Source organism: Camelus dromedarius, chromosome 24 (assembly GCF_036321535.1).
Source record: "Camelus dromedarius isolate mCamDro1 chromosome 24, mCamDro1.pat, whole genome shotgun sequence".
Taxonomy (NCBI): domain Eukaryota; kingdom Metazoa; phylum Chordata; class Mammalia; order Artiodactyla; family Camelidae; genus Camelus; species Camelus dromedarius.
Window position 1 is genome coordinate 7,240,185 of NC_087459.1, and position 129,467 is coordinate 7,369,651.

General features: G+C 59.0%; 12 protein-coding genes and 1 non-coding gene across 43 annotated transcripts in view; 10 read left to right on the forward strand and 3 right to left on the reverse strand.

Annotated features, from left to right (window-relative positions):
- The first annotated feature begins 2,680 nt into the window (after positions 1-2,680).
- On the forward strand, positions 2,681-23,599 carry CAPN15 (calpain 15). 5 transcript variants are annotated; one of them, XM_064478265.1, is made up of 14 exons: positions 2,682-2,923; positions 3,410-3,567; positions 10,971-11,260; positions 16,502-17,960; positions 18,801-19,009; positions 19,080-19,263; positions 19,344-19,567; positions 20,247-20,372; positions 20,468-20,620; positions 20,970-21,131; positions 21,212-21,438; positions 21,671-21,837; positions 21,916-22,094; positions 22,160-23,599. In XM_064478265.1, the coding sequence occupies exons 3-14, from the start codon at positions 11,079-11,081 to the stop codon at positions 22,335-22,337; spliced, it is 3,450 nt and encodes a 1,149-aa protein (XP_064334335.1). In that variant the 5' UTR covers positions 2,682-2,923; positions 3,410-3,567; positions 10,971-11,078; the 3' UTR covers positions 22,338-23,599. The 5 variants fall into 5 exon arrangements, with proteins under 5 accessions (XP_031303305.1, XP_064334335.1, XP_031303303.1 ...); XM_031447445.2 differs by lacking the exon at positions 3,410-3,567 and having other exon boundaries at positions 2,681-2,923; positions 22,164-22,307; XM_031447443.2 differs by lacking the exon at positions 3,410-3,567.
- Positions 23,600-28,773: 5,174 nt separating this feature from the next.
- Positions 28,774-34,795, forward strand: PRR35 (proline rich 35). Of its 2 annotated transcripts, none has more exons than XM_031447442.2 (3): positions 28,774-29,523; positions 32,625-33,733; positions 33,987-34,795. In XM_031447442.2, the coding sequence occupies exons 2-3, from the start codon at positions 32,664-32,666 to the stop codon at positions 34,579-34,581; spliced, it is 1,665 nt and encodes a 554-aa protein (XP_031303302.1). In that variant the 5' UTR covers positions 28,774-29,523; positions 32,625-32,663; the 3' UTR covers positions 34,582-34,795. The 2 variants fall into 2 exon arrangements, with proteins under 2 accessions (XP_031303302.1, XP_064334336.1); XM_064478266.1 differs by lacking the exon at positions 28,774-29,523 and adding an exon at positions 31,817-32,446.
- Positions 29,475-30,128, reverse strand: LOC135319258 (proline-rich protein HaeIII subfamily 1-like). The gene has a single exon (XM_064478763.1). It carries the CDS (start codon positions 30,126-30,128, stop codon positions 29,475-29,477), a length of 654 nt encoding a protein of 217 aa, XP_064334833.1.
- A 1,490-nt stretch (positions 34,796-36,285) lies between the features above and the next one.
- On the forward strand, positions 36,286-52,474 carry PIGQ (phosphatidylinositol glycan anchor biosynthesis class Q). Of its 4 annotated transcripts, none has more exons than XM_064478267.1 (11): positions 36,286-36,342; positions 42,269-42,967; positions 44,790-44,921; positions 45,064-45,184; positions 46,628-46,754; positions 47,031-47,184; positions 47,305-47,416; positions 48,045-48,125; positions 48,596-48,710; positions 50,173-50,234; positions 51,059-52,474. In XM_064478267.1, exons 2-11 carry the CDS (start codon positions 42,279-42,281, stop codon positions 51,209-51,211), a joined length of 1,746 nt encoding a protein of 581 aa, XP_064334337.1. In that variant the 5' UTR covers positions 36,286-36,342; positions 42,269-42,278; the 3' UTR covers positions 51,212-52,474. The 4 variants fall into 4 exon arrangements, 3 of the variants coding, with proteins under 3 accessions (XP_064334337.1, XP_031303296.2, XP_064334338.1); XM_031447436.2 differs by lacking the exon at positions 36,286-36,342 and adding an exon at positions 39,197-39,326; XM_064478268.1 differs by lacking the exon at positions 36,286-36,342 and adding an exon at positions 39,197-39,326 and having other exon boundaries at positions 42,269-42,343.
- Positions 36,310-39,189, forward strand: NHLRC4 (NHL repeat containing 4). The gene is made up of 2 exons (XM_031447571.2): positions 36,310-36,342; positions 36,877-39,189. The coding sequence occupies exons 1-2, from the start codon at positions 36,310-36,312 to the stop codon at positions 37,822-37,824; spliced, it is 981 nt and encodes a 326-aa protein (XP_031303431.1). The 3' UTR covers positions 37,825-39,189.
- Positions 52,475-57,657: 5,183 nt separating the features above from the next.
- On the forward strand, positions 57,658-83,402 carry RAB40C (RAB40C, member RAS oncogene family). The gene is made up of 7 exons (XM_031447439.2): positions 57,658-57,828; positions 58,545-58,763; positions 74,467-74,527; positions 75,024-75,084; positions 80,392-80,469; positions 80,696-80,918; positions 81,504-83,402. Exons 2-7 carry the CDS (start codon positions 58,622-58,624, stop codon positions 81,782-81,784), a joined length of 846 nt encoding a protein of 281 aa, XP_031303299.1. The 5' UTR covers positions 57,658-57,828; positions 58,545-58,621; the 3' UTR covers positions 81,785-83,402.
- A 140-nt stretch (positions 83,403-83,542) lies between these two features.
- On the forward strand, positions 83,543-87,693 carry WFIKKN1 (WAP, follistatin/kazal, immunoglobulin, kunitz and netrin domain containing 1). Its single transcript, XM_031447441.2, has 2 exons — positions 83,543-85,532; positions 86,152-87,693. Exons 1-2 carry the CDS (start codon positions 85,362-85,364, stop codon positions 87,625-87,627), a joined length of 1,647 nt encoding a protein of 548 aa, XP_031303301.1. The 5' UTR covers positions 83,543-85,361; the 3' UTR covers positions 87,628-87,693.
- A 375-nt stretch (positions 87,694-88,068) lies between these two features.
- METTL26 (methyltransferase like 26) lies at positions 88,069-89,749 on the reverse strand. Of its 4 annotated transcripts, XM_010991111.3 has the most exons (6): positions 89,539-89,749; positions 89,234-89,396; positions 88,955-89,014; positions 88,532-88,599; positions 88,363-88,441; positions 88,069-88,281 (listed from the first exon to the last, which is right to left on the reverse strand). In XM_010991111.3, exons 1-6 carry the CDS (start codon positions 89,733-89,735, stop codon positions 88,234-88,236), a joined length of 615 nt encoding a protein of 204 aa, XP_010989413.1. In that variant the 5' UTR covers positions 89,736-89,749; the 3' UTR covers positions 88,069-88,233. The 4 variants fall into 4 exon arrangements, with proteins under 4 accessions (XP_010989413.1, XP_064334339.1, XP_010989412.1 ...); XM_064478269.1 differs by having other exon boundaries at positions 88,069-88,441; positions 89,677-89,749; XM_010991110.3 differs by having other exon boundaries at positions 88,069-88,441.
- A 621-nt stretch (positions 89,750-90,370) lies between these two features.
- TRNAG-CCC (transfer RNA glycine (anticodon CCC)) lies at positions 90,371-90,441 on the reverse strand. The gene has a single exon. It is a non-coding gene; the product is annotated as a tRNA-Gly (tRNA).
- Positions 90,442-96,263: 5,822 nt separating this feature from the next.
- Positions 96,264-101,436, forward strand: MCRIP2 (MAPK regulated corepressor interacting protein 2). The gene is made up of 5 exons (XM_031447517.2): positions 96,264-96,543; positions 96,646-96,763; positions 100,352-100,479; positions 100,708-100,809; positions 101,048-101,436. The coding sequence occupies exons 1-5, from the start codon at positions 96,492-96,494 to the stop codon at positions 101,116-101,118; spliced, it is 471 nt and encodes a 156-aa protein (XP_031303377.1). The 5' UTR covers positions 96,264-96,491; the 3' UTR covers positions 101,119-101,436.
- A 1,017-nt stretch (positions 101,437-102,453) lies between these two features.
- WDR90 (WD repeat domain 90) lies at positions 102,454-118,565 on the forward strand. 5 transcript variants are annotated; one of them, XM_064478270.1, is made up of 42 exons: positions 102,454-102,508; positions 102,726-102,817; positions 102,945-103,121; positions 103,208-103,316; positions 103,531-103,701; positions 104,002-104,116; positions 104,205-104,272; positions 104,650-104,753; positions 104,831-105,040; positions 105,192-105,221; positions 105,488-105,556; positions 106,134-106,244; positions 106,326-106,471; positions 106,543-106,600; positions 107,082-107,200; positions 107,295-107,438; positions 107,528-107,658; positions 107,731-107,847; positions 108,167-108,402; positions 108,615-108,754; positions 108,981-109,111; positions 109,619-109,752; positions 110,068-110,229; positions 110,410-110,538; positions 110,753-110,883; positions 110,967-111,007; positions 111,205-111,336; positions 111,976-112,073; positions 112,683-112,785; positions 112,984-113,105; positions 113,285-113,444; positions 113,537-113,727; positions 113,816-113,984; positions 114,102-114,213; positions 114,349-114,520; positions 116,463-116,585; positions 116,761-116,935; positions 117,048-117,178; positions 117,283-117,426; positions 117,502-117,621; positions 117,733-117,817; positions 118,141-118,565. In XM_064478270.1, the coding sequence occupies exons 1-42, from the start codon at positions 102,499-102,501 to the stop codon at positions 118,296-118,298; spliced, it is 5,280 nt and encodes a 1,759-aa protein (XP_064334340.1). In that variant the 5' UTR covers positions 102,454-102,498; the 3' UTR covers positions 118,299-118,565. The 5 variants fall into 5 exon arrangements, with proteins under 5 accessions (XP_064334340.1, XP_064334342.1, XP_064334341.1 ...); XM_064478272.1 differs by having other exon boundaries at positions 112,716-112,785; XM_064478271.1 differs by having other exon boundaries at positions 109,622-109,752.
- Positions 118,566-118,893: 328 nt separating this feature from the next.
- On the forward strand, positions 118,894-124,597 carry RHOT2 (ras homolog family member T2). 11 transcript variants are annotated; one of them, XM_031447507.2, is made up of 19 exons: positions 118,894-119,042; positions 119,158-119,216; positions 119,315-119,396; positions 119,490-119,533; positions 120,445-120,498; positions 120,879-120,928; positions 121,006-121,114; positions 121,210-121,311; positions 121,387-121,485; positions 121,622-121,730; positions 121,819-121,939; positions 122,206-122,368; positions 122,441-122,583; positions 122,665-122,765; positions 122,852-122,982; positions 123,073-123,159; positions 123,269-123,391; positions 123,484-123,686; positions 123,968-124,597. In XM_031447507.2, exons 1-19 carry the CDS (start codon positions 119,006-119,008, stop codon positions 124,092-124,094), a joined length of 1,944 nt encoding a protein of 647 aa, XP_031303367.1. In that variant the 5' UTR covers positions 118,894-119,005; the 3' UTR covers positions 124,095-124,597. The 11 variants fall into 11 exon arrangements, with proteins under 11 accessions (XP_031303367.1, XP_064334348.1, XP_064334344.1 ...); XM_064478278.1 differs by having other exon boundaries at positions 123,532-123,686; XM_064478274.1 differs by having other exon boundaries at positions 123,079-123,159.
- A 154-nt stretch (positions 124,598-124,751) lies between these two features.
- The window catches only part of RHBDL1 (rhomboid like 1), a 4,850-nt gene continuing 134 nt past the window's right edge, over positions 124,752-129,467 (forward strand). Inside the window, exons 1-8 of one of the 6 annotated variants that reach the window (XM_064478283.1) lie at positions 124,752-127,087; positions 127,539-127,700; positions 127,930-128,154; positions 128,249-128,397; positions 128,510-128,622; positions 128,696-128,796; positions 128,853-128,937; positions 129,011-129,467. The exon at positions 129,011-129,467 is cut by the window's right edge and continues 134 nt beyond it. In XM_064478283.1, the coding sequence (XP_064334353.1) occupies positions 127,049-127,087; positions 127,539-127,700; positions 127,930-128,154; positions 128,249-128,397; positions 128,510-128,622; positions 128,696-128,796; positions 128,853-128,937; positions 129,011-129,282 (1,146 nt within the window). In that variant the 5' untranslated portion in view covers positions 124,752-127,048 and the 3' untranslated portion in view covers positions 129,283-129,467. The remainder of the gene's footprint in view (positions 127,088-127,538; positions 127,701-127,929; positions 128,155-128,248; positions 128,398-128,509; positions 128,623-128,695; positions 128,797-128,852; positions 128,938-129,010) is intronic. The other 5 variants (XM_031447418.2, XM_064478284.1, XM_031447419.2 and 2 more) reach the window with 5 other exon arrangements.

Genomic DNA, 129,467 nt, shown 5'->3' on the forward strand with positions numbered 1-129,467 from the left:
CACCAACAGCTGATGCTGAGATCCCTTCCCTGGTCTTGAAGGGATCCCCAGCCCAACAGAGAGACACAGCCCTCCCCTCAGGATACGGTAGGGTGGGAGAACATGTAACAAAAACCCATTGTAAATGGAAACAGGGCAGTACCCAGCTGCTGCCCAGGAAGACCTTCCTAGAGAGCTGCTTACAGGTGGCCCGGGCAGAGCATGCTGGCGGGGGCCGCTGTGGGACACATGAGGCCAGTATCAAGGCCCAAGTACATCTCTTCTGTATGGGGACCTTCCACCCCCCCAGCCCCAAAGTGTCCTGGCCCTGGGCTCTACTTATGTTGCTAGAGCTGTGGCTTGACCATTCAAAGTCTTGGCCAGTTCTTGACTGAAGAGCACAGAGCAAGGCTCTGCCCCTCCCCTGGAAGAAGACTGCTGGCAGGTGGCTGCACAGGCGGGCCCCTGCCCGTGGTTCCTCCAGTGTCCCATGGGCACTTAGCAGGCCTTCCTCTCAGGCCTGCTCCAGCCTGTCCACTCTAAAGGAATGTGTCCCAGTGCCTGTCACTCCATCTGTGGGTGGTTCAGGACCAGAAGATGGAGCCTAAAGAAGGTAGCTCACCCATGGATCATTATGTAAAACTAGCCAGACCACAGGTGTGTCACACCAGGGAGGGTCCCTCATCCCACAGAATCTCCACTCCTTAAGGGCATCTGGGTGTCTTATTCACTGCTGTGTCCCAAAGCCATGGCAAGCGTGGGCACCAGTGAGACCTACCCAGGGACGCTTGACCTAATACCTCCCATCCCACCCCAGAGGACTCTTTCTGCCCTCCCCGACCCCTCCAGGTGGGCTCTTTCCTCTCCCCCCTGGGCTGCTATCCCTTGAAATCCCGTATCTTTTGCTTTAGAGTTAAACTGTCCATCTGTGTTCCTCAGAACATCTGAGGTGATTACAGGTTGACACCACAGATGGTGCTCTGGTCCCCTGCCTCCCCTGCATGTAGAACCTGTTCCAGCTCCCTCCTGGGACAGACTTGAAGACTCCCCCTGAGGCCCTTTTCTGGGGACCGGGGTTTCTCTCCATAACAGGCCTTGGCCCCTTATTGGGGAGGGCTGGTATGCTCCTGCTCTCTCCCCACCCCCATGTATGGACTGGCTCCACAAAACTGTGCAGTGAGTGGGCAGGAACCTTGGCTATCAGGCCACGAGGCTCAACTTCAGCTGTTCAGGGAGGTTATAGGGCCGTGGACACCAGTCCTGACACAATCACCCCAGGCAGTGCACAGGGAAAGAGGCTGGGAAGGAGAGGGAACCGTGGTCACTGAGCCCACACTAGCAGCTGGCTCTTGAGTCCATCTTCTCGTGATCCCGCAGCCACACTCGGTCAGAGGCTGTTCATTGTCACTTCCATGCAGGTGAGGAAGTTGGGGGTGGGCTGAGTCCCCGCAGGCACTATCTTGGCTGTGGCTGAAGTCCAACCCTCTGCAGTTGGCTTCTGGGTGACTTGGCTGCCACACCAGGAGAGTAGGACGGAGGTGTTCCAGGAGCAGTGAGTGCTGTCCCTGTAGGTGCTGCTGAGCAAAAATCGCCCAACCTCCGCTTTATAAAACTATACTCCATCTGGAGGTAGAGCTGGACCACAACCCACTTTCCTGAAGTCTGTCTTAGCCAAGGGGCCTCGCTTTCTTGTCTCCAGCAAGGCCTGTGCCTTCTCAGGCTCCCCACCCGCCCCTGAAAGCCAAGATCCTTGGAGATCCGACCTTAGCATCCCCACTCCCCCATGCAGCCTCTCCCTGTCTCTGTGCTTCAGTTAGTTGCACTCGGTAAACCGCTGACACCAAAGCCCTTTCCTGCAGGTCCCGCAGCCTCCATGACATCAAGGCGACGGAGGGCAGGATCCCCCCAGCCCCAGTTCCGTGGCTGCTGGGTGTGAGTGACCTCCCGGGGAGTGACCGCACCTGAGGAAGTTCTTTGCGAATGGGGTGGGGCGGGGGGCGGCGAGAGCGCGAGTTCTGCTCAGAGGCCCCGCGCACAACACAGGATTCCTTCCCGCCAGGCACTGAGCTGCGCGCTGTGCCTCCCTCGGTCCTCCCAGTGGCCGGGATACTAGTTTCCCTGCTGGCCGAGGAGAAACCGGTTCAAACAAGCGGCGTGCCCAAGTCACACCGAGTGGCGCGGCCGTGCTCAGCCCAGGTCGGTCCCAGCGAAACTGGGGCTCTTGACCATGACCTGAGGGGAGCCAGGGAGACAGACATGTCCAGAGGGGTCCCAGAAGAAAGCTAATGGGTCCGGTGGCCCCGCGGACCACAGGGATCCCGTTGGGGTTGGCTGCCGCAACCCCGGCTTCGCCGTACGGCAGCCGGAAGCGCCGCGACTCGGGTCCCGCCCCTTCCTCCCGCGCCGGGCATTCTAGGAGCTGTAGTCTGGGTCCCGTCCTCGGCGCCTGCCCCTCGCCCCACGACCTGCAGCGCCTCCTGGGACCCAGGGCTCAGCCACCTACTTGAGCGCCCGCGGTTCGGTAGGCCCGGGAAGTCGGCGGGCCCCTGGAGAGCCTCCAATACTGGCCACCGCCCCGAACTCCGCCTCCCGGCCTGCCTCACGCACCGCGCCGGGCCCCGCCTCCCGGCCTGCCTGGCGCGCCGCGCCGCCCTGTGGGAGCCGTAGTCCTAGCGCGCGATTCACAGCGCCGCGTGCGCCCCGGGCGCGCCGTAGCCGCGGGGCCCCAGCCGGGCGCTACGCTACGGAAGCGGCGCAGGGCGCGGCGCGGGCTGGGCCCGGTCGTGGTGCTTGCCGGCTCTGCCACTCAGTGCGGGAGGCCATCGGGGCAGCGCGCCGGCGGCACAGGGGCCGTCCTGCCCTTCGAGAACAAGTTGTGGGCCGGCCGGCGCAGACGAGCGGGCCCGTGCCGCGGGGACTGAGGAGGCGCCGCGGGGTTGTGGAGGTGAGTCCCGCCGACCGGGCCGGACCGGGGCCAGGGGCGCGGCCTGGACCCCTTCCTAGCCGGGCCGGCCGAGCGGCGCCTGCTGGGCATTGGCCAGTCCTGCCGGGCTGGGGGCGCTGCTGGAGAGGGGAGCCAGCGTGACCTGGGGCGCCGGGCAGCGGGAGACCAGCCCAGGGTGCTGCGGACACGGGAGGCGGCCTCAGCCCCTCCTGCCCTTGAGTGTCCTTATCTCTGGGCAGTGTCCTGGCTCTGGAAGCATTAGGGGATGTGTCCGGGGGTCCCGTGGAGTGGGGAGCGCAAGCGCGCCCTGGGTGCCCACTGGCCACCATACTTCCTCCTCCCGGTTCCTCTCTTGCTGTTGCTGTGGAGAAGTTACCCAAGGTGGCCCAAAGAATGTTTGCCAGGCTACCGGCCGACGGGACTGTTTTACTGCCTAAGGAGGGGCCCTTCCGGTCCTGACTAGTGCACCCTTGTTGTATGGTCAAGTGGCCCTGACTGGACTGGCTCCGGGAGGAGAGGAGGGCCATAACCCACAAGAATTTGTGACCGGACCATGGGCAACAGGACCCCAGTGAGACCAGGCCCGAGAGTTTGGGGTCTTGCAGCTTGGTGCTGTGTTATGCTGTCGGGGAACTGGGGCTCAGGTAGGTGCTGAGTAGGTCCACACTCTTACTGGGAGCCCCTCCTTTAGGAATCCCTGAGCTCTTCCCTCTGCCCAGGTCTGGGGAGCTCTGTAAGCCACTGTCAGGAAGATGCCCGTGATCACCCTCCTACCCCCAGAGGCTAGGCTGGGGTAATTCCATCCTTCTACTTCTAAGTGACTTTCTCAAGTGTGGAGAGAGAGAGAGATTGTGTTTCCCTGGCCAAAGTCGCAGAAAGAAGGCCCCAGGCAGACAGGGGAGCCTGGGAGGCACTGCTCTGTGGCCTGGCTGGTGGAAGTGGGTCTTGTGAGAAGCCAGCTCAGCCTAGCCTTGGTTTTGGGCTCCTCTTACTTCGTCTCAGGTCGTTCTGCTCCCAAGAGTAGCACCCATCTTCCCTTCTGCATCTGAAACTCTCTCAAGCTGCTTTTCCTGTCAGGCTGATGACCTCGTGACCTACTGAGAGCCAGGCTTAAGCCGTCCTGGGCCCAAGGCTCAGTGACTGCATGGCTTTAAAAAGGGACTTTCAGTCTGAGATACACTGTCTCTGCTTTGACACCCCAGACTTCGGGCTCCAAGAACAGGAAGTGGATGGGCACTCTAATCCTGTATCCATGAGGGTTGCTCTGAGCTCCTCTGCCCTTCGTGATAGGGTGCCTTTGCTGAAGCTCCTTGCTCTCAGGGCTCGTGTCTCGCGGGTCAGGAGACAAGGCTGAGGGGCAGCCGTTGCTGGTGGGGGAGGGGCAGACAGACTGCACATTCAGCTCTGATCTTCCAGGATTGCCTTTCAACTTCCTTGTTCCACCACCTACTGTTTGTCTTTTATGCACAGAGTAGGGAAGGATTCTGCTGCCCTAAAAATCCTTGGAAACCACAGATGTCTTTGTGGGCCCTAGCTGGTCAGAGGGCTCTGATCAGCTGGTTCTTTACCCTGCTCTTCTGCCTGGACTGCCTCTGGCACCTCCCACCCCATAATTATGGCACCCCATTATTCGGCTTCCAGCACCTGTGGGAACATCCCAAAGCAGGAACATGGTTGTGTTTCTCGCCTACTCCCTTCTGCCAAGGTCTCAGGCGTGTCCAGCACTGCCCCATCCACACCGAGGGGGTGGTCCAAGAGCGTCCTTAGTCATCTACTTACAGGCAGGCAGCTCTGGTGACCCAGCTCTGAACTTGGAGGGGAGCTCCCAGGGTGGCCTGGAACGGCACCCACAGGGTCTTTGGGATGAGGGGCTCGCCTGCCTCTGCCTTCTTTGAATGAGTAGTAGGGAGGCTGTGAGTGGAGTTTGGGCTTGGAGACCTGCCTAGCCACACCCTGTCACTCTGGCAGTGGCCCAGGGTGGGGTCTGAGCAGAGGCTCACAGAAGCTGTTGGTGCTGCCAGGAAAGTGCAGGGAGCTGCAGGCTGGAGGAGGACACCTTGGGGCCTCCTGGTGCCTGTGGGATGTGCTGTCCTTCCGGCAGGACCTGTCCAGGGTACCCAGTGTGGATTCATACAAGACCAAGTGGAACACATGGCTTCACTCTCTGCCCTAGCAGCTCTGTCTCCCTTGGACAGCTGCTCCACACCCTGTTCCCTGAGGTCAAGGACTGCACCGTTCCCCTCCATATCCCCTGTGGCCGGGCTAGGGGACGTGCCTGGATGGTGCTGCAGGATATCAGGAGGAAAACAGGTCGATAGCTGCTGTTGGGAAGAGTCACAGCGTCTGGGTCCCAGGGAAGGCAACCACATAGGTTCTGCTCCTCTGGGTGGTCACAGCCCACACATAGAGTAGAGGAATTCCTCTACACCCGTCCACCTCCACATCAGTGCTTCTAGGATCTCCTGCCCCAGCCCCGGTGGAAGAGGAAGGGCAGCGTGTTTGGAGCCCCTGCTGCTCCTGAAGAGGTGGCTTCAGAGGCTCCCCTACTCGACATCTGCCTCCCTTTGGGGTGAGCTGGAGGCTGAGTGCCCTCATGTCCCTGTGCAGCAGCTGTGCCACTAGCGAGGCCCGAGGTCACCAGGCTGACCAGGCCAGGGTTGCTCCTGCCACCACTTGGCAAACAGAAATGTGGATGTGCCAGAGAGCAAGAGTGCTCGTCTGGTGCCTCTCTTTTCCTGTTAAAAATAGTATTAAAAATAGTATTCGTCACTAGACAATATTGAACTCATGAACTAGAAACTGGTGGCGTCCCTGACAGTTTCCTTTTTCACAATGCATGAGTGAGGTGGGTTGGGCTTCAAAGATACCAGAGGATACACAGTGACCTCCTTCGCCTTCCGGGAGGTAGCCAAGGGCCCCTGTGTGCTCATGCTCTGGCCTCCCTGCTGGTGAGCTGCCCCTCCCCTGTGGGTTTGATTTTGAGGGACCCGTCTCCGCTCCTCCACCCCAGCCAGAAAGCAGGGGCCTCGGGAGCAGAGTAAATCCCGCCGGACACTTGCCAGTCGTTTACGTCACCAGCGTCAGTGGCTCTGAGCATGCAGGGCACCCTGACCCTTCAGGGCTGACAGACACACACAAGTCCAGAAACGCCAGGCAGAGCATCTGCCTTGGAGCACACGCGGGCAGGGGTTTGGGGCCCACACATTCCTCCCAGGAAGTTGGATACTAGGAAGTGCTGGTTATGATTTTGTTCCTGGACCTGGTTCTTAGAGGGATGTTTATAATAATTTTCAGCAGAACCTCTACAGTCCACTCTCAGAGATTGATAGTGCTGTTGCAGGGTGCTGGCCCAGCAGGTAGGGGAGGCATCAGGCCTCACACTGGTTTTGGGAAGGACAGGAAGGGGCACATGTACCCTGTGGGCCAGTGGAGTGGCCAGGTGGTACCGGGACCTAGGTCCAGGTGAATCTCCATGGCTACTGGCTGCTCACCCAGAGCCCTGCCCTACCTGGGCACCTGTCCCTGGTGGCCCTAGCCATGGGCAGAGGACTATCCCCTGTGCCCCTGACTGACTTAGAGGTGGTCATGGTCTTGGAGCAAGCAACAAGGAGTGGCTGGGTCACGACATGCCCCTGGGGCCTCCAGCCTACTCTGGGTGAGGGACATATGTGGCTTCTAAACAGACATGGTCCCTGACTTCCTCCCATAGGACTGTTCTTGGGGTGGGGACAGAGTCCTCTATTAGGAGTTCAGGTGGCTGCCAGGCCCAGACCACGTGACTGGTCGGTACCACTCTCCAGCGACTGTGGCTCCTGCTGATAAGCCTGGGGGTTGGGGCTGCTGCTCCAGGGCCAGAGTCCAGACCCTCCCAGGAGAGCGGGGCTTGCCCTCTGGATAGACGTGTTCTTGGCAAGTTTGCCATGGAGCCTTGCCTCCCAAGACAAAGATCCAGGCATGAGCTCTGTGGGTTTGTCCTGCTGCAGTGGAGCCGTGTGGGCACCCCCCTGAGGTGGTGTGCAGGCCTGTCTCAAAACCCTTGATTCATAGAACCTTTCCAAGACCCACTTCCCTGACTCCTGCCCTGACCAAGCCTGGTCCTCACAGCCCTGTGTGCCGCCATGCATCTGAGGCCTGGGGCTGTGGTCCCATAGTTCCAAGTGCACTGCAAGGCAGACTTTTGGCTGGGCTGTGTCTGTAGTCCCTTTGGTGTTCCCTCCACATAGAATCCCCACATCCCTGATGGCCCCACCTCTGACATGAGCTGCTGATGCAGGCAGCTGACCACTTTGAGGGAGGGTGGCTGCCAGAGGATGCTGTCCCATCGATGCTGGGGGCAGAGAGGTCAAAGTCGAGGCCCTCCCAGGGTGGGATCCCAGCCTGGTTTCTGGAAGGGACTTAGGAGGGTTCACTCACTGTCCTGGCCTATGCCTCACTCAGGCAGAAGTTTCAGGTCCTCTGCATTTCTGCCCAGGGTTCAGGCTTCACCTCTAATGGGTGCAGCCTTGGTGGCCCAGGGAATGATGCCCCAGAAAAGCCTGGGGTCCCCTCAGCGAGCCTTTCTTCCTTTGCACCCCATCCCAGGCCTAGTTCATGCATCCTGTAAGGGTTGTTGCAGTTGGTGAGAACACCATTATTACGGGATGGAGAGATGGGTCTTGAGATTTAATGAGACTTGGGCCCTGGGCCCAAGGTGTTGTGCAGTTGGGACAGGCCTGCTCACCTGGAGAGAATCAGCCAGGCATCAGGTGCGTGGGTCCTGAACACAGACCTGGGCCAGGTGTATACACACATGTCTGTGTGGAGCCCCCGAGTTTGGGGGGATGAGGCATGAGGACCGTGCACCCTCCCTGACCAGTACCTGGGGCTCAACTTCTGCCAGGTCTCGGCTCCCCAATTCTCCCAGTCCTTGGCCAGGTAACTCGCTTGGTGGGAGCAACTCACCTGTCACCCGCGGGGAAGTGCCCTCGAGCCTGTGTCCTTGCCTCATGGCACCTGCCCCCTTCCTGCCTCAGGTGTCGGAAGGCACTGAACTGGATGAGGAAGTGGGGTGTCGCCCCCAGGGCCTGGCCTGCCACCACTGAGACAGATGTGCCCCACACAGGGTCCTGAGGAGAGGGTCGCCCTGATTGAGCCCTTCGTGCTCTCATCACTCTGGGGGAGAGTCCCCTGCTGTCTTCTCAGGCGCCTAACGGGGGTGCTGGTTAACCCTGGTCTTCAGTTGGGGCGGGGAGTGGCTGCAGCCCCACCTCCATGTTTTCTTGAGGCCAGATCTAGGCCGCCATCCCATTCAGATCTAGGACAGTGGTTCCAGAATGAGGACAAGGAGGAGCCAGCATGGTCTGTGGGTGGTGGGGCAGGCACCTCATCCCCTGCTACCCTGTCCTGGAGCGCCCGCCCCTCGTGCTGGCGGGAGGCTGGTGCTGCTGGCATGTATGCTCCAGCTTCTGCTGGGAGGCCTGCTTACATAGTGCTCTGGGTGCCGGCTTAGTAAGCGAGGACGCAGAAAGGAGGGGATGAAAGGACTTGGCTCTTGGGGCAGGAGCAGAGGTGACGAGGCTCTTGCCCGGGGCCTGGGTAGCTGTGTTTGTGAAAGCCACCTCCCTGGTGGGTTGTCCTGATATGGGTTTCCACGCATCACCCCAGGCAGGGGGACCCTTGAGCCAGGGCAAGCCAGGGCTCCTCACCACCCCCGCAGGCCAGAGCTAGAGTGTGAGGGTTTTGGGTTCTGGCATCCCGGGAGAGGCCCCTCCAGAGCTGGCTGCTTCCTAGGGGGCATCCATACTTTCTCTTGGAGCCCTCAATGAGGGTGGGCTACATGGTGGCCTGGCTGCCCCAGACCCTCTTATTTGCAGGGTCAATGTTTCCTGAAGGCAGGTCAGGAGGCCGGCACATGGGGTGTGGCTGCTGTTGAGACTTGGGTGCAGAGCTGGCCCTGCTCAGTACCGTGTGCTCTGCCCACATGCAGTGGGGTCACTGGCATGCACCCCAAATGTCTGTGCAGGCCTGAGCACCCACTACCCCAAAGTTTAAAGCATCGATGAAGAGTAGGCGGTCCTCGCAGGACTTTGGTGCCCTTTTCTCCAGGCAGAGCCAGGCCCTGTGGCCCGCAGATCCCCCATGGGCCCAGGGCTACACCTCACTTTTCACTGGGGCTGGTTTCCTCCCTGGCTGTACCTGCATCAGATGCACATGATGCCAGCTGACCAGGCCACGGGCACACTGTCTACTCTCACCCATGCTCTGCTCTCACAGTGGACACGGGTTGAGCTCTTACTCAGGGGCAGAGCAGCCCTGGATCGGGCTTGAGCAGTTCTGCTCCATGGGCAGCTTCGCTGAGCTCAGCTTCAGCTCAGGCCATCACCCACCCAGGATATGGCTGTGAAAGGGGAGTGTCAGGAACACCTCGGCTCTCTTCCCGTGAGGGCCTTCTGGATGCGGTGGGGTTCAGGAACCCGGGGGAGCTGTTCCAGTGGTTCTAGTATCCGACTCATAACCATGGGCAAAGCAGATGTCAAATGACCCTGCTCACCTCTGGCATGCGTGGCTGCTGCCCCCGGAATGTGGCCGGTCTCCTTGGAGAAGAGCATCAACCACCGTAGGGGAAGGACCTTGACTGAACACAGGTGGCGCGTGAGTTGCGTGGGGCTTCATCCTGATTTCCAGATGACACGGTGATGTTTTGGATATGTTGGGTTACCTAGGATAGGTTATCAAGACTCCTTTTACCTGTCTTATCTTTTTCACGTGGCTGTCGGAGGGTTAGAAATGACACGTGTGGCTCACACAATGTTCCTACTGGGCTGCACTCGTGTAGCCGGAGGCCCAGCCGTTCTTTCAGGGTCCAGGTGGGCACTGTCAGCTTGTAGGACACGGGGCCTCTGTACCACCACTTGGCTCTGGTCCTGCTGAGCAGAGGACACTTGAGTGGTAGGTAACTTTCAAGGTCGTCAAGCCTGTCAGGGCCTTTGCTGCTCTGTCCATGTCCCTCAGAAGAAAGGGTCCAGGCAAACGATATCACTGCAGGAGACTCAGCTGTTGTGACTGAAGCTCTAATGGGGCAGTGGGCCCAGACTTCTCCCACCCCTGTCCTGTGGCGGTTGGTGCCCCAGGTTCCAGAGCTGCGCATGCTGGTCACTCCAGGTGTAGGCAGACTTACTTGTATACCCTGGATGCAGCATGGACCAGTATTTCTAGGGGGCTTGGGCGCTCACTGGCTCACCTGTATGCAAGGACAGCTCCCCTCGGTTTTACCCCACCGCTGACCCCTGTGCCCAAGGGACTTACTAGGAAGCTGGGGGAGGGTGTCATTGGGTGATGCAGACCAGGTGGTGGGGGAAGAGCTGCTGGTCACCTGCTAGGCCAGAAAGCCAAGCAGACACCCACAGTGGGCCAAAGCCCAGCCCAGGTGTCTTTCCTGAACCTGACTGGGACTTGCCTCGTTTGAAATGGGATGCACCTGGTCTCTTGTTACAGGGCAGATGCTCTTGGACCCATCGGCCTTCCCGAGAGGGCAGGCAGTCACCCTACTGGAGGCCTTGCAGCCTCCCTGGTCCCTCTCGGGTCACCCATCTCTAGGTTGGGAAGGCTATCCCTCTAGAAAGGCCATGGTGGCCTCCCTGTGGCTGCGGGCAGCACCCAGTGCCCCTCTCGGAGGCCATCCTGCCAGGGCTCACCTGCCCCACTGGGCTCTCTTCCCTTACTTTCCTTTCCTCTAGTTAAATATCTCCTCCTTCCTTTCGTCTAAGGATAACACCCTCTTTAAAGACCAGTGGCTGTGGCACAACCGTCTCTCCTCCGTGGGTGGCTGATGGGTTGGTGTGGGTTTTCAGAAACAGAGAAGAGGGCGTCATTACGCACAGAGGCGTGCCGTGTGCCGGGGTGCAGCTCTGTCAATGCTGAGCCCGAGGCCCTGGTAGGACCCCTTGCTGTGGGGGCACTGGAGAACCTCCCAGGGCTTCTGGGGACTCCATGCCTGTAAATCACGCTATCTTTTCTCTTTCTCTTTATTCTGTGTTTATTTCTGTTGTTGTCGTGTGACTTGGACCAGCCCAGCTGCCCTGTCTCCGGTGTGGGTGCTCCATGCTCCACCTCGCCCGCCACCGCCGGCCACATGTGACCAGGCCCGGCTCTCAGCGTGGCCACTGTCGCGGAGGCCATGGGGAGCTCCGCCTCCTCGCTGGCCGCCGAGACCGAGTCGGACCACGGCTTCCCCGGGGGACCGTCCTACCCAGGGCCCCCGGCAGCAGCCGGCTGGTGTAGGAGTGGCCCCGGGGGGCCTGTCTGGGGCAGCACCCTGGTCACCCGGCAGCATCAGCCCCCACGCCCCCGGGCCCAAAGGTAAGAAGGTGGGGAGGGGTTGGCCCCAAAGGACCCAGAAGGGCGGGTGCTGCTTTGTCAGGGTGCCCCCTCCTTGACAGAAGGGCTTTCAGAGAAATGGGTCTCTGTTCCTTAGGGTCCCCTGGGGTTGCTCACCCAGCAGAGAAGGTCTGGGATGCCGGCCCCTCCCTTAGCATGGCAGTGGGTCTCAGCCTGGCTGGCTGGAGGTAGTTGGGACAGGCACACACTGCCTGCCTTTGGCCCGGGGCTTGCTTATCTAATGCTGAAGCTGGAGCTGCTGCTGGAGCTTCTTGCAGGGGAGGGGCGTGCACAGGGGATGCTGGCTTGCTTCTCATGGGACTTTGGGGCACTACCCTGGCCCCCTGCCTGTGTGGGGGCGCTCCTGCTCTGACATGGCTGCCTGCAGGGGTGCAGTGGGGACTATGGGGCCCTACTGGCAAACCTTCACCTGTCAGCTTCTTCCAGCTACAGCTGTGGCCGGACACAGCCCAGGTTTCTGCCCAGGCTGCCCCAGATAACCTGGAGGGCTTCCCTGCTAGGTGCTGGGGTGACAGAGTGGGGCAAGTTGGGCTCCAGCGTCCCAACCCACACTGACACCCCTGCCTTCACCACATCCTGTGGCCTCACTGGAGGGAAGGATGCCCAGGGCTCAGCAGACTTTTGGGTCCCCAGACCTTGGGCCAAAGACAGCCCTCACTCCTGGGCGCCCAGGCCTGGGTTCGTGGGTAGCAGACACCATCCTCTGTCTCTTGAAGGCACCTGCAGTGGCCCTTTTCTGTCACTTCCCTCAGACCCAGCCCACTTGTACAGAACATTCCCCAGGGTCTGTGGGCCCCATATGTGTCCCAGGCCTACCCACTAGGTGACTAGCAGGCAGGGCCCTGATAAATGTGCAGGAGCAGGACCAGCCTCCTGGGAAAGTCTTGTCGCAAAGTCTTGTCTGTGTTATCTTCAGTGGACAGTCATGGGAGCTTGAGGTCCTGAGGGATGTGCTGGGAAGCAGATGGTGGCAGGGACAAGCGAGTTAGCAAATCGCTTCAGTTCTCTTGTTACTGTATCGATGACACTTTTATTGAGGTGTAACTTACATACAGTCAAATTGACCACTCACAAGTGTTCAGCTCAGTGGTTTTAGTCCATTTGTGGGGTTGTGCAGTTGTTACCACAACCCAGCTTCACAGCATCTCGGTGACCCCAAAAGATCCTGCCTACTTGCAGTCACCCCCTCCCCTCCAGCCCCTGGAAACCACTCATCCATTTTTGGTGTTTGTGGATTGCTTGTTCTGGACGCTTGGTATCAGGGGAATCACGCAATGTGTGACCTGCTGTGTCTGCTTTTGTGACTGAGCCTCGTGTTCTCAGGGCTCATCCACGTTATAGCGAGTGTTGGTGCTTCTCTTCTTTACAGCCAAGCAACACTCCACGCATGGAGTTGGCCTGCTCATTAGCTGATGGACGTTTGAGTTTGGATTTTATGAATCTGCTGCTGTGAACGTTTCTGTGCGGGTTTTTGCGTGGACATGTTTTCACTTCTCTTGGGTAGACACCTCGAACGGAATTGCTGAGGTTTATTTAAGTTTATGATTAACTTTCTGAGAAACTGCCAGGCTGTTTTCTCTAGCGGCTGTGCTGTTTCGCGTCCCCAGCAGCCATGTGGGGAGGGCCCTGGTGTTTCCACACGCTCCGACGCTGTTACTGCCCGCAGTCCCAGCCTCCCGGTGGTTTGGTCTGCGTCTCCCTGGTGGCTGGTGCATCTCTTCACACCTCTCTCCAGTACACATGGCATTTTATTTCCACATATTTGTTTCCTCAGGATAAATTGCTAGGAGTAGAATTACTGGGTCTGAGGAGGGAGGCTGGGCCTGAAGCAAGCGGCAGTGAGGTGGAGACCCCGTGCCCCAGGCTGCTCGCGCCTGTTGGACCCTGGCTCACACTGTCCTGCGGGTGGCCTGGGTGACATTGCCCTTTCTTCTTCTCTCCCTCCTGCCAGGCCTCTCCCCAGGCAATGCAGGCAGGCAGCCCGACCTCCAGACACCACTGAGAGCGGATCAGGAGGAAGTGCTGTTAGTGACCTCGAGGAGTCCAGACACCCAGGCTAGCAGTGAGAAGGGACAGTGCAGGGAGCTGGACATGGCAGATGGTGGGAAGAGGGGCAGAAAGGCAGGCGGCCCAACAGAACCCCTCTTTGCACCTACACTTGGACACCTGGACACGCACATGTGCTGCTCTGGCACCTCAGGGGCAGCTGGGCACGTGCATGGGACACAGTCAGGCAGACCCTTCCCTTGCTCCAGTGGGCATGCGCACGGTGAAGAAACCAGCCCTAGGCTGCCCCACTCACTGAACAGCCTCCATGTCTGGGCGTGTCACCCATCCCCATTGATATGGGTGTCAACCACCTGCAAGCTCCAGGCCTTCCCTGGGGACACAGACAGAGGACAACCGAGGCAAGCTGAGCGTGACCTCAGAGGGAGGCGCCTAGGTGTTCCTCAGTACCAGCGAGGGTCAGGGGACAGGTAGCCACATCCTGCCCAGGAGCCTGGCCTCAGGTCTGGTGGCCTGACTGAGGTCCTTGAGTGCAGAGACCACTAACTGCTCTCAGCTTCCCTGGGAAGGAGGAGGCCATCTCCCAGGCCTGGGCTGCACCCAAGGTGGTGGTACGCCATCCCTGCCTGTCCCCAGTTGTCCCCGGAATGTCCTGGGCACCTCCGTCACCTCTCTCTTGAGTTGGGGCCAAGTGTTGCTGCTCCCAGATAACTGAGAGCAGAGCAGGCATTCGGTGTCAGGTTTTCCTGGACAGTCACCTCAGTTTCCCACTCAGCCTTTCTGTCGTGAGGAGTAACTTGAGTCGTTTCCTCTATGTCCTGGAGGTGGGCGTGCTGGCCTCTGCATGAGCATGGGAGGGGTTGGGTTGAGGGTTTGGTTTGACCCTGGGTTCTGGGTGCCTGTCTCTTACTTCCAGGCTTTGTCTGTGGTCTGCCCTCACCTTCACACATTGTAAGGATCCCAGGCCTGGGCCCCCAGTGAGGCAAGGTGGCCGTGAGAGTGACCCTGGGTTGTAGAGACTGGAGCTGGGGAGCTGAGTGGGACTCAGGCCCAGGATCCCCTCTGGCAAGCTCCCTGCTCAGGGCTCCTCAGGACACCCGATCACCAACCCCTGAGTCACCTTGTCTCAGCCCACCCGGTGATGTTGAGGTACGGACTGAGGTGTGGGCCACAGGGGTGAGAGAACGCAGCCCCCACTGCCTCTTTCCAGCCCTGGGCTTCCCTCTGCCTCCCTGGGGCTGTATTTGACTTCCAGGCACTGTTTTCAGGCAAACTTTCTGAACTCCACACACAATCTTCCTGATTCAGCGGGTCCACCAGAACTGCTGTGAAACCTGCCCTGTGTCACGCTGTCCTGGTCGTGACACCCCATCATGGGGTCGTGAGGGTGGGTGAGACTTGGGCTCCCTCTCTCCCCCAGGGTCTGCTCAGCGCATCTGGAACCATTGGGAGCCAAGGGCAGGTGTGTCCTAGGAGGGCCCCAGCCCACCTGTCCTGTGCTGGGGGCAGGGGCCTGAATCTTGTCTCTGGAGACCTCTCCCAGCAGCAGGTGGTCTACAAAAGGTCAGACCAGCTCTGCAGGCCCATGTGACCAGGCCAGGTGGGGCACACTGGGAGTGACCATCCTCTGAGCCTGGGGCCTGGGCGGAGGCTGCCCAGGACCCAGTGTGTGTGTGTCTGTCTGTGTGTCTGTCTGTCTGTCTGTGTGGGCACACATGTGCCCATGCCTTAAGCATGGACCCTTCTCTGAGCAGGGAGCCCTGGTTGTAGGGGAACCCCCGGTCGTCTCCAGGCAGATTTCTTTGGCTTTTCGTGGTACAAAGGCCAAGGCTAAAGCTGACCTAGCCAGCCCACCCTGCTGGTGCTGGATGCCCCCACCTACCCACCCTCACCAGGGCCCATCCGCGTGGGCGCCCTGGGCAAGGCTGTGGGCAGCTCTTAAGTCTCAGGCACACAGGGCGGCTTCACAGTTTGCTCTGGGCCGAGAAACAGTCGTGCTGCTCGGGGGAGGTTTTTGGTTTATTGTTTTTGAAGAGGCAAGTTTTCTTTCTTCCTGAAGGGTTTGGCACAAACGTAGCATGAGAAGCACAAGCGTCATGCCTTGTTGTGAAGAACAATTGATTTTTCTGCCAAGCAGAGCAACTCCAAACAGTGTGGGAGACTGTGTGTGATGAGGAGTGTGAACACCCGCTTGCACCTGGATTAGCCCTCGAAAGGCAGGTCAAAAGGCCGGCGCTGCCCACCCCCAGATGCTCCCATTCCCTTCCTCCCCTCTGGGAATTTCCAGCTCCTTTCTCCCGCTGAATTTGCCCGTCCTGAAGATTTCCTGCAGACAGAATCACACCGCACATGGCCTTTTGTGTCTCTCAAGGCTCACCTGTGTTGTAGTGTGTTGTGCTTCATCCTCCATGGTGGCTGAATAACATTCCACATTTTGTTTATCCATTTATTCATTGATGGATACTTGGGTGGTTTCCACCTTTTCGACTGTTGTGAGCAGATCTGCTGTGTGTGTTTGTGAAGTGCGCCAGTGTTCAGCTCTTCGAATGTGGACCCAGGGATGGAATTGCTGGGTCACATGGTGGTCCTCTTCAACTTTTGGGGTAACTGTCAAACTGTTTTCCAGTCCCACCAGCAATGTAGGAAAGATTCTGGTTTCTCCATGTTCTTGCCAACACTGTTTCAGTCTCCCTTTTGATTCTGGATCTCTTCGTGTCTTCAAGTCCTCTGCCCATTTTTAAAACAGGTTGTCTGTTGTGTAGTTTCAAGAACTATTTACATATTCTGGATACTAGAGCATTATCAGTTACATGATTTGCAGATACTTTCTATGCTGTGGGTTCTCTTCACTTTCTCAGTGGTGTCTTTTAAAGCATGAAAGCTGCTAATCTTGATAAAGTCCTCTTATTTTCCTTTATTTACCTGTGCTTTTGGTGTCATCACTGCCAAATCCAAGGTTGTGAAAGTTTACCTTTCTCTCTTCTTCTAAGAGTTTTCTAGTTTTCATTCCTACACTTAGGTCATTGATCTATCTTGAGTTAATTTTTGAATATGGGGTAAGGTAGGGGTCCAATCTCATTTTTCAGCATTTAGATCCAGTTTTCCCAGCACCATTTGTTGAAAAGACCATTCACTCTCCATCAAATGATCTTGACAGTCTTGTCAACACTCCCTGACTGCTGCCTTTCCTTGCAGCCACACGCACTCGCCTGGGCCCATGGCCGCAGTTGGGGAGTGGTCCTGTGCACGCTGCACCTTCCTGAACCCTGCCGGCCAGCGCCAGTGCTCCATCTGTGAGGCTCCCCGACACAAGCCTGACCTCGACCAGATCCTGCGGCTCAGCGTGGAGGAGCAGAAGTGGCCCTGTGCCCGCTGCACATTCCGTAACCTCCTGGGCAGGGAGGCCTGCGAGGTGTGTGGCTTTGCCCCGGAGCCCGTCCCTGGGGCCTCCCTGCTGCCTGTCATCAACGGGGTCCTGCCTAAGCCACCTACTGTCCTGCTGGAGCCCAAGGGCAGCTGCAAGGAGGAGGCGGGGCCAGTGCTGACAGCAGGGTCTGTGGAACCAGCTGGGGGGCAGCCTGAGGAAGAGCAGGAAGAGGAAGAAGGGGAAGGTGGGGAGGCGGCAGCAGAGCCTGGGAGCGGCTGGGCCTGCCAGCGCTGCACACTGCACAACACGCCCGTGGCCAGCTCCTGCTCTGCCTGCGGGGGCCCCCGGAAACTCTCACTGCCCAGGATCCCTCCTGAGGCCCTGGTGGTCCCCGAAGTCCTGGCTCCTGCTGGCTTCCATGTCACACCTGCCCCACCGCAGCCAGGGGAAGGCATCGAAGCTGACCCTCCCTCTGCTGTCGACCAGGAGCCCCCCCGGGGGCCACCCTTCAGTCCCTTCTTGCCCACCCTTCAGAACAACCCTGTGCCTCGCAGCCGCCGCGAGGTGCCCCCCCAGCCGCAGCCACTGGTGCCTGAGGCCACCCAGCCCTCCCCCTCTCCCAGCTCCAAGGGGCCCCCACAGGGCCTGGGACGGACCATGGCTGGGGCTTCCCGTCTAGCAGAGCTGCTCTCCGGCAAGCGGCTGAGCTTCCTGGAGGAGGAGGTGGCCGAGAGTGGCCCCACGTTGCGCCCACCTGGCCCTGCCAGCCCAGCCCACTGTGAGGCTGGCGGGGCCGTGCCAGGCAGCGACGTCATTGACCTGGCAGGTGATACTGTGCGCTACACACCTGCCAGCCCCTCCAGCCCCGACTTCACCACCTGGTCATGTGCCAAGTGCACGCTCAGGAACCCCACGGCGGCCCCACGGTGCACAGCATGTGGTTGCTCCAAGCTGCACGGCTTCCAGGAGCACAGTGAGCCCTCCGCCCGCTGCCCCAACTGCAGTGCGGACAAGTCCGGGCCCTGCTCAGCCCACAAGGCCAGCCGCCTCTTCCCCATAGCACCACCTGAGCGCCCAGGCCAGTGGGCCTGCCCTGCCTGCACTCTCCTCAACACATCCCGGGCCAAGCACTGTGCCGCCTGCCACACTCCCCAGCTTCTGGTGGCCCAGCGCCGGGGTGCAGCGGCCCTGAGGCGCAGGGAGAGCATGCATGTGGAGAAGCGGCGGCAGACAGACGAGGGCGAGGCCAAGGCCCTGTGGGAGAACATCGTGGCCTTCTGCCGGGAGGTGGGTCCCAGGACCTCCCCCTTGCACCTCCCTAGCCCCAAGTGAGGCCCCCTCTGCATTGCTTGTCCTTCCCTGCTGTCCCTTCTCCGTCTGGGGAGAGAGTAGGACCCTCCTGGCTCTGAGCTTGGGTGGGCCACCACAACACCCCTTGCCTGAGTGTGCTGGGCCCTTCTGCCTCTGTGCCCACAAGGGTCCATGACCCCTTGGCTAGGGCGAGATTTCTTACAGATGGTGCCGAGGGAGGTGGGGATGCAGGCAGTGGCTTCATACCAACAGGCAGGCCTGGTGCTTCCTGCAGCCATGGAGACCCTGCTGAAACTCCAGGTTGCGGCACCCCCTCATGCTCTTCTGACCTTGGAGCTGTAGTAGATGTGAGCCCAGGGCAACATCACCCCCAGGGTCAGCCGGAGTGGGTATCTGTCTCCCCTTGGGCTGCTGCCCTCCATCACTGCCAGCAGCCCACCCAGAAGCTTGTGTTCTGGCTGCTGTCCCCCACCTCTCTTCCTGGGGCCTTCAGTGCAGCAGATGGTGCAGGAAGGCAGCCCAGGTTCCCCGAACCCCATGCCCACCCCCTCCCCCTGCAGCCTCCATGCTGGGGGCTGCACCATCTCCCTGGGGTGCACACACCTACTGACCCATCACCAGCCTGCAGCAACGTCCTGATTGGCAGTGGTCCTCCATGCCTTGCATGGGGTGGTGTGGGCCCCACAAGCCACCCATAGGGATCAGCGGTCTGCACGCATGCCCACTTCTTCCTTCTGGGGCTCAGGCAGAATTTTCAGGGTGCTCCCCTGGGCAGGGGTCCAGCCCAGCCTGAGCATGTGGCCATGGTCTCTGCAGAACAGTGTGAACTTTGTGGACGACAGCTTCCCCCCTGGGCCCAAGTCTGTGGGCTTTCCTGCGGGCGACAGCGTCCAGCAGCGTGTGCGACAATGGCTGCGGCCCCACGAGATCAATTGCTCCGTGTTCAGGGACCATGGCACCTCGTGGTCTGTGTTCCACACTGTCCGGCCCTCGGACATCCTACAGGGCCTCCTGGGGAACTGCTGGTGAGTTTGGGGTGCCCAAGTAGGGTGGGCAGTGGGCGGGCCATGCTCACCATGACCCTGGCTGTGGCAGGTTCCTGAGTGCATTGGCGGTGCTGGCCGAGCGGCCTGACCTGGTCGAGCGGGTGATGGTCACACGCAGCCTGTGTGCAGAGGGCGCCTACCAGGTGCGGCTCTGCAAGGATGGCACATGGACGACGGTGCTGGTGGATGACATGCTGCCCTGTGATGAGGCCGGCTTCCTCCTCTTCTCACAGGTGGCGGTGGGCATGCGCGGGGTGGGCCTGGTGGGCGCAGGCCCAGAGACGGGCCTCATGACTCCAGCCCCTCCACATAGGCTCAGCGCAAGCAGCTGTGGGTGGCCCTCATCGAGAAGGCACTGGCCAAGCTGCACGGCTCCTACTTTGCCCTCCAGGCCGGGCGTGCCATCGAGGGCCTGGCCACGCTTACTGGTGCCCCCTGTGAGAGCCTGGCCTTGCAGGTCAGCTCTACCAACCCCCGCGAGGAGCCTGTGGACACTGACCTCATCTGGGCCAAAATGCTGAGTTCTAAGGAGGCTGGGTAAGAGGGATGGCTGCACTGGGGCCTGGAATGGTGGGAGAAGCAGAGCCAGCATCCTCTGACCTGCACTTAACGTTTCACAAGATGTTTCTGGCAAGGGCTGGCCACAAGCCTAGCTCTTCCTGCTGGGCCAGTCTTCCCACCTGCCCACGCTAGGTGGGAAGCAGGCGGGATGCTGCCCATTGGCCTGTACCTTGAAGGCCCCATCCTGACCTGGGCCTATGATGGCCATCCGCATCCAGTTGGAGTCGTGGAGAGTGAGCCCCATGGAGGCACCTGGCAGGAGCAATGGGGGAGGGGCATAGCATGAACTAGCCAGTGTCTATGGGGAGGGCCCAGGACTCCAGGCCTGAGGGAGACAGATCATTGGTACTGGGACCCTTACACTCAGCTGTACACGGCCCCACCCTCTCAGGGAGCTGTAGCCCTGAGCTGGCTGGCCCAGCCAGCCTCACAAGATCTCCAAGGGACCCAAGCCTGCCCGTCCTCCTGCCCAAGCTCTCTGAGCTCTTGGGCCAGCACTTCTCACATGGGTCCCCCACCCTGTGCTGTATCTCCCCGGGGGCAGTGCCAGGGCCAGAAGGGATCCCCCAAAGAGTGAGCCCACCCCCACACCCCCATAATTGAAGCCTCTGGTTACAAAGGGGCCCTGGTCAGCAGGGATGCTCTGCCCTCACAGGTTCCTCATGGGCGCCTCCTGTGGGGGGGGCAATATGAAGGTGGATGATGCTGTGTACGAGAGCCTAGGCCTGCGCCCCCGCCATGCCTATTCCATCCTGGATGTCCGGGATGTACAGGGCTCCAGGTGAGGACTGGGCTGGCCCCGGACAGCTAGGCATGTGGATGTGTGGTGGAGGCTGTGGGGGGTGTGGCTGTGGCCCTCAGCCCCATGGTCCACAGGCTCTTGCGCCTCCGGAACCCGTGGGGCCGCTTTTCCTGGAATGGCAGCTGGTCAGACGAATGGCCACACTGGCCGGGGCACCTGCGGAATGAGCTCATGCCGCACGGCAGCAGCGAGGGCGTTTTCTGGATGGAGTACAGTGACTTCATCAGGTACTGGATGCTGGGCAGCAAGTGTCTGATGTCAGCCCCAGATACTCACCCCAGCATGTGTGGTCCTTCCCTGGGAGCCTGGCCTGTGCCTTCTGCCATCCAAGGGCCTGAGCCATCTTGGAATCCAGGTCAGCAAAAGCGGGGGTGGGGGTGCTTCTGCCACCAGGGCTGTCTGTGGGCCATTTTTAGGGCCTGGTGCCCCCTGGTGGTGTCCGCATGCAACAGCCAGGACCAGAGCTTCCGGGAAACTGGTCCCAAGAGATGCTAATGGGCAGGGACGCCTGCCACCCAGCCCAGGGACGTGCTCTGTGTCTGGAGCTGGGGTGGGGGCTGTCCTCTTGCCATCCAGGTACTTCGACTCTGTGGACATCTGCAAGGTGCACTCAGACTGGCAGGAGGCACGGGTGCAAGGCTGCTTTCCCAGCTCAGCCAGCGGGCCTGTGGGCGTGACAGCCCTCACAGTGCTGGAACGGGCATCCCTGGAGTTTGCTCTTTTCCAAGAGGGCAGCAGGTGAGCGGAGTCAGGCCTGCGGGGGTCGGGCAGCAGGGGGGCCGGGCCTGGCTGCCCATGACCCCTTCCTATGGACACAGGCGCACGGACTCAGTGGACAGCCACCTCCTGGACCTTTGTGTACTGGTGTTCCGGGCATCCTTTGGCAGTGGTGGCCGCCTGAGCCTGGGCCGCCTGCTGGCCCACAGCAAACGGGCCGTCAAGAAGTTCGTCAACTGCGATGTGATGCTGGAGCCCGGCGAATATGCCGTGGTGTGCTGTGCCTTCAACCACTGGGGCCCCACGCCGGGTCCACCGGCTACGCAGGGTGAGGGCCCTTGGCACCCACCCAGCATGCACTACCACCCACGCCCCGTAGTGGAATCCCTGCCTCACCCAGACCCAGCAGTGTGACTCCGCCTACACCCATCGGCCACTGCACAGAATAACAATACCCTCCACACCCTGCATGGCCTCCCCATGCCGGCATGCCCCTGTCCCCACTTCTGGCCACCTGGTGGGAAGAGCTGCCTACTCCCCTCACCCAACATCTCCCACAGCCTCTAGCCCTTCAGTGGGGGTCCCGAGGAGCACCCCAGAGCCGCCTGGCCACGTACTGGCCATATACAGCTCCAGGCTTGTCATGGTGGAGCCTGTGGAGGCCCAGCCGACCACACTAGCTGACGCTATCATCCTGCTCACGGAGAGCAGGGGCGAGCGGCACGAGGTAGATGGGTGTGGGTCCGGGGGGTGGGGAGGCAGTCTGGTCTGCCCACCCACCCACACCTGCACTGCCTATGCCCAGGGACGCGAGGGCATGACCTGCTATTACCTGACGCATGGCTGGGCGGGGCTCATCGTGGTGGTTGAGAACCGGCACCCCAAGTCGTACCTGCACGTGCAGTGCGACTGCTCAGACAGCTTCAACGTGGTGTCCACACGCGGTAGCCTGCGCACCCAGGACAGCGTCCCGCCCCTGCACAGGTGGGCACCGCCCTCTCCCCGTGGCTCCCCAGCCTCCGCAGGCCCTCACTGCCCCCCTCCCCCAGGCAGGTCCTGGTGATCCTGTCCCAGCTGGAGGGCAATGCCGGCTTCTCCATCACCCACCGCCTGGCGCACCGCAAGGCAGCCCAGGCCTTCCTCAGCGACTGGACAGCTTCCAGGGGCAGCCACAGCCCCCCACTCACCCCCGAGGTTGCTGGCCTACATGGGCCCCGGCCGCTGTGACCGCCCCACGCCTACCTGCCTGCCCCCACACGCACTTTATGAGGGAGACCCCAACACAGGACGCTTGAACCAGAATCTCAGGACCCAACCTAGGGAGTGCCAGCCGCAGGGTGCAGCTTCCCCTGGGCCTTCCTCCCTGCCCCTTCCTCCTGTCCAGGGCCTCCCAGCCCAAGCAGAATACCTCGAACTGGCCTTTAGCTCAAAGGGGCTATGTGGCAGCCCCTCTGACCAGCCCACCTTGAGGTCGGGCTCAGACTGCTAGGGCCTCCTTCCTGGGTGAGGCAGCCAAGAGCTCCATTCAAAGAACCAAATCTGGGCGGTTCAAAGGCCAGGACCCCAGAGTGAGAGCAGAGACCAGCCCCTCTGTGGGATTCAGAGGCCAGGATGCTGGGGTGAGCAGGGACCAGAAGCCGGGACCCCAGGATGAGAACAGGGACCACCTCTTTGGGGGGTCACAGGCCAGAACCCCAGGGCGAGAGCAGGGACTACTCCCCTAGTGGGGCATGAGGTCAGGAGCTTTTTCTCCCCAGTTTGGCCCTGGTATCCGTCTCCCCCCTCAACCCCCATGAGGCACGTAGGAGTCCCTGGAGTCCAGCAGTGTGTCCCAGGAAGCAGGTGCCTGGTGACCATGGGCTCAAACAAGGGTGGGGAGGGACACTATGCAATTCCTGGAGCGCCAGCCAGGATCGAAGCCATGTCCCGGGCTGCGGTGGGGGCAGCAGGTCAGGTGGGCCTGGGCCCAGCTCTGCTGCTAGGTGAGGTGGGCACCACCTGATCTCTGCCGGGAGGAACACAGTCCAGCAGAAATCCTTGGCCAGCCCTATCCAGGCACACACAGGGTGCGGCCCCTCCCAGCCTCTCCCCACCTCAGAAGCCCAGCATCCTCCCCATGGCTGCTCTGCCCTGAGTTCTGTATCTGCCCAGGAACGTCTGAGGCCAGCTTCCCCGAGGCCCACCCGGCCCCCTGCCCTGCGCCCCCAGGTAGCAGGTGGCCCTGCCCACTGCCCCTCACTTCCCATGGGGCTTGCAGGGGGTGGGCTTACACCTGGAGAAGCAACCAGAAGCACTAGGCTACCCCTTGGGCCTCCTTTATACTTTCTCCTTTTACCTGAGCTGTGAGTATTTTTAACCCTGTACATACGGCAGCTCTTCTGACACAGAGACTATTTTATCAATTGTCAGTACCATCCCTATAGGATGACTCCATGGGTGTTCCCAGACTCAGGCTCCGAAGGACCAAATAAAAATGTTTTGTTTTGTAACGATTCCTCCTCATCTGTTCCCCTCTCCCCGAGGGGTTCCAGGCCCCTCCCCTCCAGGGGCAGAACTATGCTGGAGAGCACCCAGGCCCACCTGGCGACAGCTCCTGGGAGGTGGGGATTGCTCAGCCAGGGCCTGAGGTCAGCCCCACAGGGAGCCTTGAGGGACACCCTGCTCACTAGCTGCCTGTGCCCCAGGAAGGATGGAGTGCGGGAAGGCTCAGGCCAGACCTCACGATGGTTGGCAGACTGGTCCCCACAAGGCCTCAGCCCCACGCAGACAGACTGTATGCATGCGCAGCTTTTCCCAGAGAGACACCTGCGTTCGGAGGGCCTGTCTGAATCCATCAGCGTCATTCAGAGAAGCAGATAGAGCAAGGGGCTGTGTGGAGAGAAAAGTTGGTCTGCGTGCCCCTTCCCTGCCGTCCTTGTTGCACAGGTGGTAGCCGAGGCTGGGCACGCAGTTGACAGTCTCAGCCTGGGCACCTGGGCAGGATCCACAGCAGAAGCTGGTCTCCCTGGACGGAGGGCTGCTGAGAGGGGAGCTAGGGTGCAGAGGCCGCTTGGTGGGTGTAAGAGGCCTGTCACAGGCCAGCCTATCGAATGTGAAAGCAATTAAAGCCACCAGCAGTGTTCGCTCCGGGCGGGCCTCGGGCAGCAGGGGAGCTGCCACAACACATCTCACCTCGGCGCCCGTAAACGCCCGCCTTCCTCCACCACGGCTGCGCTGGCCACACTGGACCTTGTCCCAGGAGTGGGGGTTGCAGGGACAGCCGTGTGCACCCCCATGTCGTCATAGAGCTGGCTCCACCACCCCTGGGGCCTCCTGGGCAGACTGGACTTGCATTCCTCCAGCCCCAGGAAGGCCGAGGAAGTGAAATTTGACAGCAGGTGCCTAACATCCTTGTGCAGCCAGGCAGGGGTCTCCACAGTGGGATGGGGCTGCATGCCCACCCCGTCAACTGGCCTGCAGAGCCCAGCTTGCCCCAGCCAGCACCCTCTCCCCACCCCTGCTCCATCAGGGAGGGGCTGAGGGAAATGAGGGCCAGGAGCCCCCAACCCCAAAGAGTACAAAGTGTCAGGAGTCAGGGACCTGCAGGTGGGATGCTTTGTCAGGACGTGAAAGCTCATGGGAAGTGCTGGCCAGGGTGGAGGTAGGGGCCTGGCCAGGGTCGGGGGCTCCTGGGGAGGTAGCTCCTGTGAGGAGAGGATGGGGGAGCCAGCCTGAGAGGGGACTTTGTCCCCCATGCCCTTGGCCATCACAGGGTGGCACCTGGGCCCAGGCCAGGTGTCAGAAGCGGACAAGGGCGAGCCACCTCTGCACTGTGGCCCTGGCTCCCTGCTCAGCCTACTGCCCACTGCGTCTCTGACCCTCTGACCACTGGGGCTCCTGGTCCTGAGCCCACTTCTCTCCCTGTCTCATCCCCACCTTCCCCTTCCCATGTCCCTGGCCCCCTCCCCATCTCTGCCAGGCCCTCTGCTGGGCAGCTCCCCCTACTGTCCCTCTTCCAGCCCCTCACCCAGGCCGCCTGGTTGCCCACCCATTGGCCGCAGCCTTCCTGAGGCAAGTAGTGGTGTGTTCTCACTTGTGAGGCAACCCTGTCAGAAGCACTTAGTGTACAAATTAGCCGCGGCCTCCCGCCTCCCCGCTCAGCTCTGGGCTCTGGGCGCTTGGGCTGACTCTCCCGCCTGCTCCAGGCACCTGCCCACAATGGAGCAGCAGGCCGGTCCCGCCTGCTGGCCAGGGCTCCTCTCAGGGCCCCCGACCTTGACCTGGATGGGGATGACCACAGTGGGCAAGCGTCCAGTGGGATATCGGTGGTCTCACGCTCCAGGCCCAGCACCTGCATCTCCCCGAGTGGCAGGACCAGTGCTGATGGACCTAGAGCGGCTCCGCAGCCCCCGCCCGCTGGCCGGCCTGCCACTCAGGCAGGGAAAATCGCCTGTGACAGGCCCAGGAAGGCCGGGCCCCCGGGGCCGCAGAGGGACGCACACAGCTCCTTTTCCAGCATATGGTTGCTGTCGGCCCCGGGCGCTGCTCGGCTAGTGCAGCTCTGAAGCTGGGTGGGGGCTCCGTGGCCTGAGCCGCTCCTCCCACCCGCCTGGCCAGGCTGCTCCCTCAGTGATTTGAAAGTCCCCTGCCCCTAGCTTGCATGCCTCCCACGATGGGGAGCTCACTCCCACTGCAGCCCCTTGGTGCCTCCAGAGAGCATCCTGGAGCCCGTCTGTCCCAGGGTCTAAGGCGAAGAGGGTCACACCACACCTTGCCCCAGGGGTGTCCGATGATCACACAGGTCCTGAGGTGGAGCACATTGTGGGGGATGGTTTGGGATAGCAGGTGGGGGTCCCAAAGGAGGGAGCTAGTTGTGGGGAGGGACTACAGTGAACAGATATGGGGCAGGCTGGGGTCACTAGGCAGGGGTCAGCCACCCAGCAGTCAGACAGGGGCCTTCTCCTGGGGTGCCAGGAGCCTCCAAGATGGATGCCCTCTCCCTCCATGTGAGCCTGCCCACTGCACGTCCCTGGGCCAGCTTGGGCAGACCCTCAAACATTCCCTGGAGAATCCCTGGGCCTTGCGTGTGCCCCCGTGGGCCACACTCTGCCCATCCTCACAGGTCTATAGTAAGGGGGCTCCCCCAAACCTCCTTGCAGCCCTGACCATACAGTCACCCAGCCTCATCACTCTGGCTCCACTGCTCCCTCACAAACCTGCTGTGAACCTGCTATGGCTTCCCAGAGCTCTCAGGGTCACAAGACTCAGACTGGTGTCCAGGGCCCTCAGGTATGGCCCTGCCCACTTTGAACAAGATCGGTGTCCCTGAGGCTACCTTGAATGGGCAAGGAGGAGGAAGTGCCTAGGACAGCCCGTGCTCTTGCCTGGGGCTAGGGGTGGGGCTCAGACCCTCTGCGGGCTACCATGTGTCTCAGGGTGAATATGAGCCATGGCCATCATCCTGCTTGGTACTGACCCCTCCCAAGGGCTCTGAGACTCTGTCTAGGGGCTCAACACCCTATCCCTCTACCCACTGGGCATGCAGAGGCTGGCCGACCTCCTACACCTGTCCTGGTGAGGGCTATCTGTGGACACTGAGGGGATGAGACAGGCCTGCTCCAGGCACTGCGCCACTGTTCCCTACCTTCCCTGTGCCCACTGTCCGTCCTGCCAACCGTGCCCCTGGCACACAAGTACTGGCATTAATGGAGGTGACAGGCAGGAGGCCGTGGGTAAGCGGGCAGAGGAGGTTAATGGCTGAGATGCCTATGGCTGGGGGCAGAGGGAGGGGCTGCCTGCACCAGGACCAGCTGAGGAGAGAAGGCTGCTCCCTAGGATCCCACTGGTGCCAGAAGCACCCAGAGACCAAATCTGCCACCAGCCAATCTGCAGACGAGGGGACTGAGGTCCAGGGAGTATGGGCAGTGTTCTCAGGGCTCAGGACCAAATAGGGACCAAGCCCCAAAACATGAGGCTTCCTGACACCACCTCAGGGGGCAGGGGCTACCTCCCTGGGCCCATGCTCATCCCAACATGTCGGGGGCGGGTCCCAGCAGGCGGGTCATGACTACTACCACTCCTTTTCGGGTGGAAAGTGGGACAGGCCTCGGGCACAACTTGTGCCAGCTGTGAAGGAGCAGATGTGCCTAGGAGTGCCTCAGGCAGAGAGCATGGGGCACCAGGGGCTGGCACTGCTGTCCCAGCCTCGCTTGGCCACGGATGGTGGGATGTCATCAGTGCACCGATGAGCTGACCTGACTCCACCCCCATGTGTAAGCCATTAGGTTGCAGCCACAGCAGAGATCTTGGGACCCCAGGAGCAAGCTCAGGGCCCCCTGCACTCCCAGCAATACCCCACCTGGAAGCCCAGACACTCCCCAGGTCATGAGTCTCCTTGGCTGCTGAGTTCCTCCCACTTGAACTTCTGGAAAGGCCTATCCACAGGGGCTGCCTCCACAGCTGCTGCTGAGCTGTCCTCCCTGGACTTCTGCTTTTCCCAAGGCCCAGAGTCCTGGCCCCCTCCCCCTCCCCAGGGCTCCTTGGTTACCTGGCTTCACTGGCTGTCCTCTCCACATGCTGAGAGGCTGGGGTGCCCAGAACAAGGGCTTCCCAATCCAGCCCCTTCCTTCCCCTAGAAGATGGCAATGGCCTCCAACCAGCCCACCCCCCATGTTGGCAGCATGGCCTCTCCCAGGCCCTCAGAAGGGGCAGAAGTCAGGGCCAGGAATCCCAGAGCCGTCCCTGGGACCCCCCACCCCCACTGTCTCAGAGTGAGCAGTGCCCAAGACAAGGGGCCCAGGCCTGGCTGAATATGTCCGGAGTGGGGTTCGTGGGCAGAAGGAGCAGAACTCCCGGCCCCCACTCTCCACAGGGCTGCTGGCGTCACGACTGCTCAAGCTGTCTCCTGGCCTCAAGCAGCCTGCACGGTCAGCTGGTCAGCTGGGCCAGGCCAGGCGGGTGGAGAGGAAAAGGCTGGGGCGCTGTGCCCTGCCCCAGGGACTTGATGGGGAGAAGTGGGGCTCCCCCGCTTGTATCAGGGAAGGTGACACTGGGTAGTCACCCTCACTTCAGTGTCCTTGCACTGGATGTCTCCAGAACCACGGTGTCCTGCTCCTTACAGACACCCGTCATGGTTGACCATAACTCCAACAACTAGGCTGTGACTTGTCACCTTCCAGCACAGATGGGGAGACCAAGGCCAGGCTCACAGGGCCCAGGAGATGAAAGACTGTGGACCCAGTGTTCCCCACCCCTTGGATCCCTGCAGGGTACTCCTTCCTTCCCCAGAGTGCCCCTGCTCCACAAACTGAGCTGGGATACCCCAGGAACCTGTAGCTGAGCCTGCAAGGAAAGCCAAGTGGACCCTCGTGGGGCCCTCTGTGCCTCCACGGAGTGAGCTGGGAGCAGCACGCACCCCTCCAATGGCAGACCCTGTCCCAAGCCCGCGGTGGCACACCACACATCTGTGGGTTAAGGCACCTTACCCTAAACAAAGGCAGAAATTCCCTGAGAAACCCAACTGTCCTGTCCTACGTGTCTGTGTCCAAGTCTGGAATGGAACTGGCTGGTCAGACAAACTTCTGCTAGGATCCAGCTGAGAAGTGGGACCCCAGACTGTTAAGTTTGGACAGCTTGGGGATCAACATGGAACCTGGTACCCTGGGACGTGGGGCTGGGAGCAGCTCTGGCCATGAAGCCCTTTCTCTGTCCCCACCTCATTCACCCCTGGTCCTCCCAGGAGGGACAGCTGGTGGAGATGAGTGGTGCAGCGTCCAGCCCAGCAGCCTTCCTTGGGCACCTGCAGGGGAGTAAGGAGTGATTGCTACAGGGTAATGCTTCCAGAAAGGGGAAGTAAGTGCATGTGACCCTCCCTTCCTGAGCCAGTGGCTGTCAGTGGGCAGGGCAGGGGTCTGGGATGCAGACCCATTCAGCCTCCTGTTTGGAGAACAGGGAAGGGCACTGGAGGCAAGTCCTGCCCAGGGAAGTAGATGTGCTCCACTGTATGCACCAGGCTCCAGCCCTCCAGGAGCCAAACTCTGTACCCTTCTGGGCTGGGCTGCAGCTTTCCCTAGGCTGGCTCTGCTCCCCAAAGACCCCCTGTCCTGGGGCTCAGCCCTCAGCCTGACAGATGAGTGCTGACGTCCCCACTCCCTGAGCCCTCGGCCAATGACACCCCATCACACCGCTGTGTGGACCCCGGGAGACCTGACCACCTCTGCTGCACCCCCGCGGCAGCCTGCAGGCAATGGGGGCGGAGACCGTGCCAGGCGCCCCTCATTCGGCCGCACACCTGCGTCTCCACTCCGGGCTCCTCCGCGCCGCCGCCCATCCTTGCCCTGCTCGGGTGGTGCCACCGATGTCACCGGCCACCATTCCATCCATGAGTTACGGGAGCTGCGGGTATTGCTGAGCGGGTCCCGAGCGCGCAAGGCCGGTGAGTGCGCGGGGGATGGGGTGAGACAGTGGGCAGTAGACGGGAAGAGACTGGGGCAGGGGACACCTGAGGTGGCGGAGGGGAGACGGCTGTTGGCTTTCCCGCACCCCCCTCCCCCCGCGAGCCCGGGTTGGAGGTCGCTGCGCCCCCCGGAGCCCGACGCCGTGGCGCAAGCGCGGCCGCTCCTGCCGCCAACTTCGGTAGGTGCGAGTCGGCGTCGGGGGGACGCGGTCCGTGGCTGACGCTTCGGGGACTCGCTGCCGAGTGAGTGACCGCAGACCCCGCGGGGGCTGCTCCTCAATTTCCCCTGCGGGAGTCCGAGTTGCGGCCCCGAGAGCCTGTGCGGGTCCCGCGGGGTGCCGGGTCGCGGCGGGCGCCGGGCGGGGACGGGCGCCAGGCGGGGCGGAGCGGGAAGTTCCCGCCGGTCCTGCGGCCACGCGCAGACTTACCCGGGCGCTGTCCGCTCCGCTCCACCCGGGGCGCAGGTAGGGCGGGCGGGCGCGCGTCAGACGAAGTTTAAGGGCTGCGTGGGGCCGGGCTGGGCGCAAGGGGCGCGGGGGCGGCGGGAAGCTAGGATTATCGGGGCGCGGGCGGGTCAGCTCCATCCTCAGTGTCCCCCACCTCGCGGCGTCCAGGCTTCACGCACCGGGACCATTTGGGCACAGCAGCCCCATCCCCGTGGGAGGGCGCCCTCCCCAGCGAGGTTGGGGAGGATAAAGCAGTTGGGAAGGGAGGTTGGGGTCGCGACTTCTGCCAAGGAGCCTGGTCACCTCCTCTGCACCACATCCTGTGGGATGATCCCCAAGTCCCCAAGTCCCAAGGGAGCCAGCAGGGAAGGGTGAGCAATAATCCCCCGGTGGCTGGTGGTGGCTCCAGGAGATGGGTGCCCCCTCTCCCACCCTGGGATGGGGCCTTCGGCTCCTGGCCAGTCACTAGTTCTCTCCCAGACAGGGAAAGGATAGTGGAACCAAGTGTTTGGGCAGGCACACTGGGGGTGCAGGCCACCCTGGGAGCATGCACCTAGTCACGGGTTGGGACACGTGTGCGAATGAATGTGCCTTTGGGTGTGTGGGGGTGTGTGCTGGTGTCTGGGGGTATCTTCTGCTTGTGCACAAGCATGCTGGGCTGGGGCCAGGCATCCTCTGGGTGTCCGGGGAGTCAGCAGCTGCTGAGATGGCTCCCAACCAAGCCCCCCCCCACAACCCCGCAACCAGGTGACTGATCTGAAAAGGGGGCACAGGGAGAGCCCTTTGCTTCCTTAGTCCAGAGGCTTAGGAGGAGCCCCCCCCCCCAGTCCAGGGGCTCGGCTGGGAGGTGGGGTGGGTGGTGGCACCAGGCAGCACAGCTGTGTGGCTCCCAGGGCTGGGTGATCGATGGTCCCAGCACAGCCGCCTCTGTCTCCAGATCTCACACACCCATTTGTCATCTGTATCTTGGGGGGGTAGGGAGCGGGGAGGGAGCCTGCCTCTGCACCCATCGTCATGTCCAGTGAGTGCCTGCAGCTCCTTGGAGAGCCGCAGTTCCTTTCTTGGCCCCAGCCCCGTCCTCTCAACCCCTGCACACCTCTCAGAGCCCCGTCCCCTCCCAGATACAGACATTCATTCACAAGCCGGTCAGTTAAGCTCTGCTTGTGCTACCCTCCACACCCTGGCCACAGCCATGCCAACCTCCCCTCTGCAGGGTCCATTCAGATGGGCAGTCCTCTCCACCCCTCTGGCCGTTTCCATTAATGGAGGTGCCTACCCAGTGTTTGGGGGCAGCAGACACGACTGCCTGCTGTGTGCAGAGCCCAAAAACCAACAGGGAAGATGGCCTGCTCCTAATGTCCAGCTGCCCCAGCCCTGCCCTGCTCAGCCCACTGGCAATCCCTGAGCCCTGGGTAGCAGGGCGAGTGTATGTGTGTCCACAACTATGAGTGGCTGTGATTGTGTGTGTTCTGGGGTTGGGGGTGTGTGCGTGCTGTGCTGAGTGCATGCATGTGTGCACTGACCTTGCCCCTCTGAGTGGGGTGTGAGCCTCATGTGTACATGTGCTCGGGCCCCTTGCATTTTGGTGGCCCACCCTGTTCTCTGTTTCGTGTCAGCCCAGCCATGCAGAGGTGGTCCCTCCAGGCACCATGTGAGGGCTCTTTGGAAGCCCTGCATGCTTGTGTGCACACACTCACCGAGCACCCAGCTAAGACACGCACTGGGGCGGTGGATGGCCCAGGTGGCAACCCAGATGGAGAGCGTCTTGAGCGATTGTGTGGGGCGTGGGGAGAGGAGGGTCTTGGCCAAGCTGGGGCGCTGCAGGCTTGGCCGCTGACATGCCTGCAGCCACCCAGATGGAGCCAGGCTGAGCAGGTGGCTGTGCCATGGGGCCGTGTTGGGACATCCACGCCCCCCAGCCTGGACTGGCCCACGTGAGGCTGGCCCCCTCTGAGACCTCAGTGCCCACCTGACGCCCTGCGGAGCAGAACTCACATTGTTAATCAGGCTCTTAGAGCATCTGCTGGTCTCTCATCTCATGGCTTTTATCTCTGTTCCCACACGGGCATGGGTCTCTGGAGGAACTAAGACAAGGAAGGGCTGTGTCCCCTAGGAAGGAATCTGGTCATACTTGGCTTCTTCCCGTCACTCTCCAAATGCCTGTTGGGTAGATGGAGACTCAAGCTCTGATGGTGTGGGGGCAATGGGCATGGATGGAATCACCCCAGGAATGAGCCTCCTGGGGGCTGGCCAGGCCTGGGGGGCAAGGTGTGTATAGGCTCCATCAATCAAGTAAACCTAAATTTCAGATAAACAACAAATACATTTTTAGTGTACATTCCAAATACTAGCTAGGCCAGACTTATACTAAAAAAGTATTTGCTATTTGCCTGTGTTGGATTTGACTGGGCATCCTGTGTTTTTATCCACCACGTCTGCTGACCCTACAAGTGCAGGTGAGATGAACTAGGAGGGAGGCGGGGAGGCTGTTCCAGGCCGGGGCTGCGCATGCCAAAGCCAGGGAGCCCGAGGGCCAAGGGGTGACAGTGTCCCAGCTCTTATCCTTGGAGCTGTGACAGAGGGGAGGGGGCGTTGGTCAGAGCAGCCAGTGCTGACCGAAGCCCCCCTCCGCAGGTCGCCATGGTGCCAGGGCCAGCCCACTAGCAGGCTGTCATGTCCAGAGAGGCAGGCTCATGCCGCCTGGGCCCCGGCGCACGGGCCCGGGCGCGGAAGCCCAAGAAGCCGCACTACATCCCGCGGCCCTGGGGCAAACCGTACAACTATAAGTGCTTTCAGTGCCCCTTCACCTGCCTGGAGAAGTCGCATCTCTACAACCACATGAAGTACAGCCTCTGCAAGGACTCCCTCTCACTCCTGCTGGACCACGCCCCGACTGCGCCCCGGCCACGTGCACCCACCCCGGACTGCGCCTCTGACCCCACACACCCCGGCAGCCGGCCACGAGGAGCGCGGCTCCTGGATGCTCCTGCCACACCCGACCTCATTGTCCCCGATGTCCTTTCCCTGCGCCGCCGTGTCGGGGGCCCCAGGCCAAGGGCTGAGGGGTCCCCAGGGACACCACCCCCTGAAGTCAGGGACACTCCAAAGAGTGTGGGCCTCAGTGGTCTCCTGGCCGAGTCGTGGAAGCCAGGGCCGGGTGAGGGATCAAGGAGCGCGGCCGTGGTGGACACGGCTGCTGGGGGCCCTGAGAGCAGCGTCCCCTGCTACCCACCCCCAACCCCCAGTGAGTTCCCGGAGGCCCAGAGCCTCCACCTGTCCCTGCTGGGTGTCAACTACCCTCTCGGCCCTGGCCTCTTTTCCTACCTGGGGCCCTCCCTGGCTGCTGCAGCCCACATGCCCTTCCTGGCCTCAGCCAGCCCCCTGCTGCCCCCGGCCGCTGCCTTCCCTGCCCCACAGCCCCCGGAGCGCCCAGCCCTGGTCCCTCGCCTGTACTACCCCCTGCTCCTCGAGCACACCCTGGGGCTGCCGGCGGGCAAGACTGCCCTGGCCAAGCCCCCTGCCCCCCACAAAGGGCCCCCCGGGACTCTGGCCTCTATGTTGCTGAAGGCACCGATACCTGGGCTGGGTGGGTCCTGGCCTGGTGGTGCTCTCAGGGGCCCAGGGCAGGAGGGGGAGCTGGAGAGAGCTGCCCAGAGTGACCCCAAGAGGAGACTGCCCCTGGGAGGCAGGCCGGAGCCCCCGAAGGCCCCCTGCAGCAGGCTGAAGTTCAATTCCCACAGCAGGTGGGTACTAGGGGCCCAGTCATGGGGGTGTGAGGGGAAGTGGGAGGAGGACTGGGCGGGAGGCTGGGCCCCTGGCTGGAACTCAATCACCAGGAGTACGGGCTTCAGGCCACAGAGCAGAGACTGAGACCAAAGAGCCAGCCTGTCCTTCCTTTTGGGGTTCCCAGGCTGTAGGCCAGGGCAATAGACTAGACTCGCGCGTGAGGGGGAAGAGGGCAGCCCAGCCTCCTGACTGGCTCCTACCCACCTCCAGTCTGCAGGCCGGCCCCTCCATCATGTTCTGGCCCGAGGACAAGGAGCCAGGTGACCTCAAGAACCCTGGCCCTGAGACCCCTCTCCCCCAGCAACCGCTGGGCCTCGTGCTGGGGGGCCCTGGGCATGTGGGTGAGGACCTGACTCTGGCCCTTGGCGACTGTGCCAGGGTAGAGCGGTTCCTGGGCCAGTTGGCGCCTACTGAGGGCCTGGCCCCACGGCCTCTGAGGGAGCAGTTGGGGAAGATCCGCCGGGAGCTGCTCACCATCCACCAGGCACTGGAGCGGGCCGCGTGGCCACCTGACACACCCCTCGACCTCTCTGTGAAACGGGCATCCACCAAGGTGCCTGAGGGGGCCTGGGGACAGCCAGAGCTGGGGACCCCTGAGCCACCCAGCACGCTGGCCACCCAGCCTCTGTCTGGCCATACCACCAAGTGCGAGGCTGACTCCAGTGTCCACCCCCCCGGTCTCCCTCTCCAGGCCCCAGAGGACCCTGTCATTCCTGGCAGCTGGGGTACCCGTATCGGGGCCAGGGGCTCCTGGCCCTCCGAGGCTGTCCCTGGCCTGCAGAGCCCCCCAGGTGCTGAGGTCTGACCACAGTTCCTGCTGCCACCTCTGTCTTTAAGGGACAGGGGCCCTTCTAACCCTGTGCCCACCACCTGGCCCCGTTACCTGTCCCAGCATGCCCATGGATAGACCCCACCTGCTGTGACCTCGCCTGTCTGGGGCCACACAGGCACAGCAGAGAGTCACAGCTCTTTACTGATCACAGTGTGGACATTAAAATAGAAACCACCTTCACACACTCTGTCTGGGCCTCCTTCCCTTGCTGCTTCCTCCGTGGAAATGTCCCCAGATGGGACATAGAGGGCAGTGTCCTCAGCCTCCTCTTGTAGACTGGGACCTCCTGGGGGGGCCGAAGTCTGGGGAGAGAGTGGGGGCTTTCCATGGAGGGGACAGGGCAAGGAGGGGTACAGAGGCAGGTGTGCATGGTCTAGGAGCTGGTCAGGCCTGTGTTTCTGCATATGGGGGGTGGGTGGGGGCCTCTAGGAAAGCCTCCAGCCCCCGCGTCTGGCAAGGCAGTCCTAATATCTGATTCATGTGGGAGGCTGCTCCCCCTGTGGTGAAACAGTGCCCCCCACATTCTGTGGCCTGGGGCTGCTCGCCTAGCGTGGCCTCTGCTGGGCCCCTGCCAGGCCCTGCAGCCACGATAGGCATCGGGTGGCCTTCACAGCTCACTGCCTCCCTCCTAGCACCACCAGACTTGGCTTTCCCACAGTGGGGGGCTGGAAGGGGAGGCGGGGGACAGGTAGGGAGGGGTGCCTGGGGGACTGTCGGACCCAGCTAACAGCTTCTCTCCCTGGGAGCTGGCCACACCTCCATGCCCACCCAGGAATGGCCCTAGGGAGTGCGGTTCCTGCCTGCGCCTGGCTCCTTGAGCTGGGTTGACCAGGCTGGGCCAGTCGGATCAGGACCCGCAGCTGCCCCATTAACTGTGCCGAGCAGCAGATAGCATCACTAACCTGCCCTCTGCAGTGTCCAGAAATGGGCTGCAGGCAGCCAGGTAGGGAGTGGGTCACAGACACGGGCTGACCCCTAACCTTCCAGGGGTTTCCTGTATGGGCTTATGGGGGCTGTGGGCTGAGTCAGGAGGTGTCTGGAGAATCCCCAGGTCCTGAGTCTGAGGGAGACACTCCTTGCCCTCCCGTTAACACTCCCATGTGCCTGTGCACCCCAGTTTCTCATCACTGGACAGACAGAAGCCTGTCCCTGCTGAGAGGGGAGGGCATGATCCCTGCTTCATAGGTGCAGAAAAAGGATCAGAGAGACAGCACTCAACCTGCCTAGTCTGTGGGAGGCAGGACAGACCCCCTAGAGGTCTCCCACCCTGGACTCTGGTAGGTGACCCAGCTAGCAGGTCAGGGGCACAGCTCCTTCCCTGAGGTCTTGACCTTGTGGTCCTGCTGGGGGACGGTGGGAGTGCTGTCTCCTGAGTACCAAGCCCTTGATTCACATTCAGCAGGTTGTGGAGGCACTGGGCCCCCTGTGGAGAGGGGCTGGGTGGACCAGGATTACATCTAGCTGTTCAGGGGCAGAGTGAAGAATGTTCCAGAGGCCAGTGCAAAGGCTCTGAGGCAGGAATGCAGCAACACTGGAGAGCACCTGGGAGGTTTAGCAGCTGAGTGACAGGATTCCTTAGAGCTTCTTTGGGCTGAGGCTCTAAGGTAGCCATGGCCAGAGCTCCGCCTGCCCCTCCCCGCCCCCCAGGCCGAGGTGGCTCCTCCCACTCCCTTGAGCTGTGGTTTCCAACAACAGAGGCTAATGCCCAGCAGGGACCAGGGAGACTGGCTCCAGGTAGGAGACCCCTCCCCACGGCCTCTTTCAGTGGGAGTGGGCAGAGAGGCCTAGGAAAGGGCCCCTGCTTTACCCTTCAGGGGTTGGAAGTCTCCAAGGGCTATCTGGGGCAATGGGCGAGGGCTTGGGCTGCCCCCAAGGAGGGTCACTTTCCCTGCTTGAAGGAGTAGTTCCGTAGGCAGATGAGTCTGAGAAGTACCGCTCATCTGTCACCCCAACCCCCACCTCGGACATTTAGGTGCCCCTGAGATCATTTGGGCCTCAGAGTAAAACCCACAGTATCCTTCCCAGGGTGTGTCTCCCAGATTTGTGTTCAGGGACCACATCTGGGAAAATGGGGCCCTGAGCCATGGCTGGTACTTGGGACCTGGTGGAACTGAGTTGAATCCTTCTCATCCCCCAAGCCTCCATCTCCTCATCTGTGAAACGAGGTCACCTGCCTGCCAAGAAGTGTGCAGGGGAACCAATGTAGCACTGCATGGCACGGGGTGGGGTGTTATTTCTCTTGTAGCCTCGAACTTGGCCCAGCTGTAGGACTGGCTCGGAGAGGCTGAGGCTGTGACATCTGTCCATCCACCTACTTCGACCTCCTGGACCTCCCCTACCAGTTCATCAGCCACCCCCCAAGGACTGCACCTCACACTGGATTTGCCTGGAGACCTTGTTCACTCCTGGCAGCCCCAGCTGCTGGGGAGGATCCCGGTGCCTGAAGGGGCTGCAGGGGGGCCCCGGGGCCTGCACTGCTCCCCAGATGGCCTGCTCTTCCTGACAGCGGGGACTGTACCCTGCATCCACGTGCTGGACCTTGAGGGACGCCCTGTCTGCCACCTGCCCTGCCACATTCCAGGGGCTGGGGACTTCGTGCCAGAGGATGTGGCTGTGACAGCTGCTGGCCTCGTGGTAGTCAGTGACCTCGTCCACGGGGCTGTCCGTGCGCTCCAGCACACTGCCCGAGCCCCTCAGGGCCGCTGGGTGACAGTGGGCAACTTCTTGGCCCCCCAGGGGCTGGCTGTGGATGCCTTTGGCCGAGTCTTGGTGACAGATTATGTGCCCGGGGCTGTGCACAGCTTCACACTGGGCCCTGCCTTAGAGCCGCTGGCCCCTGCCTCCATACTGGGCCTGGAGGGCCCCTGCTGGGTGGGCCCAGGGCCTGATGGGGGCCTGGCTGTGAGTGAGGAGTTTGGGGATGTGCGGCTGTTTGGCAGTGCCTGCCAGCCCCTGGGCTCCCTGAGAGGACTGACTGGGCACAGCTTTGGCAGCCCAGCAGGTGTGTGCACTGATGCAGCGGGCAGTGTCATTGTGGTGGACGAGCAGCAGTGCCAGGTGACCCTGTTCCCCCGGGCCAGGGCACCCATCTGCCTGGTGTCCGAGGGGCTAGGGCAGCCCCTGGGTGTGGCCTGTACACCCCAGGGCCAGCTCGTGGTGGCGGATGCAGGGGATGGCTACATCAAAGTGTACCAGTACCATTTGGAACTGGCCTGATCTGGTGGGCTTGCAGGGGAGACCAGCTGTGCGTGGGCCCAGCCTCCAGGGCCCAGACCATGATGGGAGGAATGTTCAGGGTTGGTGGGGTCCTGGAGGGCTGCTGGCCATGCCTTCCTGACCCTGCATGTTTGTGACACTTCTGAGCCAGGCCCTGGACTGTCCTCCTGTCTCTCTCACAGAGGATTCAGACTTCCTTGACAGTCCTAGCTCCTAATCAGACAGAGGCAGGCAGGGAGGGTGTGGTTGGGCTGAGCTGGGCCGGGCAGTGTAGTTTGGGCAGGGGTGTGGCCCCTCACTGTCCCCCATCCTCAGAGGCCCCAGGTGCCGAGTCTCCTGCAGCTTCCCTGGGCCCAGCTGAGGTATGGGGGGAGCAGAGGAGGGGCCACCCTGGAGGAGCCCTGGGGTGACACATGGCTGGGTTGGAAGCCTCCATGCCGTCTCTTTCTCCCATGTGAAACTGTCTGAGCCTTCATTTTCTCCTCTGCACATGGGATCAAAGAGCTGCAAGCTCATGTGGGGGTGCTGGGAGAGTTCCCTGGGCAGTAGTCAAGTGTAAGAGAGCCTTCCTGTGAGGACAGACTCCTGCTGCTTAAAAACAGCACGAAAATGAAGCCAAAAGTGGTGGGGAGGTTTGGGGTTACACTGAGTCTGGGGCCCAGCTAGGCTCCTAGTTCTAGTGAGGGGTCTTCAGAGGGAGGAGACAGTGCCTAGTCCTGTCCCTGGGAGCTGGTGAGGGGATGCACCAATCACAAGGACCTGTGGAGAAGAGGGTGGATTAAGTGGGTCGGTGTAAGGAGATGTGTAGCAGGTACTCAATAAACATGAGTTAGTTGTTGCTGCTGGTATTAGGGATATCGTTCCCTGGAGCAGAAGGCTCAGGGATGCCTCCTGACTATCAGATCAGATGGCTTCAGCCTCCAGGCTGGCCCTCCAAACTCCCAAGCTCTTTTGGCCCTCGAGGGACCTGGGTGGGGGGCCCTATGTAGGGACCAGGGCACAAGGGGGTCAGCCTGGGACTCTACCCAGGGCCTGGGAGCCCTATCATCTGGAAGGGTGGGTGTATGGTAAGGTCTGGGACCCTCAAATGTCGAGTCCACTAAGTCACTCACGTGAGGAAAGCAGGGATGGGGGAGGTTTGGTGGCTGTGGGAAGGTGGGGAACTGGAAGGCAGAGGTATTGGGGGCACTAGGTAGACTGGAGTGGGGACAAAGATTCTGAGCGGGGACAAGGGCGCCGCACGCAGGCCTCTAGCTCCGGGGGCCGGAACGTTGCGTGCACGGAACGCACGGGCCAGGGGCTGGCGGGCAGCCCGGGCGCCTTTCGGGGAGGACCGTCACGCGGCAACGCCTGGAGCCGGCGGAAATGGGGTTAGTGTCCCGCGGCACAGCCGCGGCTGGGCTGGGGCCCGCGAGAGCCGCCGTTCGCCCAAGCCCGCCCGACGCGGTCCCCAACCTCATCTCGACCCCGCCGCCCGAGGGCGCGGCCCCGGGGAGCAGCCGGTGAGCACTTGGGGGGCGGGCCGGCGTCCATGAGGCGCGACCTTGGGGAGATGCCCCCGCCGGACCACGGGCTCCGACTCCCGCTGCGGTGGTCCCAGGCGCAGTCCGAGGAGCCCAAGGGTCTCCGGAGCCTCCTCTCGGAGCGTCTGTTTCCTCATCCGTAAAATGGGGGCTCTGCTGGCCGCTGGGAACGGCGGGTCTGAGACTCGGGAGGGCTGTGAGGCCCCGCCACCCGCTTCAGGAGCGCGCCCACCCACCCCCGGGTTTGCGGCAGGGCCGCGTGAGTGCTCTTGGCCGGGGTACATCCCACTGGGGTGCACCCCAACCCTGTGGGGTGGAGAGCGCCTGGCTGGTTTCCTCTGCGCCACACCAACTTGTGTCCCGATGTGGAATCTTTCGAAGGACATTCAGGGTCAATGGAACTGGCTGTCAGCGCTTTACAGTTGTCTTTGACTGCAGTAACTGTGGAAAAAGAGTCCTAGATTCATGTCCTTTCTGAAACAAGAGGGGAAAAGCACTGTTTACTGAATGCTTGTTGTTTTTTAAACACAAACACATGGAGTAAAAACGAATTCCTGTGAGCTCTTGAGGAGCAGTGAGGGTGAGACTCTACAAAGAAGAGTCTTAGTGAAATGTCCCTGGCCAGTCATAACTGGGTTTTTGCCCTGAATCAGTTCATGCAAGGGATGGGAGGCTGTCCACTTCCTAAGGTAGACTGTTAAGTTCAGGTTGTGTGACAAGGGGCGTCCCAGAGACTGCGTTACCTGACTGATCTGGGAGTGGGCCAGGTCACAGAGAACTGGGCATCGTTCTTAACGGAGGCAGCATTCCCAGGCCTGCGCCCTTGTTTTTATCACAGTCTTTAAAGCTGCACACGGTACCGAGTTACTGCCCTGCTTTCTCCCATCTGTACCTCTGCTATTGATTGCCTGCTCTTTCATCTTTTCCTGGCTGTCTGATCAGAGCAGACTTCTTTGTGTTGGTTACTCCCAGAGGCTGAGGTGCGGGGTGGGAATGGGAACTTGCCCTGTGATTTGAATTCTCTCTCACTACCCCATGGATGGGAACACCAACTTCTGCCCTCCACGCTTCCCGAGACATGAGGAGGTTTGTTTTTTTTTTTTTAAGGTCAACTTTGAAGATGAAGCATAAGACACACAAAGAAAGTGCACAGATCGTACATGTACAGCTCAGTGAATTTTCTGAAAGTGAACCCACCATGTAACCAGCTTCCCCCAGAGCATCTGATTACTGTTTGCCCAATTGTGTTTCTTTTCTGACAGTAGCTTTGGCAGTTTTCCTTAGCTGCTGTGAAAGGAGTCCCCAAGCAGGGTATGATCTTGTCATTTGGCTGAGCTGGTGGTCCTCACAGGCTGGTGCTGAGAGACTTGGACCATGCTGGCTGGTCCCCCACAGTGGTCACCAAGCCAGATGCTCCAGGAGCCTGACAGAATCGCTCTGTCCCTCTCACAATGGTCCTGCAGAAGTGTCAGGAAGACAAGGTGGCCCTTGATGCCCTTGCTGATGGCCACAGGGACTTCCCCTGTTGACACCCATGTTCCCTGCCCTTTCTGGTCACTGGGGGGTGGGCCATTTGGGAGTCTGGCTATTGCTTCACTCAGAGGGACCCTTTTACTCAGAACCTACAGGTGGGAGAGGCCTCATCCCTCCAGCCCTGCTCTGGACCACCTGCAGGGGAGGAAAGCAGCTGTACCAGTTGCATCTCCCCAACACGTGTGTCCCTCTCTGTCCTCCTGTCCTCACCTGTGTCCTTTCCTCAGGTGTGGCTCCAACTTGAGGGGGTCTTTGCTCAGGGCAGCTGCTCTGCCCTTTGTGCTGGTGCAGTGGGGTCATCAGTGTCTGGGAAAGGGCCAGCCCCAAGGCAAACCCCTACCCAGGCAAACCTGCTGTCCATCAGGCCCCATCTGGGAGGGCTCAGGTGGGAAATGGGGTGCTTACTGAGAGTTCACATCTGCAGCTGGCTGAAGCCGGGGCTGGGCAAGGCTCAGGGTCACACAGAATTCAGGAGTCACAGCCACTTGGGGCTGTCCTTGCTGCTCAGGGGTCAGGTGAAGGTAGTGGAGGCCAGGAAGGCGGGCGTCCCCTCATCCATTCTCCAGGGCTGGAGAACTCCCACCCCCCTTTCTAGAACACTTCCTGCTTGGGGAATAGGTCCTGAAGGCAGTGTTTGGCTGTGACAAGAGGATGGGGCTCCCGGGGAAGGATGGGCACCACTGGAGGCTGCAGGGTCAGGGCAGAGGCAGGAGCCCCATGGAGCTGGGCCTGTTGGCTGAGCACTGAGGCTTCCCCAGGGGCTGACTGGGCAGCAGATGGACTTGGGCACCAGGCGTGTCCCCAGGCACCTTCTGGGGCACCTGCAACAATGCCCACAGCTGTCAGCTGCGTGCGATTTCCCTTAGCTCAGCAGCAATTTGTGTCAATTTTTATCTTTATTCTTGCTAGCTTAGTAAGTTAATCAAGGTTTGTAAGATTTTTAATCTACGTTACTTTAATTGTTAATGAGATTGTGCATTTTTCCACGTGCTGCACATGAACTGTAATCAGTTCCCTTGTGTTCAGCCCTGTGCGCCCTGGTGAGAAGGTCATGTGACCTCACCTGTTCTACCTGCTTGTCTCTGGGGGTGGGAGGGAAAGCACTGACCTCTCTCAGGGTAACGGTGGGGGGTAGCCTGGGCCTATGCTCACAGCAGCCTGGACTGGAGATGGATACCTGGGCCCACTACCAGCCCTGTGACCAGACCCAAAGCTGCATTGCCCCAACCTATGGGCCCAGTGGCTGTGTGGATGTGTCTGTCAGGGCCATTCGTGTTATGTATTAGCCAGGGCCTGCAGCCCTGGCACTGCCAGCCACCCTGGGGTCATTGGGGCACCACAGCAGCAACGGCAGCAGCTCTGAGCTGAGCCCTGCTCCTCTCTTCTAGCATTCCCAGCATGGTGCTGAAGGCCTTCTTCCCCACGTGCTGTGCCTCGGCGGACAGTGGCCTCCTGGTTGGACGGTGGGTCCCGGAGCAGAGCAGTGCCGTGGTTCTGGCCGTGGTGCACTTTCCCTTCATCCCCATCCAAGTCAAGGAGCTCCTGGCCCAAGTGCAGCAGGCCAGTCGGGTGGGCGTGGCTGTGCTGGGCACCTGGTGCCACCGCCGGCAGGAGCCCGAGGAGAGCCTGGGTCACTTCCTGGAGGGCCTGGGTGCCATCTTCTCCCACGAGCCTTGGCTCCAGCTGTGCCGGGAGAGGGGCAGCAAATTCTGGAGCTGCAAGGCCACCCGCCAGCAGGTGCCCACCTGCCCAGCCACCTCTGGCGAGGACCAGGTCATGCTTGTTTTCTACGACCAGCGCAAGGTGCTGCTATCTCAGCTGCACCCGCCTGCAGCCCTGCCTGACCGCCAGGCTGGGGATGCCACAGCCAGCGCTGTGGGCCTGGCTGCTGTCTTTGACACAGTGGCACGAAGTGAGGCGCTCTTCCGAAGTGACCGGTTCGATGAGGGCCCCGTGCGGCTGAGCCATTGGCAGTCAGAGGGCGTGGAGGCCAGCATCCTTGTGGAGCTGGCTAAGTGGGCAGCGGGGCCTATCTGTCTGCTGCTGACCTGCCTGCTGTCACTCGTCTCCGCCGCCAGTGCCTGTCGGTAGGTGCCCCTGGGGCCAGGGCAGGAGGGAGTCAGGCCCCTGAGGCCTAGGCCCACTCCTTGGTGTACAGCAGTCACGGGGGCCCAGGTGGGTCCTTCTGAGGCTCATGGCCGCTCCCTGTTCCTGGCTCCCATCCCCTCCCTGCGCCCTCTAGCTCAGAATATGTCCCAGTGGTGGCTGCTGTTTTGGTGCCTTTCAGGCCCAGGACAGAGCCAGGCTTCCTGGCAGCCTCCACGGTTTCATGCGACCCACCAGGTAGGGGTATGAGGGGACCCTCTGACAGCCTGGGTCCCTGAAAGGAAAATTAAATGATGAACAGACCTTGGTTGTTGCCACCCAAGGGCCACTGTTGGCCCTGCTGGGGAGTTGTTTGTCCTCCTGCAGACACACAGGCCCTCCTGCTTTCCTGGCCCTGGTACTCACACGAGAGGCAGCCCAAGAAGGCTGTGGGGGCAGCATCCACTCACGGTCCAATGGGGGTCTGGGCTGGTGGTTCCCAGCCTCGCCTGCTCTCTAGACTCTCCAGAACACTCCTGGCTGCAGGCCTGGTCAAGGGATTTGTAAAAGCACTTGTGGTCCCTGGAGAATCCTGGGGCAGCACCAGGGAGTTCTGGCAAGTTAACCCCTGGGCCTGAGCCGTGGACCCCTCTCTCTATAAGAAGCCACCTCCCCAGTGGCACCACCTGGTAGGGAGCAGCTGTGCTACATCCTTGGGTTCAGGCTCTGAGATACAGGGCTGGCCTTCCCTGCTTACCAGAGGCTCCAGGAGCACTTGGTCCTGTCCCAGCAGAGAGACCTCGGCAGCTGTGTGTGGACAACACCTTGGGTAGCGGGGACTGCTGGGTGTCTTGACGGGAAGAGTGGGTTTTGGATCTTCACGAACCTCTTGGAATGAATCATATGAAAATGAATGTCTGAGCCTGGGTGCAGCTTTGGGAAAAAAAGCTACTTTGCTTTTGTCAATTTCAAAGGATGCAAGAAAGGTGAATGGCTCATGTGTCCCAAGTCCCAGTGAGCCCCTTAAGCAGGAGATGGTCATCAGTGGTGGATAAGAGCACCGCAACGTGAACGTGAATCATGGCTGTCACTGCAGGAGTGAAGCCCCAGCGATGCTGCCAAGGGCTGATCTGAGCTCTGGGGAGACCCCTGCACAGGGTCCTCTGCAGCAAGTGCAGGGCTGCCTTCCGCTGGACTGGGATGGAGGAGGGAGGGGCTGTGCTGACCACATTTCACTCTTGGAATTGATTTCAAGTTGCTTGGTTGAAAACGAAACCTTTAAACCTTCCAAACTCAAGACCTTCCTTCCGAGGGTCTGGGTGTGGTCATTTGGTGGCTGCACATGCCCATGAACCCTTTGGGCCCCTCCTGCCAGTGGCACAGCTCTGAGTGGAAGCTAGGCACTGGCCCAGCTGAGTCACCTTTTGGCACTTTCTTCACCTTTGCTTGTGAACTTCTCAACTGAATAGGTCTGTGAGGGGTCCTGGGGCCTCCTTTGCCTTGTGAGAGATGAGTTTTGGTGTATAGCTCTATAGCAGTAGGTCACCTGAGACCCTTGACAACATCACTCCTCCAGGCACTCAGCTTTAGGTGTGCCTGGAGTCAGGTCTGAGTGACCGTGATCCCCACTGGGCTGCCCACTTGGGCAGCTGAGTTCAGGAGTGTGGCCCCTAGTGTTTGGGGCCACCAAAGCCTTGGGCTGAGCCTGGCCTGGCCCTTCCTCCCTGCAGTAGAGACGTGTTGGCGACAGCCTCGGTGGCCCTCCCTCCCTGGCGAACAGAACCCCAGAGGACCTGAAGGTCCATTCTCCTCCCTCCTCTGCAGGATGTTCAAGCTGTGGCCACTGTCCTTCGTCTGGAGCAAGCTCTCCACATGTGAGCAGCTCAGGCACCGGCTGGAGCAGCTCACACTGGTCTTCAGTACCCAAAAGGCCAAGAACCCCACCCAGCTGATGAGGTGCTGGGCCTGTCCTGGGCTCCCCCACCGGGCCACGGTCCCAGTCCCTTCCCCAGGCCCTTTCCGGCTCCACGCCTGCCCCTCTGATCCTTTCCGGCCAGGCCACCCTCATCACCCACTCCTGTTGGACTCCTCCTTCCAGGAAGGCCAATATGCTTGTCTCTGTGCTCCTCGATGTGGCCCTTGGCCTTGTGCTGCTGTCCTGGCTCCACAGGAAGGACCGCATCGGGCAGCTGGCTGATGCCCTCATCCCCGTGGCTGATGTGAGTTGGTTGGGGTGGAGCCCAGACTGGACTCAAGCTCCTGTTTTCCCAGGGTGGTGGCAGCAGAGGCCCCTCAGTCAGCCAGAGCAGCTCATCCCTGACCCCAGGCAGGTCCCATGGGTGCCACTGTGTCTCGCAGGATCTGTGGGGCTGTGCAGACCTGGGCCCTCCAGCAGGTCATATCTCAGCTCCTGGCCCCTGCTTTCCCTGCCAGGTCCACTGTCATGGCGTCCCCGTTGTCTCCCCACCGTACATGATCTTTCTGCTCTCCTGGCTCTTCAGGGTGGGTGATTTTTGGCCTGGGCTCTATGCACAGTCAGCGTCAGTGGGTCCTTTCCTGTGCTCAGGGCTGTCTGTGTGGTTGATCTTGGCCTCCCATCCTGCTCCCAGCGCTGCTTCTTCAGCTCCCACACTGAGAGCCAGAGGCAGCAGCTGCTCCTGAACTTGCCCTTCATGATCTGTGCACCATTCCCAGGGCCTAGGTGCTGCCCCACCCTCCTCTCCCTTCCATGGTTATCCTCCCACTGTCCCTCCATGCTGGCTCTGAGCCTTTGCCATCTACCTCCTTCAGAGGCCCTATCACGTCTGTTGGGCGCTTGTCTTCCTGCTTAGGGCAGGCCCTGCAGGCCACTCCCAGATCTCTGTGGGAGCTTCCTGGCCTGTGATGTAGTTGAATGGCTGTGGCCTAGGTAGGTGGTCCTTATGGGCTAAGCCTCTGCCTGCCATCATCAGCGTCCAGCCATAGGTGTGGCTAGACCAGGACCCTGCAGGGCAGGAGCCCTACAGGCCGAGAGTTCCATGGCTTCTCAGGGAGAACTGGCCCAAGAGGGAGGAGGGAGGAGAGAGGGCCTAGGGGCTGGGGATGGGGCTTGGCTGCTTCACTCATCCACACTCTGCCTTTTGGCTAGCTTTGCCTTTTGCAAAATTGCTCAGAAATATAAATATTTAATTTAAAAATGAAAGCCTCTTCCTGCTGCCAAGCTCTTATCCTTTAAATATTAAATAAGCTCTCTACATTCAGAACACTCTGTTCTTCTTCTCACTGTTCCTGACACGGCAGAGGCCTTCACCCCAGGTTAGGAAAGGCCTGCTTTGTGGGTGAGAGGGAGGTGGCAGGCTGTGGGGCAGGGATGTCGCTCCTGTGGCCTCAGTGTGGGTGATGAGGCCAGGGGTCTCTGGGGCCTGCCCACTGCAGCTGGCACAGCTTTTCCTCCTGGCGCGGCCAGGACAGTGGGCAACTTCCCTGCTTGCTTTTGAGGGTCCCTGTACTATCTCTGGCCCTTACTTGACATTGTTCTTCCCTCTAGGGGACCCTCCAGCCCTCCTACCTGCTACCTGGGCCCCTGACGGGCTTGACACCCTCACGTTCACTCAGGGTCATTCAGACAGGTAAGCGGGGTGGGGTCAGTTGATGGACAGTGTGCCCCTCCTGTGTCCTTGCAGCATGTGGCTGAGGAGCTCCAGCATCTGCTGCAGTGGCTGATGGGAGCGCCTGCTGGGCTCAAGATGAACCGGGCACTGGACCAGGTGCTAGGTCGCTTCTTCCTATATCACATCCACCTGTGGATCGGTGAGTGTTGGTGGGCAGGTGAACAGGCTTCACCCGGCCCCTGATCCCTACCTCAGCTCCAGGGACAAAAGCTCTGGCTGAGGGGGTCAGTGGGGCTGGGCCAGGCCCTGTCCCATCAGGCTCTGCTTCCTGCCCCCGTTATCCTGTTTGTGGAGCATTGCTTTGCTGTGCTGGCCACTCAGTTTCCTGAAGCCTCAGGCACCCTGCCTCAGTGAGGACTTGGGGGAACCAGGCACTCCCTGGGCACCCCTTCAAGGCTGTCTCCCATCCTGCCAGGCTACATCCACCTCATGTCCCCCTTCATTGAGTGCATACTATGGCACGTGGGCCTCTCGGCCTGCCTGGGCCTGACAGTCGCCCTATCCATCCTGTCGGACATCATTGCTCTCCTCACTTTCCACATCTACTGCTTCTATGTCTACGGTGCCAGGTGGGTGTGTGCCCCCTACCCCTGTAGGCCAGCCCCGTGTAGCCTTCCAAGCTAGGCTTCTGGGACTGGGCGGGCGTGGGGTGCGCCAGCCCCCACCCTGACAACACCCGTGTCCTGCAGGCTGTACTGCCTGAAGATCTATGGCCTGTCCTCGCTCTGGCGCCTGTTCCGAGGGAAGAAGTGGAATGTCCTGCGCCAGCGGGTGGACTCCTGCTCCTATGACCTGGACCAGGTACTGGCCTGGCCCCAGTCCCACTGGCCCTTGAACAGGCCTGGCTGGTGCAGCTGCTTGGGCACCACAAAGGGCAGCCACACTCCTGTTCTGTAGGACCTGGGGGACATGGGGCCCTCAGACAGTGCAGAGCCCTGCCCCTGGTGGTAGATGGACCCTGCTCCCAGGGGCTGCCGGGCAGCGGGCACTAGAAGTGATACGTGCACAGGGCCCCAGAGGTGACCAGGCACCAGTCTGGCTCTGGCTCATCTCTTTAGCTTGCTTGGACCTGATGCAGGGACCCTGAGTGCTGCCCTTTGGGGGCATGTTTCTTCCTGCCTAATTTTCACCTCTCTCTGTCTTTGGCCTACATGGCTGCTCACCCTGTCAGCTGGTCCTGTCTGTCCAGCCCCCGTCTCCCCTCGTGTAACTGAGTCTGGAGGGCAGGCTGACACATCCCTCTTGGTGCAGGAGAAAACTGTTATGAGCAGGCTTTCCTGGGTTGTCTCAGGAAGCTGGCTTGGTTGCAAGATGGGTGTGGGGAGGTGGGCAGCAGGGGAGTGGCCAGTGCTGCCGGGGTGTCGCCCGCCTGGCTGGGGCTCTAGAGCTGCTGATGCTGATGCTGATGCTGGTGCCCTTTCTCCGGCAGCTGTTCATCGGGACCTTGCTTTTCACCATCCTGGTCTTCCTCCTGCCCACCACGGCCCTGTACTACCTGGTATTCACCCTGGTGAGCCAAGGGCCAACGTGCCATGGGTAGTCCACCCTTGCAGGCCCTGTGGAGTGTGGCTGTTCTGGACCCTGGGCCGTGTGTGCTGGGCCCTGGAGTGGACACCACCCACTGCTCTGGGCCATGAAGCTGGGTGCACAGAGGGCAGGACCCACAGTGGGTGGGTCATGGTGCTGGTGTCCCGCATATGGGACCCGGTGCAGGGGAGGGGGAGTGCAGATAGCAGGAGGGACATGGCACCCATGTAGCCCAGGCCGAGGGGCCAGTGGCATGTTTCCCTGGGTTGGAGCACCATCTCCTCTGACTGCTCCTGCCTGCTGCTTCCTGGCTTCCTGTGCTCAGGCCTCAGGTTCAGGGCTGGGTCCATGCCCTCCTCTTGGGACCCATTGGGCTGCTCTGCTCAAGGGCGTGCTAGCCTGGTCCTGGCCACAGTCCCAGCTTGGAGGCCCTGAACGCCGTCTCTGCTGCAGCTCCGGCTCCTGGTGGTCACTGTGCAGGGCCTGATCCATCTGCTTGTGGACCTTGTCAACTCCCTGCCACTCTACTCACTCGGCCTCCGGCTCTGCCGGCCCTACAGGCTCGCAGGTAGGTCTGCATGCTGTCTGGGCAGGGGCACACCCGTGGGCCCTCCAGAAGCACCAACTGTGCCACTCCTTCCTGGAAGTGGGGTGGGCAGGGGTGGGCAGGAAAGACAGAGACCCCTGGTCCTGCGGTGTCCACTGGGCCAGCTGTCTGCTGTGAGCTGGAGGGAGAGGCCCCATGCCACTCAGGTTCAGAGTCCAGAGGCAGCGCTTTCTCTTTCTCACCCTTTCCTGTGATGAACGTGAATGTTTGCTCTCAGGGCTGTCTGCAGCAGTAGGGTAGGTGGTGCATGAACGTGGCTCAGAAAAGACGTGTCCCATGTGGTTGTATGGAGCTGTGTATGCCTGCTGGTGCCCCTCAACCTGGAGGGGACGGGCCAGGGTGGAGGATGCTGGGATGGCCAGACCACGGCCAGGATAAACACACACCATCCCAGCTGCCCCTGATGGGAGGCCATCCCCACTGCAGGCCTAGGGAGGCCCAACCCAACTGGTCACAGAGATGTGTGTTGGCCCATCTGGTTCAGGGGCTTTGAACATATTAGAGAACTTGGGGAGTTCTTGGCACAGCCTGTCTAGCAACTGTTCAGATGGCCCCCGACGTGACCAGCACACCCAGGAGGCCCTACACTAGTTTGTGGCTGGTGGTTTGGCTGTACACTGAAGCTCATGGCAGCTGCTCCCAGCCAGTCCAGTGCCAGAAGACATGAACGTGCATGTTCCATGGGCTTTGGACCTGGAGTCTGCCTGCTGGGTGTCCAAACCACTTTCTCAGCAGACCCCTGGGTGGCCCACTCCAAGGACCCTGCTAAAGTGCTGCCCAGGCTGACTTGGCCCCCCAGCCCCCTCTACGCCTCAGAATGCCAGGGCGGGGCAGGTGGAGAGCCTGGGACCCGGCACCTTCCTCTCCCAGCCCTTAGCTCTTGGCCAGAGCAGGGTCCTTTTAACGTCATAAAAGGCCACAGGTACTGCCTCTTCTCTCCACTGAGTGTGCCTTGGGGCCTCTTCATCAGCTGATAATTAGTTCCTGTTTCTCCTTTCAAGAACCTTCCACCTTGGGAATCCCCAGGCTCAAGCTCGGGAGCCTAAACTTTAGGCCAGGGGCGTGGTGGGTCCCTGAGTCAGCCATGCACACAGGAGTCAGGAGGCGCCCACCACCCAGCAAGTGCCTTGTCCGCTCTGTGAGAAAACCTGTGTCCCACTCGGAAAGCAGCACAGCTAGTGCCCTGATGCCTGGTGGTGCCGCCAGACCCTTGACTTTTGCCTTTTGGTGAGGTTCTGCAGGAGGCTCTGACGAGGGCCAGGCAGCCAGCTCAAAGAGGCAGATGGAAAGGATGGGCTGCCTAGGTGGCCTGCAGCCCTCTAAGTGCCACTCAGAGCAGGAGGACTGATGTCACTGTCTGCAGGGCCCTGGGAGCCCTGGGGGACCGCCCTGCTCCCTTACAGGGACCTCGCTCTCCTTGCAGCTGGCGTGAAGTTCCGAGTCCTGGAGCATGAGGCTGGCAGCCCCCTCCTCCTCCTGATGCAGGTAAGGCCTCCATGCACCCCTCATGCTGCTCTCTGGGGACAAATCCCCACCTGACACGATGCCACCCACATTCTGGGGCACGTTCTATGCCTCCCTGTGGGTGGGGCCACATGGGTCCAGGGTAAGGTGCTAGCAGGAAGACCCACCAGAACTGAGGCTCCCCCACCCACAAGGCCTCTGGGCAGCATGACCTGCTCTGCCTGGAACCTCCCCCAGCAGAGCTTGTGCAAGGGGTCCCCTGTGCTGTGCCAGATACCCTCGGCCACCCAGGGCTCCTGCCCTTGGCCCTACAGGCTCTCCTTCCAGGTGGAATAGCACAGATTTGGCGAAGGCCTCAGGACACCCAGGCACACTCTATTGGGCTCTTATCTTAAATAGCTTGGGGCCTGTCCCGAGGGAGGGAGCAGGTTGCGAGGCACCAGATCCCAGTGTTGGGGCCAGGCAGGCAGAGTTGTCCTGCAGGGCAAGATCAGATGCTGAGGCAGCCAGAGCCTGTGTGCTTTTCTCAGGGGTGTTTTGAGTCCCACTTGAGGAGGCTCCTTGGAGCTAAGTGAGGCCTGGAGTGGAGGGGTCGGCACCCCGCCAGCCCGGCCCACCATCCCTCCCCACAGCATGGTCACAGCAGAGCATGCCCAAGCCTCCCTCCCCAGCTGCTCCCCTGACCCCTGTGTACCACAGGCGAGAGCACGACTGGCACGGAGCTGGGCCTGCCCCACAGTTGTTCAGCCCAGGGACCCCCCATGAGGGCCTGCCAGGCCCAGAGAACTGGAGGCCTGGGGAGTTGGGGGCCATGTCCAGGCTGATCACTGCCCTTGTGCTTCCAGATAAACCCCCTGTCCTACAGTCGTGTGGTGCACACCTACCGCCTCCCCAGCTGTGGCTGCCACCCCAAGCACTCCTGGGGTTCCCTGTGCCGTAAGCTGTTCTTCGGGGAGCTCATCTACCCTTGGAGGCAGAGAGGGGACAAGCAGGACTGAGGGAACCAGGCCACCAGAAACCCCAGCACTACCAGCTGCCAGGGTGGCGTTGACTGTCAGGGCAGCACACGTCCCTGCTCTTTGCCTTCCCTGCCGCCAGTTGTCTGGGGCCTCTGCAGGCCCTGCTGGGGCCCTGCCTGTCGCATCTGCTTACTCTGAGGTCATGGGAGTGGTGAACTAGAGGATGCAGGAGTGGCCAGCCAGGCCAGCTGGCCTCCACTCTGGCACTGGCTTGTTTCCCTTGGGACCCACCTGCTGATCTGCTATGATGCACTGTTAGCCCATGCTCACCAGCCTCCCAGGACTGCCCCCCACACACACACACCAGACCCTAGCAGAGGTTTGCTGAGCTCCACCTCTACCCACTGGGTCAGTTCCCAGTGGGGTGAGCTGGCAGGCCTTTCTGGCTGCTCCCCGATGCCTGACCCTGTCACGGGGTAGAGGGACCCTTCCTAGGGTGCGTTCAAGAGTCCTTGAGACTCTGGCCCCCAAGCATCTCCTTCCCTGAGGGGTTTTCTGCAGGATACCCTCCTGCATCCCCAGTTCCTTCCAGCTGTCTCAGTGGAGCAACAGCCAGCCAGTCTAGGGGGTCCAAACCACTGCTGACCCCCAGCCGAAACCAGCAGCCTCTGAGAGCCAGGAGGGGCCCTCCAGGAAGCTGAGTGGCAGCGCCCCTCATGCCCTGAATTGCACAGGCTTTACTTGATGCTCCTGGAGAGGATACTCTGTAGGAGGAGCTGCCCACAGGCCGTTGGGTGTCCCTGTGTTAAGCCAGGCCACACGGGGTGCCCAGAGCTGGCAGCAGAGCACCTACTCACCCAGCTGCCCCATTCCTGCCCTGAACCCCTGAGCCAAATCTTCCATTTCATTCACTGACTTCTCGCAGAAGCAGGCAGCTCCTGGGCAGATGCTTCTGTAGTCCCCAGGGAGGGGTCCTAGCACTCAAGCTGCATCTGCTTGCTGGCTGCAGGCAGAATTGAGTGTGGGTTTGAAGCCCAGAATCCCAGGGGGAGGAAGCATGGAGATGCGAATGGCTTCACGTCCAGTGTGTCATCTTGGGGTTGGAGGTGGGGTGGGGGAGGGCAGTGCTCCCTGTCCATCCCAGGCAGTCTGAGCTGTCCACTTCTGCCACCCACACTCCTTGGCTATGGGCCACAGTGGGGGGCCTCTGGGGGAGTCCCCACCAGCCCAGTGTTGGGTGGGAGGGGTCCTGGCTCTGTCTTTTTCTGCTGAGACAATAAAGCCTCACGTGTTTGGAGTACACCTCTGCCTCCCATCACCATGTGGGCAGTGGGTCTAGGGAGGCACCCCTTCTCTTGGGGCAGTGGGACAGCTGGCTTCCACTGTTTGTCCTGAGCTGACTACTATGCCCATTTCCTGTTTGATGCTAAGCTGGGGGACACTGGGAACCTTGTCCCCTGAAGCAGGCCTCTTTGCAGGTCAGGTGGGTGAATGTGTAGGCTCTGGTCCCTTGAAGATGTCCTGGCATGGGTGGATGGACCCAGGGCCACTTACTTTCCATTTTTGGCCTTGCCCTGGTGTCAGGGAGCTCCCAGGACAGGGCCGAGGGCAGGGATGCAGGCTTGTCTGGGAGCAGGGTGGTGGTGGTGGTGAGCCACTCCTGTCTCTGATGAATATGTCATCACCTGAACCCTAAGGACTCCCTGCAGGGTAGGGGCACTACCTGATGGACTCTACCTGTCCTGCAGCCTCCAGGGACCCTCAGGTAGCTTCCTCTGCCTGTTGTCCAGGCTGTAGAGGGGAGGGATTGGAGCCCAAAGAGGTCACTCAGCAACTCCCAGGCCTGCATCTCCACCAAGGGTCAGCAGAGGGCCCCACACGTGTCATGAGGGCAAGACTAACACCCAGACCTGCTGAGAATAGCCTCTGTCACCTGTATTTCTGGGGCTGCCTTCCCGGCCACCAAATGCCAGGACTCGGAGATGGCACATGGGGTCTGCCACCCCTCCCACTGAATTTTCTCCCCTGATCTGCCCAGCCCACCAGGCAGTGGTGGCCATGTCCCAGGCCTTGCCTGGCAGCTGTCACTCTGTGCCGGGTGCAGGGCTCCCTGCCCATCTCCCAAAGGCCAGCCCCAGCCTGCTACCAGAGCTGGCCAAGGGAACACTGGTCACTCTAGCCACTGGCAGCCACGAAGAGATGCCACTTGCACATCCCAGGCTGCTCCTGTCCTGTCTGTCGTCCCTGGACCCATACAGCCCCTGCTGAGGGATGGCCTTCATCTGTGCTCTCATCCCTAACCCAGGGCTCTTGAGCACACCTGCCTCACTGACTTGGCAGAGCCTCAAGCTGCAGCCTCTCCTAGGCTGACCCTCAGGCTGCCCTGAGAAGTGGACTTTCCCCCCACAGCCACCCACTGAGAAGGGCCTCAGAGAGGAACGGTGATCTGTTGAAGTCCATTCTTGTCAGCTCCCTCCTGTGCTTGAAAATTTACTTTGATGTAATTTCAGAGAGTCAGCTAACACAGTACTTCACACCCTTCACCAGATTCCCTGTTGCTAACATTTTGACACAGCTGCTTTTTCATGCTCACAGTCTAACGTTTCTGAACCATTTGATTATCAGTTGCCCCTAATTGTGCCCTTAAAATGTCCAGTGTATCTCTTGTAAGGCCAAGGACTGACCTATGTAACCAGAGCATAGTGAGGAAAACCAGGGACATAACATGGATGGGGCCACCTTACTTGAATGTCCCCAGCACCTTCCTGTGCTCCTGGGCACCAGTCTGGAGGGTCCTTTGACCCCAAATGTGCCCACGTCTGCCTCCCCTGTGGTCTTAGAAGGTCCAGCCAGTCACTTGGTAGCATGTCCCTATATGGGGTTCGTTTGACGATTCTTGAGATTCAGCTCCTGTGCTCTTTGGAACAGCACGTAAATGTCACTGTGTCCTTCTAAGGCATTGCCCTGGGAGGAACACCATGTCTGTCCATCCCAGTGACATCAGCCTGATCCACCAGTTTCTCTGTAAAGCTACTTTCCTTTTTAATTAACAAGTGATTTGTGACCATGTGACCATCTTGTCTCCTTTCCCCCTTTGGCCCGCTGGTTGCGTATTCAACCATCGGTTCTTGCCGGTGCACACAGGTTTCAGGCTTGCTCCACCTGTGGGACTTCAGTGGGGCCTCTCCTTGGCAGCAGGCCTGGGCTGGGGGGCCGAGAAGCTGAAACTTGTGTGAGGGCTGCCAGAGCACCAGGGCCAAGGTCTGTTTACCCCAGTGGGTGATCACCAGAACCTTCTCAGAGAGGAGGGCTTGAGGTACAGCACAGAGGGCAGTGGGTATCCTGGAGGGGAGGGGCGAAGACACCCCAGACCACTCCTTCGTTCTTTCCTGGACAGAGGCTGGGTCTGGAGGCCTGGCCCCCATCCTTGTCTAAAGCCAGTGGGTGGGGAAGCCGCAGGGGGGATCGTCATAGGGGGCTCTTCACCAGACATTTCCCAGGCCTCTAGAGGGCCCAAGGTTACCCATGACCACCCAACACCTGGGCGCCTCGCAAGGCTGACCCAGGACTTGTGAGCAGAGGGCTGTCCTGGACTGCTCTGTCCTTGGCCTGAGGTTCCCCCATGGACATATAGGTCCCCAGCCTACAAACCAGGGATGGTCTTGCCTGCTGCACAGGTTGTGCTGGGAAGGACCCAGCTGGCCTCACTCTGTCCTGGGTGATGGAGAACCAGACAGCAGAGCCTACAGCTGCTGGAGCCCCTTCTAGGGGAAGTCCTGAGGCACAAAGGGTACTTTTGACTCAAGTTCTCTGCAAAGTAGAATGATGACAGCTTCTCACCCACCCTTCTTTCTGGGCAGACTCAGAAACCAAGAAGGAAACATCAGCCCCACAGTGCTTCCTGTCCTGTCCCTCAGTGACTTCAGAGCAGGGAGTTAGGTGAAGCCAGGTTTCGGGGTGGCAGGTGGTGGGTGCTCAGTTCTGGCCCCTGTGGGGGCTCAACTCCCTGCTTCCACGGGCTGAGGGCTCACAAGACTGCCCACTGGCTCTTGTTTGTGTAAATGCTGTGTGATGCAGGTGGCTGTGCCCTTTTTGTAAATGTTGGGAGCTGCGTCTGCTATAACCCAGTACTCAGGGTATTACGAGTACTGGGATTACGAGTGAGCCAAGTGGCCCTGCCCATCCCTAGCCAGCCTCTGCCCTTGAGTGTCCCAGAAGGCCAGGAGGCCACCAGGAGAGTTTCTTTGTAAAGGCACATGAGAAAAGCCCAGGTGCTTGCTCACCAGGTGCTGCCCACCCAACAGAAGGACCAGTTCCTTAGGAAGCCTCCCCAGGTACCTCCCCAGAAGGGGTTGGCGGCAGCTTGTGGGGGGTGGTCACTTGGTGTTACGGCCCCCATACAGAGGTCTGCTCTCTTTGAAGGTCACCTACTGCTGGAGACACCACCCGGGCTCAGTGACCCCTTGGGAGAGAGTCCCTGCTGCCTGTTCCTTGCCTGCTTGACAGATGTGCTAGTCAGGCTGTCCTCAGTGTAGCCCACAGAGTCTGGCCGCTGTGATGACATGCTGGTTCCCTTTGCACAGATCTGCTTCTTAGGGAGCCCCAAATCACATGTGGCCTGTCCCTAGCATGCACCCTCAGCGCCTTGTCTGGTAAGGGCTAGGCTTGGCTCAGCTTTGACAACTCACTCCTTTGATTGTTTATTATTTTTAACAGCTTCATTATTTTACAGGTGTATTTTACGTATTATAAAGTTTACCCATTTCAAGCATACAATTCAATGACATTTATTTATTTAAATAGAAGTACTGGCAATTGAACCCAGGACCTCGTGCATGCTAAGCATGCACTCTACCACTGAGCTACCCACCCCTCCCCAAATTCAGTGATTTTCAATACCTTCACCAGGTAGTATGACCATCACCAGTTTTAGAACATTTTCATCACCCCAAAAAGAAAGGTGCCATTTCCCCCAACCCCCATACCCTGGCAACCACTAGTCTACTGTCTTCGGGTTTGTCTATTCGGGATGTTTCATATAAATGGAATGTAGCACATATCCATGCTTTATTCTTTTTTATGGATGAATATCCATTATGTGGATAGACCACATTTTGTTTCTCCATTGATCTGTTGATGGATCTTTAGCTTGTTTCCTCCTTTCGCCTATTGTGAATAACGCAGCTGTGAACATTCACGCGCAAGTTTTTGTGTAAACGTATATTTTAATTTCTCAAGGAGCGTTGCTGTGTTCTTTGGTACTTTTATGCTGAACTTTTTGAGTTACCAATCGTTAGCTACATGTCATATGTGACTATGTTCTCCTGAAAAATTTTATCAGTGAGGAGAAAGTCACCCTCCATCTCCGACCCCAAAGGAAATGATGCTGTCTATTTTGGTGAGCATCCTTCCAGACTTTATCCTATGCACACATTATGTTTCTCTATACATAAATCTCGAATGAATTGATTTATTAGGTTTTTTAAAGCATAATCGTTAAAATTACACTGGATATACTATACGGTTATTTGCACTTTTGTCTTCCCAGGTCAGTGTTGTCTGCACCTTACCTTGTTCACTGTAGGGGCTGCATGAGCCTGGTTGATTTAATGGGACCCTATGGGGGCTCTAGGTGGTTTCACTAGTTTCACCCTAACTATAACGCAATAGTGACATTCTCTGAGCTAATTTCTGAGAACTTCTTTAGGCTAAATGATATATGGAATAATTAGGCTGTCCAACCTCCCTCCCAGTGGGCTATTCCCCACATCTTGGCCCCCAAGCGATGTTGCCAATAAGTGAAGAGTATTATTTTGCTTCATTTTCCATTTTGCATAGTAGAACTGTATTTTTACACGTGTTCACACGCTTTTCGTAACCCATCCATTCGGTAAACAACCCCAAAGTCACTTCCTGCTGTTGGCCCCCATGGTCAAGCCTCAGAGCCCCAACGCCCTGCCCCTCTTCCCGGCCCATCCTAGGTTCCCCACCTGGCCTGACCCCGGCTCTTCCCCGATAGGCGGCTCAGAGCCGGTGCTGCCGTCGTCTCTGGGGTTGGAGGGCAACCAGTCCGCTGAACCCGACGTTCTGCAGCGTCGGGCCTTTGGAGCCGCGCTGTCACCTGTGGGCCTTGCCCAGGGCAAGGGGCAGACGCGACGGGCCCTGGCAGAGCCGCCCCGCCGAGGACTCCGCGCCCACGCCAGTACCCGCGCCTCACCTTGCCGCCCCCTGCGCCCCTCACCGTAACCCTGACTCACTTGACTTCCCCCCACCCCCTGCCTTGAATCCCTGCCCCCTACGCCCTCACCCACCCAGTTCCCCCTCGCAGGTCCCTGCCTCACTTCACAGACCCCTGCACCCACCTCGGCCCCGCCCGCAAGACCGAGGCCGGAAGTTCCGCCTCCCCGGCAGCCCCGAGGGCCGATTGGCCGCCGTCCTCCCACCACGCCCCCGCTGTGGAGAGGGCTGTTTCCGAGGGCGCAGTTCGGTGGGGCCGCGCGTTCTCTCCGGGGTCTCTGCGGCTGCAGCTTGCTAGAGGGTTTAGTCCTCCCAAGTCTAGCCGCGTCACCTCACCTTGGGGACAACCACCCTCCTGCTCCGTCCGCGGGAAGGAAGGGGGCGTATGCAAACAACTTGGAGTTCTAAGCTCCTGATTGGTGAGCGTATAAGGAAGGGGGCGGGAAGCTCTGGGCGAGCGGGGCGGGCTTAGAGGGTTGTGATCGACGTGTAGGCAGTCCAGTGGCTCTGGGAGATTGGCCAGCAGTGGCCAATGGAGAAGGGGAGGGGGCAGGCGAGGGCTGAAGAGTTGCGGGGTCAGTGAGCAGGGTTACCGGTGACTTTGGGATGCTCTACGGGAAGCGGCAGGGGCGGTAGTAGTGCGGATGGACGTGCCTATGGACCAGTGGCTTTCTACAGGAAAGTGGGAGGCGAGGGGCCAATGGCGACAGCGTGAAGACGGGGCGGGGAGACTGGAGGCTGTGTGGGAATTGGCGGGGGCGGGGCATCTGTGATGGACGTTCCCACAGGCCAATGGACGCTGGAAGGGATGGTGGTGACCAATGGCGACAGCGTGGGGCGGGGCGACCGGAGGTCTCGCGGCGCTGTCTGGGAAGCGGGGTGGGCAGGGGAGCTTGTGGTGCTGACGGACGTGCGGGCAGGCCAATGGCCGCAGGAAGTGGGGCGGCGGGAGCCCAATGGCGGCGCGCTGGGCGGGGCGGGGCGGCGGGGCTGCGCGGCGCCGTGAGGGAAGCAGCGGGGCGGCGGCGCTGAGGCGAGGCAAAGCGAAGAGAAACGAAGCGGGGGCGGCGGAGCAGGTGCAGGCTGGGCGGCCTCACCGTCCGCCGGCCCTGCTCACCCGCGCCCGCGCCCGCAGGTCGGCTGGAGGTCTCCACCGCCTGGCTCCGCGGCGCCGTGGGCATGCGGGCGCGGCCTGCGCGCGCGTGAGCGACGATGGGTACTCAGGGCAGCCCGGTCAAGAGCTACGACTACCTGCTCAAGTTCCTGCTGGTGGGTGACAGCGACGTGGGCAAGGGCGAGATCCTGGAGAGCCTGCAGGACGGCGCGGCCGAGTCCCCGTACGCCTACAGCAACGGTAAGGCCGGCCGCTGCGCGCACCTGGCGCGGCCGGGCGTCCTGCAGTCCGACTCGCATCTCGGGCCGGGGTCGTGGGGGGAAGCAGCGGCCCGAGCTCGCGGAGGCCCTTCTGGGGCCCGCGACGTCGTGGGGGCGGAGATTTTACCATGGACCTCCTAGGAAGGTCTTGTCTCGGGCCCGCACCAGGTGTATCCACCTGGGCGTCTTTAAAGGCAGGCCGTTGGCTCACTGCGTAGGGCATCAACACCTTGTGTTGGAAGAAAACACCTTTTCCTGATGGGATTAAACGTTCTTTCCCCGTCTCTGGATGTGTGGCGAAAATACACATCAATAGTACCTGCCTGAGCTCCCCTCCGCCTCCATAGTTGACGTGGCCAGTGAAGCGGTGTGGCCGGTACCCCCTGCCCTCCGGCCCATCCCAGGCCGCTGGGTTGGCTCCTCCCGAGGACCTTTGTGCTCCTGGAAGGGCTGTCCTACCTGACGAAATTTACTTCGTGGAGCTCTTGTTCTCCACACCCTTTGTGGCTTTGTTTCCTGGGCTCTTGTCAGTCCTGCCTGACCACTGTGAGCCTTTGCTGTTTGCTAAATTGCTGGCCTGTGGCAGCTGAGTGTGGAAGCTTCTTTCTGACCCTTTCGTTTTAGGACTCGTTGGGGTTGTTGGGTTACCTGGGCTGGCTGAGCACCCTTCCTGCTGGAAGGTATGCCACCTCCCCAAGCACATGTTCCCAGCCCCAGCTTGGAGACATCCCTAAGGGTGAGAGAATGGGAGCCCTGGGTTCATTTTAGGGGAAGGAGAGAAAGTGCGAGGCCCCAAGGGGTGTAAGAGTGAGGTTTCCAGGGGGCTTAGCTGGCCCCTTCACTGGTGTCCCTTCAGGATTAGACACTGGGCATCCGAGTTGCTTTCCCAGAGGTGGTGTTGCTTCCTGGAGCCCTGCTCTTAGGAGGCTGGTGGGGGGTGTTTGGCAGAGCTTGAGGGGTTGGGTCTGTCAGCGCCTTCCCAGGACGTTGATTTCCACTTTTGAGGGTCCTCCAGCTCGGTGCAGGGAGCATTCAGGTAACACTGAGCCACAGGTGGAGACAGGGGAGCTGCCTCCTGTCCCTGCTGTTAGGGTGCGGTGTGCTGCCACACTTCTTAGGAGATGGTGAGTGGTGAAGCAGGGCATAGGCCAGCCTGAGATGGCAGGGATGTCAGAGACTCATGGCATACTGGTCCAGCGGGAGGGTTCTCTGCCCGTAATGGTGAGGAAAACCCACTCTTAGAAAGTCCCGTATGCTGGTAGGGCCTGGACATGCCCAGATGATCCTTGCAAGTCTGCGTGGCACCCAGTAGAGAAGGCAGGATGCCTGGGCCCCATGTCTAGGGTCCTTGAGGTCAAGACCTGTGCCACGCATGTGGGGAGTGGGTCCTCATGGTCCAGGCATCAGCTCATTGGGCAGGCCAGTGCTCTGTATCAGTGTGAGGTGGGTGAGTCAGAGAACTACCTTCCCCGCTGAAGGCATCTTAAGCTCTGGAATTGCTGGTTTTCAGGATTTGGCATCATGTGAATTAGTGCTTTGAAAGAGTTGTACTGTTCAGGAGCTTTTGCTCCCTAGTCCTCTTATGGTGGGTACACATGTATTTCTTTCCTCTTTCCTGTTAAGAGCCCCTCACCATGTCTCAAGCTTTTTGTGTTTGCCCCAGACTTGCACAGTTGCTCTGAGTGGGAGCAGGTGACCATGGCAGGGAAGTCTCCACCTATTGAAGGGTGTGTAACCAAACCCCCTTTCTTTGGGCCCACCAGGTTACTTCCCTACATCAAAGTCTCGCCTTGGTTGTTCCTCAGCAGATTCCTAAGGGCACGTCACTCTCGCCAGCTTCACCAACATGTGATTCGTCAGATGGTCTTTTCTAGCAGTGGCACCTGAAGCAGCAGAACCATGTGTGACAACTTGCCAGTGCCCTGGGAGCCTACGTGGGCTGTGGCATCTGGTCATGCTAACACACCCCATATTTGGGGGTCTCATAGTTCTGGAAGTCTCCCCTCAGGAGGTTTGGTTTCCCTTTCTTTGTAACCCCCGGCAGTGGTTTTAGGGGAGGGGTCTGTTCTCTCTTCAGGACTTTGCACAGAGGTTCCTCCTGGGCTGTGCGTCCAGTGGGAACTTTCATTCCAGAGCATAGGCAGCAAGAAGTGTGCTATGAAAGCTGGCGGGAGGGAGGTTCCAGAGCTTTGTGAGCACCTTCTCCCCAGTCACCACCAGACCTGTCCCTGCTCTGCGGAGCCCAGGAATCATTACTGTGGGTCTTGGGCTGTTCCCCCTTTACTGAGGGTGGTGAGCATCCTCCATTAAGGCAGTTCTGTCCTCTGCATCTTGGCTCCCATGAGTCTTTATGTGGAGGATTGTGATTGATCAGCCCACATCCTAGAAGACTAGAGGGTGGGCACACCCCATCTCCTCGGGGTCAGTGTTGGTGGAGCTATGCAGCATACAGGAGCTCACCTTTTTTGAGTCCAGGGCATTGGGGAGGGAAGGAAGGAGATCTGATGGGCAGGAGAAGCAGGGGCATGGTGACGGGTGTGCACAAAGCAGGACAGGTGTGGGGGCCTGCCGTGAACGTGTGGGGTCTGCTGGTTGTTTCTGTTTCTGGGACCCAGTGTGCCAGAGCATCACAGTGTCCCTGGGCAGTTCCAAGTGTTTCTCTCGCTGGAAGTTGGTTTTGTTCTCAGTGTGAACCCAAGGGGAAACCACATCTTCAGACGTTCCTGTGCTTTTTCCCAAGTCAGGACGTGTCTCTGGACTGTATGCCCCTACTATCTTTGCTGCTTTGTCCCCAGTGCTAGCAGGAGACCTGCACACAGGAGGCACAAACTAAGTGTGTGTGTTAGATGAAGAGCAGCCTGATAGCCTGTTCCTTGTTCTGACAGTCACCTTTGCACTTGCCTGGGCCTGCTGTTTGGATCTCACTCTTTTCTGGCTGAGTTACCAGGTTTGCTGTTCTTCTGTCAGGTGACAGATTCTGAAGTGAGGTGTGGCTCTGGGTGTGATGTGTCCCCAGTGCCTCTCATCCTGTCCTCCTGCCACCCTGGATGAGACACCAGCATTCTCCCATTTTACAGATGACAAACCAAGGCTCAGACAGGCTGAGAGTCTGCAGCTGCCGTAGCAAAGTGGGGCCAGGTGCCCACCATTTCCTAGGGGTTGGGCAGCTGGGCACTTAGCTCCCCTAGCCTGGCACTGTGGTTGTGGGGGTGACCCCATTCTCACCACTTCTTGTACCTTCACCCTTACCTCCACCCTGGGCCTGGGCCTGGCTCCTCTCTGATGGCCACAGCCCTCCCCTCCAGCTCTTCCTCTCCTCAGTGCATCACAAATGAAGCTTTTTCCTTCCTTCTTGCACTTTCTCTTCCTCCCAGCGTCTCTTTCTCAGGTCCTGGGACCCCTCTGTCTGCTCTGGGGCCTGGGACCAGTCACTGAGGCCCATTTGTTCTCCCTTCACCATGTTGCTCCTGCCCTGCCTGCCTCCTGGCTGTGCCACCAGAGCAGAGCCCCAGTAGTGCCCAGGGTCACCCACTGACCAGGACAGCAACCTGTTAGTTTCCAGAGGAGTTTCTAGAGGTCCAGAAAGGGCCATGGGTAGACCCATCTGCAAGTGTGACAGGATTCCTCCAGTCCACCCCTTTGTAGGAGGCACTCATCTGCTATGTATGGTGTGAAGACCAACCTACCCTACCTGAGAGGGTGACTGGCTGGGTGGGACAGATTTTGGTACCTACTTCAGATTATGCTAATTACATTGATTTGTAATTTGGACTGGTGTGGTTTTTCCTAAATTTTCAGGAAACTAGTGTATAGGTAGAGTATTTGCAACTTAAGGTTTTCCCCCCAATTTTCAGCACTTGCTGTAAGCTCAAGCTAGGCACAGGAACAGGCAGCGCAGAGCTGGCCTCCCTCCCAGGGTTGTGTGGTTGCAGCAGCACTGCTGTGTCATCATGCATGTGTGATGTCATTGTTTCTATCAGCAGGAGTATTTGTGTCTTAGATGATGAACCAGGAAGGAAACGGGACGGGGAAGTAGACAGGAAGGGTTATGGGGTACTTCCACCTCTGTTCTGTTTGAGTTGGAATTGGCAGGGTGTACAGTGGCTCGTCTCTGAAGAGCTGGTCGCTTACCTGTTTTGGGCCTTGGGGAGGGAGGAGGAGGAGGAGGAGGAGGGGACAGAGTTGTAGCCAGGCCTGGGAGTGAGCAGCACCTGGCATGTGGACATGCCTCTCACGAGGTGGTGTGGGGCCTGGGGCCAGTCAGGGACAGTCCATCAGACATTTGAGGAAAGTGGGGAAGGTCTCAGTGTCCAGCACCCTGGCTTGGAGCAAGCTGCAGAGGGAATGCTAGAAAGGAGAGAAAGATGGCTTGTAGGACTGGATTTACAGCCCTCGGCGCTCAGGAGAAGGGTCTTGGGACTGGTGAAAGTGTCAGAGACCAGGAGAGGGACTGGCTGCACCAAGACCGGATGTGTACAGTCATCCTTACAGTGGGACAGTGGGTCCTTTCAGTCGTTTGGGGACAGACTGGGAAATAAAAGTGAATAAAGTGAACCTGAACCCTAAGCACAAGATAGTAACTAAGGTTCCTGGTTGTGGTTGTGTGAGCTGTTTGACAGGTGGTCTCTGGTGTTCATGGTACTCACTTTTCTTCTGCCAGGATCAGAAAGGTGAGGACTTCATCAGCTGTGGACATGTGTCCTTCAGAAGGTAGAGGAGGGACAGGGGACAGAGGTGACTGGGTAAACCCAGAACTGATGGAGGTGGGGGACCCAAGAACATGAGCAGAAAGCCTTGGCTCTTCGTGGTGGTTTGGTTAGGTTGCAGAAGAGAGAACTGACTCGTGCAGAAGGTGGGGGTGCCTGGAAGACAGGCTTCCAGGATCATGAGGAGGGAAGGAAAGTGAAGAGGGATCTGACCAGGGTTTAACCAAGGAGTGAAGAGGGTGTGGTGTCAGGAGGCCAGCATACTGAGAGAGCACGCCCCCATCCCCATAGAGGACAATGAGTGGAAAAGGCCCGAGTCCTGCAAATGGGCAGGCTCTCTACAGGTTTTGAAAAGCATTTAAGTGCAGGTAACCAGGTATCAGATCTGGGCAGGGCAGTTAATGTCAACCCTGGACAGAGATCTTGGCTGGTGATAAACACATGTTTATGAGCCCGGGAGGCCACTCAGGTGGGTCAGACAGAACAGGTTGGGTTGCTGTGCTGGGCCTGAGGCAGTTCTTGGGGGTGTAAGCTGGACTGTGGCCAGCGTGCATCTTCCTGGGCAGCAGTTGTCCATCACCTGGGCCAAGGTAGGGGTGGGTGCCTGCAGATCAGGTCTGTGCGATGCCTCAGTGGGAGGAGTGGTAACAGGGATGTAGAATGCTTTGTGCAGCTTTGAGTGACTGAGGGAACATGGTGACATCTAACAGGGTGCCAAGGTTCTGTATTAATTCCAGAAGCCACTGCGGAGGATTTGGGAGCTCTAACTTAGCAGCAGTGTTGGCTGTCCACCCTGCCCACCTTTCACTGTTGGCTGTTGTCTCCTAAGCCCTCAGGCTGGTGCCCCTTATAGGAATCCCCTACCTAGTTTTACCCAGTTGTTTTGCATTAATCTCTGCTTCCCAGTGTTTACTCCTCTCTCTCTTCCTGGGTCCTCTTTGCTTCCTGTTCCACACTGCTGGAAGGCATTAGTAGCTGAGTCTGATTTTCCTACTGATGTAGTTTGGACAGGAGGAGGTGTGTCCCTGAGCACAGGGCTCAGGTGCGGTGTGGCCAACAGAGGCCCTCATCAGCGTGCAGCAGCTGCCACCCTGACCTGACAGACACCTCCTGTGGAGTTATAGTCCTTTGTGCATGCTCTCTCAGTCACCTGTGCGCTGGCACACCCGTGCACACCACATATACGTTCACGTGTACACGTGGGCACAGACACATGCACACTCACGTACTTGTTTGTTTGTATACACTCTACACATGAACACACAGCTGGGGCTGCAGTGGTTTCATTTGTGTCCAGGTTAGCAGCAGCCAGATCCCTTAGTGGGTGGGAGCAGCGTGGTAATGGTATCATCACTGGGAGTGTTTTTCTCATTTTAAGTCACTTGGCAAGGGTCCCACGATAGTCTTCTAATGAAAGATACATGGGAAGATGTTTAACCTTAAAATTCAGTGGAATGGAATGCTCACCTGTGAGCTTATCACAGGGTAAGTCTGATGACACTCGCAGGGATGGTGCCTGCCATGCTCTCTCTGAGGGACTCAGCAGCACATATCCCGAGCTGTGACAGTCTTCCCTTTTCAACCAAGCAATTAGGAATCTGTCCTTGTTACGGCTTTTTTTTTTTTTTTTTAATAAAAATGAAAAACTTGAAAAAGCCTAAGTGTTTGGCAGTAGAGATGTGGTATATTTGTTGGGTGAGATATTACATAGCCTTTAAAAAATGCAGGTTTGCGGGAATATTTAGTGAGTATTCAGTGATATAGGGAAATCTTTATTATCTCATTAAGTGGGGGAAAAACACGTCTAATTACATAGTGTGTAAATATACGTAAAATGGACTGAATTTTTGAGTGAAATATGTGAGAACATTAATGGTGGTAACCTTTGAGTTTTGGGGTTGTGAGTAGTTTTGTTTTTTTGTTTGTTTTTAGTTTTGTTTTTAAGGTTCTGTGTTTTGCCATGTTTGTGTGTGAAGTGAGCTTGCTCTATATGGACAACAGGAAGCTTTTACTTTGGTTTGGTCTGGTGTGATTTTTCAGGCATTAAGGAAACCAGCCCACAAAGTAACTGCCCTGGAGCTCCCCAGCCCCTGCATGCCAGCCTAGAAGGGTTTCTTGAACTGTATCAGGTGCCTCCATGTGCTCTCTGTCCCTGACCTGGCCAAGCGGCAGGCTTGTGTGTGCACCTGGTGTGGGAGACCATGGCTGGGGAGGGCAGGCACTGGGGCCAGCGGGTCATCCTTATTCCCAGACATCCACATGGTCAGCACATTAGTGAACAGCCCTGATCGAGGTATGGAATGCTCCCCCTAGCCCAGAGGTTCTCTCTGGCCCCTGCCCCACTGGCCTGCTCCTGTGTCTGTGGGTTACTTTTACCAGAACTTCCTGTGAGTGGACCACACAGCGTGGCCTGTCTTGTCTCTTCTTGTTTTGCTCAGCAAGTCCACTCACGTTCACATACCACCTGCCTTCTTGTCCCTCGGTGGCAGTCCTTTGCACGAATACACCGGATTTGTTCATCCTTTTACCTATCAATACGGTTTAGGTTACTTCCTGATTTTGGCTACTGTGAATAATGCTCTCATGAACATTCTTATACAAATCCTTTAAAATTTTTTGAATTCATTTTTGTGGGACAACATGCATGTTTATCATGTTGGCCTTTTGTAAGTGTAGGTTCAGTGGCACAAAATGCATTCCAGCACACCAGTCTCTGTGTGGATGTGTCTCGGGAGTGGGGTTTCTGGGCCACATGATGAGTTCTGTGGCTCTATATCTTAGTCAGCATTGGGTATTGTCAGCTTCTTTTCCTTTTAATCGACCTTATTGAGGTATTATTTATGTACCAAGAACCTGTATCCATGTAAAGCTTGCAGTTCGATGTCTGTGGACAGGTGCACTCACTCCACTCTTAGCAGACCATGCCCTATGCCCGGCCTGGCCTCTGCTGACTTTTACATCACAGGCTGGTTTGCACTTCTAAAATTTCTCTGAGTGGAACCACATGGTGCGTATTCATGTATAGCTTCTTTTTTTCTCCATGTTGGGTTGGATTCAGCCTTATCACTGTGTGTAGTCATGGTTCACTCCTTTGTGCGCAGCCTTCCACATGTGAGGAGGCCATGCGTTCTTCTGCTCTGCACGTGGGCTTTGGGAATGCTTCTGTGTTTGGGTCACTCTGAGCAGTGCTGCTGTGAAAATTCTCATCCGTATTTTTTGGTGAATGTACATGTGTGTTTCTGTCAGAGAAACAGTGAGGGGTGGCATTGCTGGGCTGCAAGGTGCAGCCTTTGTAGATCCTGCCAGTTTTCCAGAGCAGTTGAGCAATTTCTGTCCCGCCAGGAGGGTGTGAGAGTTCCGCTTGCTCCACAGCCTGCTTCCACTTTAGCCCTGCTGAGGCCGGTGGCGCTCCACCCTGTGGGTCTCCTGCCATTACCTAACCTTCCTGAGGGGATGGATTGTTAGCCTGTACCTAGTTTACCTATAATAGAAAATGAAGCTGAGATAAATGGCCTTTAGTTGCTTGTGCACTTGGATGTTCCTTCTCTGTTGCTGCTGTGCCCGTCATCTTACAGTCCTGAAGGTGTGGTGAGCCGTCAAGGTGTGGGACCGAGGGCCCTGTTTCCTTGCTGGCTGTAAACGGAGGGCTGTCCCAGTTTCCTGCACTCTGTACAAGTCCCCTCCTCCCTCTGCAAAGCCAGCTCAGGTCCCTTCTTCCATCTCATCTCTCTGACTCACCAGAAAAGGGTCCCCACTTGTAAGGACTCTTGATGACATTGCCCCACCTGGGTAACCCAGGATCCTCTCCCCTTGAGGACCATAACTGAGGTCACATCAGCAAAGCCCCTTTGCTTAGGAAGCATGGTCACAGGTTCCAGGGACTAGGATGGGGACATCTTTGGGGGCCTTTCCTCAGCCCACTACAACTTCATGAAAAGTTCTTTTTGTTGTTTTGTGTTGATTTTTGTAGGCTGGTCAGAGGAGTGCATGTTTGCATTTCTGTTCAGTCCTGCTGGGGTTAGTTACTGCTGGAAACTGAATGTGTGTCCCCCCAAATTCACACATTTATACCTGACCCCCAAGGTGATGGCGTTTGGAGGTGGGGTCTTCGGAAGGTGATCAGGTCAGGAGGGTGAATTGGTGTCCTTAGTGATCCCAGAGAGCTCCCTTGCCCTCTCCATCATGCAGGAACATTGCAGGAAGACAACACTGTCCCTGAACCAGGAATCTGCCCATGTCAGACACAGAGTCTGCAGGTGCTGTGGTCTTGGACTTCCAACCTCCAGACAGTGGGGAATAAACATCTGCTGTTTGTAAGTCCCCAGCTGTGGAATTCTGTCCTAGACACCCGAGCCGACCAAGAAATACTGAGTGGCTTAAAACAGCACCCACTTATTAGTGCCCAGTTTCTGTGCATCTGAATCTGGGCCTGGGTCTCTCACATACTGTGATCGAGTGTGCTCATTGTCAGCACCTGGCCACAGACCTCTCTGTGGGGCATCTAGCCTCGTGGAGCCCACAGGACAGTCTCGTGTGGTGTGACTCCAGAGGGATATCTGTCACCTGGTCCCATCTAGGAGTCAGAAGCCAGTCTTAGCTCCCACCACCCTTGGCAGAGGGGTGTGCTCAGTGGTGGGAATGCCCACCACACTGTGCTGAGGCCTTGCCTCTGCCCTTCGCGCATGCTCTGGCTAGAGACACGTGACCCTGGCAGAGGCCTGTTCTGTGGTCTCCCCCTTGGCAGAAGACGTATGAAGGCTGGTCAGGAGGTCACCTTTGTCTGGGGCTGCCTGCACAGCTAGCCTGTGGATTCCAGGCACTTCTGCGTGTTCACCTGTGTTATGGAACACTTCTTTTGATTCCAAGAAGACCCAGATCTTTTTTTGCTTTTGTCTATCTCTGGGAACTTGGTGAGACCTTATTTTCTCTCCCTAAGGAGTAACATCAAGGGATGGTGGCTGCCTGTCTTGGGTTTTGGGGGCAGTGCCCTCATGCTGTGTGTTGGCTTGATGTTGGAAACACACAGGAGCCTGACTGGGGGCCAGGAGGGGAGATCGGGAGCTCTACATGAAGACCAACAACCTGGCTTTTGACATAGCAGCATCTTCTCCACGGTAGGGGACCACACTGCATCTGAAGCCTCCTGTGAAGCCGCAGGGTCACCTACTGGGCTGCGAGGGTGCTGCGCTTGGGGTCCAGCCTACAGGGAGTGCCATTCCAGTTTCAGGTGCTGGATTTAACAATGTAAAGGAAGGCATCAGTTAGCTTTTTCTTTTTCATTCTTTTTTGTTGTTGTTGTTACAATTCTTTTTATTTTATTTTTTATATACTTTTTTATTGAAGTATAGTCAGTTTACAATGTTGTGTCAATTTCTGATGTATAGCACAATCTTTTTCATTTTTAATCCAATCTTTCATTACTCAGTTTTTATTAATTGTTTTGAATTTTTAAGAAGTTCTTTTATGGCTGGGGGGAGGGTATAGCTCACTGATAGAGCACATGCTTAGCATGCATGAGGTCATGAGTTCGAACCCCAGTACCTCCATTAAATTAATAAAGCTAATTACTTTTCCACACCCCAAAAAACCAAAATAAATAAATTCTTTTTTAAAAAGAAATTCTCCTATGGCTTTTAATCATGTTGGAAATTAGCTGGATAGTTACACACTTAGTGTTGGCTTTTTTTCCTGAAGACTGGACCTCACACTGAAGGGAGGTTGGGAAGGATGCTGTGTGGGGTAGGACAACCCTCCTTGCCACTCCCCCAGGTGGGTCCAAATTGAGCCTGGATAGGTGCATGGAAAGTGCCTCCACCTCCGGGTCAGCCGGGCTGTGCCTAGTGGGCTTCGTCTTGACAGCTCCTGCTGCCTCAGAGCAGTGGAGAACTGAGTTTAGAAACTTTCGCAGTCTGGACTCACAGTCAAAATACAGCTGAGTGGGCAGGTCTAGGCGGACAGCTGAGAACTAACTTGGTTTGTTCCTTTCGCCCTGATCACCTCGTAACTTCCTAGACGTGGAGTGAAGATGGGCTTTCTGGAGATCTGTTGTCCTGAGCTGGTGCCAGCAGATGTGGGAGTGGGGAGATGCCTGAGGGGAGGGCCTGCCACGCTGTGGCAGTGAGAGAAAAGGGTGCCCAAGGAGAATGGCTCTCATACCAGGTTGTCCTTGCTAGGCTGGCCACATGGCTGGGGATGCTTCACTCAAGTGGAAATGTCCTACTCCCGAGTAGGGGGGCAGGCAGAAGACAGAGGTTGTGTCCTGCTGGTCAGTGCCCCCCTGTCCTCAGCCTTCCTCCTGCATGTCCCTGCAACTTTGCTTACAGCCCTGGGGAAGTGGGTCTTGGGGGGCCTGAGGGAGTGGGTGCCTGGTGGACTCCCCAGATCACTACAGTGTGGGCAGCTGTCTGGATGAAACTTGAATGCCCTTTTTTGTAGTATTCTTCCTTCCTGCTCCTCCCTTCCCTGAGTGTGTGCTCTGAAGCACCTCTAGGAAGGGTGGCAAAGTCAGCAACCAGGCAATTAGTTGTAGTGTCTCTGCTTCTCCAGCCTGTCAGCGTTTTCCCAAAGCTGGCGAGCTGCTCAGTACCTAGCTCCTCCCTGCTGGATGTGAGGCCAGTGATGCAGGGACACGGTGTGGGAGGAACACAGCATCAGGAGGGACACAGTGTTGCAGGAACACTGCATCAGAGGCTGGCAGGCCCTTGTGGACCGCTTTGAAGCATCCCCTTTATTGTCTTGAAAAGGAAAGAAATTAGTAATCTGTCCTACTCGTGCTCAGAACTAAACACACACACATGTGTATGTGCACCTGTAACATAAAGGAGGAAGAAAGGGGTGCTGTCCTATGTCAGAAAGTCATTTGTGGTTGAGTAAGTCAGTGCTTGGGGACAGTTGTGCTTGATGCTGAGAAGGTGACAGTAAAAAATATACCTGCTCTGGTGTGACTATGGTTGACTTTTTTTTCCTGAATGGTGAACAACTCTTAGTAAAATTCTGAATAAACAAGGCACAGTCTGCTGTGATTCACAAGGTAGTAGCACCCCTGCACACTGTGGAGTGAAGGGAGGGGCACACATGCCACATGGGCTGAGTCAGGGTCTTGGCTTAGAATGAGGTCCCCAGGTCTTCACTGTGCGAACCCCCAGCTGGGTGTGGGCACACTGGTGGGAATTGGAGGCTCCCGTGCCCCTGAGGGGACGTGCTGCAGCTCTTGGCTGGGTGCAGGTACGAGACAGCTGGGTGCCTGGTAGAGGGTCAGAATGTAGAAGCCACTTGTGTCAAGTGAATTGCACTCCTTTCAGGAACCTTATGAAACAATAGACAGATGTTCCTATGAGTTTGGGTATCAGTCAGGTGAGGGAGTCTGACAGTTTGGAGGGCAGGTGCCACTGCCACTGCTGAGTTCAGAGAGCTAGGCTGTGAGGGCCGGCAGGGACCCCTCTGAACTCAGCTCAGGGACAGTAGGCTGAAATCAGGGCTGAATAGCCCCCAGCAGGGACACAAGTGGTCTGCTCTGGCCCCTCACCCTGGTGGCCTCCCAAGCCCTGTGTCCATCCAGGGAGTGTCTGCAGTCCCAGGGCCTGAGCCCTCCCCACGTGTGAGCTGTTCCTGCCTCCTTGTGCATTGGACACACCACTGAGTGCCTAGGCCCAGCCCTCAAGATACTTCATGGGCCTGTGTGCACGGGGCAGCTGCTCTGGCTCTGGAGAGCTGGTGTGTATTCTCAACGGTCATGCCCGTGCTGTACGAGGTGTTAAATGCTTGCAGTGAAACGTCTGGTTGTCCCTTTCTCAAAAAGCCACTTTTTGAGAAACTGGTGGGGTGAAGCAGGGGCAGGGATAACTGTGAAGTTCTGCAGCAAGAAGTGTCAAGCTCTGAGAGTTGTCTGAGCTGGTTCAGTGGTGAGATCTGGCTGGTGCTGTCCTTACTCACGGTGGTAGATGCTGCCTCTCTGGGCAGGCTTCTCTTTGAACTTGGTGAGTCTGTATTTTCTATGCATTTATAAAGCACACCTTACATTTTTATCCAGATTTGGGAGATGGGCAGGTGAGAGGCAGAGCCAGCATGATGAATATACTTGAGATGTTTCTGATATCCGGGTGAGCATGTCAGCCTTTGGGCTCCCTGGCCATCCTCAGCTGGCTCCTGCTGTCTACTGTAGGGACCTGCCGTCCACTTTCCTCAGGCCCCTCACACAGGCCACTCTGCCTTCCTGGGGGTGCCCGAGCCAGGCCATGGAGGCCACCTGTCCCCAGAGGCTGTAGCTGGGGCTGGAGGGCTCGTGGGCAGGTTGTGTTCAGAGAGAACAGCTGCCTTCTGTGAGTCTAAGTCATTTAGTGGTCTCTTCCCTGGAAGTCCTGTTCTCTATGAGCCCTCTGACCCAGGTGGTGGGCTGTGCAGTGGGGCAGGATGGGGGTGGCTTGGGAAGAGAGCTGATCCCTCCTTGGTGCCGGCCCTCTGAGTACCTGTCCCCACAGGTCCCTCTTGGGCATTTGGTGGAGCGTTAAGCAGAGCCCCTGGAGGGTGGGGACCGTTCGTCCTTTCTGAAGTTGAAGTCATGAGTAATGAGTTGGGCAGGACTCAGGCAGGTGGGTCAGCGAGGCGCCAGCTGCCTCTCGGTGCCATTTATGGGAGGAGGCCTAGTGAGCCACCACCGCCGGGACTGGCGTCCTCCCCAGAGGCAAGTAAGGGCAACAGCACAGCTCCCTGCCTCCTGCTTCCTCCTGGGCCCTTCCTGGGTGTCTCTCTCCTCCCCGCAGCCCAGGATATGCCCTTGAGCCGTGGACCTTGACGTCCTTTCCTGGGGGCTGGCCTTCCCAACTGACACCTGTCCAGTCCCCATGGCCCAAGCTCACTGGGCTCATGACTGCACGGAGGTGACAGCCCCTGGAGAATGGGTGCCTACATCCACAGCCTTCCTGGAAATCACTGTTTCCAACGCTGTCCTCATGGAGTCAGCTCACCACAGGTGGAGAGCCAGGACTGAAAGGAAGGTGTCCTGGGCCAAGTTGGAGCGTCCAGTTTGACAGAGAATTCCAAGAGTGTCCACCCAGAGAAGCTGGTTATCAGCAGAGAGTTGGGGGGAGGGGCAAATGCAGAGGAAGGACAGTGGAGACAGGCCTGAGTTCTGTTTCCCCCTAAAGAATGTTTCTTTTGCTTAAGAATATGTGCAGAAGAAAGAAAAATAGTGGTAAAATACACACCATGTAAAATTGACCATTTTAAATATTTTTAGGTATATAGTTTAGTGGCAGTCAGTATATTCATCACCATCCATCTCCTTTTGGGCATTTGGTGGAGCATTGAGCAAAGCCCCTGGAGGGTGAGGACTGGTCGTCCTTTCTGAAGTTGAAGTCATGAGTAATGAGTTTACTTTCCGTAACTTTTTCCTTTTCCCAACTGACACCTGTCCCCACGCACTAATTCCCCACCCCTCCTCTAGCCCAAGGCAACCTCTGATCTCCTTTCTTGTCTCTAAATCCGAATGCTCTTTGGGCCTCATAGGAGTGGAATCAAACAGGATGTGTCCTCTTGCATCTGTCTTATTTTATGGAGTGTAATGTCTTCAAGGTTCATCCATGTTGTAACATGTGTCAGACTTTCCTTCGTTTTTAAGGTTGAATAATATTTTGTTGTGTGGATGGACCTCATTTTGCTTATTCATTCTTCCATTGATGGACACTTGGGTTGTATCCAACGTTTGACAATTGTGATTAATGCTGCAGTGAACACAGGTGTGCAGATACATACATATTTAATTCCCTGCTTTTACTTTTTTGAGGTACAAACCTGAAGTGGAATTTTTGGATTACATGCTAATTCTGTGTTCAATTCTTTGAGGAATTACCATTATTGTTTTCCATGGTGGCTACACCATTTTCCATTCCCATCATCAGTGCACAAAGGTTCTGATTTCTCCACATCTTTACCAATACAGGTTATTTTCTGGGTTTTGTTTTATAAAAACTATCTGATGGATGTGAGGTGGTATCTCATTGTGATTTTGATGTGCGTTTCTCTAATGACTTGTGGCCTTGAGCATCTTTTCATGTGCTTGTCAGCCATTTGTGTATCTTCTTTGGAGAAATGTCTATTCAAGTCTCTTGCCCATTTTTTAAGTGGATTTTTTTTTGTGGCTGTTGAGTTGTAGGATTTCTTTATATTTTCTGGATATCAGTCCCTTATCAGATATTTGACTTGCAAATACTGTCTCCCATTTCGTGGGCTGCATTTTCATTCTTTTGAGTGTCTTTTGATGCACAGGAGCCAGGTTTTGACACAAAGTTAGAAGTCAGCCAGGTGGAAGGACCATCGTGGTAGCAGCCACACATGCAGCGCTCTAAGGTTGGCTTTGCATACACATACACAATGTGTGAGAGCAGTATCCACGTTAAAAGTACCTATTTCCAAGCCTTCTTGGAACAAGTGTGGTAAACAGCCAAGAAACTGATGAAATTTTTAAGGCTTAAGAGAGGAGGAGGAAAGACAGCTTTTAGGAAGTTTTGTGATGTCCCATAAACCAGCTGAAGATCTTACATGTAAGGTAAAATGTCCAGCACTGCCTCCGCTCCCACCAACCTTTCTTGGACTGACTTTTTTTTTTTTTTTTTTTGCATGAAAGTATAAAAAAGTAAAAACTAAAGATATGGCAAGCAGAGATTCTCCAGAGAGTGCTCCAGAGAAGTGGCATTTTAGAAATTACCTTACCCTTGACAGTGCTCCAGGCATGCTCTAGTGTGAGGACCTGGAAGTTATAATGGACCCAAGAACTCAGAAAGCCGAGTAGCTATCCTGAAGTTTGGTTCCCAGCCTGGCCGCCTTCCCTTTGGCCAGTGCCATCGGCACCAGCACAGGCCTCTGGGATGACGTGAGGGCAGCCATATGGGGTCGCTGGGCTGGAGCCACAACTCTGCTTGGCTGCAGGGGCTGGGCCCTGGCCAGATGGCGCTCCTTCAGTTGCCCTCTGCTTCCTTGCAGGGATCGACTACAAGACCACCACCATCCTTCTGGACGGCCGGCGGGTCAAGCTGGAGCTCTGGTGAGTCCGTGGTGCAACTGAGGTGCCCGGGGCGGGGCTACTGCACTTCAGTTGTTGTGTGGGGCCAGGATGCCTGGCAAAGTAAGTCGGGAATCCTTAAAGAAGCAGAAAGGACCCCTATTTACGTGTCCCTTAGAGTAGCTGTTAACACTGCCACCGTGCGAATGTGGAGTGGAGTGCGGTGCAGGACCCAGACAGTCTGGGCTGCTTGTCTTGACAGAGCTTAGCTCCCTTTTGCCCTTAAAGACTCATTTCCACAGGGGCCCTGGCCCTATCTCCACAGCCTTTGCTAAGCTCCACGTTAAGGGCATTTCCAGAGCCTCAAAGTCAAGATGTAAATTTGCACAGGTTTGAGGTTCTCCAGTCCCGCAGGACAGTCTTCCAGAGTGCCCAGGCCCACAGAGCGGGATAGGAATGGGTGGCGAGTGCCTTGCAGGGATCACACGGTGCATGCTGGGGTCCCTCGGGCTGTATCCCCAATCCTCCTTTGTTTCAGGGACACGTCGGGCCAGGGCAGGTTCTGCACCATCTTCAGGTCCTACTCCAGGGGCGCACAGGTAAGACCAGGGGTGCTGCCAGGGCTGTTCTCCAGCGGGGCCACTCTCCTTATGCTTGTTGGCCACCTGATACCCCACTTGCAGGATTCTTTCCCAAGAAGTTTTGATATTCGAACATTAGGCTTCCATCCAAGAGCCCAAACAAGGTTGCCCTCTATTGGAGAGGCCTCAGCTGTCAGAGGGCGCCAGGGCCCCACAGCCAGCTCTGTGTCTTTGCGGGCTCCTGTGGCCCCCACTGCCCAGAGCTGCTGCAGGAGGTATGCTGGGACCCCATACTGTAAAGATGTCCCTCATCACCTGGTTCACTCGAGGTGACTTCTCCACTTGCTGAGTGAGTGAGGAGGCTGCTGGGGAAGCCAGGTTGGTCTCAGGTCAAGGGCTCCCAGGGCCAGCTGGGCTGGATCACTAATCAGGCTGCGGGGACTTTGAGTCCAAGCCACTCGCAGTGGGAAGGGCTGGGAGGGATTACTGCAGGTCCTAGGCGGGCAGGGTGTCGGCAGGGAGCCAGAGGTGGAGGCTGTCCCAGGGGGCTCACTGGGGAATGTGGGGGTTTGCTTGGGGTGTGGGGACTTGCTTGGGTGTGTGGGGACTGAGGGGCACATGAGGATTTGCTCGTCCCTCTTTGTGTCTCCTGGGCCCCCCACGGCATACTTGCGTGCTGACCAAATCTGTGAGCGATTCGTCCCTGGAGGGAGGGCATGAAGCAATTGTGTGAACAGACCCGCTGTCGACTCACTGCTCCAGCATGCGAGGTCTGGGGACCAGTCCTGCCTGTGACACAGGGTGGGCCTACAGCTTCTGGAATTGCTGTGGAGACCCCCGCAGTCAGCCCTGCCCAGCCCTGACCCCTAGGCGGGATGATCTGCCAGGATCACACTTGTGTGAGGAGGAGGCATTTGGGCCTATGGGGCTGTGTAGGGATGCACTCAGCAGGAACGGGGGCAGCCTGGTTAGGGCTTTGTGAGCAGGAATCGATGACGTCTCCAGGTGCCCAGGCACCTCTCCATCTTGCTGTTCTTTCTGTTCCATGGAACCTGGGCAGGAGCCAGGCAAAAGTCTGCAGTAGGGCTTGGACTCAGTATGCTTAGGTGTTGATGTTACCAGCCTTTCCCCAGGGCCTTCCTGAGCCAGAGCCTCGCAGATGTGGCGAGAGGCCGGGGAGACTTGGACTAGGCTTGGCGGCTCCATCCTGGGAGCTCCTGCAGAGGTGTGGACGATGGTGCTGCCTGTCCACCAGCTCCATCCCTCAGTGTGTGCCCAGTATCAGGAGCCTTCGGAGCTGGTGCTTAACCTGGCACTTCCACCTGGAACAGCTGATCTTAAATGATCAGAAAGACAGAAGTGCTCAGGGTGCAGATTGCACCAGATGTGAGATTGAGTAAGGAGAACTTCCTCACAGCCCAGTGTCCTCAGAAGACACATGGGAGAGCTCATGTGCCAAGAGTGTGTCCCACGGGCCCTCTTTTTGTAAAGGAGGGACTGCGTGCATGAATTTATACATACGAGGAGGTGAGAAAGCTAAATTCTGAGGGGTGGTATCCATTATCTCTGGACCACTGATAAATTCTGTTGTCTTCCCTTTGATTTTGAATATTTCTCAGTTTTTCTGCAACACACCCGTCAACTTTTATAATGAAAAATGAAGAGATAAAGGGAGTAGTTACCTTGGGTTATGATAACAGAGGGTGATTGGGAAATATTGAGAAAGGCCCTGGGAGATTAAACCTAAGTGGGCTCAGCTGTCCGCTTGCTTTGAGTGTAAATGCAGAGTGGACCGGGGACTGACAGAGGACACATCTGACAGCCTGGGCAATGGCCAGAGCACACACTTTGGGGAAGGGATACTGTTACCACGTCCACATTCTCTCCAAAGCAGCCAGGACAGTTGGTGTGTATGCATCCTTGCATCCTTATGCTGAATTCTGTGCTCATTCTGGAGGTTCCTGTTGCTTCTGGGCTGGCGGAGCCCAAAAGCAAGAAGACACCTCTGTGCCTTGATTGGAATGGTAGTTCCTCAGGACATTTGCTGGAGGAGCCCGAGTGCACATCTCAGGCCTGGGGTTGGGGGTGGGGCTGGTTTCCTTGGGTCCTCCTACTGAATTATCAGTGCTTGGCCATCCGTTTCCATCCTGCTTGGCAGGTGGCAGTGGAGGTGAAGGTGTTTTCCAGATCTTTCAGCAAGGGGCTTTGCAAAGCCCCTGATCATACAGACTAGCAAAACCTTTCCAAGTCAGGTTTTGTATTTCCTGTCACCCTCCCACCCTCAGTGAAGACCAGAGAGGCCTTGCAGTCAGTCCCTCAGGACCCAGGTCACAAAAGCCACCAGCCAACTCCTGGCTGCTGTCGCCTGTGCTACACAGGACTGTCTTGTGGCTTTTACTACTGCTGCGGGAGAGCCAGCCCCTGTGCGGTTCCCCCAGGCTGGATGTGTGGAGGGAGCCAGGGGTAGGCAACATTCTGTTTAGTTGGGGGTTTGGGGTCAGCCAGACCAGTACCAGGGAGAGTTTGGCCAGGCACTTGTCTCTTTCTTGGAGGGAGCAGAATGGATCAGTTTTCTGAAAATGGGTTTTAGGTTCACATGAGAATGGTCTGGTGTGTGCTGGGCATCAGGTGGGTGCTGACCAGGGTACCAGTAGCCACTTGTCTCTGCCAGGTAAGGGGCGTGCACTCCCCTTTCCAGTGTGTGTGCTTCTGGGCAGGGCCTGGTGCTTGTGGGGCAGATGCTTCCAGCCACAGCCTCTTATTCCTTGGAAGCTTGACTACATAAGTGCATGACACATTCCAAAATAAATTTAATAAAAAATGACACCTCTGTGCCTTGATTGGGATGATAGTTCCTCAGGACATTTGCCCAAATTCATCGAACCTAAAGTCTGCATTTTCTGGTATATAAACTGTAGCCCAGTCAATCGCCTTGGCAACAATAAGGGCACCTACTTCTAGGCCCAAATTCTATGTCTGAGGAATTTCTCTTACAGCTTGAGTTGTATATGCTCAGTGGTAATAATACTGGGTCCATTACTGGAGAGCCAGCAGCTGTACCATCTAATTAGCCTGGGTCAAGGTGCAGGCCACTGTTAGGAAAGAGTCCTGGGGGTGCAGGGTAGTTTGCACCATGACCCTGTCTGTGTTAGGAAATGCCTGGGAAACACTCGAAAGTGAGTAGCAGGTAATTCCTGGAGAGCTACAGGGTGGGTGGTTGGGGGAGCAGCTTCTATTTATTCTATTGTAAAAGTTAGTAAGTGCCCTAGAGTCTTACTAACTTTTAAAAACCTGAGCCAGAAAAAGGAAAAAAGTATATATATACATATGTGTGTGTGTATATATATATAGTGACAATCTATCTGCCCCTCCTTCTGCCTCTTTGAGACACACAGCTGACTCTGGAGTCCTGAAGGGGTGGTCCTGCTAATCAGGAGCCTCGTTTTGGTTTCTCAGCCATCCTGCTTGTGGTCCGCCACAGCTATTTTCCCCTGCCAAGTCCATGAACATTTTGGTCCCTGCCAGCAGTGTGATCAGCTCTGTGTGTGTCCTTCCCCTGGTGACTCCTTTGTCACCCTGACCTGTCAGACTTGGGTGGTGGTACTGGACAGAGACTGGTGCTAGACAGGAGGGGCAACCAGGGGCTCCCCAGCAGACTTGGAATGTGGTTGGAGCCTGAACCCAAGAGATAGGCTTCTCCTCATTTGCTTGAGCTTTTAAACATTACATAGGAAGCATAAGAAAGAAATGATTCCCCATGCAGCCCTTCAATGTGTGGTCACGTCCATGGAAACCTTTTTTGAGCGGTATATTTATATTTGTATTTTTAAAATACTGCCCTCTGTGTAACTTTGGGATCTGCATTTGTTACCTCACACTCTAGTGATAAGCATGTGTACTTCTCAAGTACTGTTACTTACATTGCCCGCCTGGGGAGTCTGCACCTTGCTCCAGCTGTTCAGCAGCACTGGGGGCTGCATATTTAGTTTGTTTCTCAGTTTTTTTGTTTTATGGGCAGTGCTTTGATGAGCATCTGTGAAGGCTGGTTTTTGGACATAACCTCAATTATTTCTCAGAAGAGGGTTTCTGAGTTGGAGGGCCAGTAGCCCTACCCCCACCCCCGCATCCAGGGAGAGGGCTTTGGTCCCTGTGCCCCTGACAACAGGATGAATTTCTTTTCAGTCATATTCTGTTGCCCACCATAGTGGATGATTTCCCTCCAGGCTTAGCTCTTCCTCCCCAGCAAGCCAGGGGCCTTCCTGGAGCTACATGTGGAGTTTAAAGTAATCTTGATCTTCATCTTAATGGCCTACTCTTCCAGAATTTGAAGGGCATTTTTAAGAGGAAGGGATTTAAAATTTCTTATTTTGAGATGGAATATGCCCTGTTCCTTCAAACTCAGCTGCACTTTTCTCCTCCCCTGTGTGTGATAGAAACGTGGGCTGAATGAATGAAGCCTTCCTGATACAGGGAGGAGTGTGAATCCTGCTTGCAGATGGGTTTTGGTGGCTGAGCCTGCTACGGAGTGGAATGTAGAGTAAGAGACAGGCAGTGGGCCGAGGGGTTGCGCTAGCTTGCTGGAGTCGCCTTCCCGAGGCTCTTGACTGGTCGCCACTGAGATGTTTAGGGTAGGGACAACAAGGAGAGCTAGGTGGGTGCAGTAAGTGGTCTCTGAGGGATGCGATGGGAAAGCGCATGCAGCTGCTGGAGTGACTGAAGTCCTCTGTAAGTGTGGGTTGGAAACCACAGAAACACCTCTGCTCAGCACCTCTGGCACCCCCCAGGAAGAATGCACTGTTGGACAGTGTCGGGGACATGGCCCCACACCTGCCTGCCAAAATTGTCCTCAGGGCCTGCCCTTCACTATAGTCCCATGTGCCCCTTTCTTAGCTCAAGTGAATTTTAAATGATCACAGGGTAACACAGTGTGCTTGGAGGAAAAGATGTTGAAAAAATGCCAGTTCTGCCCCCTTCTGAATCCCCAAGGGGAGAGAGGAGGCAGCCTTGAGCCCAGGAGACCCCTGACAGTCAGACCACCACCCCACATGGCAGGTGTCAAGGGCCACAGTGAGGAGACGGGAGACATGGGTAGCTGAGCCCTGTGCACAGAGCCCCTCTTAAATGCAAAAGGAAGGCTCAAAGCACATTTTCCACATTGCCCCGTGTTAGGTAAATTGTATGGTCTACCTGACACCTGTCTGGCTGGTGCCCGAGTGTCCCTAGTCCTTCTTGTGTTGGGTGGGAGTGAAGTGGGGCAGAGCCCCAACAAGATCCCTTCCATCCAGGTGGCCCCTGGGCCTCACAACGCCTGAGTTTCCCTTGCAGGGGATCCTTCTGGTGTATGACATCACCAACCGCTGGTCCTTCGACGGCATTGACCGATGGATCAAGGAGATCGATGAGGTAGGTGTGCTTCTGTGGACACCCCCTTCCAGGGTCACCCCCTTCCTAGGGCATGTGTACTCGTATCCTGGTGGGGAGTCTCTGTGGCACTCTAGGGTGGGGGTCCTGTGTCCCAAGGGGACTCACCTGTCACAGAATCAACAGAGGGCCCCTCCTGCTTGGGGGGTACAGCGCAGAGAGCGGGCACCCCGCGTTTGTGCACCTGATGAGTCCTGTACCTCCCAAGCATGCGCCTGGGGTCCCCCGGATCCTGGTTGGGAACCGGCTGCACCTGGCCTTCAAGCGGCAAGTCCCGACAGAGCAGGCACGCGCCTACGCGGAGAAGAACTGCATGACCTTCTTTGAGGTCAGCCCGTTGTGCAATTTCAATGTCATCGAGTCCTTCACTGAGCTGTCCCGCATCGTGCTCATGCGGCATGGCATGGAGAAGATCTGGAGACCCAACCGAGGTGAGGCGGGGCCAGGTTCAGGGGGCGGGGCCCCGGAGGACCATGGGGTGGGACTACAGAGGGGCAGGGCCATGCTGCAGTGGGTGGGGTCTGGGAGGGCCATAGGGCATTGCAGGCCTGCCCTCCAGAGAAGCCCAAGATTCCACCCCATCTACCAGCACTACCCGCAGGGGAGCAGGTTCCAAGCTCACCACCGCCCCCACCCCCACCCCACCTCCCAGTCCTCCACCCGCTTGGTGCCCAGTCCCTTAGGCTCAGCAGTACCACCAGAGCGGAGCTGCCAAGATGGCAAGGGAAGCTCAGTCCCTGCCTGGCTCCCCAGGGCACCTCTCAGTGTGTGACTCCAGGGCGGAAACGGGAGCAGGGTGCCTGGTGCAGGGTCAGGGGGCACCCAGGTTAGGGAATCCTGGGAGCTTGGTAGACCTCCCCAGTCCGCAGCCTCCACCAGGCGTCACCTGTGCTCATCTGCAGGTGAAATGGCCGCTTGCCCCTCAGTGTCTCCCCGCACTTCACTTCCCCACCCCTCTACAGTCTGACCCCATTCCCCACAGTCTGACCACCCCATCATCTGACTCCCATCTGCAGTGTTCAGCCTGCAGGACCTTTGCTGCCGGGCCATCGTTTCCTGTACCCCCGTGCACCTCATCGACAAGCTCCCACTGCCTGTCACTATCAAGAGCCATCTCAAGTCCTTCTCAATGGCCAATGGCATGAACGCCGTCATGATGCATGGGCGCTCCTACTCGCTGGCCAGTGGTGCTGGGGGTGGCAGCAGCAAGGGCAACAGCCTCAAGCGGTCCAAGTCCATACGCCCCCCTCAGAGCCCACCCCAGAACTGCTCACGGAGCAACTGCAAGATCTCGTAGTCACCTGCTGTCCTGATGTGCCCTGGGAGGGCTGACGCCTTTGGAGAGTTCCTGGCTGGGCCTGGGCCCAACACAGTATACAGGGAAAACTTTGGCCACACAGCCCCTCCTGGGAAGCGTGGGGATGCACCTAGTAGGCTGGGGTCCCAGCCAAACCAGTTCCACAGGATGGGGAGGGCCAGGCTGCCGGGATTGTGGCAGAAATGTCCAGGCCTCCAAAGGGCGGCTGAGAAGAGCCCAGGAGGCAGCTTGGCCTGGCCCCAGCCTTGAAGGGGCTGTCCCTGGGGACTGAGAGGCCAGATTCCCTTTCTTATTTATGTAAAAGATGGTTCACCCGTTTTGTACATTTTTAAAGGAGCAGCAGGGAAGCCTTGATGCAACGACACGGTGACGACTATGGGGATGAGCTTTGGGACATTGGGAGAGGGGGTGTATTTGAGGCAAAGATGGGAAGGAATCCACCATCACAGCTTGAATCTGAATTCATCTAATACTTCACATGGGGGTGTGGGCTGTGTAGGGGACAGTGGGGACATGTGGAAGCTTTGGGCAGCAACCTTGGACTCCCCAGTTACACTCGTTGGCTTCTCTGAGCATGGTGAGCAGTGTGCCCACCACGTAGCTCTGGGCAGCGGTGAGCGTGCAGGCCCCAGCAGTCTGCACAGTGGGTCTGCAGCTTCAGGCTCCCGCCAGCCTTCTGGAGGTGTTCCAGTGTGTCATGGAGCTCTGGGCTCAGAGCCAGGGCAACTCACAGGTTACCGAGTGGAATTTCCATGTTTCTTGGAAAAGGGGACGTGGGGTGCACCCCCTAACTCCTTCCCCAGCTCCCCCTCCCCTACATGGGGGCCAACAACCTTCCTTCCGTGATTCTGCACCTCTGGTTCTGTTTACATCTGTTGCTACGTGAAATTGGCTCGGCGTCTCTGAGTTGAAGGCACAGAGCTACTTATAGATGATAAGTACTCCCTGGGGCCACCGGGCCCTGGGCAGATCTGGACTGAGCCCACCCCACTTGCCTTCTAGGGTGTCTAGACCCTGCTCTGGCCAGCTTCTGTCTCCTGACCTTGGGTGTGATCCCATAGCTGCTCCTTACCTGGTGTCATCCCTCTGTGAGGTCACCTGTCACCAAACCTTTCTCACCCTTTTCTTAGTGGTGGATGCTGAGCCCCTCCTCGAGGACCCACCAGCCAGCCTGAGCTGGAGGCCAGGCCTCCTTCCGTCCACCTGGCTGGTGACGTGGCCACTGGTCACACTGGTGCTCAACTCTACCTCCTGCCCATGGGCCCTTCCCTGGCCTGTGATACCCCACCCCAACCCCCTGCTTGGGGACTGTCCTGGGTGCTGCTGTTCTGGGAGGCGAGGCAGGGAGGGCCTGCAGCACGTGTGAGCTGGGAGTCTGGCTGAGGCCTGGCTGCCAGCAGGGGTCAGGCAGAGGAGGCCCCACCTGTCCTGTCCTACCAGCAGGAGCCCCTTCTCTGAACTTTGTTTTGAGGAAATAGATGATCCTGCACTCACCATATCAACACTACCCTTTGCTACTGTCCACACTTGCACCGTTCCTGGGCTTGTTTTGGATGGTTTTAGTTTCTTTGTACAGTAAACATAATTCAGCTCTGGACTCCAGGCTGCGTTTTGAGTGAATGGCTGCATGTAGGTGTTAGGGTTTCACTGCAGATTCTTTGTCCTCCATGGCTGCCCTGCTTAGCTTCCATGTCCTGGCCTGAGGGCTGCCGGGTTTCTTTCAGGCCTGCCTGTGTTCCTGGAGGGCCAGGAAGCAGCTCTCCTCAGCCTGTCCCTGCCTGTGCAGTACTGCAGCCCTCAGCCACTGGGACCACCTGTTGCTTGTTGTCCCTGGGGCCAGAACTTGGGACATTGAGCTCTCTTTAGTGGCCTGGGCAGGACCTGATTGCCAAGTTCACACTGCTCCCTGCGAGGGTGCTGGGCTGGAAGGACCATACCCCAAGACTCACCAGAGCTGCAAGAACCTGGGTCTTGGAGTTGGCACCCTCAGTGGGAGAGCCATCTGCTTAAAGGGTGTGCAGGGCTTAGCTCAGGGACATGACAGATGCCCTAGAGACCAGCAGGGCTGCTGTTGGGGCAATTCCTCTAAAAGTGGCCCCCACTCTCGGGAACCACTGCCTCTGGCTGTGGCTCCACAGGGGTGTCCTGGGCCTCAAGCCCTTATGCCTGGGGACACCATATAGGACAGGGGACTGATGGTGTCCTCCACAGCTGGGGCATCTCTTGGTCTCATTGGGACCAGACAGGGTCACAGGACATTTTTCCATCCAGTCTCAGAGCAGACACTTCCTGGGGCCCCAGCCCCCTGGATAGGGCACATTATGGCCGTGGCTGCATTTGATGTCCCCACCTACCCCCATCCCTGGGAGGGGCTCCATGGTGCAGGGGCCTGAAGTGGGCAGGGGAAGACCTTTGGGTCCTGTAGTTCCTTAAGCTCTCCTGTGACATGCTGTTTTCAGGGTGCTTTTAGGTGCCTATGATTGCTGTCAGGACTCACCCACGGGGCCATGGACACTGAGAATCACAAGTCAGACCAAGTAGATACCCTCGGCCACATTTCCAGTGTTCACAGCTGTGTGACTGGTCAGCATACACAGGCCATTTCCTCCCTGCCCGCTTCTCTGGGACCTCACTTTTTTGGCACCTATTAATCAGTTGAGGAAGGGCCTAGACCAGAAGTTGGGCACCGGGGTTTCAGCAGGGAACTGGGGAGGGGTGCTCACTAAATGCAAAGTCCTGCCATGCATCAGCCTCTCCCAACTCCGTCAGTAACTGGTCAGAGAAAGGCCAGGCTGCACCCATCAGGCATCTTTCTGCTGCAGAGGGTTAACCCCCCCTCAGAAAGGGCTTAGATTTGATCCCAGAACTTGCTGGCAGGGTATGACCTTCAGAAGCGGCATGGAGGAGGTTGTGGAATCACTCCTGGGAAGGGAACAAAACCCCATTGTTGCTAGGTGGGATGCAGAGCCCCTGCACCTCTTCCTGGACAGTGACTTCCAGGCGGCGGGCCAGCCTAGGCCTGCTTTGGGAAAGATCCTGGCCCGGGGGTGGGGTAGGGGAGCCCGAGGGGTTGTCCAGCCCTGCCCCCTCCTACAGGGCAGCTTTGATCCCTGGGCCTTTCCATCCCTGAGCCCAGGGCCTGGAGGAAGGAGGGGCTCCGGTTACAGGGTTCCCCCTCCCTCTCCAGCCAGAGCCAGCCCTTCTCCGCCCCTTGGTGACCCTTGTGGCCAGTGTCCCTGTGATTCTGGGTGCTGGCCCCTCCCCAGCCTTCCTCGCCTCTCCCCGCCCCCTGCCCTGAGCTGACCAGAGGGGCCAGGCGGGGGAGGGGCCAGTGCCACATGCACAGACTCAGCTCGGAGAGACCCGGACCCACCCAGCCCCTGGGACAGCGTCTACCGTGAGCTCCGACCTTGCTGGAGAGAGGGGAGCCCAGGGTCAGAGGGCAGGGGTGCCGACCACAGGTGTGGGAGGGTGGATGCCTGTAGGGAGTGGGGCTCGGCAGGCCCTGAGGAGGAGCTAGTGGCCACACACCCCCACCCCTGGTCCCACAGTCCCCATGCCGGCCTCGAGGCCGCTCCTGCCGCTGCTCCTCCTGGTTGGGCTGACTTCAGGGGCCAACCTGCCACCAGGGCCCGGGAGCCATCCGGGTGTGTGCCCCAACCAGCTCAGCCCCAACCTCTGGGTGGACGCCCAGAGCACCTGTGAGCGTGAGTGCATCAGGGATCAGGTGAGCGTGGGCACATCCCTGCTGGCCCGGTTGGGGGGTGGGCAGACTGTAGGGGCCCAGAGTGTCTGGAGGTTCTGGCCAGCCTGGGGGAAGCCCAGACCTCACCCCTGCCCCAGGCCTTGCCTGCAGAGGGGACCCTGGCAGCACTCAACCCTGGGAGTTCACTCCCTCCTTGGGCTCCCCACTGTTCTGCTAGTTTCACACTATGCTCTGTATGAGGATCCCAGGGGAAAGACACCCCTAGTCTTTGCCTTCGTGTGTTTGAAGATTGGGGGCCCCCTCCTTACTCCCCAGACTTGCACACCCCCACCATGCACCACTGAAGTGGCCTTAAACACATTTTATGTCCTCTTCAGCCTCAGTGTCCACATCTGTGTGACAGGAATAATAAAAAAAATTTGCTTTGGGGACCAAAGGATTCAATGAGGTTCAATGAGATGACATGGGTGATGGGCATACCAGGGAGCTGTAGTTCATTGTACAACATGATATGCAAACTTCTGCAAACCTGCTCAGCTCCCAGAGGGGAAACAGAGATTCAGGGAGAGGCAGCAGGAGATGCACCCCTGACCGTGCTGGGGGTATTAGGGTGTCCACTGAGCTGTCCCCCACCCCCTAGGACTGTTCAGCCACCGAGAAGTGCTGCACCAACGTGTGTGGGCTGCAGAGCTGTGTGGCGGCCCGCTTCCCCAACAGTGGCCTGGAGGTGGCACCCGTGCAGGCGGCCTCCTGCGAAGGTTTTGTGTGCCCGCAGCAGGGCTCCGACTGTGACATCTGGGATGGACAGCCCGTGTGCCGCTGCCGTGACCGCTGTGAGAAGGAGCCCAGCTTCACCTGCGCCTCGGACGGCCTCACCTACTACAACCGCTGTTACATGGACGCTGAGGCCTGCCTGCGAGGCCTCCGCCTGCATGTCGTGCCCTGCAAGCATGTCCTCAGCTGGCCACCCAGCAGCCCAGGGCCCCCGGAGACCACCGCCCGCCCAACGCCTGGGGATGCCCTGGTGCCGCCTGCCCTCTACAGCAGCCCCTCCCCACAGGCAGTGTATGTGGGGGGCACAGCCAGCCTCCACTGTGATGTCAGTGGCCACCCGCCACCTGCCGTGACCTGGGAGAAGCAGAGTGACCAGCGGGAGAACCTGATCATGCGGCCAGACCAGATGTATGGCAATGTGGTGGTCACCAGCATTGGGCAGCTGGTGCTTTACAACGCTCGGCTCGAGGATGCCGGCCTCTACACGTGCACCGCACGAAATGCTGCTGGCCTGCTGCGGGCTGACTTCCCGCTCTCTGTGGTCCAGCGAGAGCTGGCCAGGGATGGGGCCCCTGCCGCCCCGGCTGAGTGCCTTCCCAGCACGCAGACCTGTGTTGGCCCCGACTCTGGCCTAGTCCTTTGGCACTTTGACCCACAGCGGGGTGGCTGCATGACCTTTCTGGTTGGCAGCTGTGTAGGGAGTGCCCAGGGCTTTGAGACCTATGAGGCGTGCCAACAGGCCTGTGCTCACGGCCCCAGGGATGCCTGCGTGCTGCCTGCCGTGCAGGGCCCCTGCCAGGGCTGGGAGCCACGCTGGGCCTACAGTCCGCTGCTGCAGCAGTGCCACCCCTTCGTGTACAGCGGCTGCGAGGGCAACGGCAACAACTTTGAGAGCCGTGAGAGCTGCGAGGATGCCTGCCCTGTGCCGCGCACACCACCCTGCCAGGCCTGCCGGCTCCGGAGCAAGCTGGCACTCAGCCTGTGCCGCAGCGACTTCGCCATCGTGGGCCGGCTGACCGAGGTGCTGGAGGAGCCCGAGGCAGGCAGTGGCGGCATCGCTCGTGTGGCCCTGGACGATGTGCTTAAGGATGACAAGATGGGCCTCAGGTTCTTGGGCACCAAGTACCTGGAGGTGACGCTGAGTGGCATGGACCGGGCCTGCCCCTGCCCCAACGTGACAGTGGGCGACAGCCCACTGGTCATCATGGGCGAGGTACGAGACGGCGTGGCCATGCTGGACGCAGGCAGCTACGTCCGTGCTGCCAGTGAAAAGCGAGTCAAGAAGATCTCAGAGCTGCTAGAGAGGAAGGCCTGTGAGCTGCTCAACCGCTTCCAGGACTAGCCAATCCACCTACCCAACCCCACACCCACCCATCCCACCTCTGGCAGCTGAATAAAAGTCCTGGACCGCAAGGCCTGACCCTTCCCCACCTGGCCTGCTTCAGCAGGGATCCTGCCACCACATGGGACTTTGGCTCCAGTCTGAGGTCACCAAGGAGCACCAGCCTCCTTCTGGGGAGCCTCCTGTGTCCCTGCAGAAGCACAAGTGAGGACCAGCCACTGAGGTGGTGCCACCTCCCATGGTAGAAGGCCAGGCATCCAGTTCAGTGTTGTCTCAACGATCCCTGGGTCCTCCCTCCCTCTCTCCCTCCCCTCACTGTCCGAGTGGAGCAACAGAGTCCAGGATGCCCCCAAGCCCTGACCTACAGGCCAAAGCCCTCCTGCCCACAGTATGGAACCCTTGGAGAGACAGCCTGCCCACCCATCATCCTCCATACCAGCAGTGGGGCAGCAGGAAACACTTTTATTTCCAGGCTCTCAGCAGCCTTGTGGCCACTGGTCAAGAACTCCTAGCCTGGGCAGAGCCAGTCCCCATAGTGTGGCCCAGGGAAGCAGGTGCTGGTAGTCTGGGTTTATCCCAGGGACATAGGCATACTGGAGGAGGGGGTTACTCTTTCCGGAAAATTAGGCACTTGTTGTTGGCTGGCATGTCCACCTATAGGAGACACTTTGGCTGGAGAAGCTGCCTCTGGTCCCCAGGGAGGCTGCACCTGACCACAGTCCTCTCTCCACCTACCATCCTCTCCAGGAGCAGGCCGCTAGCCTGGCCCAGGTCTTCCAAAAGGGCTGTGTCCCGCAGCCCCCACTCTGGATTTCTGCAGGAGAGAAGGAGGTGGAGTCGTGGCCTGGGGGTCGCTCAGCCCACCTGCCCCCCGAGCCAAGCCCCCTACCCACCCAGCTCTGACCTGCATCTGAGGGTCAGGTCAAAGTCCACGTTACTCTGAGGAGAAATCTTCCCATTGATGGCATAGGGCTGTGGAGACGGGGTACACAACTCTGCCTGCCGCCCACTGCCCCAGGGTCAGCCATCCCGTCATCCACTGGGCAGACTTGCAAGCTGGCACCGACAGGATGGAAAGGACACACCCCTCCCTGCCCTCCAGAGGCGGGATAGCTGAGGACCAGCTACTGAGCCAAGGGGGTGCAGGGAGACTGGCAGGTGGGGTGGGATGGGGGAGGGTATTGGAGAGAGGCAGGCCTGGGTGTGTTACAGTGATGACAGGTAGCTGGGGAAAAGAGAGAATAAGGGAGTCCAGAAAGGCAAGAACAGCCAAGGATGGCTAGGGTGGTCCTGCCAGGGCAAGCCCCACTCTGGCAGGGGCACTCACCCCATAGGTGATGAGCAGCGCCTTGGGTTTGAGCAGGTGTCCTGCTGCTCTGAAAAGCCCCTGTGGAGAGGGGAGGCAAGACAGCAGTGAGGAACTTTCCTCAGACCACTAAAAGAGCCCTGGGCCCCGTGCTGGAGGCTCAGCCTGACTTCCCCGGCCTGAGTGCTCCATCTCTCATATGGGGCAAACCTGGCACCCCACTCCCTCCCAGTGCAGGGGGAGGAATGCGCATGGAGCAGGTGGGTGGCCCCTGGGTAGCTCACCCACACTCCCACACACCTCAGTGCATCTCAGGGGGCTGATGTGGATCATGTTGATGCAGAGTAGCAGGTCCAGGGATTGCGGCAGGATCCCGCCCCACTGCTCCCAATCCCAGGTCACGTCCAGGTACAGAGGGGCTTTCACGTTGGGCAGCTCATGGGCCTGAGTGGTGGCTGCAATGCTGTGGAAAGGCAGGCCGTGGGTGGGGGTGGCCTCTGCAGCCATTTCTGAGCCCCTGCAACCCGGCTTGGTAGAGGCCTAGAAGGGTCACAAAAGCGTATGGAGCCAGGGGCAGCGGGATGGGGCCCGGTCTGCCATTGAACCTGTCCAGGCAGCGCTGGTCCACGTCGGACGGCTGCCACTCGGCGTAGGGGAAGGCCCGCGCGAAGTGGGCCGCGTGCTGGCCGGAGCCCGAGGCCACCTCGAGTACGCGAACGCCGCGCTGGGCCGGGTCCACGTACTGCCGCAGCACGCGCAGGATGGGATCCTTGTTCCGCTCCGCGGCCGCCGCCATCAGCATCGTCGTAGTCTGGTGCCGCGAGACCTGTCGGGAGCTGTGGCCTCGCAGCCGCGTAGCACGCGACCCACCTCACCACGGACTACAATTCCCAGGAGGACGCGCGCCATGCGTTAAAGGGTGGGCAGCCGCTGGAGGCGCTCAGCGAGTGGCTGTCTCCGGCGGCGGACCGGGCGACGAGCTGGGTCACCGGCTTACAGGTGCCTATCGGCTCAGCACCCGGTGTCCGTGGCTGTCCTAGCTTTTTCATCGCGCTTGTTACTCCAAAACTGTGTCGTTCGCATTATCACCTGAATAGATGCTTCCCGCTTGTCTGGCTTTTTTTCGTTGATGAAATCTCTTAGGTCAGAGAGTTTTTTGAGATGGTGGGAAAAAAACCTCAAAAACTCAAAAGCCTAACTGTATAGCACAGGGAAATATATATAAGATCTTGTGGTAGCTCACAGCGAAAAAATATGTGACAATGAATATATGTATGTTCATGTATGACTGAAAAATTGTTATTTTCACTGGAATTTAACACAACATTGTAAAATGACTATACACTGGAATTTAACACAACATTGTAAAATGACTATAACTCAATAAAGGCATGTTTTAAAAAAAAATAGACTGATATAAAAAAGTCAAAAGTCTACTGCGCCGCCCGGGAATCGAACCCGGGTCGCAAGAATGGGAATCTTGCATGATACCACTACACCAGCGGCGCTACTTGCTAAGCGCTGGCCCGCGAGACTTAGGGTTTCGTGACGCAAGTTCCCCACACTACTCTCACACCACACAGAAAGACCAGAACCCGTGCGCCGCCGCCGCGCCAACAACAGGGATAGGAGCGCCGCGCTTGGAGAAGGACGCGACAGTGGGGGTCTCGCGGTGCGCTTGGGCGCCCTGCTCTCGAGAGGGAGGAGCGGGAATGAGGGACGCGGGCTTGTGGGCAGCCTGGATTCGGGTTGCACCTTGGAATCTGTGGCAACCGCCGCATTCCAAAAGTGATGGGGCGGGGCCGAAGCAGAGCTCTTCAGGGGAGGACCTTCGTAGGTGGGCGGGGTTGTGTTGTGGGTGGGGCTTCCGGTGGGCGGGATTGTGCTTGGTAAGGCTCCTTGTCGTGGGTGGGGCTCCCGTCGGGGTAGAGCTGTGTGCTGGGTGGGGCGGGCCCAGCGTGCAGGAACTGGACCTGTGCTGCTCAGGGTTTCTCTGTGCACCGAGATAACCAGCGCTAGCCCAGGGTTCACGGGTGTTGTGAAGGGTCGGTGAACCCAGGAATCAAGTCGGAGGCCGATCTGTTGTGTCCAGGGTACTTCTCTGGTTGTCTTCTTGGGGTCCATGTCTCAGAAGGGGCCCTGTTAGCAGGCTAAAGGCGTTGCTCCGCAGTCAACACTAGCTTATCTCCTTAGCTGGACAACTTTTCTCGCTTGAGACTCCCATACTCGACTTCGCTCTGGCAAGGGCTCTGAGGATGGCACTGACTGGAACTTTAGCCGGGGGTTGCTGTCGAGGGGACAAGGGCCCAGAGTCTGACTGTGGTCAGACAGAGGACAACTTTGCAGCTTCTGGACAGGAAATGGTATAGGGTTGGCTGGTCTGGACACACCCCCTGGGAAGTTTCCACTCAGTGGGCCAGCTTGCCCACCTCCATCCCGCCCCGGTGGCACTCTGCTCTACAACCACCCTGTTTTCTTCAGCAGACTTTCTCATTTCACGGCCCTGAGCTTTCATTACCTGACTCACGTTTTGCCTCACCTCCTCCTAGTTTGTTGGCTGAGCCATTTCTGTGTCTCCAGGTGAAGTGTTCCTCAATGCAAATCCCTGCCCCTGCCCCCATCTGTGAAGATCAGTGGTTACCTGAGTCCTCACCACCCAGGCCCCTTGGCCCACCTTGCCCACTCAAGAGGCACCAGGCTTCCTGGTGGCTTCACATGGCATTCCTGGGCACAGGCCACTCTGTGCTCTTGTCATGTAATAAGAAATACATATTTGGTCTTCATCCTGGTTCCTGGCACAGAGCTTCTAAAACCCTGGAGATTTCCAGGGGTGAGAGGAGCATCTTTTATTCGTAACAAGCCCCTTTCAACCTTACTTGGGTATGTATCAATGAGGTGACTTTTGGGAAATGGGAGCTGGTTGCTAAGGAACCCTGTGATTAGAGGGTTAGAACTTTCTGCCCCACTCCAGACTTCTGACTCCTAAGAGTGGGTGGGGCTGGAGACTGAACAAATCACCAGTGGTCGATGATTTAATCAGTCATGCCTGTGTCCTGGAGACTCCATACAAACCCAAAATGAAAGGGTTCAGGGAGCTTCCATCTGTAAACTCATGGTGGTGCAGAGAGGGTGGCTCCCCAGGAAGGCATGGAGGATCTGCACCCCTTCCCACCCCTTTCCTGGGCATCTCTTCCATCTAGTTCTTCCTGAGTCATGTCCTTTATGATAAACCAGTAAACAGAAGCAAAGTGTTTCCATGAGTTCTGTGAGCTGTTCTGGCAACACGAGGAGGATTACAAAACTCGTTTTACAGCTGGTGGGTCAGAAACACAGGTAACAGTCTGGACTTGTTGCTAGCATCTGAAGTAAGGCCTGTCTTGTGAGACAGACCCCTTAAACTGTAGGGTCTGCACTGATGCTGGGCAGTCTATGCCAGGATTGAGTTAAATCATAAGACACCCAGTTGGTGTGCAAAGGGATCTGGAGAATTGCTTACTGAGAAAACCCCACACATTTGGTATCTGAAGTGTTGTGAGTACACCTGTGTTCTGTAAGAGGAAAGGAGACTGAGACAGATCCATTTCCGAGCTTCCCCATGTTGGATGGTGCTGCTTTCAGAATTGTCCAAATGACCAGCAACATCTTCTGTTTAACAGCCTTTGACCTCAGGTTGATATATGCCTGCCATTCATTACTCTGGATTGGCTGCTGTGTGAACTGACACCTGCCTTCAGCACTCACCAAGCTCTGTGCCTGGGACCAAAGGAACTGGACACAACTGGGCAGTGGCCTTTGCTGTGAATATGTGTCAGCACACACTTTCAGGAAAGCCAAGGATGCAAGGATGTATGTCAGACTCTGGGAGGATCCAAGACCCCCAGGGGATGCTAAATATTGGACCCCTGGAAGCATCCACACCTTGGCCTGTGCTGTATGATACCCCCTGGGGTTGTGTCTTCTGGGGATTATTGATGGAGCCCGAAATACCTTCTCCTAGTCATGCTCATTGACAAAGGGCTGTGGAGTGAGCCCCTGGGTGCTGCCCCATGATGTCCAGAGCCAACGGCAGGGTCCAGCTTCCCTCTTGAGGTCCAGGCCTGTGTGCCCACTGAACCCCCTCCCCACCCCATGTGAGTCTGAACTTCTTCCCAAGCCCTCCAGTACTAGATCCTGGGCGAGTCACCACCTCCCGTTCCCTCCACTTCCGTTCCTATGTTAATTTCCTAGAGCTACTGTAACAAATTACCCTCAAGCTTGGTGGCTTAAAACAAAAATTTATTTTCTTACAGTTCTGGAGGCCAGAAGTCCAAAATAAAGGTGTCAGCTCCCTCCAGTGGCCCTACAGGGAGATCCTTCCTACCACTGCCAGCTTCTGGGGGCTCCAGGAGTTTCTGGGCTTGTGGCCACCTCACTGCAGTCTCTGCCTGTCTTCACCTGGTCTTCTCCTCTGTGTCTCTCTGTGTCCAAACAGCCCTCCTTTCTCTTACAAGGATGATCATCACTGGATTTAGGGCCTATCCTAATCTAGGATGACCCTATTTCAAAATCCTTGTTTTAATTATATCTGCAAAGATCATTACTCTAAATAAGGTCACGTGCTGAGGTTATTATGATAACTGGGGTCTGTGAGGTAAAGGCCTTCCCTTACCATGACAACCATTATTTCTGCTGGGTGAGGGCCCTTCCCTCCTGTCCAACTGCCCCTGACTCTAACTCTTGGATGGGTTCCCAGCCTCTCGGACAACAGGGAATGTTGGTGGCTGCAAAATGCTGTCTCTACCAGGACTTCGCATGCTGACCGCCATGATGGACAGTGTAGTCCAGGTAAAGCCAGGCTGACCAAGATTCCGACCCTACCAGGAGATCCCAGCTGAACTCATGGCAGCTGGCCCATTCGGACCCTGACCCCTTGGGGGCGCTCTCCCCAGGCCAAGGCAGGTCTGGTGCTCAATTGGGTCCTGGGAGCAGTGAGGCTGGGAAGGCCCCTCACAGGGAGATCAGCCTCACCCCTCTCCTCCCCTCCAAGTGTCAGGGCTTTGCTGTCTGTCCTCCACAACCTGGGTTTCCTTCACCATGGATAACCCTTGCACTGGCTCAGTGTCTCTTAGGGACCACTGGGTTCTCTCACCTCCCCACCCCAACTGTCCCCCACCTGTCCTGTACCTCCTCCCCTCATGCCTATCAGGACCACTCATGTTTGGCTGCTCTTTCCTGGGAGCTCTTCCAAAGGCTCTGGACCCAACCTTTGACCTTAGACAAGGCCCACTGGCAGGGCTGGGATATTAGGGCCTTGTAGCCTTAGCCACCAGAGGACTTAAGCAAAGGCCAGGCCTGTCCGCCCACCAACAGGCCCTGTCCTTCGCCTTGTCCATGCTGGCCTGAGAAGGGTGCCTGGGAGAGGAGGAGCTCTTAGCTCATATCAGCTTGGGGGAGTGGTACTCCCCCACCCCAGGGCCTGCCAGGAACACGTGCTCTCAGGACACAGGCCCCCCACACCAGACCCCTCACCCTGTGGGGTCTCCTCAGCAATACTGAGTTAGCATTATGCTTGAGGCCACCAGGGAGGCCAGGGCAGCCAGCACAGATGACAGAGGACTGTGCTGGCCTCGACAAGGCTGGGGAGAGGGAGAGGGATGGGCACCTCAGGTGGAAAGGCAGGTCAGGGAGAGGCTAGCTTTTTGGGGGCCTGCTCAGGTCTGGACTTCCTGAACATGCTCTCCCCTCTCAGGGTCACAGGCCTAGCCCAGCCTGGCCCCGCAGAGGGGGCAGCTGGGGAAGAGGGGGGCCTTATTCTTCGGCCTTGAGTAGGACAGGACTCAGAGCCAACGGGCTATGAGGAGGGGGGTGCAGATGAGAGGAAGGACAGCTAAGCCACCCCTGGAATGCAGGCTTCCCTGAAGGTGCCCAAGCAGGCTCAGTCACCCCTGCCACCCACACAGGTGCATGGCATAGCCTGGTAGGAACACAGCACAGAGCAGGTAGGGTGAGGGGTTCCTCTTGCTGGTTGCCCCCACCCCCTACCCTGCCAGGAGCCACCCCTCGCTCCTCTCCATGTACTGTGCTTGTTTGGACACTACACAAGCAAGGCCTGCTCTGAAGATGCGGTGTTGGGGAAGCTGGGCTAGTTTGCTCCAAGCCTCACTGGGCTGTGGCTCCCAGGTGGAGACAGAGCCCAGGCGCTGGTGCTGGTCCAACAGTCTCCTCAGATACCTGTGGGAGCAGCGCAGGAGCCCGGGGCACAAAGTTGTCTCCACTAGCCTCAGAGGCAGATGCCACAACCCCTGGATAACTCTGGGCAGAGTTTTTTCTTTTTGGCATTAGGGACTGAACTCAACTACAGGGAGGATGGGTGCCTCCCGCAAAACCCACAAGGCCCTCAGGCTCACAAATCCAAGTGTGCTGTGGCTCCCCCCACCTCCAAACCCAGGCTGCTGTGACTCCCCCTCCACTCCAGCCTGGGGCAGCCAGGGAGCTGGGAAGAAGGGGCACACCTCCATCTAATTCTCAAGAAGGAACCCTGTGGGTACAGCCTGCCTGAAGGGGCTACCTGGCAGATTAGGGCTCAATGGCCCAGCCTCCCCTCCTCCCTGGGCCTCCCAGTTCCCTGGGGTCATGGTCGCCCAGCTCCCTGGGGGTCATGGTCGATGGGCATCACAGACAATGGTCTTGAGGCACTGTCACTGCAGTAGGTGACGGATCCTATGGCCTGGGGGTTGGGAGGAATAAGTGCTCTTTCTCCCCTGTGGGATGACATAAGCAAGCTGGGTCTCCTCATCCACCTTCTCCAACCACAGGATCCAGCCCCTGTGCTGCGCCTGGACTGGTAAGGGGCCCCCTGCCTCCATGGGGTTGGGGGAGCACATCAGCATGCAACGCTGAAATGCAGCAGAATGCAGTAACTGCTCCTGTCCCACAGGGTGACAAGGAGATTCCCAGGGTCTCACATCTCTGCCCAAACCCAGAGAGCTAAACTGCCTTTTTCTCATCTCTGACTCCCTAAGTCCCATAAGAGTGAACCCTCACACTGGCCCAGGCACCTTGGCGGAGGATTTCAGAGGTGCGTGGAAACACCCTTGCTTCTAGGGTCCGCAAAGAGCACCCCCAGCTTCTGTCAACGCCTCGGCTCCTTTGACATCACTGCCGACCCCAGGATGGCCTGGGCTGGAGGAGCCTCGCCACGTCTGGGTTCCCCCTGGCTCGCCTAGCCTCCGGTGGCCAACAGGCGGCTCGGGCCTTAGGGAACTTCCTCGGCCTTGGCCTTGAGCCCGAGGGGCGGGCGCTGTTTGCAGCCGCCCCGCCCCAGCCTCGGGCCGCGCCGCGGGTCCAGCCACCTTCCCAAAGGCCCAAGCGCCACTCTTGCTGCGTGCCTCGGCGCGGGCCCTTTAAGGTCCGGGGGTGTGTGACGGGCCCGCCCCCTCCCCGAGACTCCGGCCTCCCGTTAAAGGGGCCGCGCCCTCGGCGCCCGCCAAGTGCCAGCCGGGCGGAGGGCGCGGAATCTGGCCGCGGGCCGGCGGGCGGGGAGGGTGAGGGCGAGGGCGCGCTACGGCCCCTCCACACCATGTACACCATCACCAAGGGACCCAGCAAGCTGGTCGCGCAGCGCCGCACAGGTGCGCAGAGGGGCCGGCAGGGCAGGGAGGGCCAGCCGGGGTCCGCACGCGGTCCCCTCCCCCGGCGCGGCGGCGGCTGAAGCGCCTTCCCGGTGCCCGCAGGTCCCACGCAGCAGCAGGTGGAGAGCAGACTCGGAGAGCTCCTGAAATGCCGGCATCCCGCGCCGTCGACCCCGCAGCCCCCACGGGCGCAGCCGCCGGGACCCTGGCCCCTGTCGAGGTGAGACGCCTGACCCCGGCTGGAGACCGGCCCTCCCCTCCCCTCCCTTCCCTCTCCGGCCGCCGTGGGGCCTGGAGGGTGACCTTGGGGAAAGGTTAGCCACATGCTTCGGGCAGGCACGGAGGGGGCGGGGCGCGCCGACCCCGCACGCGTGTGCAGCTTAGCCTCCCCACCTTCGCGCTTCCGCCTCACCTGGCGCCTTGCTGGGTCGGAGGGGCCTGGGCCGGATACCCCTCCGAGCCCTGTGGTACCCCGAGGACCCTGAGACGAGAGAAAGCCGACTGGCTCGGAGGGGCTCCAGGCGGCTGAGTCAGGTGCCCTGACCGACCTTGGGCTGCGAGGGCCAAGGTTTGAGATGAGCTGCCGGGGATTCGCCCTGGAGGGCGGTAACAAGGTGGCCCAGGAACTGGCTCTGGCCCTGGCCCACAGGAAGCCTACCTCTGCCCGCAGCGGGAGGCTGCCAACCCTGCGCTTGCAGAGCAGCTGGGGGAGAACTGCACGTGGTTCCCTCTGGCCCTGCCAGGCCACTGCTCTCCTGCCCTTCACCCCAAACACCCTGGCTGGGTGCAGAGACCCCCCCGCAGATGCTCAGGGGTTGCTGGAGTTGTGGGTTTTCTACCTTTTCTGACCAATTTTGCTGTAGGAATCTCAGTCCAACCACTTAGGCCTCCAAGTGACTGTGACCTGGAGGTCAGATCCCTCATCCTCCTAGGCTTAACCTTTAACTTTTTGGCTCAGGCCCTGGCCTCTGGTTTCACTTATTCTGTGCAAGTCCTGGGCCCAGGGCTTTGGACCAAGCCCACCCAGGCCTGAGGGCTCCTGCCTCCTGCCTGTGGGTGGTTGGGGGCAGCAGACTTAGGGCCCGTGAGGCAGCGCTGAGGCAGCCTTGGTACAACTTCCCAAGCCGAGGACAGACAGCTTCCAAGGCTGGCCAGGAGGTTAGGGGCGGTGTGCTGTGCCCTTCCCCCTCATTATTTATGCCCCGCTCAAGATGCTACAGGTGGGGGCAGTATGTTGGGACCCTTCCAGGCTGAGGCCCTTCCCAGGGGCCTCCTGCAGGGAGCATGTTGACACTTCGAGGCTGGTCCTAGGGAAGAAAAGTTTCTAGGCCAGCCACAGGTGCCTCCTGGGAAGGGAGGTGAGTGGGACTTTGGGAGATACTACCCAGGACCGGGGCTGTACTGTGACACTGCCCTGTGACATCAGACTTGGTCCTCACAGCCACCCTACCTCCCAGAGGAGGGAACAAGGCATAGGCGTGTAGCCACCCTGGTCACCCAGTCAGGGAGCCTCCCACTCTTTTACCTGGAGAAACCCATTGCCTTCTTCTCCACAGCCCCTTTGCTGGGGAATGGGGAAGGCAGGGTGCATCTGTGGCAGGGTCAGGGTGTTGGGGAGAGAGGTGGGAAAAGTTGTGCAGAGCCCTTAAGTTGCTGCAGCCAGCCAGGTCCCAGGGATTGGGGTGCTGGTGCTTGGCCCCACAGTCCTGTGTGGTGCTGTGTCCTGCTAGCTGCAGAGGAGCTATGAGACGGGTCCCCTCTTCCTGCTGAGGTCACACCCCCTTCCCTAAGCTGCCCCCAGCAGGTCCTCCACAAGGGGGAGGCCCCACCCCAACCCCTGAACCTTCTCAGGGGACAACCCTCTAAAATCACTTCACCCAGACTTGCCCTCGAAGAAGGGAGTGCTTGGTGCACCACCAACGCTTAGGTTCCAGTTGGGTGCAGGTCTGGGTGCCACTCAACAGGCCACACGAATCTGTACCTCTGATGAGCTCTCACTCCCAGCGAGAGAAAGATGAACAGAGTCGATATAAACTCTCTGGGAGAAGAAAACCTGGGGCCATGTGACCACCTGATGGTGTGGGGAAAGATGGGCACATGGGCTGGTAGGGAAGGGGGCTTGGAAGCTCTACTGGGTTTTAGGCTTTGGGGTCAGATAAGCATACAGTTAAGTTCTGATACTGCCATCCAGTCACCGCAGGTGACCTTGGAGAGGTCACTTTCCTGTTGAGCCCAGTTCCTGGGAGCCCAGTGGTCTACCTTGGTGGGTAGTGAAGCAAATTAAGTCAGAGAATGCCCCTCTTGGCACTGAGCAGGGACTGGGGTGCTGTGGGATGGAGCTAATAGTGTCCCTGGGAGCTGGCGCAGAACAGGGTGGGAGGTGGTGTTCCTCTGAAGGTGCACATAAGAGCCGTGCCCTTTCCCCTAGAGGGCCCGCAGAGTAGCCTTATGTAACTACCAGCCGGGGTTGGGCATGTGCCTGCCTGCTGGGGCCCCTTCTCAGCCCCCTCCAGGACACCATCTAGGTCCTTATGATTCATAGCTCTTGGCCCTAAGTCTTCCTTTTTTCCCTTTTACGATCTCTGGTCTCCAAATTTTCCTAGAGTTCATGGCCTTGCAGGGATTGGGGGAGCAGGTGAGGGGCCGTCCCAGTTGAGGACAACTCAGGCCTGAGAGGAGCCCTGCCCCTCTACATTCTCTATGGCCACGACCCTGTCAGCCTGGAGCTGGCGGGACCGGTGCCCCTCAAGATGCTCCTCTTTATTTTAGTGCCCCTCTCAACTGAGGAGGAACCCCGAGCGGCGGTGGGGCACCTGAGCCCAGGATGGCGAGCAGGCCGGCGGGACCGCGAGTGCCTGGCGGAGTGGCACGTGCAGCCCAGGACTCCCGGCTCCCACCTCCTGCTGTAGGTGTGGGCCCTGTTCCCTCCATGGCCCTATCCCAAGCTTCATGTGTATAAGGGCTGGGCCAGGTGCCACCAGCCAGGGCAGCCCATCAATGCCCTGGGCCTGGCTGGCTGGGATGGGCCCAGTGGCCACCTAGACATTGAATGCCCACCAGGCTTAGCTCCAGCACCCAGGACCATCTCCTCACTCAGCATTCCTGCCCCTGTGAGCAAGAGAATAGCCCCTTGTCTGGGGCTTGCAGGGATGGGCCAGGGTTGCAGTCACACCCTCCCCACTCAGGATGGCCCACTTTGCACTTGATGCTCTTGGGCCAGACCAGAGCTGTCCCTTGGGGCTCTTCCCTGCGGGGCCTGGGGCAGCCAGGAGAGGGAAGGGCAAAGGCCACCAGCTTTTGCTTGGGAGCTTCCTCCCACATTGGGGGTGTCGTGAGATGGAGAGGCTTCTGTTGGGGAGAAAGGACCAAGAACTGTGCTTGGTGGGTGGGGTGGGGCCAAGTGACTCAGGGCAGAACCTGGGCTGCTGGGGTCCTGGCTGGTCCAGGGGAGGTGGGAGGCAAGTGGCCATGGGGGTTCCTGAGAGACACTTGGGAGGCAGCCTATGTGCCTTGAGTCCAGAACTCTGCTGGGGATCTGGGACACAGAGCTCCCCGCACTCCCACCTGCAGTCTTGGGCCTGCCTCAGGGCCGGGGGCTGCAGGTATGAGCCGAGCTGCTGGGGGCACAGGCCTGCAGGGGAAAGGCCTGGGCTACTGTCTGTGCATGTAGCTTCCCTGGGGTTCAGGGAAGTGCCCAGGTTGAGCTTGGCCAAGGGGTGGTGGGTGTGGCCTGAGGCTGCTCCAGGAGCTCTGCCAGGTAGCACCTGGCTTGGAACAGTTGCTGACCGTCTCCTCCCCCTTCCTGCAGTCCAGGGCCGAGGCTCGTGTTCAATCGGGTGAATGGCCGGCGGCCCCCTGCCACATCCCCATCCCTCGAGGGTACCCAGGAGACCTACACACTGGCCCACGAGGAGAACGTCCGGTTTGTGTCCGAAGGTAGTGTTGAGGTCCGAGGCTGTGGCCTGGACTACTGGTCCTCTTCCCACTGTAACCTGACTCGAAGTGGCCAGAGAGCTGGGCTGTTCCTAGGCTGTTGGCCTGTTTCTCTACCCAGCAGGCTGCCCACTCCCAGTTCTGGGCTGGGATCCAGGGTGGCCACCAGGCCCTGGGGCGGGAGACAGGGTGCCAGGGGCCTGGCTCAGACTGACCATCTTCTCCCCACAGCCTGGCAGCAAGTGGAGCAGCAACTGGGTGGTGGCCCAGCCGGTGAGAGTGGGCCAAGGCCTGTGCAGTATGTGGAGAGGACGCCCAATCCCCGGCTGCAGAGTGAGCCCTCCCCCGTCCTCAGGGAGTCCCCTCCACCTCCTCCAACCCTGACCTGGGCTCAGCCAGGCTCTAATCCCAGGGGATCGGGAAGAGGACTAGAGCCTGACCCAATTCTTCCCAGTGTCTGCTACATTTGTGGTCTGGGGGATGTGCCTGTGGTCAGCTCAGGAGGGTGGGGCTGGAGGGATGCTGGTGGTCTGGGAGGTGCATCACCACCCAGCCTTTTACTCTCCCACAGACTTCGTGCCCATTGACCTGGATGAGTGGTGGGCACAGCAGTTCCTGGCCAGAATCACCAACTGTTCCTAGTCGCAGCCTCAGAAGGAATGCTGCCTGTGCAGGGCCTGGCCCTGCCCCACGCTGGACCCTCTGCCAGGAGAGGACCATGGTGCCCTGTCTACCCACGGCGGCAGGCCGTGCTTCACTCTGGGCCTGGCCAGGCGCCAGCCACACCTGAAGTGCCAGCATTTGGACTTTTGCACTTGCTGACCCCTTGGCCCAGCTGTTCCAGGCTGCCAGGGACCAGGGGCTGAACCTGACTGACCTCAGTCCTGCTCACTGTGCCCAGGGACCAGCCCGTGGGGCTGGTGGGGAGGAGCTCCAGGCTAATAAAGTTGAGAAACTGCCCTTAGGGAGAAACCTTTACTTGGTAGGGGGGATGGGAGGCCCCTTGTGTCCCAGTACCAGGTCCAGCCCAAACTTCCCTTGAGGCCTCATCTCCCCAAGGCTTAAGTTTTGTCCAACTCTGGCCTTTGGCCTCTTACCCAGACCTCCTGTGTTCTGGACCAGGTCATTTTGTATGGAAGCCTGTGGACACCACCCTGCCCCACCTGACACCCACTTCCCCTTCCTCTTCTTGTTGGCATTGGCTAGTGTCTGAACCTGGCCTCAAGATGGGAGAGATGTTACATAACTGGTCCTGGGATGGGGTCCCAGTTACCCAGGATGGGGGCCAGGTCTCAGAAATGCCTGGTGCTGACTCTGAATCCCCCAGGTCTGGCTGTGGGACAGTGGGTGAAGCTGTCCCACAGGTTGGGAGGGAGCCCTTGGGGTCCTGTGGGATACTGCTTTGCCTGGGGGTCAAGCTGACCTTTGCGTGCGGTTGACGCACAATGAAGTGTTAGTACCCCGATTGTGGACGCTGCCTATAGAGAGCTAGAAAACAGGGTAGGTGTGGAACAACCCCTGCCAAGCGCAGCCCACAGTGTTTGGAGTGCGTCTCATTCCCAATATAAAGATGGGCCCCACAGAGAGGTAGGAACGTCCCTGGATCCCACAGCGGGTCGTGCAGGAGCCTCCCCACGGGGTCCCGGCTTGGGACTGGCTGCAGAGGCCAGGCGGCAGAGGCACCTTCCTGTAGCGGAGAGGTAGTGGCCTGCCAAGGTCCTGGGGCGTCCCGGGAGGCTGCAGGTGAGGAGGGTGTTCCGCCCGCTGCGTAGTCACGTGTCCGGTCCAGCCCCGCTGCGGTCACGTGCCAAGCCAACCCCCCCCCTCCACCGCCGCCGTGCGGTCACGTGTCACCCTGTCGCGTCGGGTCACGCGCCAGGCCCCGCCCCTGAGGCGCGGTCACGTGCCCTGCGCCGTGACGGCAGAAGTGGCGCCGTTGCCAAGCGGCCGTTGCTAGGCGCACGCTGCGTGCTTTGCGTCGGGAGCGCGGCGGCAGAGGCGGGAAGCGCGAGCGGCGGCGCCATGGCTCGAGGTAACGGCGCGCGGCTGGCGGGTTGGGGGCCGGGGTCTGGGGTCTGAGGTCCGGCGCTACCGCGGACAGGCTGGTGCAGAGACTCTTGCGGAGCCCAGTCCGCGCGCTGTGCTTGCTGTCATCGCTGGGGAGCGCGCAGACCCTGCCCCAGCCCCTCCCTGGTCCCTTGATGGGTCTGGCTCCTGGGAGCAGGTCGTCATGCCTCCGTGTCCCCCAGCGTGTCAGCACCCGTTCCTCAACGTCTTCAGACACTTCAAGGTAGATGAGTGGAAGCGGTCCACTAAGGAGGGCGACGTGGCGCCCGTGACGGTACGTGGGCCAGGACACCTGGCAGCAGGAGCCGGAGGCCTCCGCTCTCTTTTGGGACGCTTTGCTGATCTCCCCTGGCGCTCCCTAGGTCTCTTCGGGACACCGTGCCTCTCATGTCTCTCTCCAGGACAAGACCCTGAAGTGCACCGTGTATCGAGTTCGGGGCTCTGTTTCTGCTGGCAATTACATCCAGCTCCCCAAAACCAGCACCCAATCACTGGGGCTGACAGGACGATACCTATACGTGCTCTTTCGGCCCTTGCCCACCAAGCACTTCATCATTCACTTGGATGTGTCCACCGAGGTGCTAAGCTGGGGAGCAGGGGCTGCCTTTGGGGACCCTGCACTACTGTTGCCTCAACTTTTCACGGCTGTATTGTGTTCTCACAGGACAGCCAGGTTATCCGAGTGTCCTTCTCCAATCTCTTCAAAGAATTCAAATCAACAGCCACGTGGCTTCAGTTCCCTTTTATCTTTGAGGCTGGGAGGTCCAGGAAAGGTAATACACGGATAGGGCATGAATGGGACACAGATGGTCTGGGACAGGAAGCTAGAAAGCCCAGGGGGCGGTGGGGCAGGCTCCCTCTTGCATGGCCAGGGGCAGCCTGTTGTTTGGGGGCAGGTGGCTGTGGCCATAGAAGTAGGGCCAGGCCAAGGACAGAGAGTGCTGTGGGCTGGCTGGTGAAAGAGTAGACGCTGACCTCAGTTTGTAGACCTGGCAGGTATGATCCCTGCTGGTACCCGCTGGACCTGCCTGCAGATCGACCTGCACGACATCCTCCTGGTCTACCTGAACCGGTGCTACAGTCACCTCAAGAGCATCAGGCTGTGTGCCAACCTGCTAGTTAGGAACCTCTACACCAGTGACCTGTGCTTTGACCCAGGTAAGGGCTACCCTCCACACCCTGTGTTTAGCCTGCCACCCACCTGCTCCGACTCTCTGTATGTTGGCCTCCCCACCCTCCTTCCCCCCAGGTTCTCAGCCCAGAAGGGGTCCACATCCCTGACACTTGATGAAATACCACCTTGGAGCCTCCTAGCTCCCGAGGCACCCATTGAGGAAGGTGGTGGCTGGACCAGTGGCTGGGCAATACCCTGCCAGCACCCGGTGTCGAGTCTTGCCTGGGCTGAGAAAGTGAGCTGGGTGGGTTTCCCTGGACCTGGAAAAACTCCACTTTTTGTAGCTGTCACCATTGCTGAAGCCCGGAGGGCAAAGCTGCCTGTCACCCCTGTACCTCGAGAAATGGCATTCCCAGTGCCGAAAGGGGAGAGGTGGCATGACCACTACATCCACATCCGGTAAGCGGCTCTGCTTGTCCTGAGGGAGGCTGGGTGCAGGGAGGGCAGGGTGGTCCCTGGGAACTGACTCTCCCTCCACCCTGCCGAGGTTTCCAAGTGACAGCTCAGAAACATTCTCCGAACCGGTTCAGAAGAGCTGTTCCCTTCCTGAGGCAGGTGGGCCTGTGGGGCCAGTGGGGACCTGGGTTCAGGCCTGCAGGGCCCATGGAGCTCAGTGGGAGAGGGGGGCCTGATGCTGCATCTGGGGAGGTGAACTCAGCAGAGTGGTGCCTGCAAGGGAGGCTGTCCCAAGGTCCCAGAGCAGTGTGGGAGGGTCTGATTAGGGCACCTAGTGGCCTCAAACTTTCCATCTGGGAAGGGGTGCTGGGGCCCAGGGTAGGGTGGTGGGGTACAGCAGTTGATGTGGCTTTCCTCTTGCAAGTGGGCAAGGCTGGGGCCCACTGCTGCCTTCCTTCCCAGTGCCTTGTGGCCCCATTCTCGCAGGCCTGTCTGTACTCTCCTCAGTGAGCTTTGCGGTCCCTTCTGCATTGTAGTCTTACCGGGGCATGTGCTGCAGCTTCTTCCTCGTCCGGTGGCCTTCAGCAAGCAAGTACAGGACAGTGTGTCCCTCAAGGTCCAGAAGCTTGGCCCTACAGCCGTGAGTACCCTTTGCCTTGGGAGATGTGGCAAGGGGTGATGCCCCCAGGGTGCTGACAGGCACCTGTCTCTTTGCAGTCCCGCTGGGCCCCTTCGGCACCCAGACCCCTTCCAGAAGTCAACCTGTCCTGTGAGTGCTCAGAGGTCTCCAGTGTGGGTGGCCCTAGTGGCCATTGCCAAGAGCCCTTCCCCTGGGTTGACAAACGTGCAGCTGGTGACAGTATTCACATATCTGCTCATAAGCCTGCTGTGGAGCCTGCGGCCCCAGAACATACAGCCTCACAAGAGGTAAGTGCCTGTCCTAAGGAAGGTGGGGGCTGGGCTGTGCCTTCAAGGGGGTGGGGATTTGATGATATATGGATAGTGAGCTGCTGGGCCCTAGCGTACTCAGAATACGCGTGGGCCAGATAGTTCCTTGTGACAGTTGCTTCTCATTCAGTTTTTTGGCAGAAAGCAGAACCAACAAGAGGTGGCTGTGGGCAAGAATCGCTTTCAACAAAGAATAAGGAGGTGGTCTGTGGGGGGCATCTCAGGCTCTAGGCTGGGGCAGGACCCTGGGTACTAGAGGGTCTGGCACTGTGGCTGGCATCTTGGCTTCCTACCACAGAGCAGCTGGCAGATGCCACCAGGACCTAGTGGCCTTCTTGGGAGGGAGGAAGCAGCTCTGGGTGGAGCAGCCTTGGTGAGACAGGGGTCTTGCTACATGGGGTCTAACTGTGAGTTTGCCTCTTTCAGAGCTTCCTGCCAGATCCAGTTCTGAGGCTCAAGGGGGTCATCGGCTTTGGAGGTTACAGCACCAAATGGGTGAGGGGTCCCGTGCTCCTGTTGGGTCCTACAAGGGTCAGACATGCAGAGGGGCAGTGGGAAGACCCCCACTGGACGTCTGAGTTCCCCCAGGTGTTGGCTCCCTTCACTGCTGTGGACACCCATCCCTGCCCAGATCTGTACATGCTCAGTGCTTCCTCAGTGTGATGACTTCCAGTTGCAGGCATCTGTTCCCTTGTGTTGTAAACACTGAGTCAGTGCTGGTCCAAATGCTTGAGCTTCCAGAGAGCTCTCGTACATCCTTTCAAGCTTTGGTGCGTGTTATCCAGCCAGGATCCAGACCAGCCATGTGGGCTCAGGTGTGGGTGAGACTTGCAGGTCCCTGCGGGGGCAGCAGGCCCTCCTGGATGTGGGCTTTCAGTCTTTGTAGGCTCTCTGGCCTTTTGTTACCTGCACCCTGAAATTTCTCATGTTGCAAACAGGGCTTAGAGGAAGCTCTAAACGTGCACACACATGTGCATCCCGTTGACTCCTGTGTGTATGACTTGGAGGAATGCAGAGGTAGGGGGATGAGGCCAGCCAGCCTGTGACTTCAGCCTCTGGCCTATGTATGCAGGCCCTGTGGACCCGGGATGGGGCTGCTGTCGTGTACCCTTGCCATGCGGTCATTGTCATCCTGCATGTCGACACCCGGGAGCAGCGTCTCTTCCTTGGCCACACAGACAAGGTGGGCACCCCTCCCACCCGCCCCAGCCCAAGGGTGGCTAGCATCTGCAGGCATGTGCCCTCCCCAAACCTGCCTCTCCAGGTCTCTGCCCTGGCCCTGGATGGGAGCGGCTCACTGCTGGCCTCAGCCCAGGCGCGGCCCCCCAGCATGCTGCGCCTTTGGGACTTCCAGACTGGGGAGTGCCTGTCCCTGTTTCAGAGCCCAGTCCTCACCATCTCCTCCCTCAGGTGGGTGCAGGGCCTCCAAGGCGGGTGGGGGCCGGCCCCAACAACACTGACCACCTCCTCTATGTCTGCAGCTTCTCGGACAGCGGGGCGCTGCTCTGTGGCATCGGCAAGGACCGCCATGGGCGGACGGTACTGGGGCCGGGCCAGGGAGGTGGAGCCGCCTGTTCCAGGGTACAAGCTGAGTCCAAACTGCTTAGGGAACAAACATCCCCCGCTGACCTCCCCCAGCCCCAGTGGGCACCCCTGCCCCACACATCCTTTGGAGTTTCTCGGTTTTTATCCCTCCTGGACGGAGCGAACCTTTTAATGACTCATCTCACCCTCTTTGGTGGTGGGTTCTGCAGGCCTGAGACAGCCGTGTTTTATGTGTCAGCTTCTATGAAGTTGGGTGTCTCACCCAGGGCTTCTCTTCTACTTGTGGTTGGCATCTTCTCCTTGTTTCTGCAGATGTGTCTGTGGGTGCCTGGGGTGGGCACATGTAAAGTTCCTCCAGGCTGTGGGGGCTGACTTCCTTACACCCTGCTCCTTGAAGGCTCAGGCCAGCTTTGTAGGGAGAGGCCAGACAGGGAGGCGGACAAGTGAGTGGGTGCTCAACGTGGGCCTGTTGCAGATGGTGGTGGCGTGGGCCACAGACCAGGTGGGGCGAGGTGGAGAGGCTGTCATTCTCGCGAAGGCACACACCGATGTTGACATCCAGGCATTTGAGGTTGCCTTTTTTGATGAAACCAGGTGACCAGCTGCCCACCTGCCTACCCTTGGTGCTGGGATGGGCCAAGTCATGAGCCCTCCCCTTCTACCTGGCTCACCCTCTCACCCCTTGCAGGATGGCATCGTGCGGCCGGGGCAGTGTGCGGCTGTGGCGGCTGCGAGGCGGGGAGCTGCGCTTCTGCCCTGTGGACCTGGGGGAGCACCACGCACTGGAGTTCACTGACCTGGCCTTTAGGCAGGCCCAGGACGGCCACACACTGTGAGCACTGCCCTCCTTCCCCTAACCAGCCAGGTGGGGTCCTGCTCCTTCCTGCCTTTTTAGCTCTCACCTGTTATCTCTCCAAGCAGCTATGTGTGTAGCCGCAGTGGCCACATCCTAGAGATTGACCACCAGCACATGGCCGTGCGGCATGCTCGCCGCCTCCTGCCCATGCAGACCCCTGGTGGCCCCCTTCCACAGAAGCAGACCTTTAGTTCAGGTAGGTGGGCCCCACTGTGTTTGGGGGAACAGCCCTGATGCTTTGGGCTGACCCTGCATCCCCACACCCCAGGCCCTGGCATCGCCATTAGCAGCCTCAGTGTCTCCCAGGCCATGTGTGCCGTGGGCTCCGAGGATGGCTACCTGCGCCTCTGGCCCCTGGACTTCTCTTCTGTGCTCTTGGAGGCAGGTGGGGCTGTGGTTAACACGTTGCCACTTGGGTTGCCACAGGAGGGCAGTGTCTCTGGGCTGGATGGCAATATGTGGGGCTCAAAGGGGCCACATCCTGAGCGTGGGGTCCACCATTGCTGAGCCTAGGAGTGGGTGGTCATGGGGGAGCTGCCTGTCCCAACCCACAGGGAGACAGGGCTCCAGACAGCAGGGAAACAGGTTTGTCTGTGTCCTGGGAGGGGGCGCAACCTGGATGTGGTCAGCCTGCCCAAGTTGGCCCTGGTGCCAAGCCCACCCCACTTCAGGCCTGGGTGGTCACTGGCCCATCCTGCCCACAGAGCATGAGGGCGCCATCAGCTCCGTCCTCATCAGCCCTAATGGCCTGCGTGTGCTGTCCGCCACCTCCTTGGGCCACCTGGGCTTCCTAGATGTCCCATCCCAGGAATACAGTGTGCTGGTACGGTCCCATGCTGCTCTGGTGGTGGCCCTGGCCACTGACTGCAGCCGGGGACAGCTGGCCACTGTGTCCCAGGACCACACTGTCCGCATCTGGGATCTGGCGACCCTGCAGCAGGTAGGGTGTGACGGGAGGAGAGTTGGCCAGGAGGGAGGGACTAGAGGGCCACAGTCCATGTGAGGCTAAGCTGAGGCCTGGTGGGCGGGGCCCAGGATCCTGCCTGTGTTGGGGAGTGAAGGTTCAGGCTACTGGGAGAAAGACTAGCTCTCAGGCCTTGTGGCTAGCTGGTCTCCCCATCCTGTCTGTCCTCACGTGGCCCCACCCTCTAGTTGTACGACTTCATGTCGCGGGAGGAGGCCCCGTGTGCCATCGCCTTTCACCCCACACAGCCGACCTTATTCTGTGGCTTTAGTAGTGGGGCTGTCCGCTCCTTCAGCCTGGAGGCTGCCGAGGTCCTGGTGGAGCATAGGTGAGTGCCTGGCTGGTCCCTGGCCCCACAGATACCCATGGTGGAAGCTGGGGTGGTGTGTGGGTTTCCCTGGGGTGTGTGGGCATCCAGGTAGGGCTGGGGAGGACTGTCCTTCTACAGGAAGCCCCGCCTTCTGCTGCTCCTTGGGGACTCAGCCAGACGAGCTGTGGGAGGTCTGGGATGATACAGCTCAGGGCCACAGTGGTGGGCATCGTGTGTGGTACAGATGTCACCAAGGAGCCATCACCGGCCTGGTCACCAGCCCTGACGGCAGCTTCCTGTTCAGCTCCTGCTCTCAGGGCACCCTGGCCCAGTACCACATCGGTGGCCCCTGGTGCCGAATCCTGCGTATGGCAGGTCAGGCCTCCACACCCTGTCCCACCCTGGCCTCCCAGCCATCCCCTGGTCAGGTCCCCGTAGGGGTGGGGCTCGTCTGGCGCCTGCTGACAGTGGTAAACTGCATTCCATAGCCTCACTATCCAGACTGCTGGGGCAAATGGTTTAAGGACTCACCAATCCCCCAAAATTTAAAGTCAGTGAGGGTTTGTGCCCACCCTGCCCCAGGAGGAGATAAGCAGCAGTAGGGGTTGGCCCACCTGAGGACATCTGCTTTTTCCCATGGCCACTGTAACTCTAGCTAGCCAGGCTGTCACTTGGTGGTCACTCCAGGAGAACTACTAGCTATCCTGGCAGTATGCAGTGCCCACTGGAGTCTTGGTGCCTTCACATCCAGGCCCCGTGCACTGGCTGCTGCGGGATCTGCCCAGCCCAGGCTGGTGGTACCTGTAGTTGAGGGAGGGGGCAGGTCCCTGGCCAGTGGTGCCCACTGCCTGCCCAGCTGACTGCCTCCCCTTGTGCTGCCAGCAGCTAACGTGGTGTGCCTGGACTCCTGCCCGAGCCCCAATGCCCTGGCGGTCAGTGGGGACAGCCGCCTGCTGGCCTTCGTGGGTCCCTCCAAGTACATGGTGACTGTCATGAGCACAGCCTCGCTGGATGAGGTGTGTCCAGTGTGGATGGGGCCACACCAGCCTGGCCCACAGACCCAGTGGGTACCCCTGAGACTGGTTGTTGCATGGCTCCCCTGGGATCCACCAGGGTGGATGGCGGGGGCAAAGGTGGGAGGCCACGCTTACTTCAAAGAGGACCTTGGCCCTGCCCCCGTCACGGACACAAAGGATGCACGAGCTACGGGTGGGCCAGGCAGGGTGGGGTGCCGGATGGGTGACCAAGGCTGCCCACAGCCCAGGCCCTGGCTCTGGGGGCTCAAGCTCTGCCCAGAGGTCGTGGCAGAGACACTCGCTGCTCTCCCTCAGCTGCTGAAGATTGATGTCAGCGCCCTGGACCTGGCTGGCAGCTGCCTGAACTCAGCTATGGTCGTCTGCTTTGGCCCCACACCCCCTGGCCACCTACTGGTATCCACATCATCAAACATGGTCGCAGTGCTAGACGCCTTGTCGGGCCGTGTGGTCCGGGAGGTGAGCCCAGGACCGTGGCTGGCAGCCTAGCCTCCCCATCCTTCCTGGGTCCAGCCTTGGTGCCTGCAGTGCCTGGAGGAGGGGGGCCCTGGGCCACCTGCTGCTCCTGAGAGGTGGCATTCTCTGAGAAGAGTGGTTTCCCTGTTTAGTAGTCCTATATGCTCTTATCTTCTCCCCCAGCTGTGCTGTGTCCACCCTGTGGCCTGCTCCTCCCTAGCTCTTAGTGGGGATGGCCGCTTCCTGCTAACAGCTGCTGACCGGGCCATCAAGGTGTGGGACTACTTGGCACAGGCCAGCCCTAGCTGCCAGGTATGTGCCCTGGGCGGATGCATGGCAAGGTGGGGGTGGGAAGGAGGGTGGAGGATAGTCCCCCAGGTTCCCCCTGTGCCTGCTGGGGCCTGACATTGCATGAGGGCCTCTTGGTTGGTCCCCAGACTCTCTGTCAGGCCTGGGTGCTGGGAGGACGGTGGGGTCCCCAGCTGTGCCTCAGGGGTCTCTCTGTATGTGACACTGCTGCCCTCAGGTATACATTGGCCACTCAGAGCCTGTGCAGGCCGTGGCCTTCACCCCTGACCAGCAGCAGCTCCTCAGTGTGGGAGACGCCATCTTTCTCTGGGACATTTTGGCCCCCACTGAGAGGTCCCCCCCAGGAAGGCAAGTACCTGCCCTTGATCTACATCTACCAGGCCTCCTGCTGTGCCCTCCTCTCCTGACACCCTCTCTTGTTGCCTCTGCAGCGTTCAAGGCTCGCCCAAGGCCCCTCCAACGTGCAAGGCTAGTGAGTGGTCCCACCACACTGACAGGCTCTGTGGTGACATCTAGTGCTAGCACTGTAGCCGCTATGGGTGGCCCAGCACTGTTCTTTTCCTGGGGGTCCCAGTCAGAGCTGGTGGGTGTGAGGGGCCAGGCATGCCTCCTGCCACATGCTATGATCTCTTGAGGCCCTGAGCACAGCTTGGTTCTTTCCATCCTCAGGCCTCAGGGCAAGACAGCTGGAGGACGTGGTATCTGGGGCCAGTGGGCTCCCCCGGCAGCAGGTGCCTGTGCCATCCTGGGCATCCCCACTCCAGCTGGGCATCTGTGCCAGGCCCTCCAAGGGCCTTGATGGTGAGGACAGGGGTTCTGAGAGGGCCTTTGGGGGCATGGGCATCCAGCTCCCATCCTGACCGCCTTGCTGCTTCAGACCTAGGGGAGGGGTGGGAGGGGCTCTGTTCTCTCATCTCATTGTCTCCCCCACCTCCCCAGGCACTTTCTCCATGTCAGATGAGAGCCATGGCCTGGAGGAGCTCCGCCAGGCCTCAGGCCTACCTGTGCTTATGCAGAAGGAGGCTGGCAGGGCCGGTGATGGGGCTTGGGGGGGGTGGTTACAGGGGTCCCCTGGGACCTCAGCAGGCCTTTCCACTCCCATGGGTGGCCCAGTAAGCAGGGGAGGTGCAGCAGGGTGGGGCAAGTTCATTTATAACTGGACATGGGCCAGGTGCATGTGCCCTGTGGACTTCAGATGGTTTCAGAATGGGCAGTGCCCCTGACAGCCTGGGGTTTGCTCTATGAGATAAGGCATGCTCACCTACAGGGCAGATGTAGAGCCTGCAGCCCTATTGGGCTAGGTGGACGGTGGGGCATGAATCACTGTGCCCTCTGACCCCAGGCATCTCGCCAGCCAGGGTAAAGTGATTGCAGGGACAAATCACTGTTTGGTTACAGGTGGTTTGATGACATCTTGTGGCCTCTCTCCCTCCCTGACAGCTACCTGCAGCACCAGGAGAGCCAGGGTTCAGCCCACCACCCGCCCAGACTCCTACAAGCACTTCATGGCACGCTACAAGGCCTCCCCGCTGGCCAAGGTTGGCCACAGCTGGAGGGGTCCTCACAGCCCCCAGAGGCCCAGGGGTCAGGGCAGCACAGCCCTGTAGTTTCTGGGGATTCTCTTTCTCCCCAGTAAAAACAGATGCCATGGGGTTTCTCTGGGGTTGCTCCAAGTCACCACATGGGTCACCTCTCTGCCCTGAGCCCTGTGCTCTTGCTAGGCTAGTTAAGGCTCTTGCTGTCTTGCCGTCTAGACCCAGGCAATGTTCTAGCTGAGCCCACCCTCTCCAACCCACCATCCTGACTCCCTCCTACCTCCGCTTCTGCATCCTCCCCTGTGCCCTGCCCAGCCCAGGTCACCTTCCCTAAGAGCCCCTGGGTCCTGCAGTCCCTGCCCAGCCTCCCCCTGCCCCAGGTGCTTCCCACATCTCCATCTGCTTCCGTGTCTGCATACCCAGCTCCCATCCCTGGCTGGCCACCTTATACTGTCTTTGGTGCCCAAAATTCTCTGTTTGCCTCCTCCTGGGAGCACATACCTCCCAAGGCTCCGTCCCAGGCCCCGGCCTGACAGGCAGAGCCTGAGATGGTAGGGGTTGGGTGGCCAGGCTGTGCTGGGGTACCAGTGTCCTGGGTCCACTTCCTCACAGGATCTCTCCTTATCCCCCGCTGGCGACGAGCAGCTGCACCTGAAGGCTGTCGTGGGCTACAATGGGAACGGGCGGGCCAATGTGGTCTGGAGGCCAGACACAGGTGGGGGCCGCAGCACAGAAGCTGCAAGGTGGGGCTCAGCTCTGACCACCTATAGGCCAGGTCCCAGAGTGGGCATATTCTCCTGGTGGCACTGGGTGCTGCAGCTCACACACACTTGCCTCCCCTGATCAGGAGTCTGGGTGGGGGCAGGGGGGTACACTGCAGCCACAGCTGACGGCACTGCCTGCCTGCTCTCAGGCTTCTTCGCCTACACGTGCGGCTGCCTGGTGGTGGTGGAGGACCTGCACTCTGGCGCCCAGCAGCACTGGGTCGGCCACCCCGAGGAGATCTCCACACTGGCCCTCAGCCACTATGCTCAGGTGCCCAGCCCGCTCCCTACCCTGAACGCCCCGGGCCAAGGTGCGCCTTAGAGGCTGGGTCCTTGAACCACCTCTGGTTCTCGCCTTTGGAGCACTGTGAGGGGCACCCTTAACCCAGAGCAAGGGTGGGCCCATGGCTCGCGCCCTCTCTGCTCACCACCTGCTGTTTTGTCTTCCAGATCCTGGCCTCTGCCTCCGTCCAGAGCAGTACTGCCTTGCACTGCCAGATCCGCCTCTGGGACGTACAAGGGGGCTCCTGCCGGCAGCTCATCTCTCACCACAGCACTGCTGTCCAAGACCTGGCTTTCTCGCCAGATGACGGGTTTCTTGTCACACTGGGTCAGCAGGGAGGTTGGTGGGGGGCACTGGCCTCCGGACTTCCCTGCCTATACTGGGACCTCTGGGTAGCTGACTCTGTGCATCTCCCCCAGGGGACTATGGTGACCGCACCCTGGCCCTGTGGAGCACAGCCACCTGTGAGCTCATGACCTCTGTGTGCCTCCTGGAACCAGTCCATGGCGTGGCCTTCGACCCCTGGGATGGTGGTGTGCTCGCCTGTGTGGGCCGGGGTGCTGTCACCTTGTGGCTTCTGCTGCAGCTTGGGGCTGACGTCAGCCTCCAGGTGCCTAGGTTCAGAGGAGGTTTTGGAAGATGGGCTCAGGCTGGGCCCTAGGGCATCGTTGACCCACGCTGCCCTCATGTCCCTCCAGATCCACCAGGAGCCCATCCCGGAGGAGGTGGGGGCGTGCGAGCTGACCTCGCTCTGCTTCGGGCCTGCGCCCCTGCTGTACTGTGGCTCCAATGCTGGGCAGGTGTGCGTTTGGGACACACGTGCTGGCCGCTGCTTCCTGGTCTGGGAGGCCGACGACGGTGAGATTGGTGGGTATCTCATGGAACCCCTGTGGCCCTTGATAGCTCGGGGTTCGGCTCTCCCTGGGACCCCATGTTGGGTTCCAGGTACCTGGAGACAGGGCTCATACCACCTCCTGCCCCTAGGAGTGCTGCTGTGCTCAGGTACGCGGCTGGTCAGCGGCAGCAACACCAGGCGTCTGCGCCTGTGGGCCGTGGGGGCTGTGCCAGAGCTGAGGCGCAAGGGCTCCGGTGCCAGGTGAGCCAGCTCTCTGCCACCAGCTGGGTCTGTCCCCAATGGGACATGCTCAGGCAAGGCCAGGGCCCAGGGGCCAAACCATTTGGCTCCCTGAGCTCTCACTACTGCCACCCCTTTGACCCACTGCCCCACTAGGTCTCACTCTGTGTTCATGGAGCATGAGCTGACCCTTGATGGGGCTGTCGTGAGCGCGGTCTTCCACGACAGCATGGATATGGGTGTGGTGGGCACCACGGCTGGCACTCTCTGGTACGTCAGCTGGGCCGAGGGCACCAACACCCGCCTCATCAGCGGCCACAGGAGCCAGGTAAGGTTGCAGAAGCCTCCAAGGGGCTTCCCCCTGGTGCAGGCAAGGCAGCCAGCCCTCTATCCCCCCCAGGTACTCTGTGCCCAAGCCCAGTTGGGAAGTCCCAGGAGTTCCAGGACGAGGACTGCACACACCTGTGGGCACGGGGTCCATGCCGTGTCCACTCACAGCCCTGAGCCTTGTGGTCTTCTCAGTCTTTTCTCTTTTCTGCCACTTCTTTTCCTTTGTAATTTACTTGTGGAAAAAATCAGGTCATCTGGAGTCTCCATGACCATTGTTGGACCTGCTTCTCTGGCGTCCAAGAGGTCTGGAGGCCAGGCCAGGGTCTGGTTAACACCAGTCAGTCCCAACATCACCTCCTCCTGGGAACGGTGTGCGTCCCACGAGGAAGCATGGAGGGCTCGTGCCTCTTGGTGATGCCCTTGTCTGAGGGCGGGGGTTTTAGGGGGCAGCAGTCAGAGCTGTTGTTCCTTCAGGAGGGATGCAGCCTCGCGAGCTCATGGGTTTCCTGAGGCTTGGAAGGGGCACAGGTGGACAAGTCTGTCCTTGTGGACCAGGTCCCCAGCATCTGCCAACAGCAGCCATTACTCTCCAAGTGTCTTTAAGGGCTGGTGGGTGGGAACGTGGGTCCGGCTTCCCTGCTGTTACTTCTCTTAGTGCTCATGGAGTCCTGACCTCGGCCAGTGGCGGGTTCTTAAGTTGGCCCCAGAGACTTCTTTCCCAAGAATCTGTGTTTGTTTGGACATAAAAGTAACCATCAAAGGAACTCCCACCTGAAGTGGTGACAATTATGTGCTTTTCCCTTTTTTTGGTAACAGCTTTATATTGAGGTATAATTTATGTGCCACACACCTGTTTAAAATTAGTGGTTTTTGAAACGTTCACAGAACCATACAACCCTTGTCCCAGTCACTTCCATTCCAGAAGGAAACACCATACCCATTAAATACTCACCCCCATTTAGCACCCCAGCCCCTGGCAGGCACTAGCTGACCCTGTGTCTGTGGGTTTGCCTATTCTGATGGCCCATGTGGACGGAAACACACACTCCTGTCTGGCTTTTCTCACTGGGGCATCATGTTTTCAAGGTCCACCTGAGTTGTAGTGTCACTGCTTTACGCCTTTTTATTGCTAAATATGCTTCTGCGGTACAGATAGGACATGTGTTTATCTACCCGCTAGGGTGAGCTCAGGGGTGCTGAGTCCTTGACCTGAGCTGATGGTCACTGGTGACCTCCCTCTCCTGTGGACCACAGGTGCTCCAGGCTGTCCCCCTGCAGCTCCACCCAGGACCAGACTTTGCTGTCCCAGAGCCCGTGGCCCTGCCAGTGGGAATTGAACTTAGAGGTCACAGTCTGAGGCCCAGAGGGTCCCATCTCTTCTCAGCCAGACAGAGCTAAATCATTATTTTTTTAAGATGAAATGCTTAAGTTCATACTTACACTTGAAATTCAAATTCAGCATTAGGCTGTTTTATTTCGTCCCATGGTGCCTGGTGTCTGTCTTCTTTTTGTTACACTGAAGATCCTGATTTTCCTTTGATATACACAGTGCGTATATCCGTGCACATGTGCCACACGAGACAATCTCAGCCCCCTTCCCCCCACCCCCTCCCGCTGTGATGAGCCCCTAGGAAATAGCCCCTCCTTTGCTTCCAGTCTGCAGCCCTCTGGGATCACTGTGTTTTAGATTCTGTCAGGACAGTTCCTTCTGTGTCCTAGCAAGTAGACAGTCATGTTCAGATGACCAGTGGGCTTCTTGCAATTTGGACTCCCTTCTGGTCTAATTTGGGGACACCTGGGACAGTTTCTTCATATCACATGGAGGGGTTGGGGCCAGGCAGACTTGAGGGGGAGATCAATGCCCTGGTGAACAACCTGGCCACACTGTGTCCCCTCTCTGCCTGATGGCCATGTGGCCTCAAAACACTGGCTTCCTGCAGGTGAATGAGGTGGTCTTCAGCCCCAGCGAGTCCCATTGCGCCACATGCAGTGATGACGGGAGCGTGAGGGTGTGGTCCTTGGCCAGCATGGAGCTGCTGATCCAGTTCCAGGTGTTAAGCCAGGTATAGAGGGCAGGGGCACCTGGGCCTGGGAGTGCGTGCTCAGGGTGGAGCCCAGACCAGGTCCTGGCCCTTCCTGTTCTTCCTCCAGCCTTGCTGTCTGTCTGCAGCCTTGGGCTTAGGCCCCCATCTCCCCTTCCCAGGGGAGTGCTGATATCTTCCCACCATGGGTCCCCAGAGCTGCCTCTGCCTGGCTTGGAGCCCCCCGTCCTGCAGACGCCCAGAGCAGCAGCAGGTGGTGGCGGGCTACAGTGATGGCACCCTGCGGGTCTTCAGCGTCTCCCGAACGGCGATGGAGCTCAAGATGCACCCCCACCGGGCTGCACTGACAACCGTTGCCTTCTCTGTTGATGGTGAGGGGCGGGGCTCATGCAGTGACAGCGTGGCTTTTGCCCGGCCCAGATCACACCTTTGGGCTGAGGGTCAGGGGCTCACAAATAACAGCTTGGCTCCTGCCTGGCCCAGGGCAGACCATCCTTTCTGGAGACAAGGACGGGCTCGTGGCTGTGAGCCGTCCTCGCACGGGGATGACCTTCCGTGTACTGAGTGACCACCGAGGCGCTGGGATCTGCACCATCCAGAGCACGAGAAAAGAGGTGAAGTGGCCTCATGAGCCGGCAGGGCCCGTCCTGAGGATGCAGGCAGGGAAGGAGATAGGCAGAGTGGGGTGGGAGGCACCCACCAGCTCTTACCTCCCCAGTACGGAGACTTCAGGGCAGAGGGCATGGACCTGTGGCTGGCCGCCAGTGGAGACCAGCGGGTGAGCGTCTGGGCCTCTGACTGGCTGCGGAATCACTGTGAGCTCGTGGACTGGCTTAGCTTCCCTGCACCCGTCGTCACAGAGGTGAGAGCCCTGGTGGCCCTGTGGGCAGGATGCTGCCCACCGTGCTAGAACACGAATGTGTTGTGTCCTCTGCAGGCTTCCGGCTGCCTGCCACCCACCCTTGCTGCCTTCTGCCCCTGGGATGAGGCACTGCTGGTGTGTGTGGGCCTTGGCGTGCACCCTGAGGTGGTCTTCTACAGCCTCTACCAGAAGCAGGCAGGTGCACCCCTCCATGTGGTGCTGGGAGCCCGAGGGACCTAGGGCTGGGGAGGGGTGGGTCTCGGGGCTGTGGGAAACCCCCCAGTGCCTCGTGCTTGCTGCCTGCAGGTGGTGAAGAAGATCCCACTGCCTTTCTTTGCTATGTCCATGAGCCTGTCCCCCAGGGCCTGCCTTGTGGCCGTTGGCTTTGCTGGTGAGTGCTGGTGGGCATGGACTCTGGCCTGTCTTGAGTAGGGCTGAGTGGGTACACCCATGTCTCCACACTGAGTCATGCCTCTCACCATTGGGCCCTGGGTTTCTCCTCCCTGAAGTGCGATGAGGACACCTGCTCTGGGGGGTCATAGGGTCAGGAGATGAGGTGGGTGGGGTGCTGGGTTCCCCCATGAGGCATGGCACCCAGCTGGAGACAGAGCCAGGGTGGGCTGGAGGACCCCTGTGTCCTGAAGCCACACAGACACAGGGCCAATGGCACCCTACCTGCACTGCCCCACCTCACCCTGGGCTGTCTGCCCACAGAGCGGGTACTGACACTGGTGGACTGTGTGTCTGGGGCCGTGCAGGACTTTGCTGGCCATGACGACTCGGTGAAGCTCTGCAGGTTTGCGCCATCCAGCCGGCTGCTCTTCACCGTCGCCCACAATGAGATATTGGTGTGGGAGGTCATGAGCCACTAAGCTGCGGTAGGGACTGCAGGGTCAGGCGTGCCCTGTGGGGCTGCTAGGCGCCTGGCCCAGGCAAAGGCTCAGCCAGGCAGCTGGGTCGGCCACGGGCCCCATGCTGGGTCAGGGTGGCTGGGGGGCTGCACCCCTCCACCCTAGACTGGCCCAGGACTATGTGAGTCAAGATCTTGAACATAGGTGATGTGTTTGTTGCTTCTTTTCCTGAGGGCTTTTTGTGTTTTACCTTGTACAGTTCAAATAAATGTGGGTGTTGCAATGTGACACTGTCTGCTGGTCAGTCTGGACTCCTGCCTGGGTTTGGCCCTCCTGCCTTGCCTGAGCTCAGCTTCTGCCCAGTCCCCATACCTCCCGCTCCCGGCCGGGCCACAGACCCTGACCTGGCGGCAACAGTGCGAGGGCTGAAGGCCAGCCCACCTGCGAGAGGGGCCTGAGCCAGAGCAGGAACTGCGGGGGCTGGGCGGCACGTGGGCCAGAGGCCCCGCCCCTCCGGCCGGCGCGCCACCTGCAGTTCCCGACACGCTCACGCGGTGGCGCCGCAGCACAGCCCGGCCTCTGGTCTGCCCGACTCGTTAGTGCGGCTGCGCGGACGGGAGCCGGAAGTACCCGCGGGAAGAGGGCGGGCCGGGGCCGGGGTTGCAGTGGCGGTCGGAGTCAGGGGCTGGTTCTGCGCCGGGGTCGGGCAGCAGCTCCTGGTGGCCGCCATGAAGCGGGATGTGCGTATCCTGCTGTTGGGCGAGGGTAGGCGCTCAGGCGGGGGTCGGGCTGGGGCGGGGGTCTTGGGGCTGGGGCCAGCCCTGTCCGGGGCGGGGCGCCGCGACCTTGGCTGCCGCGCTGACCGCGCTTCCCCGCGCAGCCCAGGTGGGGAAGACGTCGCTGATCCTGTCGCTGGTGGGCGAGGAGTTCCCCGAGGAGGTAAGGCCGAGTGCGCCCCAGTGCCCAGGTGGGGCCGAGGCCCTGGCACCGCCGCCCTCAGTCCCTCCCGGCTGCTCTCACGGCCTTGTCTGCCCCAGGTCCCGCCCCGGGCAGAAGAGATCACCATTCCCGCAGACGTCACCCCAGAGAAGGTGCCCACGCACATCGTGGATTATTCAGGTAGAACCGCTTGCCCGCCCATAGTGCTGTTCAGGGTTCCGCCCAGGAGCGGGTGTTTCTGGCATCTGCAGTGAGGTCTTTTTTTCCATCTAGAAGTTGAACAGACAGCCGAGGAGCTCGAGGAGGAGATTCACAAGGTACAGTGTGTCCTAAGGGCTTGGGAAGGAGGTGCTGGGCACGAGTGTCAGGGCTCGGGCCAGGGAGTGGTGCTGCCTGGGCTTGATTGGCTTCTCTCTGAGGGATTGGATTAAAGTGTTCAGGGTGTGCACAGCCTCACTAATCCTGCTGTGACCTGTCAACACCGAGAGTTATTGGAGTCTCTGTGATGCACCCTGCTGGGAGCTGGAAAGGAGAGGGACCTATCTTCCCTTCTGCACACATGGCTGGCCAGCCCCATGGCTCTCCAGGCCCAGCCTTCCCTCTTCAATGGACCCTGGGGAACAGCTTTCAAGTCTTCAAAAGTTATCCCTTAAACAGCTCTGTGCCCAGCTACCTGATCCCCACCCCATAGTCCGGTCCACACCCTGAGACCCTGGGCCACAGTAGGTGTCTTGACCGGGGCTGTGGGCTACACAGCCTTCTGTTTTCCTGTTATTAGGAAAACCTGTGCCTGGAACAGGCTCCTGGGGGTTGGTGGCATTGCCCCTGGAACCTCTGCTGTGTCATGGGAATGCCACTGGGCAAGGGTATGGGCTGCAGCTGTCTTGGTGTCACCCTTCTTGTACTGTAGTCCTTATCATTTTCTTTGCCTGTAGTGACCAGAAAGCAAAGGGCTGAGACTGGGGCTGGGGTGCCAGGTATCAGGGTGGTTGTGTCTGTCTTGAGCCCTTGGGACTCGCAGACTAGAACTGCAGTCCTGGGGCTTGGCATCCGCAGTGGGCACAGTCAAGGAAGGGCTCGCCAGAGGTGTGAGTGGCCAAGTGCCAGTCCCAGCGTGACTTGGCCAAGGAGCACTGGCTGGAGGAGCGGGCTTCCCGCAACAACCTGTGGAGCGTGTGAATGAAGCAGGAAGCTTTAGGTAACACTGTGCTTCCCTTCCCTACCATAGGCGAACGTGGTGTGTGTGGTGTATGACGTGTCTGAGGAGGCCACCATTGAGAAGGTGAGCAAGAGAGCTCTCTGTCAATCCCGGATTCCTGCCACTGGCACCCAACCACTGGCCTGTTCACACACACCCTAGGTGGATGCTCAGCTGACCCGGGCCTTGTGCGGCTTGCACCCATGGCCAGCCCCATCTCTAACAAGTGCTTTGGGGGAGCCTCCCAGAGCCTCCCTGGCCAGGACCCCCACAGCTTCCCCAGGGAGCCCCATGATCCAAAGAGTGTGGACAGCCATATGTCTGAACCTTTTGGGCCTGGGGAAGTGGTTGCTGACTCCAGGCCCCTTATGGGTGTTTGGGGAACTGCTGGGATCAGATGAGTTCCACGTGGGAGTTGTGTGCTGGGCAAGCTTCTATCCTCATGGCGTGGCCTTGCTTTTCAGATTCGAACGAAATGGATCCCACTGGTGAATGGGGGCAAGAGGGAGCCCAGGTAGTAGGGGGGCCAGGGGAGGAGGGTTAGGCACCACCAGCTTCTTGATTCCTGGTGACCATAGGCCTCTCCCCCAGGGTCCCCATCATCCTGGTGGGCAACAAGTCAGACCTGCAGCCGGGGGGCTCCATGGAGGCCGTGCTGCCTATCATGAGCCAGTTCCCTGAGATAGAGACCTGTGTGGAGGTGAGCATGCTGGGCGGTGGGGGTGCCAGGACTGTGGAGACAGGGCAGGGGGCCTTCCTGCCTCACCTCTCTGAGTCTGTTCCAATGTGTCCCAGTGCTCAGCCAAGAACCTGAAGAACATCTCAGAGCTGTTCTACTACGCACAGAAGGCCGTGCTGCACCCCACAGCCCCCCTCTATGACCCTGAGGCCAAGCAGGTGAGCATTGGGTACCAGCAGGGAGGGCAAGTGGATGGGAGCAGTGGGGGCATGCTGAGCCGGCTGTCCCCACAGCTGAGGCCCGCGTGTGCCCAGGCCCTCACGCGCATCTTCAGGCTCTCAGACCAGGACATGGACCAGGCGCTCAATGACCAGGAGCTCAACGCTTTCCAGGTGCAGCTCCCTCTGTCTCCTTCATCTCTGTCATCCCTTCAGCTGCAGCTGCCCTCCACGCCTCAGCCGCCCTGGTGACAGGCCGTGCGATCTCAGGGCAGCTGGCTGACCAACAGCTGCTTTCTCTCGGAGGCAGAAATCCTGTTTCGGGCACCCCCTGGCCCCACAGGCCCTGGAGGATGTGAAGATGGTGGTGAGCAGGAACGTGGCGGGAGGCGTGCGGGACGACCGGCTCACCCTGGATGGTGAGGCTCTATGTCCTGCCTGTCCTCGGGTGTGGGGAGAGGCAGGGCTGTGCCCAGTGCTACTTGCTCCTCTGCTCCTCCTGAGCAGGATTCCTGTTCTTGAACATGCTGTTCATCCAGCGAGGCCGTCATGAGACCACGTGGACCATCCTGAGGCGCTTTGGGTACGGTGACTCGCTTGAGCTGACGGCCGACTACCTCTTCCCACCGTGAGTGGTGTTTGGGCTCAGGGCTTGCCTCCGCTCTGTGTCAAATGGGGCCTGGAGGCTTCTGGACCCTGTGCTGGGGCCCCTCAGGACGCTTGTCTTTGGAGGAGGTTGGAACCCTTATTGTGGGCTGAGCACTAGGTGGGATGGGGCTGCCTGCCTGGTGGCCTGTGGAGGAAGGAGGTGCCCTGCACTGGGGGGGGCCAGTTGGGACACACACTCTGGGAGTCACCCCAGCCCCAACCGCCTGCCTGCCTGCTCTGCTGAAGGTGGGGAGCAGCAGCCAGCAGGGCGGAAAGTCCACAAGTGGGAGGCTTGCCAAGCTCAGCTTCCCTGGCACCCTGCAGGCTCCGCGTGCCCCCTGGCTGCAGCGCTGAGCTCAACCACCGTGGCTACCAGTTTGTGCAGAGGGTGTTTGAGAAGCATGACCAGGTGAGGGCACTGGGCCCCCCCAAACCCCCATTATGGCCTCTTGCACGTGTCACCAAGCCCCTCTGCCCACAGGACCGGGATGGCGCCCTCTCACCAGCGGAGCTACAGAGCCTCTTCAGCGTGTTTCCAGCTGCTCCCTGGGGCCCCCAGCTCTCCCGCACAGTCCGCACCGAGGCTGGTCGGCTGCCCTTGCACGGGTATCTCTGCCAGTGGACGTAAGTGCAGCCCTCACCTGTCGAAACACCCCCCACGCCTTCTGCCCCGCAGTGACACATCTCCACCTCTTTTGTCTCCAGCCTGGTGACCTACCTAGATGTCCAGTGCTGTCTCGAGCACCTTGGCTACCTGGGCTACCCCACTCTCTATGAGCAGGACTCTCAGGCTCATGCCATTACAGGTGGGTGCTTGCTTTCATACCAGCCTCCTGCCTGGTACCTCCCCAGCAGCCCCTCCCTCTCACTCATCCTTGCCCCCTGCCCACAGTCACCCGGGAAAAGAGGCTGGACCAGGAGAAGGGGCAGACACAGAGGAGTGTGCTCCTGTGCAAGGTGGTGGGGGCCCATGGAGTGGGCAAGTCCTCCTTCCTGCAGGCCTTCCTTGGCCGTGGCCTGGGGGTGAGCGTCCACTGTACGGCAAGGGGCCCGGGGTGGGGAGGGGTCCTGGGGGGAGTCAGGGCAGCGAGCTTCAGGTGTCTTCCTCCTCAGCACCAGGGTGCCCAGGATCCCGCTGAGGAGTCCTCCACTTATGCCATTGACACAGTTCAGGTCAACGGGCAGGAAAAGTACCTGATAGTGAGTGTGGGATCCCCATCAGATCTGGGCTGTGCATACTGGGGGAGCTGTCCTGAGGTGGCCCTGGGGAACCAAGCCCTGTGCCCTTCTGAGGCCACCCTCTGTTCAGCTATGCGAGGTGGGTGCAGACAGCCTGCTGACCATCGCAGCTGATGCTACGTGTGATGTTGCCTGCTTGATGTTTGATGGCAGTGACCCTGCGTCCTTCACACTGTGTGCCAGTGTCTACAAGGCAAGTTTCCATTAGCCCCGGAGGCCCTGCCAGGTAGCACAGGCACAGGCAGGGGTCCACCAGTGTGCTTATGCACCCCTCCCCCACTGCAGCGCCACTACATGGATGGACAGACCCCTTGCCTCTTCGTCTCTTCCAAGGCTGACCTGCCCGGAGGCATCTCGTCACCTGGCCTGTCCCCAACCGAGTTTTGCCGCAGGCATCGGCTACCTGCCCCGACCCCGTTCTCCTGTGCTGGCCCAGCCATGCCAGACACCACCATCTTTACCCGGCTCGCCACCATGGCCACCTTCCCGTGGGTATCAGCAGCACAGTCCTCATGTGGGAGACCTGTCCCTGTCACTGGGAGGGTGGGACAGCTCTGGTGTCAGGACTGGAGTCGGTTAGAGTTGCTGGGTGGGCCTTGGTGCCAGTGCTAATGCTCAAAAAGGGCACTCAGGGCCTGGTCTCACAGGCTGCTCTGTCTGGGGGTCTTGCTTTGCTGGGCGCTGACAAGGAGCAGTGATGTGGGGCTGCATGGGTTTCTAGGAGACGGAGATGGAGGGTACAGCAGCAAGGGTCACCTCTCTCCTACAGACACCTTGTTCATGGGGAGCGACATACTACCTCCTTCTGGCTCCGGGTGGCCCTGGGGGCCGCTGGGGCCGCCGTCGCTGCAGTCCTCAGCTTCTCACTCTACAGGGTCCTGGTGAAGAGCCGTTGAGTCCCCAGGACCCCTTGGTCTGATATCAGGGCCCACAGGGTGCTGGTATGGGGCCACCTGCTTGGGGTGGGGAGTGGGGGGCTTCTTTCTGTCTCAGCTTTCCTTCTGAGGACAGTCTTCTCCCTGCCATGCCTCTGCCGGAGCAGCAAGAGTGGGTCCTCAGGACCCAGAACCCTGTGTCCTGTCCCATTGCAGATGCTGGGCATTGCCCTCCTTTGTGGGCTTCTTGTATTAGAGGGACTGTGGGGCATGGGTGAAGAAGCCAGTGACCCCAGAGCTGAATTCTCAGGGCTCTACTCCTCCTTCCTGGTCCCAGGTGGCCAGTATATGTGAAGGGGGTAAGAAGGCAGAGCTTTGGGCCAAAGGCAGGGGGTGGGGACAAGAAGTGGCTGGACCATTGTGCCCTTCCCCTTCCCCCCATCTGAAGACAGGTCCAGGGCTGTGCCCCTTACAGAAGACAAAAGAGATTGGGTTTCCTGATTAAACTTCACTTGTGTCTTTTCCATCTTGGGTCCTACTTTCTGAAGATGATTTTTTTTTCTTTTTAACACCTTTATTATAGTATGATTCCTATACAGTAAAGTACACATATTTCAGATGTACGATTGGATGAATTTTGATAGATGCACGTATACCAGTGAAACCACCACCACAATCAATATAGCTCACATTTCCATCACTCCCGAAAGGTGCAAATTTCGAATTCCCAATTTATCCCTTCCCACCCCCTTTACCCCCTGGTAACCATAAATTTGTTCTCTGTGATTTGTTTCTGTTTTGTAGATAAATTCATTTGTGTCTTTTTTAGATTCCACATATAAGCGATATCATATGGTATTTTTCTTTTTCTTTCTGGCTTACTTCACTTAGAATGACGATCTCCAGGTCCATCTATGTTACTGCAAATGCATTTTATTCTTTTTTTATGGCTGAGTAGTATTCCGTAGTATATGTATTACCATATCCATCCAGTCAGCTGTCAGTGGACATTTGGGTGGTTTCCATGTCTTGACTCTTGTAAATAGTGCTTCTGTGAATATTGGGGTGCATGTGTCTTTGAATTATATTTTCCTCCGGATTTGTGCCCAGGACTGGGATTACTGGATCATATGGTAAGTTTATTTTGCGTTTTTTAAGGAACCTCCATACTGTCCTCCATAGTGGCTGCACCAGGTTACATTCCCACCAACAGTGTAGGAGAATTCCTTTTTCTCCACACCCTCTCCAACATTTATCGTTTGTGTACTTTTATTAATGGCCATTCTGACTGGTATGATGTAATATCTTTTAGTTTTGATTTCTATTTCTCTAACAATTAGTGATGTTGAGTATCTTTTCATGTCCTTGTTGGCCATGAAGATGACTTTTCTTAAATCAACTAAAACATGTCCTTAGTCTGGATATGGGCTGGAAATGTTACTCCTGGCCACACCCCTCCCTTCTGGTTTTGGGTTACCATCCTGAGGCCTCAGGCCAGGGTAAGGTCCAATTATGGCCCAGCTGCAGCCTCAGAGCCTTTACATTCAGTGATGTCCATGCTGGCCTGAGGATAAGAGGCTGGAGGGGGCCTGATACCTGAGGTCGTTCTGATGTGAATCCTCCCTAGGTGTGCCCACTCCCCAAATCTCAGCATCCTGTCAGTTTGAATTGTGCTGAGGATTTGGGGTTCTGAGATGTTTAAGGTGGCTCTGACCTGGGGGAGCTGCCCCATTCCTCATTCCCCACCCAGAGGTCTCTGCCTCTCCCACTGGGCAGAAGACAGCCAAAGAGCTCCAGCGTGAGGAGACGGGACAGAACTTTCCTGGCCTGAGGAGGGGGCTCATCTTAGGATTAGTCTTTGGCACTTGCTGTTCAGGTGTTCTCTCTGGTGAGCAGAGTCAGCCCATGGTGTGCCTAGGTGGAAGACCCTGGCTTCTCAATTGCCCCTCCACATACTGTGCTTCCTGTGCAAGGCAGGCTTGCAGTCCAGGGCTCCTCCCCCAGCTTGATATGTATTCCGTTTATAGAGGTTGAGGAACAGCCCACCTGGTAGGGATGCTCGTGCCTGACCCAGTAGGAGCTGGGGTCAGGCCCTGAAGTTATTTCAACCATCCAACCAGCTTCCCAGTTCCAATGGCCAGAGATCCTCGGTTCAGGACAGGGCAGGATGCTATTTCTAGCTGCTGCGACTATCCTGAGGCCCAGCTGCATCACGGTTATGAGTGGCCCTGGTAGGGGTTGCTATGGTTGCACGTTCCCAGAGTCGGTCCACCTTCCTGCCCTCCCCAGGAAGTAGGGCTTCTCATCCCCGCTGCAGTCTTGTCCGCTGGGGGCTCTTCAGTATTGTGGCCACAGGAGCGGTCAGGAACCTCTAGCCTGAAGTGTGTGCTATGGGTTGGTGTCCACCCGTTGAGCAGAGGCAGCTGCAAGGACCTTCCCCTTTCCCTGCTAGTAGCCCTGTTGGCTTCAGCGCACCCTGGGGAGGGCTAGGGCCGTGGTGCCGTCTTACTAGCAGGACAGGCGAGCCTGTCTTGCAGGGAGGCGCCTTCAAGGAGCCCCTGCCTGGGGAGTCTCAGCTGTGGGCTGTTCCCTTAAGACTTCCCGGTGGAGATGGTGTCGGCGCCGCGGCCCCAGCTCGAGACCAAGGGGTGTGCGCGGTAGGGGCCTGCGAGCCCCTCATGACTCAGTTTCCCCGCTGCGGCCTGGGGGCGCCTGCACGCAGCGCTCGCTGATCAGGGTGGGAACTCGGCGACCCGCGCGCCCTTCTTTCGGGGGCACGTCCAAGTTGGGGGGGTGCGCGTGTGGCTGGGCCGGCGGCAGCGCCGTGTGCGGCGGAGGCGGGCGGCTCCGTGACGCGGCGCTGAGCGGAGCGGGCGGAGCCGGAGGGCCGGGGCGGAGCGGAGTCGTCCGCAGAGCAGCCCCTCCCGGCCGCGGCCGCCGACCCCGGCCCCCGGTCCCCGGCCCGGCCTGGCTCTATGGATAGGAGCTCGCTGCTGCAGCTTATCCAGGAACAGGTGCGTGGGAGGTGGGGGTGGGGCGCCGGCACCGCCCCCGACTTGGTCTTCCGCCCTTGGGTGGGCTGTGGAGTACGGAACTCCCAGAGACCCTCAGCCCAGTCTTCTCCCTGCACGACCTTGGTCCTTTGAGACCCCAGAAAAGGGCATGCCAGACCACGGCGCTGGGTGAAGGGCGGGAGGGAGGGTGGTTGTCCTCAGACCTTGGCCCTACCCTTCCAAGATGGGCAGGGCAGAAATGAGGTGGGGAGACCCCTGGAGAGCTGGAGAAGCTGGAGGCCTGGGTCCCAGGCACCAGTGCCCAGAGCTTCTGTGACCATGTGAGCACAGGGGCTTGGACTGAAGGTGCTTGGAACCTGCCTCTCCCAGCTGACCTGGTCCAGCCCTGTGGTCTAGCGGCCGGGCCCACCCTCAGGCCTTGGCCACTGCCCCCACCCTGCCCCAACCCCAGCAGCTGGACCCTGAGAATACAGGCTTCATCGGTGCGGACACCTTCACTGGCCTGGTGCATAGCCATGAGCTGCCCCTGGACCCTGCCAAGCTGGACATGCTGGTGGCTCTGGCCCAGAGCAACGAGCGGGGCCAGATCTGCTACCAGGAGCTGGTGGACCTGGTCAGTGCACAGGGGGTGGGCAGCTGGGTTGGGGGCCCAGGCCTTAGCAGGCACAGTGCCCTGGCTGGAGTGGGGTGGGCAGGCGGCCCCTCCTCCCTGCCTTTCCCACTCGGGAGGGCTGTAGCCGTGGAACAGAGCCTCAGACCCTGTGAGGAAAGGGGTGGACCACTTAGGCAGGGCAGCCATGGGGGGAGTATGGTGGCCTATATGCCTAGGCCCCGCCCCCCAGATCAGCAGCAAGCGCTCAAGCAGCTTCAAGCGGGCCATCGCCAACGGACAGCGGGCACTGCCCCGGGATGGGCTGCTGGACGAGCCGGGCCTGGGTGTCTACAAGCGGTTTGTCCGCTACGTGGCCTACGAGATCCTGCCCCGAGAGGTGGACCGCCACTGGTACTTCTACCGGCACCGCAGCTGCCCACCCCCAGTGTTTATGGCCTCGGTCACCCTAGCTCAGGTGGGCCTGCTTGCCCACCGCCCCCACCCTGCCCTGGGGAGCCTCCATCCAGCATCCCTGGCCCTGCCTGGCCTTAATGCTTGTCGCCCTCCAGATCATTGTGTTCCTGTGCTACGGGGCCCGTTTCAACAAGTGGGTGCTGCAGACCTACCACCCCGAGTACATGAAGAGCCCCCTTGTGTACCACCCCGGCCACCGTGCTCGAGCCTGGCGCTTCCTCACCTACATGTTCATGCATGTTGGGTGAGTGGGCTTCCCACCCCGGCACCCCTCAGATTGAATCAGGAGGGTTTGGCCCCTTGAGGTGGGGACAGGGGGACTTCACCCTTCGTACCTGTTTGCCCCACACAACCAGGCTAGAGCAGCTGGGGTTCAATGCGCTCCTGCAGCTGATGATCGGGGTGCCCCTGGAGATGGTACACGGCCTGCTCCGTATCAGCCTTCTCTACCTGGCCGGTGTGCTGGCAGGTGAGGCAGGCGCGTGCACCCTGGCCACCTCACTGGCAGGCCTCACCTCACAGCTTTCCCCTTGCTCATACAGGTTCCTTGACCGTCTCCATTACTGACATGCGGGCCCCTGTGGTGGGGGGCTCCGGCGGGGTCTACGCCCTGTGCTCCGCACACCTGGCCAATGTCGTCATGGTAATGGGGCAGCCCCAGCGGCGGGCGGGGAGGGGTCCACAAGGCCTGCCTCGCAGCTTCTCTTATTCACGCTCTCTCAGAACTGGGCTGGGATGAGGTGTCCCTACAAGCTGCTAAGGATGGTGCTGGCCCTCGTGTGCAGTAAGTAGAGGGCCTGGGGGGTGGGCCTCAGCCTACTGCTAGGGCACCGCTCACCTGCTGCCTCCCTCTGCAGTGAGCTCCGAGGTGGGCCGGGCTGTGTGGCTGCGCTTCTCCCCGCCACTGCCTGCCTCTGGCCCGCAACCAAGCTTCATGGCACACCTAGCGGGTGCAGTGGTGGGTGTCAGCATGGGCCTGACCATCCTGCGCAGCTACGAGGAGCGCCTGCGGGACCAGTGTGGCTGGTGGGTGGTGCTGCTTGCCTATGGCACGTTCCTGCTCTTCGCCATCTTCTGGAACGTCTTCGCCTATGACCTGCTGGGTGCCCATGTCCCCCCGCCACCCTGACAGGGTCCCCAGGGCCACACTAGCCAGGGTGCGGCATCTGTGGGCCAGCCACCAGGCAGGTCTGCATGTCCACCCTCTGTGAATGTACGTCTGGAGGCTACTTCTTCCCCGCGGGGTTAGGTGGCCCCAGTGGCCAAGTCCAGGCCAAGCCTTACATCAGCCCTGGCTGCCCCCTCCCAGGCCTT

What these genes read in the sequence shown, in the direction of transcription:
- CAPN15 (XM_064478265.1), top strand. Translation starts at nt 11,079, where the DNA reads ATGGGGAGCTCCGCCTCCTCGCTGGCCGCCGAGACCGAGTCGGACCAC. An exon ending in GCTTCCTCCTCTTCTCACAG is followed by an intron (nt 19,264 to 19,343) that starts GTGGCGGTGGGC and finishes CCCTCCACATAG; the next exon opens with GCTCAGCGCAAGCAGCTGTG. An exon ending in GAGTACAGTGACTTCATCAG is followed by an intron (nt 20,621 to 20,969) that starts GTACTGGATGCT and finishes CTTGCCATCCAG; the next exon opens with GTACTTCGACTCTGTGGACA.
- RHOT2 (XM_031447507.2), top strand. Translation starts at nt 119,006, where the DNA reads ATGAAGCGGGATGTGCGTATCCTGCTGTTGGGCGAGG. An exon ending in ATGACCCTGAGGCCAAGCAG is followed by an intron (nt 121,312 to 121,386) that starts GTGAGCATTGGG and finishes CTGTCCCCACAG; the next exon opens with CTGAGGCCCGCGTGTGCCCA. An exon ending in GGCAGGAAAAGTACCTGATA is followed by an intron (nt 123,160 to 123,268) that starts GTGAGTGTGGGA and finishes CCCTCTGTTCAG; the next exon opens with CTATGCGAGGTGGGTGCAGA.
- LOC135319258 (XM_064478763.1), bottom strand. Translation starts at nt 30,128, where the DNA reads ATGGAGCTGACCCGCCCGCGCCCCGATAATCCTAGCTTCCCGCCGCCC.
- METTL26 (XM_010991110.3), bottom strand. Translation starts at nt 89,735, where the DNA reads ATGCTGATGGCGGCGGCCGCGGAGCGGAACAAGGATCCCATCCTGCGC. An exon ending in GACCAGCGCTGCCTGGACAG is followed by an intron (nt 89,397 to 89,538) that starts GTTCAATGGCAG and finishes GCCTTTCCACAG; the next exon opens with CATTGCAGCCACCACTCAGG. An exon ending in GCCCCCTGAGATGCACTGAG is followed by an intron (nt 89,015 to 89,233) that starts GTGTGTGGGAGT and finishes CCCTCTCCACAG; the next exon opens with GGGCTTTTCAGAGCAGCAGG.
- WFIKKN1 (XM_031447441.2), top strand. Translation starts at nt 85,362, where the DNA reads ATGCCGGCCTCGAGGCCGCTCCTGCCGCTGCTCCTCCTGGTTGGGCTG. An exon ending in GTGAGTGCATCAGGGATCAG is followed by an intron (nt 85,533 to 86,151) that starts GTGAGCGTGGGC and finishes CCCACCCCCTAG; the next exon opens with GACTGTTCAGCCACCGAGAA.
- RAB40C (XM_031447439.2), top strand. Translation starts at nt 58,622, where the DNA reads ATGGGTACTCAGGGCAGCCCGGTCAAGAGCTACGACTACCTGCTCAAG. An exon ending in CGGGTCAAGCTGGAGCTCTG is followed by an intron (nt 74,528 to 75,023) that starts GTGAGTCCGTGG and finishes CCTTTGTTTCAG; the next exon opens with GGACACGTCGGGCCAGGGCA. An exon ending in CCTACTCCAGGGGCGCACAG is followed by an intron (nt 75,085 to 80,391) that starts GTAAGACCAGGG and finishes TTTCCCTTGCAG; the next exon opens with GGGATCCTTCTGGTGTATGA.
- PIGQ (XM_064478267.1), top strand. Translation starts at nt 42,279, where the DNA reads ATGGTGCTGAAGGCCTTCTTCCCCACGTGCTGTGCCTCGGCGGACAGT. An exon ending in CCCTCATCCCCGTGGCTGAT is followed by an intron (nt 45,185 to 46,627) that starts GTGAGTTGGTTG and finishes GTGTCCTTGCAG; the next exon opens with CATGTGGCTGAGGAGCTCCA. An exon ending in TTCTATGTCTACGGTGCCAG is followed by an intron (nt 47,185 to 47,304) that starts GTGGGTGTGTGC and finishes CGTGTCCTGCAG; the next exon opens with GCTGTACTGCCTGAAGATCT.
- MCRIP2 (XM_031447517.2), top strand. Translation starts at nt 96,492, where the DNA reads ATGTACACCATCACCAAGGGACCCAGCAAGCTGGTCGCGCAGCGCCGC. An exon ending in GGTCGCGCAGCGCCGCACAG is followed by an intron (nt 96,544 to 96,645) that starts GTGCGCAGAGGG and finishes CGGTGCCCGCAG; the next exon opens with GTCCCACGCAGCAGCAGGTG. An exon ending in CGTCCGGTTTGTGTCCGAAG is followed by an intron (nt 100,480 to 100,707) that starts GTAGTGTTGAGG and finishes TTCTCCCCACAG; the next exon opens with CCTGGCAGCAAGTGGAGCAG.
- WDR90 (XM_064478270.1), top strand. An exon ending in CTCACCATCTCCTCCCTCAG is followed by an intron (nt 106,472 to 106,542) that starts GTGGGTGCAGGG and finishes CTATGTCTGCAG; the next exon opens with CTTCTCGGACAGCGGGGCGC. An exon ending in AGGCCTCCCCGCTGGCCAAG is followed by an intron (nt 112,074 to 112,682) that starts GTTGGCCACAGC and finishes ACTTCCTCACAG; the next exon opens with GATCTCTCCTTATCCCCCGC.
- NHLRC4 (XM_031447571.2), top strand. Translation starts at nt 36,310, where the DNA reads ATGCCCAGCAGGGACCAGGGAGACTGGCTCCAG. An exon ending in ACCAGGGAGACTGGCTCCAG is followed by an intron (nt 36,343 to 36,876) that starts GTAGGAGACCCC and finishes GCCCAGCTGTAG; the next exon opens with GACTGGCTCGGAGAGGCTGA.
- PRR35 (XM_031447442.2), top strand. Translation starts at nt 32,664, where the DNA reads ATGTCCAGAGAGGCAGGCTCATGCCGCCTGGGCCCCGGCGCACGGGCC. An exon ending in AAGTTCAATTCCCACAGCAG is followed by an intron (nt 33,734 to 33,986) that starts GTGGGTACTAGG and finishes ACCCACCTCCAG; the next exon opens with TCTGCAGGCCGGCCCCTCCA.